Source organism: Oreochromis niloticus, linkage group LG3, assembly GCF_001858045.2.
Source record: "Oreochromis niloticus isolate F11D_XX linkage group LG3, O_niloticus_UMD_NMBU, whole genome shotgun sequence".
NCBI classification, from domain to species: Eukaryota; Metazoa; Chordata; class Actinopteri; order Cichliformes; family Cichlidae; genus Oreochromis; species Oreochromis niloticus.
In genome coordinates, this window is record NC_031967.2 from 50,243,724 (window position 1) to 50,387,902 (window position 144,179).

General features: G+C 39.0%; 5 protein-coding genes across 9 annotated transcripts; 2 read left to right on the forward strand and 3 right to left on the reverse strand.

The window, feature by feature from the left end:
* The first annotated feature begins 55,945 nt into the window (after positions 1-55,945).
* Positions 55,946-63,522, forward strand: eslec (eosinophil lineage-specific marker). Its single transcript, XM_005460159.4, has 7 exons — positions 55,946-56,012; positions 59,385-59,494; positions 60,654-60,970; positions 61,190-61,278; positions 61,367-61,501; positions 61,685-62,333; positions 63,138-63,522. Exons 3-7 carry the CDS (start codon positions 60,679-60,681, stop codon positions 63,203-63,205), a joined length of 1,233 nt encoding a protein of 410 aa, XP_005460216.1. The 5' UTR covers positions 55,946-56,012; positions 59,385-59,494; positions 60,654-60,678; the 3' UTR covers positions 63,206-63,522.
* Positions 63,523-65,257: 1,735 nt separating this feature from the next.
* Positions 65,258-71,436, forward strand: fgb (fibrinogen beta chain). Its single transcript, XM_003455533.5, has 12 exons — positions 65,258-65,416; positions 66,596-66,714; positions 66,995-67,097; positions 68,155-68,223; positions 68,440-68,554; positions 68,906-69,012; positions 69,174-69,288; positions 69,407-69,526; positions 69,616-69,738; positions 69,843-69,937; positions 70,291-70,481; positions 70,874-71,436. The coding sequence occupies exons 1-12, from the start codon at positions 65,267-65,269 to the stop codon at positions 71,103-71,105; spliced, it is 1,539 nt and encodes a 512-aa protein (XP_003455581.2). The 5' UTR covers positions 65,258-65,266; the 3' UTR covers positions 71,106-71,436.
* On the reverse strand, positions 71,133-75,950 carry LOC102076387 (fibrinogen alpha chain). Its single transcript, XM_005460158.4, has 4 exons — positions 74,772-75,950; positions 73,450-73,633; positions 73,201-73,346; positions 71,133-72,905 (listed from the first exon to the last, which is right to left on the reverse strand). The coding sequence occupies exons 1-4, from the start codon at positions 74,832-74,834 to the stop codon at positions 72,555-72,557; spliced, it is 744 nt and encodes a 247-aa protein (XP_005460215.1). The 5' UTR covers positions 74,835-75,950; the 3' UTR covers positions 71,133-72,554.
* A 1,059-nt stretch (positions 75,951-77,009) lies between these two features.
* On the reverse strand, positions 77,010-85,599 carry fga (fibrinogen alpha chain). The gene is made up of 8 exons (XM_013264296.3): positions 85,443-85,599; positions 83,671-83,772; positions 82,971-83,154; positions 82,438-82,583; positions 81,566-81,664; positions 79,412-79,573; positions 78,382-79,027; positions 77,010-77,935 (listed from the first exon to the last, which is right to left on the reverse strand). The coding sequence occupies exons 1-8, from the start codon at positions 85,491-85,493 to the stop codon at positions 77,235-77,237; spliced, it is 2,091 nt and encodes a 696-aa protein (XP_013119750.1). The 5' UTR covers positions 85,494-85,599; the 3' UTR covers positions 77,010-77,234.
* Positions 85,446-101,232, reverse strand: rnf175 (ring finger protein 175). 5 transcript variants are annotated; one of them, XM_025906029.1, is made up of 6 exons: positions 100,976-101,232; positions 99,487-99,607; positions 97,374-97,904; positions 95,744-95,951; positions 92,275-92,395; positions 85,446-85,618 (listed from the first exon to the last, which is right to left on the reverse strand). In XM_025906029.1, the coding sequence occupies exons 2-6, from the start codon at positions 99,587-99,589 to the stop codon at positions 85,508-85,510; spliced, it is 1,074 nt and encodes a 357-aa protein (XP_025761814.1). In that variant the 5' UTR covers positions 99,590-99,607; positions 100,976-101,232; the 3' UTR covers positions 85,446-85,507. The 5 variants fall into 5 exon arrangements, 4 of the variants coding, with proteins under 4 accessions (XP_025761814.1, XP_025761815.1, XP_025761813.1 ...); XM_025906030.1 differs by lacking the exon at positions 85,446-85,618 and adding an exon at positions 90,344-90,394; XR_003219489.1 differs by lacking the exon at positions 85,446-85,618 and adding an exon at positions 90,379-90,394 and having other exon boundaries at positions 95,304-95,951.
* Between the last annotated feature and the right edge of the window lie 42,947 nt (positions 101,233-144,179).

A 144,179-nucleotide genomic window follows, 5' to 3' on the forward strand; every position in this document is an offset into this window, starting at 1 on the left:
ATATACATTTTATAGCATTTTGTGAACATACACAAAAAGTGGCCATTTTTGGCAACGAACAAACTGAGAGAAAGTTTTATATTTTTTGCTCTCCTTGAACAAAAATAACAGTGCATAATAATCAGTGTTGATGTTAATCAATTAAATGTCCCAGACTCTACTATTAATAATACAGCGGTCCCTCGTTTATCGCTGGTGTTACGTTCTAAAAATAACCCGCGGTAGGTGAAATCCCTGAAGTAGCCAACTTTATTTTTTACAATTATAGATGTTAAGACTGTAAAACCCCTCACCACATGCTTTATACACTTTTCTCAGACAAGCATGAACATTTTCACAATGTTCTCTTTTGTTTAAACACTCTTAGAGTTCAAACCTTCGTAGAAACATAAGTCCAGTATTATGGAATGAAACCAAAAGGTGCCTTTGGCGGTGCAAAACGTATCGTCGGCATTGTTGTGTTTGTTTGGGAGAAAACCTACAAACATACAGTACAGCACTTCAGAGTTACACTGCTAGCGATTGAAGATTTATGTAAATTCGACGAGCTAAACGCATTCTGTACTGTACAGCAGCAGTCCCCAGCCTTTTTTGCACCACGGACCACTTTAATGTCAGACAATATTTTCAGGGAACGACCTTTAAGGTGTCGCGGATAAATACAACAAAAGAATAAAAAAGAAACTGTGGTATTTTGTAAATATAATAATAAACGTGACTTGAGCTGTGCGCCAACAACAATGACAGTGACATCCTCCTCTCTGCTTCTTAATGCTCTCTGGTCGCTATGGTAACGCGTAAATAGTTCTTTCAAAATAAGACACACAACTACAACCATACATTTCACACCGGAGCCTCTACTCTAGCAGGAACGGTACCAAAGGACTCACGAACCGGTACCGGTCCGTGGGCCTATTAGGGGCCGCTACTGTACAGGAGACACTGGACTAGATTGATTGACAATGGCATCAGAACGCACAACACGATGTACTGTAAAAAAAAAAAAAAATCAGTGAAACAGCGAGTGTCGCGGAAGGTGCGCCGCGTTATAGCACTTTTGGCCACGAACAATTTAGGGGATGGTGAATTTTTTTTTGAACAAACCCAGAGTGTTAAAAAAACCCCACTTGAAACCATTTTTATTTCTCAGCAGCATCAATAGTAACAAAAACGCAATTTAGTTTTCGCTGTCAAAGTCGATTTAACTGAAGTTACGTGTTTCCGGTTACTGTGGAGGTCACGTGTTTCCGGCTACTGTGGAGGTCACGTGTTTCCGGTTAGTGTGGAGGTCACGTGTATCCGGTTACTGTGGAGCTCCACAGTGGCTGCAGCCAGATGCTCTTGGGCATCCTGATACCTGCAGGTCTGACAGCAGCAGGTGTATCACTCCTGCGACAGCAGTCGCCTCATTGTTCTGACACACAACACAAAACTATCCACAACACTACACACTAACTACACAAGACAACACATTAACTACACACTCCAAACACGCTAAACGTCACAAATCTCACATCTCAAAACTCGCTCTCTCTCTTTTTCTGCTGTCTTACTTTCTCTCTCTCTCTCTCTCTCTCTCTCACCGTCACTCCCAAAACCTCCCCCTCTTCCTAAACAACCAAATGTTATGTTGCCATATCATTTTTGATTGGTCGACATGGTGCATTTTTCCACCAACACGAACGGGCTGTTTTTTGTTTTTGTTTTTTATTTTTTAGTCATAAGCAGAGAGTGCTTGCTAGCGCTGTCCTTAGACAGTAAACGTGACGAAACTATTGAGGAAAAAACGCCGCGTATATATTGTTTATCATAACTCTGGTTTTACGTGGCCTATCAACACAATTTAAAAACTGGTATATATCACCTTGTTGCTTTGTCATCTTGAAGGTCATGTGATTGGCTTACCACGACTACTTTATTCTCCTCAGTCAAACAGCAGCACTCATGTGATTGTTTTGCTTTTTGCATGCCTTTTGCATGTGATTTGAACATTCAAAGACCTGTGTAGGCCTGTCAACATCATTACTGCCAACTTTGAAAAGTGAGAGTACAATTAATTTCATTATTAATAAATGCACCAATTATTCTCTCTATTTAATGTCAGAACCAGATTTTTCTAGAGCAGAGAGCTGTTCTTCCATTTGACCATAAGATCAAAATCCCAAAAGCAGTTTTTTTTCCTGCTTTCAAATGTCAAATTTAAGCCTTTTTGACATTTGAGAGCAGTACGTGAGAACTGGCATACAACCAAATCTTGCATAACTGAAATTCAGAAATTATTTCACAAATCAGTATGTTCAGCTGTGTCCTCCATGTGAACATAAATGTTTGGTTATTTCTGCTTCAATGTTAAAAGCCTGAAAACCAACAAGATGTTAGAACGTCAGTAACGTCAGTAGTAAAATTCAACTCATGTGCATGTTAAGGAAAATGCATTTTAAAACATTTTGGACAATATTTCAAATGTTCTTCTCTTCTATAAATGAATTCATGTTTCAAAAAGAAGTCCAAAAATGTATCGCTTTTCATCAAGAAGACAAAGCCATCTAAAAAATAGCTGAAACTGTGAAATGGATGATGAAGTGCAAAATAACAGAGGCTAAAACCACATGTCAGACCTTAAAACCCATCAAGTCATTCCCATAGAGGAAGTGGAAATAATGGTTTGCTGCCTTTCTATGTCTTCTTTCATAGCCTCAGTGAACCACAGCCTTGGCCTGTAGGTAGATGTCAGCCTCTTCATGAGTCCTACAAGCAAACCAAGTCTAATAGGACTTTTTTAAGCTTTCTTCACCTCAATGAAACAAACACCTCAATCCAAACAGTCTGGGCTGACTCTGATCTCATCGTCATTGAGCGATATTTTTAACCGCACTCTGTCTATGCTCTCAACCAGGAAAAATTTGATTACTGACAAAATTGTCTTATTTTATTATCGTATTTTTAATCTTATTTTTTAACTTATTTTATTTGACATCTTCCTGCTTAAATCATTTATTTATTTTTTGCGTTTATTTTATATTTTTAATAAAATTTTAAGCATTGAAGTATTTCTTGTCTGAATACTTAATTATTCAGTGGAATAATCAATAAAATACTCAATTGAGAAATAATTGATAGTAGAAGCCCCATAATGACTATTAGTTAAGCCAAGCTGTCTTAACTATTTATAGACTTTGTAGAACTGTCAACGAGTTACATGGTAACTTTCACATCTGAAAACAGGAAAAGGGAAAAATAAAAGAATGGAAATTATTTCAGTACTGGGATGAAACTGACAAAATTCAATTCAATTTTATTTATATAGAACAAACAATATACAACAAAAAATGCTAATGATTAATTAAAAGCAGTACAAAATGCCTGAGAGCCTCAGTGAAGTTATTTCCAGTATAACTGAAATTCTACTTGATGCCTTGTTTTGCTCCACTTTAATAGAGGCGTTTTCTCCTAAATGGATCAAGGAAGAATGCAAAGTGAAGCATAAAAATTCACCAGAATGCACAAAATTAGTTGTTAAAATCTATGAAAATCATAATTTTACCTTGGAGGTTTTCAGTCCATAGACAACAAAGGAGGAATGTTATGTTTTTAATACAGTAAAGTGGTCTCTGTCTATTGGACAATTTAGGCAAGCATCCATCTGCATTACGTCTCAGTACGAATATATTCAATAGGTACTATTAAGGTTTTCAGAAAAAAAATGACTCGAATGCAATAACTGTACAAAATTGTAACTGTTTATTATAAAAGTTATGCAATGTGTGGGGCACGGTTGGTCCAGAGATCAGAGTATACTTAGGAGAGGGTGTGCTGATAGGTCCACATTTTATCCAGGAGGTAAATCCAGAAAGACAGTAAAATAAAAGTATCTGGGAACCAAGAGTCAGAGATGACTCTTTCACAAATTAGACAAGCACTTAGTTGTACTTGTACTTTGTACACATATAAAAATGAATTCAAAGCGTATGTGTGATTATAGCAGTATAAGATGGTTAAGGCACATTTTACTGCTTTTAAATGTCAAAATGGTTCAAATTTAAACCACTTTTATAGTATGTGAGTGTTACCATGCAAAGCATAAAAGTCGAGCATATGTTCGTGGCAGCTAAACTCATTATCATGGAATCATCAATTAGCCAACAGCCTGAGTAACATTCTGAAGAAGGAAGAGCTTTCAAAACTGAAGTTAAGAAATTATTTCACAAGAATTATATTTCATGTCTAACTCAGTATGTTGAGCTGTGTCCACCATGTGGACAAAAGACTTCATTTGTTATCTCTGCTGAAAAATACATTCATCCATGAAAACATTTGGACTTCTGGATCACTGGGTGCTTCATGCAATATAAAGACAGACAAATTGATTTGTGATTGTATGGTTTTTACAATCACAATTATTACTTCTGGTAGGTATCTGTCAGCTGCTGTATACGCCAACCCAGCAGACGCCAATCCGACACCTGAATAAGGTTGAAATTTGCAGATACTGTTGTGCTTTAATATTATGGTGAAAGTGAACTGACCATTATTGTGGCATGATCGGTTAGCCAACCATCTTGATAACATTCTGAAGAAGTAGCCGCTTTCAAAACATCCTTTAACTCTGAAGTTGTGTCACAAGAGATGGATTCATATCTACCAAAATATTTTTTAATGTAAACTGTATCGATATAAATGTTTGTTAGTGCCTGATTATTATTAAAGTGATATTATTATCATAAAACTTTGTTTTGTGCCTCATCCATGCAAAGGAACTTCAAACAGCAGAAATCCTGCTCTACAAGAAACGTACATTTACAGTTTATGAGCCATGTTTATTTCCTTTAGATTTTGCTGGGAAAAAATAGAAATATTTGCATTGATTTCCAGATGGTATTGCACATTGGCTCAAAATCTAACAGCGATTATAATATTAGAATTCCATTCATTTTGGCAAGATCCCCAACATCTTGGTTGAAATGCAGCTTCAAACTATGAAAGAGGCTACACCATGTTTTACATATGGCTGTAGACACTCACTGTGCCTCCCTGTCGACTTTCTTCTTCTAACAACAATTTGAACCAAAAATCTCAAATCTTGATTAATCACTCCTTCAGACCTGATACAACTGATTTCTGTCCAGTTCGTGTGTAATTTGGCATACTCCCTGGCTCCATTAATTGAGAAATGAGAAACTCATTCAGTCTTACTAAAGCATTCTTTGGTTGTTTTCAGGAGTGCATCTTGTTGAGAAGAGATGTTGGCAGGTATCGCGATTAGAATAGGTACAGCAACCAAGAGCTTTCGTTTTCTGTTTAAGTCCGGCTTTTTTAACCCTAGAACACTATGGCTAAAAATACGAACACCATCACCGCCGGGTTATTTCTACCCGATATAGTATAACCAACAAAAAGTACTTCTCATAAAAATATATCAAAATATGGCAGCACATGACAAATTAAAGTGGTCTTTTATTTTCAACTGTGCCATTTCTCACAAAATGAAAAAAAAAAAAAGAGTCATGGGGGGGGACCCTATAAAATGCTCCAAAATTACAGAAAAATTCCTGGGACATTTAAGGCTTCCCTGGTGAAAGCACAGTCTCCTCAATACACAAACAGCTGCAGGAGAGAGAAACAAAGTGTGTAAAAATGACCAGTGGACTAAAATATTAAATTCACTTTATGGATTCCCTTGGAAAAAAATGCTTTGTGATATTTATTCATAACCACTGCACTAAATATTGATAAAATGCAAATTCCAGGACCACTCTTACGTACCTATTCCTTCCACGCAGTCAGTACACGCAAGGTAGTACTATGCAGGCACACCAATTGGCAGCAGACATGCCATCTGTGTCATGCCTTCCTGTCCAAGCCAGCGGGGCAGTCAGCACGCCTCACTGAGGGACTACTGCTTTCTGCTGCCACTGGTCCTTCCTCACCTGCAAGAATGCCAGGGGTAGGGATTTCGAGCACGCTACAGGTCAGGACTCTGAGTTGACCTGAGAGATTTGAAGAGGGGAACCTCTGCTCTGCCAATGGTTTGATGAGTGCCAGTGCCAAAGCCTGGATATAAGGAATCCTTTGCATACAATTTAATTCAATTCAATTTTATATATACAGCACCAAATCACAACAACAGTCACCACAAGGTGCTTTATAGTGTAAGGTAGACATTACAATAATAAATACAAGACACCTCTCTTCATCACATTCTCATTGTGAGTGTTCCTCGAGTTTATCACACCAACATTGATCAAGCCATTAACCATGAAGAGGGGCCATCTCTTGATTTTCACAGCCATAGTGAGCGCACATCTGGTCAAAGGTATCGACAACTCCCTTTGTTTGGTTGTAAAATTCAATCACCTCAGGCTTGCTTGGTTGTGTGTGCATGGATGACAGGAGCAGGACAACCTTCTTTTTTGAAGCTTTGTCAGGGAGGTTAGTGACACAAAGGCTAGTTCTTTGGTGAATGCACTGGAGCCTGGCATGTGATTTTCTTTAACTTTCATCACTTGTGGGATTTCCCTTTTGTTTGCTTTTACTGTGCCCAAAAGGCATAATAATAACACATGAGAGTGGCCCAGAAGGGAACATGAAGAAACACCAGCGGGGTGAAACACAAATCATCAAGACCCTTAGAGCCTTTATCAGGAATTCATTGAAATTCATCTCTCTTCCACAGCATTTCTTTATCCTGTTTTCGAAACTGTCTCTCACCCCAACCGGTCGCAGCAGATGGTCCCGCCCCTCCCTGAGCCTGGTTCTGCCGGAGGTTTCTTCCTGTTAAAAGGGAGTTTTTCCTTCCCACTGTCGCCAAAGTGCTTGCTCATAGGGGGTCATATGATTGTTGGGTTTTTCTCTGTATCTATTATTATAGGATATACTGTTCAATATAAGGCGACTGTTGTTGTGATTTGGTTCTATATAAATAAAATTGAATTGAATTGAATTGAATTGAATTGAATTGAATTGGGGCTATGGCAAACATCACTAGATGCCAACTTCAAGCCAAGTAGCATGAGTCACCATCCATAGTCAGAACTGAGGGGGATTGTCTATCACAGAGGTTCCCAAAGTGGGGGGGGCGCCCCCTCAAGATTCAAGGTAGGCTATGGTTTAGGGCAGCGGTTCCCAAACTTTTTTTGCAAGGCCCCCCTTTGTTTTACAAGAAAAATGTTCGAGACAAAATACTGTCACTGTTAATCTGACTTCTTCAGTTTTTACACACTTACATATACATACTATTTTCATACCGTGCCCCCCCCCCGCAATGGCTGCCACTGAGGAAGTCAGTGGCAGCACACAGATGGCAACACCCATGCACACAGACGGCTGTTGAGTCCTACATCCCTCAGCTTTGTGAACAATCTGCTGGGAACTATTGTGTTAAATGCTGAACTGTAATCAATAAACAGCATTCTCACATAGTTACCGTGTTTCTTGTCCACGTGGCTGAGGGTTGTGTGCAGGACATGGGCGATGGCATCCTATGTGGATCTGTTGGGAAGGGGAACTGGAGAGGATCTGTGTTGTCTGTGATGGAGGAGGAGATGATGTTCTTCCGCAGCCTCTCAAACACCTTCATTACTACCGAGGTCAGTGCAACTGGCCGATAATTGTTCAGGGATGAGGGTTTGCTGTTCTTGGGCACAGGGATGATGGTGGATCTTTTGAAGCATGTGGGAACCATAGACTTTGCCAGGGACTCATTGAAGGTGGAAGTGAACACACCTGCTAGCTGGTCAGCACAGCAGACGGCCGGTGATGCCGTCTGGCTGCACCGCTTTCCTTGTGTTCACTCTCCTCAGTGCCGCTCGGACATCGTGCTCCACGATGCTGATCAACGGTCTCTCACTGATGATGTCACTGTCCTCGGTTGTCAGGTGGTTAGCATTGGCCGCCAGGCTAACCTCAAAACGGGCGTAGAATTGATTCAGCTCGTTGCTGAATGCAGAGTTGGCGTTGATTGGTTCCCATATGGGGGGAGCAGAGCCATTGAACAGGGGGCACAGTATGAATAATTTTAAAAGAAGAACGCTTGGCACTGCTAGAATAATGGACAGGTTTTTGCCGGGGCTCCCACACAAGCACAAAGCAGAGGATGAAGCATCACCAAATATGTTTTCCAACCAACAAATACTAGAAAACATATCTTCCCTTTGGCTTCACCTGCACAAGTGCCAAGGTAGGTCTCCCGCACAGAATTGGTTTCCCCTGCGTCGGGAGCACGTCCTGGGCTGTCTAAATCATGGGAAACAGTATCCCACATTCTTGATTTTTAGTTCACAGACACTTCTTGTAATGACTAACTACTCCTGACATTTTGGAGATGTTAGCTCTTTATACAGTTACAGTGGGATACAAATAACATCATGCTGATCCTGCCACGATTTGTTCCCCCTGTCTAAGTTACGGACAAACAGCATCCAACAGTAGTTTATGTTTTTCAACCAATTTTGCACCGAGAGGTTTTTTTTTTTTTTTTAAATGTATTGATAAAAATGTTGAATATTATTACACAGGACAAAAAACGACGGTGCAGTGGCAGGATGGCTGCTGTGTTTGCCTAGGATTACTCCTCACCCCTTACCCAACCCTGTTGCTGGTCACATGCTCCATAATGTTATGCTGTGGACCAGGGGTGATTCTAGGATCAGAGCACCCAGAGAGCTGCCCAGCCAGCCAAGATACACTTTACTCATCACAATGAGACTTCTTCCCTGTCTCTGTCAGTCCCTGCATCCTCCCTGTCCTCATCTCCATTATCAGTCATCATAATTTTACCATCTCTGTGCAAGTCTGCAAATTTCTTTATTAAAACATAAGATTCTTAAATTCTCCGTTGGGCATCTTTCTTCACCTTTAGACAATAATTCTGATGGCAAAAGAGCCAAACGGGACAGGCAAACAAACAAACAAAAAAAAAGATTCTCAAATTCATCAAGTCTCTCTGTGCCCGGGTCCTCGTCACAAAACATGACATCACTGATTTTTTTTTTCTGTAAAGCTATCAAAACCTTATATACGAATGGCAATAGCTCTATTAAAATGATTAACGGCTCCACCCCGAGATTTGACCTGAAACGTGGTGTTCACCAAGGATGTCCTTTTTCACCATATTTGTTTTTACTTTATACACAAATTCTTGCAACTAATATTTCAAACAGTGTTGTACAAGGAATCACCATAGCTAATAAGGAGCTCATCATCAGCCAGCTAGCTGATCACACCACACTCTTCTTGAAGATTGCAAATCCCTCTAGCCCTTAGTGTTATTAGCGATTTCTCTGAGGCCTTTGGTTTATGTCTAATTCTAAAAAAAAAAAAAATGTGAGTTGCTAGCAATTAAAGACTGCACTGCCAATACTATCTGTAATATTTCTGTTAAACAAGAAGTCACATACTCAGGACTATTAATATCCAAAGATCAAAAGTCAAGATGCTCTTCAAACTTCACTCTAATTATACAAAAAAAAAAAAACCCCCAAAAAAGATCAACCGTTGGCTGCAAAGGGACTTATCCCTGAAAGGTATAAGGGATATCCAGATTGACATATGCTGCTCTCCCCTTACATCTGGATAAGAAAATTAGTAAAGACATTGACCTCATTCTCTTTAATTTTATATGGAAAAACCATACACATTATATTGGAAAATCTGTTGGGATGAATAACTACAAATCAGGTGGGCTTAACTTTTTAGACTTTTCTACTCTAAATAACACTTTTGAAATTAATTGGGCTAAACATTTTCTTAAAAATCCTACCTCTATCTGGAATTTTACACCATTACATATTTTCTCCCATTTTGGTGGCTTTAATTTTATTTTAAATTGTAATTACAGTATTGAGAAACTCCCTGTAAAACTTTCATCCTTCCATAAGCAGGTCCTCTTAGCGTGGACCCTCATTTATAAACACGACTTCTCACCTCACAAATACCTTATCTGGAACAACAGAGATATTTTATTCAAAAATAAATCACTTTTCCTGGAAACTTGGGTCCAAAATGGGATCATATTGGTGGCTCAGTTGGTTAATAAAGAGGGAGTGCTACTTATTTACAACAAATTTCTTGCACTATATAATTTTCCAGTCAGTGTTCAGGAATTCTCAATGGTTTGGTGCCATACCCTATATAAAAACACTGACAGCTCAATAACTACCTCAGTCATTCTCCCTGATCCAGCCGAGTCAGCAGTGGGAAAAATCTGCTTTTCACAGGAACTTGGTAACAGCAATAAGAGGATACGTAGTTTGTTCCAACAAGATATCGTGTCTCTCCCTTATACAACATCTTACTGGAACTGTGATGTTCCAGATATCAACTGGAACAAAGTCTGGATGATCCCCCATAAATATCTAATTGTAAATAAGGTGAAGGAAGTTTAAAATTCTTCATAAATGCTACCCAGCCAGTCACTACATGGTAAAATTTAGAAGAGACATAAATGATTGCACATACTGATTGCACTTTCAGTGGGGCTCATCCAGAAACTGTGACACATCTTTTTTGGAACTGTTCTTCTACACAGGTTTGTTATCATCCATATTTTAATGGAGTTTTCTTTACGATGGGAAAATGTTTTATTGTGTTTCTTTAAGTTACCCAGGAAGAATGATAAATGTTTTTTATAATAAATTTGTTGATACATACAATCAATATCAGACTCTCAAAACAATACATGTATGTGAATTTTTGCGTGTATTCATATAATTATTTTTTTTACCCCTGGTTTTGTATGTTCATGTTGTGTTCTTTTGTATACTTCATCTGTTTTTATGTTGTATACTCACTGAATGTTCAATAAAGTTATTTTTTTAAAAAGGCCTGAACATCCTCCTCCTGCCGCTGGATCCTGGACTTTGAGGGGTCTGACAGAATGCTTTTGCCATTATGTAATCTGTAATTTCCACATATGCTGTGTGATTTTCAATGATTTAACTGTAACAGAGACAAGCAAACATATTGGCAGGTCTGAGAAGAGAGAACCTTTGTTATGAAAATGATTTTAATCTTTTATACATGATTGCATTTGAGCTTATTAAAGAGCTGTGGCTCCTGGTCAAGTGAAGGTCAGAAACTCTTGGCGGGCGTGAATGATCAGCCAATACACGGAGAGGATGACCGGAGCTCTGAAAGGAATCGCAATACACCTGCTTACATGACATATGCCTAGAGTTATTTTTATCTTTTATTACTTATATCCTTTAGAGCTAAGATTTAAGTGTTTATCATTTACACCTTATATCCTTTTGAGTAAGTTTTAAGTTTCATTTATGTTCAGTTTGAGTAGCATCATTTGAGTGTGACATTTAGCCTAGAAGTCACACATAGTTCAGCTGTGTATGTGCGCAGGCCTTATGTCTGGCTAAGACGAGAGGTGTGAGGTGAGCCGGGGTGCAGGAGAGGTCATGACACAGACACAGCAGGCACAGCAGACACCCACACACTCACACATACACGTACACACCTGACAGACAGACCTCAGGTGGTTCGGATCAGCAGCATCACCTCATCCACACTCACACTCAGCCCCCCCCTCCAGGTCATTGAATCGAAAGTGATATTTTTAAGTGTTTCGAATTTTTTTTTTTTATTTTTTTTTTTATAAACAGACAACCTGGTCAGACTGGAGTGGTCCAGCACACTACTGTGAACATCGGGCAACCAGTCCCTGAGACCCCGCAAGACCATATCATCTGGTCGCTCTGCTGCTTTGTCTACTCAAATCCTTTTTGCCTTGGAGTTCTAGCTCTCATTTATTCCATCAAGGTGAGTTTATTGTATCAAATTTTAATTTCTTAGAAATGACATCTTTCATGTGCTAAATGTCATAAAATATGATAAAACTACACAAAAGAAAGGAGTTCAATTAAATGAAATAAAAGTATAAATAATGTTACTAAGGTAAATGTGTAAATAAAAATAAAAATAAAATGTAACAGAAAATTATGTAACATGTTGATATGGTACAGGACAGAGCTCAGTAAGATACAATCTTAAATGAAGCGAGGATAAGACAAAGACAATCGAACAAATGGCTTACTAGAAGTATTAAAAGCAACACAGGAAATGTCAGATGATATTAAAATTTTTAAAGTGTATAAAATGCTTTCATCCTTCCAGGCCAGAGACAGGAAGGTGGCTGGAGATTTGGAAGGTGCACGACGTCATGGCTCCACTGCTCGCAATCTCAACATTGCCGCCACAGTCATAGCTGCAGCTGGACTCCTGATTTTTGTTATTACATTCAGTGTAATTATGTCTTCATTAGCTTCCTCCCGCAATTACGTTAGGGTTTCCGGTTCCTTCCATTACAATTAAATTGGTTGTTAATTCCATTATAAGTATTTTAAAGTTTCCTCCTGCTGTTATTAAGTCACATTTGTGTTTTCCTGCTTAAAATAAATTTTGGAACGTTCTATAAGTTTTCATAGTGTCATCTGTAAAAAAGCATTTTACAAAAGTCTTAAATGGAAGTCTTCTCTATTTCTTTATTGACATGTTTTGTCTTTGTTACTCCATGCAGAAGTCCTGTTAGCAAATCGTTAAGAATTAAAAAGCTTCACATTTCAATAAAGGTCTATCTATTTTACTGCGCTTATTTTTGACAAAATATACTTTTCTTTTTTTCCCCCAACTGGTGACATAGATGTTTTTATACCATGGGTGGGGAAAAGGGCAAGGCTGTTTCCTTCTGTGAAAATTGATAAATTGACAATGGTTCACGCATGTGCAGCCACAGAAAATAGTACAGGAGTTATAAATTTAGTTGGATCAGATTTTCAAACCAAGAAATGTCCCTGGGCCAGATAGTTTAAGCAGCCTGTAAGCAACAGGTAATAATAAACTTCAACCCAATATAAAGAAGTAATATTTATTCATTGTTTCACTTTTAAAGTTGATCACATTAGAAAATATGCACAAGAAAAAGTGCATAAAAATAACAAATGAGTTGTAACTGAACAGAATCTGAAGTTGTAGTAATAGTTAAAAAATAAATAAATAAATAAAACCAATACATTTTGCTCATATCCGACATCTGAATGTGCACAACATTAACCTTTGGATGCACAACCTACCAATACCTACACTCTTCCACAAGTGGGGTCAAAAATGACACCAAATACAATCAATGCATTTTGCTATAAACTTGGTTGTTATTCTTCAAAATCTTTAAAAAGAAGAGTTGTAACATTCTCATATTTGAGGTATTCCTCATACAACATGTTTGTGACATGAAGCCCTTTGCGTTTTTATTTATTTTTCATTATTTATAAGAAATTGCAGTTTTTGTATCCCTTGTATCACTTTTGTATGCTTGCTCTGCATATACTGCAGAAGCTGGGCCTTCCCTCTGAAACGCACAAGTTGTTCATCCACTGTAACACAATCACTGAGGATGAATTTCTGCCTGCCGTTGACCAGGAACAGGCCCCATATGTAGCGGAAAGCTGCCATGTGGTTTGTTTTCAGTCGGTAGGCTCTGGTCCTCTTGTCATCAAAGTGCAAGACGGGCAAATACCTTTAAATCTTTGAATTGACATAGTGGCCTTGTACAATGGGTTATGCAGAGGACTCCCAAAAAGCACACCTACTGGTACATCCCAGTTCTTCTCACTTTCTGCAAGAATGGTCAATCAAATGAAGGCCAGGAGCTCATGTTTGATTACATTTTTCCACTCTTTTCCACTGTCTGTGGCTACTCTTCATGCCTCCATGTTTGTGCATGTCAGCACCTCTTCTATTATATTATCAGACATGAACATCTTCCATGCATCTATTGGGGAGACAGTACTAGACCCAGGTGCAAGCCCTGGCCGACAATTCAGAATATTGTGGCTAGAGCAGTAAGAGGGGCTCATTGTGTTAGACTCAATATCCATTTCCTCTTTAGAGGACTCATCAGAGGACTCCTCTGCATCTGACTGGCCTTGTTCAGTGGGGGGGACAATAGTCTGGGTCCTCTATATCTGAGATGTCAGATTCTGAGTCAATGCCTCCGATGGGCTCTTCATCCCATCCGTCCTGGATCATTTGTAAGGCAAGGTCCACAGGGATCCTAGCTGGCCTCATAGCAGCCATGTTACTTTATATCAGTGGTTCCCAAACTTTTTTTGCCAGGCCCCCCTTTTTTACAAGAAAAATGTTCGCGCCCCCCACCACCTAACCCCCCCCCCCCGCACAAACACATCCTCCAAACACACACACCCATATTTTGTTTACAAACTCCATTGCGGTTTATTTCACACCTCAAACATTTAGTAAACAATTAAGCAAATGCAAGTAAACGGCAATAAATTACAGGTAGTAATGAAATATACTACTAACTCTTTTACACTATGTCCACACCTACACGGGTATTTTTGAAAACTCAGCTGTTTCTATGCGTTTGGGCTTTTCGTCCACACGTAAACGGCGTTGCGATTCACCGAAAACGGAGATTATTTAAAACTCCTTTTTTTGCGTTTACGTGTGGACGAGGAATACAGAGTTCGTCACGCAACGTCAAAGGTATGTGCCTCTTTTCACGTCACGCTGTGCGCCACGTTATTGTTTACATGAGATGAATTACAGAATGGCAGATAGAGACAAAATATTGTTACTGTTAATCTGACTATCTTCAGGTTTTACACGCTTACAAATACACACGCAGTTACTGTCCCTCCATTTAGAAAGGCAGAGGCGTCACGGTGTGATTACTTTATGTGTAGTTGTTTTTTTTCCTGTGTAATAATTTTCAACATTGCTGTCAATACATTTTTCAAAAAATGTCTCTCTGTGCAAAATGGGTTTAAACAGATAAACAGCTGTGGGATACTGTTTGTCTGTGATTTGAACAGGGGGAACAAATTACGGCAGGATCAGCCTGATATTATTTGTATCCCACTGTAACTTTACTGCATAAAGAGCTAACATGTCCAAAATGTCAGGAGTAGTTAGTTATTACAGTGTTTGTGAACTAAAAATCAAGAATGTGGGATACTGTTTGCCCGTGATTTGAAGAGCCCAGCGCTGCTCCCGATGCAGGGAAACTAATTTTGCAGGGGAGACCTACCTTGGCACTTGTGCAGGTGAAGCCAAAGGGAAGATATGCTTCACCATATTTTCTAGTCTTTGGCTTGGAAGGAAGTTGGTTTGGAAACATATTTGGCGATGCTTCATCTCCTGCTTTGCGTTTATGTGGGAGCCCCGTCAAAAACCTGTCCACAGTGTCCAAGCGCTCTTTTTTTTTTTTTCTTTTCATACCGCGCCCCCCCTGCAATGGCTCTGCCCACACTTTGGGAACCTCTGCTTTATATATTAAAAATAAATATGAGAAAGGACAATGTTTGAGATGCACAGAAAACTATAAATCCTGTATGTTACTGTGTAAAATTTAATTCCTGATCCACCAGAAGTGTAAGTGGGACAGTCAGAGTTGCTAAGAATTAAAGGTTCATAGAAAATTCCATAGGAACTGCTTGGGGTCATTTTGACCCCACTTGTGGTAGTGGGGTAGTGATACAAAAACTGCATTTTTTTTTTTTAATTAATGAAAAATAAATAAAAATGCAAATGGCCTCATGTTACAAACATATTTTATGATGAATACCTGGAATATGAATATATTACAACTTTTCAGTTTAAAGATTTTTTAGAAAAACAACCCGTGGGGTCATTTTTGACGTGCGCATCTCCTCTTTGAGATCACAAAAACGCTCAAGTGTTTTACCTTTGTGTGAACTGTCGTGTAATGTGGACTAAAGAGAGACTGAAGTCCCCTTGACTGCCCCTTGCCAATCTCAGCTGAGGGAATAAAACTACCTAAAAAGCAGCCTTGTGTGTTAAAGTTGTGTTGAAAATGGTCAGAGTGCAAAAACAGAGCTTTTCCCTATCTGCTAGTAAGGATTAGAGATACGTCTGATAAATATGTTAGCAGAGAGATATAGTTTAGGTAGTGAAAATTTCAGTGCAGTCTATTCTAGTTTTTCTATGTAGACATGATCCACTACTGACCCCTTTAGTCATGTCTGAGTTTGAGAAGATAAGAAATGTGTTGCCAACCCATCATTATACTTTTGAGTAAGAGAAATTGTGTTAAATGTTGTAAAAGAGATAAACACAGAATTATGATTATTATGCTCATACTGATCAGAACATAATCAGCAAATATAAAGATCTTTGAGTTTGGCTAAAATAACTGTGATATCCTGTCCAATAAGAAACCACGGAAATTATGTCGACCTCACAGTCAGTTCTTTATTTAACCTACAGGGGCATGGTCAAAGGAGCTTGCAAAGAAAAGCGTCTGGACTTCTTTAAGTTGCTTGAAGATGTTTCACCTCTCATCCGAGAAGCTTATTCAGTTCAAAGGTCAAATGGCGGAGAGTCCCACATTTAAACCCAGTTGGAATATCCCCAAGATCAGACACCAGCGAGGGAGGATAAGAAAGACAGACAGCTGGTGACTGAAATCTGAAGGGTAGCATGTCCTATTTTAAAGTTTCACACTTCCAGCCTTCTCGGTCTTTGACCCGGCACACGTAGACCACAAAGGCCAGGTCCTCCGAAGGATGCGGCCTATGAATTGGGACGTAGCTTGTAAATCAGACCTGGACATCCAGCCCTTTGTGCATCCCTTTCCAGCCCGTGTGAGGCCGGTATCATGTGCACAGTGTTGGGAAGGTTACTTTTAAAATGTATTCCATTACAGAATACAGAATACATGCCCCAAAATGTATTCTGTAACGTATTCCGTTACGTTACTCAATGACAGTAACGTATTCTGAATACTTTGGATTACTTAATATATTATCATGCTGTTTACAACTATGTGAATGTACTATTGCTCTGTGATTTATTACTATTACTGAAGGTCCGCGGCTCCGAACCGTAGTAAAGGGACCTCTGGCCAGTGGCGTGTCTAGAAAATTTTTGTTGGGGGGGCCAGGTAGGGGCACAGATTTGGAGAAGGGTGGCAGATGTAATTTGCAGATAATGTTAAAAAAAAAATTCTACCAACTGTTAACCATAATTCAATAACCCTGTAAACCTAATAACCGAATGCGCTTTTAACTCTTATTAGAATGAGGTTTTAACCACTACGGTGCAAAGTTTTTAGATACTGCGTTGATGAAGTAGAAAAGATACAATCAGTGCTTTGTCAGTGTTTATTCAGCATTCAAGGACAGCAATATTTGCATAGTATTTTTACTGACATATAGTGCACATATGTTTTGGGCAAAAACATTTTTGAATATTAAAATACGAACATTTTTAACATACAACTGGCAAATTAGCCAATGCCAATGCAAAACTTTATCTGCCTATTAAAAAAAGAAGATAATCTTCTCACAAACTGGTGTTTGATTTTGAAACAGGAAAAAAGTGGGGAAACAAATGAAAAGACTAACATTTGAATAAAACCTGAAAGCAAGTAAATACTTTCTATGCTGCCTTATGGTAAACTTTGGTAATATTGATGTATAAAGAACAACACTGGCTGATGATGAAATACAGTCAGCTGGCATGGTGACACTGCCAGTATTAACCTGCAGGGCTGGACTGGGACAAAAAATTGGGCATTTTGACTAGAGACCGGCCCACCAGGTATTAAAGCCATAAAGCCTTTGAATGAAAACGAACGCTGTTGTGACAGTGATGTACACTGTCTTGTTGGTATATGTATGATTTCTATAAATTTTACGTCAGATAAAAACTTTGTTCACAAGATTCAGATAGTTATTTAATAAAAGCTAGATATTTTAAATGAGAATAAGAAAGAAAAGTATTTCTTTGTGCCCCCCTTTCCCTGTTAATGCCCTACCTGGCCCCCTGGCATAACTTTGCTAGACCCGCCCCTGCACAGTTACCAGCTGTCAGCTACTTAGAAAAGGATCCTGGTGTTATTTGTCTCTTAGAGACAGTTCATAACTTCCCTTCAACTCATTCATGTCACCTAAAAGGTAAACCCGTTTCTCCATCACCTGTTCAGCTCTGATGATTCAGTAAGGACATCTCCTGGTTTCATCTTCATGTTTCCCTCTCACCAGATATACAAACCGATATCATGACCAGCAGCTTTTACAGGGAGTGCAGAATTATTAGGCAAATGAGTATTTTGTCCACATCATCCTCTTCATGCATGTTGTCTTACTCCACGCTGTATAGGCTCGAAAGCCTACTACCAATTAAGCATATTAGGTGATGTGCATCTCTGTAATGAGAAGGGGTGTGGTCTAATGACATCAACACCCTATATCAGGTGTGCATAATTATTAGGCAACTTCCTTTCCTTTGGCAAAATGGGTCAAAAGAAGGACTTGACAGGCTCAGAAAAGTCAAAAATAGTGAGATATCTTGCAGAGGGATGCAGCAGTCTTAAAATTGCAAAGCTTCTGAAGCGTGATCATCGAACAATCAAGCGTTTCATTCAAAATAGTCAACAGGGTCGCAAGAAGCATGTGGAAAAACCAAGGCGCAAAATAACTGCCCATGAACTGAGAAAAGTCAAGCGTGCAGCTGCCAAGATGCCACTTGCCACCAGTTTGGCCATATTTCAGAGCTGCAACATCACTGGAGTGCCCAAAAGCACAAGGTGTGCAATACTCAGAGACATGGCCAAGGTAAGAAAGGCTGAAAGACGACCACCACTGAACAAGACACACAAGCTGAAACGTCAAGACTGGGCCAAGAAATATCTCAAGACTGATTTTTCTAAGGTTTTATGGACTGATGAAATGAGAGTGAGTCTTGATGGGCTAGATGGATGGGCCCGTGGCTGGATTGGTAAAGGGCAGAGAGCTCCAGTCCCACTCAGACACCAGCAAGGTGGAGGTGGAGTACTGGTTTGGGCTGGTATCATCAAAGATGAGCTTGTGGGGCCTTTTCGGGTTAAGATAAGATAAGATAAGATAAGATAAGATAAGATAAGATAAGATGGCCTTTATTAGTCCCACAGGTGGGAAATTTGTTTTGTTACAGCAAAAGTGCAAAGTTATGTAGCAGAAATTAGAAAACACTGGAATGCAATAAAATACAATAAAATAAAATAAAATACTATATACAATAGAATAAAATAGAATAGAATAATATATACAATAGAATAAAATAGAAATACAAATACTATATACAACTGAGTAGGAAAATACAAAAACACAACTCCGTCAGAAGAAGAATTGCACATATAGCAGTCTTATTGCACATGTGTGGGTTTGTGTGTTTGATCAGCTGCAAAAGTCTTTATTGTAGAGTCTGACAGCAGTGGGGAGGAAAGACCTGCGAAATCTCTCCGTCCCACAGCGTGGGTGCCGCAGTCTCCCACTGAAGGAGCTGCTCAGTGCTGTCACAGTCTCCTGCATGGGGTGGGAGATGTTGTCCAACAGGGATGACAGCTTAGCCACCATTCTCCTGTCACTCACCACCTCCACTGGGTCCAGAGGGCATCCTAGAACAGAGCTGGCCCTTCGGATCAGCCTGTTCAGTCTCTTCCTGTCCCCAGCAGAGATGCTGCCCCCCCAGCAGACCACACCATAAAAGATGGCTGAGGCCACCACAGAGTCATAGACGGTCTTCAGGAGAGGGCCCTCCACTCCAAACGACCTGAGTCTCTGCAGCAGGTACAGCCTGCTCTGCGCTTTCCTGTAGAGGGCGTCTGAGTTATGAGTCCAGTCCAGTTTGTTGTTCAGATGAACACCAAGGTACCTGTAGCTGTCCACAGCCTCGATGTCCATACCTTGGATGTTCAGTGGTTGCAGTGGAGGATGCTTGTGCCTGCGGAAGTCTACCACCAGCTCCTTGGTTTTACTGGCATTGATCTGGAGGTAGTTCAGCTGGCACCAGTCCACAAAGTCCTGAGTCAGTCCTCTGTACTCCTTGTCGTCCCCATCAGTGATGAGGCCGACTATTGCAGAGTCATCAGAGAACTTCTGCAGGAAGCACTGGGTGGAGTTGTGGGAGAAGTCTGCAGTGTAGATGGTGAAGAGGAACGGAGCCAGAACCGTTCCCTGTGGGGCCCCCGTACTGCAGACGACCCTGTCCGACACACAGCCCTGAGTCCTCACATACTGTGGTCGGTCGGTGAGGTAGTCCAAAATCCAGGTAGTGAGGTGATGGTCCACTCCAGAGTTCTCCAGCTTGTCCTTCAGAACCGAGGGAAGAATGGTGTTAAAGGCACTGGAGAAATCAAAGAACGTGATTCTCACAGTGCTCCCAGCAGTCTCCAGGTGAGCGAGGGAACGATGTAGGAGGTGAATGATGGCATCATCCGCTCCAATGCCAGGCTGGTAGGCAAACTGAAGTGGGTCCAGTGATGAGCTCACAAGGCGCAGAAGCTGAGCCAGGACCAACCGCTCCACGGTCTTCATCAGGTAGGATGTCAGAGCCACCGGCCTGTAGCTGTTGAGGTCCTTGGGGCATGAAGTCTTTGGCACTGGTACAACACAGGAGGTTTTCCAGAGCTGTGGGACTCTCCCCAGCCTCAGGCTCAGGTTGAAGAGGTGCTCCATCACCCCACACAGTTGGTCCGCGCAGGACCTGACGACCCTCGAGCTGATGCCATCTGGACCCGCTGCCTTCTTGGCTTTAATCCTCCTCAGTTCCCTCCTAACCTGGGTGGTTGAGAGAGACAGGCTGGAGCCTTGTGTTGAGTGTGTATTGGATGCTGTTGTTGGGGGTGGGGAGGAGTGAGCAGGGTGAATAGAGGAGGTGTGAAGTGTCTGAGGTGTCAGAGGTGGAACAGCAGCAGTGGGGGTGGGTGAGTCTGCAGCCGATGTTGGAGACTGCCTCATGGCTGAATCAAATCTGTTGAAGAAATGATTCAGTTCATTTGCCCACCTCACATCCCTCCCAGGCAGAGAGTTCTGATGTTTGTGGCCTGAGATGGTTCTGAGGCCTCTCCAGACTTCACCAACGTTATTTTGCTGAAGCTGGTTCTCCATCTTCTGCCTGTAGCTGTCCTTCCCATTCCTTATCAGTCCCCTCAGCTCTCTCTGCACCCTTTTCAACTCCTCTTTGTCTTTGGATTTGAAGGCCCTCCTCTTCTGCTTGAGGACAGCTTTAATTTCTGAAGTAATCCAGGGTTTGTTGTTGGAGAAACACCGTACAGTCCTGGTAGGTACGGTGTTATCCACACAGAAATTAATATAGTCAGTAATGCATGTAGTAAGGCTGTCGATGTCCTCTCCGTGGTCGTCACAGATCACCTCCCACACAGTCAACTCAAAACAATCCTTAAGAGCCTCCTCGCTCTCCTCCGACCATCTCTGTACTGTGCGAGTGGCTGGTGGCTCCCTGCGCACTAAGGGCTCATACACAGGGACAAGGTGCACCAGGTTGTGATCAGATCTGCCCAGGGGAGGGAGAGGTGATGAACTGTGTGCCTCTTCTGCATTGGCATACAGTAAGTCCAGTGTTTTATTGTCTCTGGTTGGGCAGGTCACATACTGGGTGAAGGTGGGCAGTGTGGAGTCCAGTGAGGCATGATTGAAGTCCCCTGATATTATGAGAAGGGCTCTCGGAGATTGTGTTTGCAGTCTGCTGACCACAGAGTGGAGAGTGTCACAGGCTGCATCCGCGTTGGCCGAGGGGGGGACATACGCTGTTATCGCGATAACAGCGTTGAGGATGGAGTCAAGCTCAACTCCCAGTCCTACTGCCAGTTTCTGGAAGACACCTTCTTCAAGCAGTGGTACAGGAAGAAGTCTGCATCCTTCAAGAAAAACATGATTTTCATGCAGGACAATGCTCCATCACACGCGTCCAAGTACTCCACAGCGTGGCTGGCAAGAAAGGGTATAAAAGAAGAAAAACTAATGACATGGCCTCTTTGTTCACCTGATCTGAACCCCATTGAGAACCTGTGGTCCATCATCAAATGTGAGATTTACAAGGAGGGAAAACAGTACACCTCTCTGAACAGTGTCTGGGAGGCTGTGGTTGCTGCTGCACGCAATGTTGATGGTGAACAGATCAAAACACTGACAGAATCCATGGATGGCAGGCTTTTGAGTGTCCTTGCAAAGAAAGGTGGCTATATTGGTCGCTGATTTGTTTTTGTTTTGTTTTTGAATGTCAGAAATGTATATTTGTGAATGTGGAGATGTTATATTGGTTTCACTGGTAAAAATAAATAATTGAAATGGGTATATATTTGTTTTTTGTTAAGTTGCCTAATAATTATGCACAGTAATAGTCACCTGCACACACAGATATCCCCCTAAAATAGCTAAAACTAAACACAAACTAAAAACTACTTCCAAAAATATTCAGCTTTGATATTAATGAGTTTTTTGGGTTCATTGAGAACATGGTTGTTGTTCAATAATAAAATTATTCCTCAAAAATACAACTTGCCTAATAATTCTGCACTCCCTGTATTTCATTATATTTCACAGAGGAAGTAGAAACAAATGCAGACCCATTCTGTTTCTTGTTTGGGCACACAAAGGCCCACTTTGCTTGTCTGTACATGTCAGGTACCTAAAATATTCCACAAGTCAGCCACATTTTCCTTGTCTTCTGGTGTCCACCAGCTGTTTCAACTCCTTTCCCACCAGGAAGATGATTTTTGATTTGCCTAAAGCCAGTTTGCATAGCCCATAATTGTACTACCCGGGCCTCCAGATTTGGCCCTCACTTATTTCAGAAAGCACTATTTTCTATGGGATGACAGACCTCCCTGGCGCATTTGGGACCCCTTGGTCTCAAATGAATCAGTCTCAGAGGCCTGCCTCCAGGTTGGGGCTGTACAAGGTTCCGTGAAGGTGTGTTTTTTATTAACAAAGGGTTCTGTTGAATCACACTTGCTCTGATCCCTCACTCATGCCCAATTAACTACTCACTTGTAATAATATAATTGCCATGTGTAAAACTAGTCAAAGAATAAAATGAAAACAGAATAATATACCATGGCAGGGATAGAATTACAGTCATATGATAATAATTATTTGAAAGCTGTACAAAGTGCCTAAGATCCTCATTGATATTATTTCCTGTTATTTCCCTGTCTTGCTTCCAAAACGTAAATCCTTAAAGAAGACGTGGTGAAAGTGTGACTTATTTTAAGTTTTTGTATTTTGTAGTTTTTTGCCTTGGAAAACTTCCATGGATGCCATTTTGCCTAGTCTCCTTCTTACTGTCGAATCATGAACACTGCCCTTAACTAAGGAAAGTGAAACATTCCAAAAATTCATTCCAGTATTTTCATGATTTAATGAGAGGGGCAATTACATTTTGACATATGACCAGGTAGGTTTAGATAGTTTCTTTCAGATAAATAGATTTCTAGTTGTGGTGTTTATCAACATGAAAACTTCCCTCAATCTTATACGTAGCTTGAATATTCAAATGCATTATAAAGTGCCAAAGAACAGAGGCTAAAACCCCATGCCTGACCTAGAAAGTGAGCAAGTCGTCGTTATAGAGGAAGTGGAATTGAAGGCTCATCCATTCCGTGTCTTGTTCCATGACCTTGCAACAGCCTTCTTACCTTTCAGCTTCCTACCCACATAGCAAAGTTGGTATGGTCCGGATCTGGCCCACACAACGTGCTTACACGTGGCCCACATACTGCAAAGAATGACAGCCCTTTGGTGGCCCAGATCTGGTTTACCACAAGGCCAGTTGCAGACACACTGCTGGCCCTGTGCTGGCCCAGAACAGTTTGGCCCCAGATGTCAGCCTAATGTGTACCTTAATCAAGCCATGTAATAACAACATGTGCCAGAACATGATAGCACCAAAGAAACATGACCAAACTCCGTTCAGACAGTCAAAGGACTGATTCTTATATAGCCCTTTCCTACTCTGCCAGATTACCCAATACAACATGCCATATTTACCCAATCACACACGTTCTGTAAACTGAGTGCTTCCTAACTACATTCATATTCTTGGCAAGCAGACTGGAGGAGCCAGGGATTGAACCACTCACCTTCCAATCAATAGGTGACCTGCTCTACCTCCTGAGCTGCAGCCACTCGGTGGTAAACTTGAGTAAACCCTCACTACTTTTTGGATAAAGTGTACACTCACAAACTTGTCAAACCTGCATTTGAAACGTTGGCTACCATAGCAGTATAGTATTGCAACATGGTATTTGGGTCTTCTAGGTAAAATAGGAACATAAATAGTGCCATCATTGCCAGACCTGGCCCACATCTGGTTGACATAATCCAGCTTAAAATGTTTTTCTTCTTACATTTTTACTTCTTTTAGTTCACCACAACGCTACATAGGAAATATGTTGAAAAATGATGCAACCTGTAGTTGGATTGTCTCTTTTAATGAGTGTGTAATGGAAAGAATGCTTTAAGCTTTCACTTTACTTTCCTGAAAGAACATCATCTTCATTATTAAAGCTGGTCTGTGAGTCTTTGTCACATCTTCATAGGAATGCTACCAAAGTTTCATCTTTTGTTTTTTATGATGAGTTGGTGGTAAGGGAAGAATCTGAAAAGAATAGATGTGTCATGGAGTGCTGTGTGGCAGGCAGATGGAGAACCCAAATGCAGGACTCTGAAACAGAAGGTTAAACTTAAAGCGGCAGCGTTTATTACTGGGAGAATTTACATAAAATTAAACCTCACATAAAAACAGAAAACAAAACCACTAACTGGAAAACTAGAAACTAAACACTCAGAAACTAACAGGAGCACGACACAAAGAGAAAGCATGAAGAGGATACGACATGACAGTGACTGAGAGAAACACGGGGCTCAAATCAGGGGTGTCCAAACTACAGCACGCAAGCCAACTGCGGCCTGCGGGCCAATTAAAAATGGACCGCAGGTAATTTTATAAATAGAATAGAAAATGGCCCGCACTTCAACTTTTGCTTGAGTGTATTGCACTTCTTAGTTTTAACACCAGGGGGAGCTACTGTTGATCAAGGCAGTTGCTCCACCAAAAAGGACAATCACAGAAGAAATTTACCCCAATTTACTAAACATGGCAGAACCAAAGAAGTGAAAGGTAGAAAGTGAGTGCAGAAAATTTCAGACACGTTGGGAGAGTGAATATTTCTTCAAAGAATTAAAGGGGACGTGTGACTGTTTGATCTGCACTGTGAGCAAATTTTGAAGCCATCCTGATAACCTTCTCCCACCAACGATGTGGAGATTCAATCCTTTTAGATCCAATTAAAATCAAGACACTCAAGAAGATGCTCTGGAAAAGAATAAAATTCTTGGAACAGAGTTTAATACACTGGATCATATGAAAAGCAGGAAAAATACATTTAGCAAGAGAATTACGAAGCAGAAAACAAGCAAAGCAAAACCTCAGGGTGTACAGCCTTAAGCACAGATAGTAGAGCAACACAGAGATGGACAGAGAGAAACAGCAGAGGGGAAAAAGGTGCTGGGGTGTCCTCTGGTCCCCATAATATATCATATACCAGTATCCCCACCCCCTGCTGCTGGGTAACTTTCCCACCCGTCCAGACACAGCTGCAGAGGTCAGGTAGCGGCCAAGGTCTTGGCCAGAAGCCAATCAGGACTCCGGCTACCCTTTGGCTCTGGCTTATCACAATAGGTCATGACACGGTCAAACATCACACATTAATCCTAATTATTAAATCTTACACAGCAAGTGGCACAATCTTATAATATATAATCTTATAACTACATAGGTTCTTAAAACACTTCAGTTTAGTTCAAAGTGTGTGTGTGTGTGTGTGTGTGTGTGTGTGTGTGTGTGTGATTATATCGTATGATATTTTATCGTGATGTGTTCAGGATCTCTGTTACAATGTTACTGTTTTGGTTGTGCTGCATGAGAAGAAGATTAGTTACCGGAGAGTAAATTATTCAGGAGAACTCTCCCCTTACATTAACTGCCCTGTTACTGTACCACCTTAATAAACCATGGTGAAGCAAAATGTATTGTGCTTAAGACTCTACATGAAAGTTAACTGAAACTGTGGCAGTTATGAAAGAGTATAATGTACGACGTCATTATGAAACCAAACATCAGGCCTATGCATCCTACACTGGTGCTGAGCGCGAGCAGAAATGAAAGCAAAGGGTAGCTCTCCTGCAGGGTCAGCAACAGTATTCTTTCTCGTGCTCAAAAGTTCCAGGAAAAGGCTACAATAGCAGCTATGAGGTCGCCCAACTCATTGCAAGACAGGGCAAGCCTTTTTCAGATGGAGACCTCATAAAACACGACCTCGTTAAAGTCACCGAAATAATGTGCCTGAATAAAGTGCAGGACTTCAACAACGTCAGCATGTCCAGAAATACAGTTGTGCCACGCATTGAAGATTTGTGAGCCAACATTAAACTGCAACTGTCTGATAAAGCTTATCACGCTTAAACATGCTGCTGTTGTTTATCCGCTGGTCTCCTCTTTCTAGCGCAAAGTGGGCGATAAACAGACAAGAAAGACTGGACTAGCGACAGAAAAGCCGATCAGCTGATCATTGATCAGTTTCATGTTTGAAGTAATAACAGGAGAGGGAGGGGGAGTGAATGAGAGAAGTAGATGCAACTGCGCAGCAAAGACAGAATAACTCCAGCTTTGTGTCTATTTTTTAATTCGAGCTGAAGTACGGGACAAATCGCTTCCTTTTCACCTCAATATGGAAGTCCAATGGCCAGTCCAGCTGTGGCTCAATATATCAGTTGTTAAGCTTAACGTGGAAATACTATGCAAACCTTCAGGGATGAACTTACACACTTGCTTTACTTCTCTGGGATAGTTTTCGCCGAGATGAAACGCCACAGTTAGGAAGCATGTAGCGAGGCTCCAAATGCTCCAACAGAGCGACAGGTCTCGCAGACAACAGCCGCTCTATCACGTGACACATACTGATCCGATGCGCCGAGCTGGGTTACGTCAAGTAGCACGTTTTGTGAGGTGATTTTGTGATTTTTCGGATCGGATTACATTTTTTATTTCTCTCCGATATCCAATCCAGTAATTTAGGTCAGTATCGGACCGATACCGATACATAATATTGGATCAGTCATTACACTGTTTTATGATGCATATACATTATACACAAATGCTGTTTGTGTAGAATCATGGCCTTCCTTTTCTGATTAGAAAGAACAAAACATACCGAACAGGAAGCCAAGGTGTAACTATGGCTACGTTCACACTGCAGGTCTTAACGCTCAATTCCGATTTTTTGATCAAATCCGATTTTTTTGTCTGTTTGTTCACACTACAAATAAAATGCGACAGCAAACGCGCTCTAGTGTGAACGCTCAAAGCGGCCCGCATGCGCAAAAGAAGATGTCACACACAACTCGCTCTGTTTAGACCCAGAGCAAACAGTATTGTTTGACTGATGGCCTTAATATAAAGACTTCGGACTTCACGTTTCCCAATTTTTGCTTTATTTTGTTATTTACATAATAATGTAGATAACCTAATAATGATCCTTATTGCTGTTTTAGAGGAGCGGTGCTTCAAAGGATAGTTGCAGATTTCTGTCAGAATCTGCAGATTATACAGTACAAATAAAATGTTCATGTTGTCTTCCCAACAGTTTCACTGACATCTACACTGGATGGCCAAGAAGCGTTCGCGATGTCTTCTCGCGCACTTCTCCGGCGCTGATAATTGGCGTCTGTCGCTTTCTAAAACATCGGATATGTATCGGATTCAGTACCACATACGAAAGTGACCCAGATCGGATTTGAAAATATCGGATTTGTGCCGTTCACACTGTCATACCATGATCGGATATGGGTCGCATAGGGTCAAAAAAATCGGATTTGATGCGCTTTCGCCTGCAGTGTGAACGTAGCCTTAGGCTCACTGAGAGAGAGAGAAAGAACATGGTTGTTTAGGTTTTATAACTTTGAAGGGGGCCTGAAGCTATAAGAATGTGAGAAATGGGCAGACACTTCGAGATCTGCCAGACACTCCCATGCACATCTCCCATCTGGACATTTATGCTCAAAGGAATGTAATAATGAGAATTGTATGGAATAAAGAGATTGTTGATTGAGCTTTTATACACAGAGTGCTGTTCTACCTTCAGCCCAAAGATTAAAGAATTGGGAGATTAAACAATTATTATTTATTAAAGCAAGCATTAAATGGTTAAAAAAGTCTCATGGACATTGTCTAAGGAGCTTGGAAAGAAAAGCATCTGGACTTCTTTAACTTGCTTGAAGACGTTTTACTTCTCATCCGAGAAGCTTCTTCAGTTCTAGGGTCAAACGGTGGAGAGTCCCAGATTTAAACCCAGTGGGAGTATCCCCCGAGAGGGACAATGGACCCCCTCATCACCTAATCACATGAGCCAAGTTGTGAAAATGGGTGTAGGTCACACTCAGCCAAAGTTTCAGGTGAGCTCATTGTGAAATCTAGCCTCATCCTATCATGTGAATTCCTGAGGTCAGATGGCCCAGGATGTGAGTGGGCGTTAAAGTGTCTGGGGAGGGAACTCAAAACTGGATTATAGATGGCAGACAGTTGGTGTCGTAAACCACCGCCTCTGTTCAAAGATGGTCGCTCACAGTGGACATAGATGGCCTCTTTAACTCCTCTTTCAAACCATCTGTCCTCTCTGTCCAAAATGTGAACATTGGCATCCTCGAAAGAGTGTCCTTTATCCTTAAGATGCAGATGGACTGCTGAGTCTTGTCCCGTGGAGGTGGCTCTTCTATGTTGTGCCATGCGCTTGTGAAGTGGCTGTTTGGTCTCTCCAATGTAGAGGTCTGGGCATTCCTCACTACACTGTACCGCATACACCACGTTGTTCAGTCTGTGTTTTGGAGTTTTGTCTTTGGGATGAACCAGTTTTTGTCTGAGTGTGTTGCTGTGTACTTCACTGCTCACATTAACGCTGTTGATAAAAACATCAAGTTCACCAGGGAAGACATAAAGGATAACAGTACGATGACCTGGATGACTGAAAGCCTTCACAGACACCTCATGTACATTGATGTCTTTTGTTTAGAAAACCTTAAGTTGTAAAACAGTTAGCTGCAGTCCATCTTCCCAAAAAAGAGTAACCTCCCTGGCAGTTCACAGAGTTTTATATGAGCATCGATCAAACTGGTTGAAACTGGTGGGGAGAGCTGCTTGTTTTGGAGGCCCTGAGCTAAGAGATGGCCATGATGGTTATCAGGCACCAGTTATCATATCTACTGCTGCCGCTGCACATTCCTTTATACTTATATATCTGATGTTTCTAAGTAATTATTCAATCAGTAAACTAAAGATTCTATTAATCCCAAATAAAAATAAAAGCCAACAAGCCCACCCAGACTGTAACCACCAGTCACTATCTCATATGTGAATCTTGGGTCAGCTGGAAGGAGATATTTACTTAATATTCAGATGTGTAACAATGATATGTTAAGATCCTATGGGTAAATCTTTAACTGTTCATTTCAACAGTTCAATTTAATTTTATTCATAAAGTGCCAAATTACAATTGTGCTGGGTTAAACTTTTAGATGTTTTTCTTGTGTGTTCACAGACTTTCCAAAATATTTGCACTGTAGTATTTGACCATATGATGGGGCTGTTGATGTCAAAATTATCAACTCATTTGCACCACAACACAAAACATCCAACTATGCATGACACAATGATTACCACAATACTAGACATAAAAGTTTTAGTAACACTTGTCTACAAAGGTTTTCAGCTTTCAATGCTGCTTGTCACAGAATGAGAAGATAAATTGATTTGTAAATGTACGTTTCTTTTTTTAAGCACAAAGACAAAAGGGTCGGAAAATTAGCAGGAATGGTGAAATGCTATGAAGTGCCAAATAACTGAGGCTAAAACCACATGTCAGATGTAAAATTCACCAGTCAATTTTAGAGAGAAAGTAGAACTGAAGGTTTACCACTTCTCAAAGTGTTTGAAATGTGACTTGCTTGGCCTACTGGTACTCATCAACTGCCTGTTGAGTCCTACAAGCCAGCCAAGCTGTCTCCCTTTGTATCTTTTGTCCACTGTTTGAGTTGACTCCGTCCCCAATTGTGAGGTGTCATTTCATATCCCTAAAGCAAGTTTAACCAACAAGGGTTTGGACTGAATTAAAAAACTGCACAAGGTCCAGTATGTGTCCATTTGTGTCTTTGTGTGTTATTAGTGGGTGTTATTAGAAACTTCAACTGATCAAACACACACATCCACAAATGTGCAATAATCTTTTCTGGCATTGTTGTATTTTTACTCAGTTGTATATAGCATTTGTATTCTATTTTTATCTTATTGTATATAGTATTTTATTTTATTCTATTCTGTACAGTTGTGTACTGTATTTATTCTTATTTTATTTTATTCTAATTTTTGCTTCATAACTTTTGCACTGTCCACTTCCTGCTTTGACAAAACAAATTTCCCACGTGTGGGACTAATAACGGTTATCTTATCTTATCTTATCTTATCTTATCTTATGTGTGAGTAAGTGAAAGGGCTGGCTGTGTATCTGGGGCTTTACTGAGCTTTGGCCCCTGTCGTACATGGTCAAGAGGGTGGGGTACACTTCCTATTACTCTGCGCTGGACCCTGTTGCCACTCTCTGGGATGTGGGTACTTGTTGGTTTGGGGAGTGTGGCTGGATGTTCTGGTGTGATTGCTGACCCCTCTCTTGGGGGCCTCTTCTAAAATGTGTGCAGCTGTTATTGTTCTGAGAATGGTAAATGTGATGTTATACACCCATGAAGAAAGGATGGCATTGCAAAACTGGATTTGCTCTTATTCTGAATTCCCTCTTTATTCTGGTACAAAGATAACAGCACACAATTGTCATCAACAGTGTGTCATGCAACTGCAACATTCAAGTCTGTTAACAAGGATTAGAACAGTTACAATCTCATGCAAAACATTAGAACTAGGGGCAAGCCAGAAAGCTAACCAAAAATGCTACTTGTGAGTGAAGTTACTGATCAACATATTCTCACTCCCAAAGTGTAATATTTTACGCTAAGTGATAAATTGCCAACATATTACGCTTCCAACACCCTAAATGACGAGATTGGAAAAATTAGGAAACGTGAGAACTGTTTGGGATCAATCTTCACATATTCGTTCATTTTACTTAAATCGCTTTGAAAAACACTATTTAACGTCATTAAAGTGCTGGTTAAGGATAGGATTAAGGTTAGGGTTAGGGCTGGAATACACGTCTGGAACCTCTGTTACCGCTGGGAGTGTCATTCTATTGGATTTCATCCACAATCGTGTATCATAGGGACGCGGAAGGTTACCTTTCGCATTCCCATGTCAAGCCTGTGTTGTCATCTCTAGTTTACAGTTTATGAAAGACTCCACAATAGTGGTGTTAAAGAAAGTCTGTCCTTAATTTTAAATTAATCAAATTTTGTTGTTAACCTGGTTTAACCTCCTAGGACCTGGCGTCCACATATGTGGACATCACATTTTGGGTTGTCTAGACCAAAATACTAAATTTTGCTCTAAAAGGGCCTGATATCCACTTACAAGGACATTATACTGCCACTGTTTTATCAAAATTTAAAGCGAATGTCCTCATTACCAAATTTCCCGGAGGAACCCACCCGAGGGATTAATAAAGTTTTATCCAATCTAATATGTGTGTCTCATTTTTCTCAGAAACAAAATTCAGGTAAAAAGAAAAATCATGTAATTCTTTGTTTTTACATTCATCAGGTCCCAATCAGCCCAAATAGCAAAGAGAAATTAGAATTGCATGCCAGGAAAGGGTTCAGGTCTTAGCAGGTTAATGCCAACTAAACCCCCCCAAAGGTCCTTTATTAAACCCCCCAAAATATGACTATCCAGAGTTGGGACCAGGAAGCAGAGTTGCAGTCTTACACGCCTCTCTGCAGCTTCTCTCCTCCTGCTATCCCCCCAAAAACCCATCTCCATTGAGACTGTGTCAGCTCCCAAAAAGACAAAAAACAAACCAAAAACCAGCAATAAACAACTTAAACATAAAAAATCACAAAGAAAGAACAATACAGTGTCCACATCTGAACCAAAGAGTAAAACAGTGAAAAGTGGATTATTAAATATTAGGTCTCTCTCCTCCAAGTCTCTGTTAGTACATGACTTAATAATTGATCAACAAATCGATTTACTCTGCCTTACAGAAACCTGGTTGCAGCAGGATGAGTATGTTAGTTTAAATGAATCAACACCCCCGAGTCATTCTAACTACCAGAAATCTCGAAGCACAGGCCGAGGGGGCGGTGTGGCAGCAATTTTTCACACCAGCCTATTAATTAACGAAAGACCAAGACAGACTTTTAATTCATTTGAAAGCCTGATGCTTAGCCTCGTCCACCCCAGCTGTAAAACTCAGAAACCAGTCTTACTTGTTATCATCTATCGTCCACCTGGGCCTTACACAGAGTTTCTGTCGGATTTCTCAGACTTTTTATCTGATTTAGTGCTCAGCTCAGATAAAATAATTATTGTGGGTGATTTTAACATCCATGTAGATGCTAAAAATGACAGCCTCAACATCGCATTTAATCTGTTATTAGACTCAACTGGCTTCTCTCAAAATGGAAAAAAACCCACCCACCACTTTAATCACACTCTAGATCTTGTTTTAACATATGGCATAGAAACTGAACATTTAACAGTGTTTCCTGAAAACCCTCTGCTGTCTGATCATTTCCTGATAACATTTACATTTACAATAATTGATTACACAGCAGTGGAGAGTAGACTTTATCAAAGTAGATGTCTTTCTGAAAGTGCTGTAACTAAGTTTAAGAATATAATCCACCCACTGTTATCATCTTCAATGCCCTGTACCAACATAGAGCAGGGCAGCTATCTGAACGCTACTCCAACAGAGGTCGATTATCTTGTTAATAATTTTACCTCCTCACTACGTACGACTCTGGATACTGTAGCTCCTGTGAAAACTAAGGCCTCAAATCCAAAGTCCCTGACTCCGTGGTATAATTCTCAAACACGTAGCCTAAAGCAGATAACTCGTAAGCTGGAGAGGAAATGGCGTGTCACAAATTTAGAGGATCATCTTTAGCCTGGATAAATAGTTTGCTGCTTTATAAGAAAGCCCTCCGCAAAGCCAGAACATCTTACTATTCGTCACTGATTGAAGAAAATAAGAACAACCCCAGGTTTCTCTTCAGCACTGTAGCCAGGCTGACAAAAAGTCAGAGCTCTACTGAGCCAACCATCCCTTTAACGTTAACTAGTAATGACTTCATGAACTTCTTCACAAATAAAATTTTAATCATTAGGGAAAAAATTACCAATAATCATCCCACATAATATTATCTACAGCTAGTTTTAGTGCCATTGATATTCATTTAGACTCTTTTTCTCCAATTGATCTTTCTGAGTTAACTTCAATAATTACTTCCTCCAAACCATCAACGTGTCTTTTAGACCCCATTCCTACAAAACTGCTCAAAGAAGTCCTGCCATTAATTAATGCTTCAATCTTAAATATGATCAACCTATCTCTAATAATCGGCTATGTACCACAGGCCTTCAAGGTGGCTGTAGTTAAACCTTTACTTAAAAAGCCATCTCTAGACCCAGCTGTCTTAGCTAATTATAGGCCAATCTCCAACCTTCCTTTCATATCAAAAATCCTTGAAAGAGTAGTTGTCAAACAGCTAACAGATCATCTGCAGAGGAATGGCTTATTTGAAGCGTTTCAGTCAGGTTTCAGAGCTCAGCACAGCACAGAAACAGCTTTAGTGAAGGTTACAAATGATCTTCTTATGGCCTCTGACAGTGGACTCATCTCTGTGCTTGTCCTGCTAGACCTCAGTGCTGCGTTTGTTACTGTTGACCATAATATCCTATTAGAGCGATTAGAACATGCTGTAGGTATTACAGGTACTGCACTGCAGTGGTTTGTATCATATCTATCTAATAGACTCCAATTTCTACATATAAATGGAGAGTCCTCTTCACACACTAAGGTCAATTATGGTGTTCCACAGGGTTCAGTGCTAGGACCAATTCTATTTACATTATACATGCTTCCCCTAGGCAGCATCATTAGAAGACATAGCATACATTTTCACTGCTATGCAGATGACACGCAGCTCTATCTATCCATGAAGCCAGGTAACACACACCAATTAGTTAAACTGCAGGAATGTCTTAAAGACATAAAGACCTGGATGGCCGCTAACTTTCTGCTTCTTAATTCAGATAAAACTGAGGTTATTGTACTCGGCCCTGAAAATCTTAGAAATATGGTGTCTAACCAGATTCTTACTCTGGATGGCATTACCTTGGCCTCCAGTAATGCTGTGAGGAACCTTGGAGTCATTTTTGACCAGGACATGTCCTTCAACGCACATATTAAACAAATATGTAAGACTGCTTTCTTCCATTTGCGCAACATCTCTAAAGTTAGAAATATCCTGTCTCAGAGTGATGCTGAAAAACTAGTTCATGCATTTATTACTTCCAGGCTGGACTACTGCAATTCATTATTATCAGGATGTCCAAAAAACTCGCTGAAAAGCCTTCAGCTAATCCAAAATGCTGCAGCAAGAGTCCTGACAGGGACTAGAAAGAGAGAGCAGATTTCTCCTGTTTTGGCTTCCCTTCATTGGCTTCCTGTTAAATCCAGAATTGAATTCAAAATCCTGCTCCTCACATACAAGGTCTTAAATAATCAGGCCCTTATCTTATCTTAATGACCTTGTAGTATCATATCACCCTATTAGAGCACTTCGCTCTCGCACTGCAGGCCTACTTGTTGTTCCTAGAGTATTTAAAAGTAGAATGGGAGGAAGAGCCTTCAGTTTTCAGGCCCCTCTTCTGTGGAACCAACTTCCAGTTTGGATTCGGGAGACAGACACTATCTCTACTTTCAAGATTAGGCTTAAAACTTTCCTTTTTGCTAAAGCATATAGTTAGGGCTGGACCAGGTGACCCTGAATCCTCCCTTAGTTATGCTGCAATAGACGTAGGCTGCCGGGGATTCCCATGATGCATTGAGTTTTTCCTTTCCACTCACCTTTCTCACTCGCTATGTGTTAATAGACCTCTCTGCATCAAATCATTACTTCTTATTAATCTCTGTCTCTCTTCCACAGCATGTCTTTCATCCTGTCTTCCTTCTCTCACCCCAAACAACAGATGGCCGACCCTCCCTGAGCCTGGTTCTGCCGGACGTTTCTTCCTGTTAAAAGGGAGTTTTTCCTTCCCACTGTCACCAAAGTGCTTGCTCATAGGGGGTCATATGATTGTTGGGTTTTTCTCTGTATCTACTGTACAATATAAAGCGCCTTGAGGCGACTTTTGTTGTGATTTGGTGCTATATAAATAAAATTGAATTGAATTGATAATTGAATTGAATTCAGTCTTTTTTTTAAGTTTTACTTTTATTTAAAAATAAACTCCATCAATACTTTGTACCTTAAGTTCTTATGAGAGAAATGTCATTAAATTTATTGCAGTATGATACAGTTTTCCAACTAATGTAATTTAATTTAACTGGTTTTCTAATGTTTTTTTTAAGCTGTACAATTATTTTTTCATTTTAGCAGGGTTTTAAAGATGAAGGACAAATTAAAGTTAAATACTGATCAGGAATTCAAAAATATTGCACATGGTAGACACAATTGAGCATACTGGGTTAGGCAGTAAACCATACATCTTGTGAAATAATGTTTGAACTTCAGTTTTGAAAGATTTTCCTTCTTCAGAATATGAGTAAGGTTCTTGGCTAATTGATGATACCATGATAATGTCTTTATCTGCCAGTCACAGGCTTAGATGTGCACTTCTTTTTTTTCAACCTAGTTTGACTTTTGAGAACAGTAAATACTTTAAATATAACCTGTTTACACAAAAGTTGATTACATATCCTTATATGACCAAAATGTACACAAAAAGCGATGTTCTAGAAGAAAAAAGACTTTTAAATATTTTAAAATTTGATGCTGCTATAAATGTGTACGTATGTGTTTCATTTTATTTTTCTTTATTTATTTTCCTTTAGATCTGGAAATGTACAGTGGTTTGCAAAAGTATTCGGCCCCCTTGAACTTTTCCACATTTTGTCACATTACAGCCACAAACATGAATCAATTTCATTGGAATTCCAGGTGAAAGACCAATACAAAGTGGTGTACACGTGAGAAGTGGAACGAAAATCATACATGATTCCAAACATTTTTTACAAATAAATAACTGAAAAGTGGGGTGTGCATAATTATTCAGCCCCCTGAGTCAATAGTTTGTAGAACCACCTTTTGCTGCAATTACAGCTGCCAGTCTTTTAGGGTATGTCTCTACCAGCTTTGCACATCTACAGACTGAAATTCTTGCCCATAATTCTTTGCAAAACAGCTCCACAACTGCCCTGTGACGGCCTCAGAGGTTCTCTAAGAGAATATTGGGAGCAACAACACCATGAAGTCCAAAGAACACACCAGACAGGTCAGAGATAAAGTTATCGAGAAATTTAAAGCAGGCTTAGGCTACAAAAAGATTTCCCAAGCCTTGAACATCCCACGGAGCACTGTTCAAGCAATCATTCAGAAATGGAAGGAGTATGGCACAACTGTAAACCTACCAAGACAAGGCTGTCCACCTAAACTCACAGGCCGAACAAGGAGAGCGCTGATCAGAAATGCAGCCAAGAGGCGCATGGTGACTCTGGACGAGCTGCAGAGATCTACAGCTCAGGTGGGGGAATCTGTCCATAGGACAACTATTAGTCGTGCACTGCACAAAGTTGGCCTTTATGGAAGAGTGGCAAGAAGAAAGCCATTGTTAACAGAAAACCATAAGCAGCCTGTTTGCAGTTTGCCACAAGCCATGTGGGGGACACAGCAAACATGTGGAAGAAGGTGCTCTGGTCAGATGAGACCAAAATGGAACTTTTTGGCCAAAATGCAAAACGCTATGTGTGGCGGAAAACTAACACTGCACATCACTCTGAACACACCATCCCCACTGTCAAATATGGTGGTGGCAGCATCATGCTCTGGGGTGCTTCTCTTCAGCAGGGACAGGGAAGCTCGTCAGAGTTGATGGGAAGATGGATGGAGCCAAATACAGGGCAATCTTGGAAGAAAACCTCTTGGAGTCTGCAAAAGACTTGAGACTGGGGCGGAGGTTCACCTTCCAGCAGGACAACGACCCTAAACATAAAGCCAGGGCAACAATGGAATGGTTTAAAACAAAACATATCCATGTGTTAGAATGGCCCAGTCAAAGTCCAGATCTAAATCCAATCGAGAATCTGTGGCAAGATCTGAAAACTGCTGTTCACAAACGCTGTCCATCTAATCTGACTGAGCTGGAGCTGTTTTGCAAAGAAGAATGGGCAAGAATTTCAGTCTGTAGATGTGCAAAGCTGGTAGAGACATACCCTAAAAGACTGGCAGCTGTAATTGCAGCAAAAAGTGGTTTTATGAAGTATCGACTCAGGGGGCTGAATAATTACGCACACCCCACTTTTCAGTTGTTTATTTGTAAAAAATGTTTGGAATCATGTATGATTTTCATTCCACTTCTCACGTGTACACCACTTTGTATTGGTCTTTCACGTGGAATTCCAATAACATTGATTCATGTTTGTGGCTGTAATGTGACAAAATGTGGAAAAGTTCAAGGGGGCCGAATACTTTTGCAAGCCACTGTATTATCTCTATCTGTTCATTGTTGTGCAATCCCTCATGACTGTGTGAAGCCTGGCTCTGTGTATTCCTGTTCTGAGTTTCACTATATTAAAAGTAACATGACAAAACTCTGTTCAGACAGTGAATGGACTGATTCTTATATGGCGCTTTTCTACTCTCCCGGATTACTCAAAGTGCTCTACAAAACATGCCACATTCACCCAATCACACACTTTGTCTAAACTGAGTGCTTCCTAACTACATTCATACACATTCACACTCTTGCAGACTGGAGGAACCAGGAATTGAACCACTAACCTTCCGATCAGTAGGTGACCTGCCCGGAGCGAGGCCTTAAGCGTCATTGCCATACCTGGCCCACATCTGCCATGACACCAGTCAGTCAGAAGTGCCAACTTGATGCCAGATCCGGGCCAGACCTATTTTCTATGACCCTGGGCCACATAACCCAAAACCACAATCGAGCCAGATATGGCATGCCATCACATAATGTAATAGAATAGGCTCTAGCCTTCTATTATATCCTCCCTCCTTCCCCTTTTTCTATCCTGCATGTCACCTTTTACATTGCCATACTGTACTATACTATATCACATCTAATTGAAAACGGAAGTAACATTAATAGAAATGATGACATAAACAGCTAAAACAAACACATGATTAAGAGGAGAACTGAGGTTCAGACATTATTTCGCAACAGTTATGGTTTCATCTTTAGTTAACCCTTTAAAGCCGGTCGGAGCGGGCACGCTCCGTTTTGCGTAACTATTTTTAAATCCCCGTAGAACCAGAACCACGTAAGCTAGCACAATAATTTTTTTTTGCATATGAAACTGGAGGAGTTGTACTTACATCTTATGCCATCAGCTTGTCCTAGGTCACGGTTTCCTTCCACATATAGCTTTGCAAAAATAGCATAAAAAGCGCTTGCAGGAACAAAAACATAATATTCCAGAAACACGCTTTGCCGATCCGATCAGCTGTTCATAGCACTTCCTACATTGAAATAGACGTCAGCGATCGCATGTCCGCCATTACCTGCTCGAAACCGGAAGTGACGTCATTTCCGAGGAAAATGTAGCTTTTTTACTTGTAGGCCTTATAAGCCTATACCAGTGTTTTTAAAAGTCATGTTTGACTTTATGCTTTTCTGAATAGTTTCTGGGATACTTAGAACTCAAATTGCACTGATTTAAATAGTTTATTTTGATGCACATGCTGTTTTCTTTGCAAATTTGCATTATAGGATTGTTTTTCGTTTTTTCTGCAGTATATAAAAATTGGTGTATCTGAAAAATAAAACTATGAAGACACTCAAAATAAATTTGCTGTTGTTGTCAACTATTTTTTGCAACTTTTTTGTATTTACAGTTTTGAGGGATAAGCCTCTTAAATTTCTCTAACTAGAAATATATATAACAAAAACAAAAACGATTTTTAATTTTTTTGTAGTTTTTTGGAATTTTTTGCAATTTATGTAATTACTATGGACTTCATGCATACATATTATTAAAATTTGGACTATAACAGTTTAATTGATGTATAGCAACTTGAAATGCTCCCAAAAATGGCACTACAGCATGTAAAAATATAAAGTAAGCTCTGGCGGATTTGGTTCTATGGTAGGTCTTAAAGGATTAATCGTTTTTAACTGTTTTGACCAAGGGAACATAAATGTTTATGAATGCCTGATCGCTATTAAACCTAGTTTTGTGCTTCATGCAGAAAACCATCAAGCTTCTAAAACAGCAGTAAGTCTGCTCTAGAAGCATGTAACTGTCCAAATTGTCCCATCAGTGCAACTAATGGGCCATCCTCAGCAAAACAAGCCACAGTATCACCCCTTCTCCACCAAACTTTAAAGTTTGCAAATCACCTGCAGTAATTATACTGTCACTTCACTGCAAGACAGATCATGGTTTGAACCTGCCAGCGAGCTGGCATCCTTTTGCATGGATTCTCTCTGGGTACTGGCTTTCTCCCCTGGTTCAAAGATTTTAAGTCTTCTGAAAACAGGTGTGAACACTATGAATAGTTCTCTCTCTCACTCCCTCTATGTTGGCCATGCCATAGCCTGGCAACCTGTCAAATGCTTAACCCTTTTGCCCAGTGCCCTGTCTTCCTCCCCTCACCCCAACCGGTCGCAGCAGATGGTCACCCCCTCCTGAACCTGGTTCTGCTGGAGGTTTCTTCCTGTTAAAAGGGAATTTTTCCTCCCCACTTTTGCCAAAGTGCTTGCTCATACGGGGTCAAATAATTGTTGGGGTTTTCTCGGATTTTTAAAAAAATGTTTTTATTGGAGGGTCTTTACCTTACAATAGTTGTCTCGAGGCAACTTATGTTCTGATTTGGCACTGTACTTTATAAATAAAATTGAATTGAACTGATAGTTTGGATAGCATGTGGTCAACACATATTTAGTACTTCCATATGAATATATGGATGTACTAAATATCACCATGTAGCTTCTGGCTGTGTCTGCATTTCTTTGTGAAATGCAGGCTCTGAGCAGTGATGATACTCAATCATGCAGTATATCTTTAATCAACATCATGCCATATGTCATATGTTAATAGTTTACTGGCAAAGGGACAGGAATGAGGGCATGCAATCATTGTTACAGATAAAACATGCTGGGAGGGTGTTTTTCTGAACGCTATCCAAAAACTCCTAAATAATCATGATCATCATAACAGTCTAATGTTACATCATTTCTTCTTGTGTTTTTCTCCAGAGCTACAGAATAAATCAACTGATAAGTGACATTGAGTGAAGCTGGATTTTTAAGGAGTTGCAGCAAATTTTTGGCCTTTGTAAACAGAAGGGATATTTTATTTTATGATTACATTGAGAACAACACTAATTACATTATATTATATAATTATAAAAACCTTCTCCCTTAACTGGATGTTCTGTGGTATTACGCTGTAGAACCTCTTTGTTGACCAGTTAATGTGTAAAATGTAGTCACGATTAAGGATGGGAATCGAAAACCGGTTCTTGTTGAGAACCGGTTCCCACTGTTTCAATTAATTGGAATTGTTTGTCATTTCTGCAAACGATTCCCCTATTGATTCCAGTCACCTCGAATAACATCACCACGTTGTGGAGCGTCACTTACCTGGCAGGAAACATGGCTTAAGCGGCACAAACGCTCAAAAGTTTGGTTATACTTTACGAGAACGGATGACAACAGGGCAACTTGCAATACTTGCAAAGTAGATATTTCATTTAAGGGAGGAAACACTACGAATATGCAAAAGCATTCGCTTACAAAACACATGATAACCTTAAATAAATGTCGTGTTTTTAATTCCACTCAGGACTCGTGAATCTCAACCCAGCAGCAGCGGTAACGTTTGCACATCCTCTCCCGTTAATACGGCAGGTAAATAATCAACTAACAGTTCATATTATGTTAGCACGATCTGCCTTATTACAAAACCTGCTATTACTGTGCGCTGCATTTAGGTGACCATGATGAGAGAGACGGACAGAGTCTGGCTGGCTCAGATGCTGGTGAGTCACCGAGCAGTGACTAAGTTTGTGGTAAAAGGCTTGCACCCATTTGCCACAGTAGATGCCCCTGATTTTCAGTAAGTGAATGTGTTTAATTGTAGGCAGGAACATTACTGGAGATTCTTGTGTAATTGCTACAGAATAATTTATGTTATACTTTGTTAATGCTACAGAAGAATATTTATTTTATTAATATTTTACTTTTACAATTTTTTTTCCTGGGGACCCTGTGACACCCCATCAAAGAACCGTAGGCTGTGGATCTCTTAAGATCTCACTGTTGGGTTTGTAAGGCCAAGTTACTCCTAAATTTTTATCTTGTTCAAGAGAAGATATAAAACAAAGTTCTAAGCTAATCGACCTTAGTGTTCTCCTTTTTTAAAAACAAGAATTAATAGGAGAATCGATAAAGAATCAAATGGTTAAACAGGATCGAAAATGGAATCGGAATCATGAAAATTTTATTAATTCCCATCCCTAGTCACGATGAGGCAGTTATTTTGATGTTGATTGAGAAATAAAAATGTGCAATGAATGTCTGGCTGACATGAGTCAGTCAATTTTTTTCAATGTCATTTCCTGAGTTTGAAATTTCAAAAACAGTATATAATCACTGATCTTGGAGCTGTTCAGCACCTTCTCACTGGAAGGCTGAAGCTACTGGTTTGTGCTGAAAAGAAATAAAACAAGATATTCTACAAAAGGTGGGCTTCAAGCTCTCAGATTATCTTCTACCCTTTCTTTAATGAACTACATGTCACTTTGGGTCTTTTGTTTTTCACAGATACTAAACATCACCATGAAGCTGCTGACTGTGTCTGCACTACTTTGTGCAATGCTGGGTCTGACGACTGCTGCTGGTGAGTATTGCAGTATGTAAACTTTTAGTAATTGCAAATGACTAAATATTGCAATATACAGCATGTGTGGAAACATAATAAATAGAAAATTAAGTATCTGCCAACATTTGATGTTTTAATTTGTCTGCCTCATCCAGAAAGGGGCAGCAACTATGGCCTTATTTTTGTGCCACTACTTTGAGCGCACGTAAAAAAAAATTAAGCGCACATAAAAAAAAATTGCAAGTGCAAGTGTTGCATTTTGAGGAGAAATTTATTTTGAGTGAAGAAAAGCTAAATTTGAGTGAACAAAATTCATTGCTGCGTGCAAAAAATGTATTTCAGTGTTTGCTATTATCCATACACACACACAATAGCAGCCCCTCTCGCTCAGTTTTTGCATTTGCGCTTGCTCGCAATGTGTTGTTTGCGCTCTCAACATTTCTGCCCGTGCGCGCTCAACTCTTTCTGTACACCCTTATATTTGTGCCACAAAACCAGCCAATCACAGACTTGGATGCAAAAAAAATCTGATGTTGATGGCTGTTTTGGTCTCCAATCAGCTTGAAATGACGAAATGCAATATCCCAGAATCCATTTCATCCAAAACTCAAACGAGGCAGTGGCGGAGGAACACAGAGTGGCGGAGTTTGAAATATTACTCTTTTTGGATCACAAAATAAACTTTTAAGATATTTTCATGCGAGAATGGTGCTGTGTAAACTTCAAATATGTGCTGGACTTATTAAGACATCACATATTTGCATAAGTGCTCTAACGTTTTCGGAGATGCCTGTTACCCACCGAGTGATAATATATAAAGCTGAACTGACAAAAAAATCGGCCGACTGCACCACCAGATATTATAGGAAAAACCATAAAGCCTTTGAACTACAACAAACGCTGTTGTGACAGTGATGTACACTGTCTTGTTGGTATATATGTATGATTTGTATCACCTTCATGTTTCCCTCTCACCACATATCCAACCCGATATCATGAGCAGCAGCTTTTACAGCTGTGGCTCCAGCAAATATCAGCTGATACTAGAAAGTAATATTAAATACATTCTAACAACAGCTGATCAAGCTTGAATGTGCTGCTGTTGTTTAGCGCGACATCCGTCGGTTTCCACTTTCTGGCGCAAAGTGGGAGATAAACAAACAAGAGAGACGATCAGCTGATCATTGATCAGTTTCATGACTGAAGTAGCAACAGGAGAGGGAGGGGGAGAGAATGAGAGAAGAAGAGGCAGCTATGCAGCTAACACAGAAAAACTCCAGCTTTGTGTCTTTTTTTTCATTGTAGCTGAAGTCCGGAGCGAATCACATTTTCTAGATTTCTAACAAACTAATCACAATAATTATGTCATGATGAACAGAAGGACAGCATGTGAATGAGTTTGATGTACAAAAAAATTGTTTTAAAGCTCAGAAAAAAAAATTAATTTACAAAGTTAGTACCAGCATCTAAAAATCATTTGTTGGTAGCTACTAAGTATTCTTTGTTTGTTTTCAGGACAACATCATGTAGAGAAAAGAGCCATATGTTGTCCCCATGGCTGGAATAAGTACGGCTACCGATGCTTCCGTTATTATTCGAATCCTTTGAACTGGGCTGAGGCTCAGGTAAAAACAGTGATGTTAATAGACCATGTATTTTTTTCCCCTTTTTATTTACTTTAATATGTTGATACTTTGTAATTCTGCTGTCTGTCAACCACTTTAGAGAGCCTGTGAGTCTGTGAATGCAAACCTGGCATCCGTACGCAATATCAGGGACTACTACTTCATTCGCAAGGTTATATATCATGCCACTCATGCCAATGGAGAAACATGGATTGGAGGCTCTGATGGACAAGTGGTATAGTACCATCACTATATAAGTTCTGACAGTTATAAAGTTAATTGCACTGATAATACAGTTTCTCTACATATTTATATTTGGAGGATGTAGCTTGTTTTAAAGTGTGTCATTGACTCTCCTTTTTTGTTTTCTAGGAGCGTTACTGGTTTTGGATCGATGGAACTCGCTTCAGTTATACACGCTGGTGTCGCACACAGCCTGACAACTTTTCAGGCAATCAGAACTGCATGACAATGAACTGGCTAGGTAAATCTCCCAAAGAATTCCTGAAAGCATAATGTAACATTCTGTGAATGCTAAAGAAAGAAAAAGTAAATGACTACTTCTCTGGGTTACAAATAGTAATAAATGTTGACTGAATATTTCATATGAATGACAGGAAAGTATATATAAGTGTCCATGTGATTTCAATGAATGCTGATTTTTGGTGCTTTCAGGACAAGACTGCTGGGATGATCAGCACTGTGGCATCAGACACCCATACGTCTGTGTCAAGAACATGCTTTCGTTCTTAGGCTGACATGAAGGCATCTGGCAAAGAAGCAACTTTTACATCTTGACTTATTTTCTTTCGCTAAACTTTGTTTTCCAGAACAAATTGTTCTCTCTCTGCTTCTGAAATAAACTATTAAGCTTTGAATCAAACCGGTCTGTGAGTCTTTGCTCTGTTTTTCAAGGGTCTAACATTTGCATTTTTTTTGCAAATACAGCAGGACCTGCTGTGGTATTTGTCTGTGTGCTCTCTCTTCAGCTGTTTCTACCTAGTCAACCCGATATGTATCTATGTGTGCACCAATACCAAGGAAATCCAGGCCCTATATTGCTGTTACCAGAGGCGGAGCCAGACATTTTGTACACCCGGGGCTTAGCCCTGAAGGGTAGTATGCGTGCGTGTGTGTGTGTGTGTGTGTGGGGGGGGGTTACAAAGGACTGACAAAACATGCTGTGAAGTTTAACATTTATTAGGCTGTGTTTTGAGTTTTGTTCGAAAAAGAATAATTTCATATAAGAAAAGAAATATATATCGCATATGCAGGACACCTTAAACTATTTTTTCAATTAAGCAGCAAGGCAGAACAAAATCAGGGCTGTATCAAGACACAGGGACTAAACCCCAATTCAACCAGACCCAGAACTGATCCGGAATTAAAACAGGACTACAACAGTTCAAAATCAGGACTACTTAGGACTTAACCAAGACAGAACCAGAATCAGAACTAGATGATAGTAGCACTAAAAATCATCATAGACCTGCACTACACTTATTTTTTAATTCTACCAAAGTAACTATTTAGATTCAGAAAAGTTTATATAACTATTTAGCCTTGTTGTGCAAACAAGCCTGCATAACTTAATAAATGTAGAATTTGAAAAATAACAAACCTAAAAAGATACACTAGGTACTAGATACATGTTCTGATGAGTTTTGTTAAACAACCATGTGACTAACGTGTGTCTCACCTGCTCTTGTTCCATCTCTATTCTGTCCTCATTCCCCTCTCTCTCTCCCTCTCTCTCCCTCTCTCTCCCTCTTTGTGCTGACAATCAAGCCAAACACCAACATCATCAAATATACAGTGGAAACCAGATATTTACATACTCTTCAGATAAAAACACAAACACTTTTTTAATTGTAACATCAAATCAGACTAAATGTTTATTTTTTTAGATTGATAAATATAAAAAACATATTTGTTAACTTTAAGAGTAAAGAGAGAAACTATCTGTATTTCTTAATTGCAAATGGCACCAAATTGCATTCAAAATTGAGCCACACTTATGGAGCTCCACAATTCTTTTCCTGGTGTTTTGGTTGATATTTCTTGATTTTCACATGTCACAGAAACAGGCTCTGTGTTTTGCCTTATATGCATCCACAGGTGTGCCACCAATTTACTCACATGGACTCTACGAACCTATCAGAAGCTTCTTAAGCTCAGAATGGAATCTGGAGTCTGGAGTTTTCTTATTAATTAACAATAAAGTTAGTGTACATGTACTCCTAAATTTGATGAAAGTGATAGAAAATAGACAGCTCTGTCTTTATTCTGACATTTAACTAATTCAAAAGATATTTCAATATTTATTTATCTAGCACAAAACAACTTTACTCTAAATTGATGTTTACCAGTAAAATAATGTTTTTATGTTTTTTCCCTAAAGTGTTTGTAAATATTTGGTTTCAAATGTGAATATACTGCTGTATTGAAAATTCTCTTGATTTGCATAGAAATATATTGCACAATGTCACAAGAAAAACAATGGTGTGCTTGGTTTCAACGTAACTTTAGTCTTTCATGAGTTATTTACAAGTTTCTGACCACTTATAAAATGTGTTCAATGTGCTGCCCATTGTGTTGGATTGTCAATGCAACCCTCTTCTCCCACTCTTCACACACTGATAGCAACACCGCAGGAGAAATGCCAGCACAGGCATCCAGTATCCGTAGTTTCAGGTGCTGCACATCTCGTATCTTCACACCATAGACAATTGCCTTCAGATGTCCCCAAAGATAAAAGTCTAAGGGGGTCAGATCGGGAGACCTTGGGCGCCATTCAACTGGCCCACAACGACCAATCCACTTTCCAGGAAACTGTTCATCTAGGAATGCTCGGACCTGGCACCCATAATGTGGTGGTGCACCATCTTGCTGGAAAAACTCAGGGAACGTGCCAGCTTCAGTGCATAAAGAGGGAAACACATCATCATGTAGCAATTTCAAATATCCAGTGGCCTTGAGGTTTCCATTGATGAAGAATGGACCCACTATCGTTGTACCCCATATACCACACCAAACAATCACTTTTGTTGTTCCAACAGTCTTGGAGGGATCCATCCAATGTGGGTTAGTGTCAGACCAATAGCGGTGGTTTTGTTTGTTAACTTCACCATTCACATAAAAGTTTGCCTCATCACTGAACAAAATCTTCTGCATGAACTGAGGGTCCTGTTCCAATTTTTATTTTGCCCTTTCTGCAAATTCTGTGCGCCGATCTGGGTCATCCTCGTTGAGATGCTGCAGTAGGTGGAGTTTGTAAGGGTGCCATTTGCAGTGTTGGGCAAGTTACTTTGAAATAGTAATTCAATTATAGTTACTAGTTACTTCTTCAAAAAAGTAACTGAGTTAGTAACTGAGATACAATATTCTAAAAGTAATTAATTACTTGGAAAAGTAACTATTGCGTTACTTAAAAAAAACAAAACAAAGAACGTTTAACCCTCTGGGGTCCAGGGTATAATTGGCCATTTTTTTACTACTCTTGATTTTCTCTCCACATTTTACCTTTAAAAACTATTTATTTTGTCTTGTTTGGTATCATTCTTTTTAGCGCAACCTCACGTGCCTGAATTTACAGTTATGTTCTCATTTTGTCATACTGTATAACCAGAATTGATCTAAAATCAGACAAAAAACATAAAATCAGAGTAGAAAAAGTTATATTTTTACTGTAACAACAATAAACGTCTTTAATGAATCATATTTCATAACTTTAAATGCAAATATAAATTGTCAATTTTAAAATCCTATGCACAAGTTTTGCAAACAACAAAGTTATTTGCATCCATTTACTTTTTACCCCTTTTTTAAATAACCATTTCAAACTATTTAAAGAACAATCAGCTGTTCTTCAATAAGATGCCACACAAATTATTTGTGCCACTCCAAAAAAATCATTTCTGTCCACTATAGAGGAGAACATCACAGCCTGATACCTGCAGGTCTGACAGCAGCAGGTGTATCACTCCTGTTTCTACCTGGAGACAGCAGTCACCTCATTGTTCTGACACACAACACAAAACTATCCACAACACTACACACTAACTACAGAAGACAACACATTAACTACACACTCCAAACACGCTAAACGTCACAAATCTCTCACATCTCAATACTCCCTCTCTCTCTCTCTTTCTCTCTCTCGCCGTCACTCCTAAAACTTTTTTTTGTTTTGTTTTTTTGCTCATAAGCAGAGAGTGCTTGCTAGCGCTAACGTGGCGAAACTATTGAGGAAAAAACGCCGCGTATATATTGTTTATCATGACTCTGGTTTTACGTGGCCTATCGACACAATTTAAAAACTGGTATATATCACCTTGTTGCTTTGTCTTTAAATGGTCATGTGATTGACTTACCACGACTACTTTATTCTTCCTCAGTCAAACAGCAGCACTCATGCGATTGTTTTGCCCCCTGAGCTCCAGGTGTTGTGCCAAAAAGTGATAGTCTGTCTGTGGGAGCGCGCAGCTGCTTAAAGCTGTAGCGTCCAGATTACTTACAGCTACTTCCGTGCAGCTGATATAAGATGCGGTAAGCTGAACACAGCTTCAACCGTCTGTTTGTTGAAAAATAGTAACGGACCGCGTTACCTTGTTAGTAACTGTAACGCCATTGTAACGATAGGAATAGTAATTAGTTAGATTACTCGTTACTGAAAAAAGTAACGCCGTTACTTGTAACGCCGTTATTCCCATCACTGGCCATTTGTGAGTAGCTAATATCCGCGGAAGGGATGTTCGACTAATGCCACTCTCCAGTGACATGCGGCAAGTGCTACGCTGTGGGCTCTTGCTGAATGAAGCTAGGACAGCCACTGATGTTTCTTCATTAGTGACAGTTTTCTTGCGTCCACATTTTGGCAAATCGAACACTGAACCAGTTTCATGAAACTTAGCAAGCAGTTTGCTGACAGTAGCATGGGAGATGGGTGGTCTCGTAGGGTGTCTTGCATTGAAATCTGCTGCAATGACCCGGTTACTGCGTTCACCAAATATCAACACAATTTCGATCCGCTCCTCACGTGTTAACCTCTTCGACATGTCAATGGCTGTGAACAAAGAGAAACTTGTAAATAACTCATGAAAGAATAAAGTTACATTGAAACCAAGCACACTACTGTTTTTCTTGTGACATTACCAATAAGTTCGATGTGTCACATGGCCCTCTTCCTATTGAAAAAACAAAAGTTGTATCCAAGATGGCCGACTTCTAAATGGCCACCATGGTCACCACCCATCTTGAGGAGTTTGCCCCCTCACATATACTAATGTGCCACAAACAGGACTTTAATATCACCAACCATTCCCATTTTATTACGGTGTATCCATATAAATGGCCCACCCTGTACAAAGCATAATATATAAAATAACATCTACTTGAGTTTTTTCTTTGAAAGAAGCCCCTTATGTCCATTGTTGTGTTCATCAGTACATAACTGAAACCGATTTAGAGTGCTTTGTTTAGCCGTGGAGGGTAACAACTGAAAATATGAAATAAACACACAAGTAAGCAAAGACTCAAAAAAAACAACATTGTTGTTCGGCTTTTCATTTCGCCATTTGTTGATTCACTCAAAGAGCAAGTAACATAATATGGGTCAAGTGATCAGTTTGATATTAATCTTTTGTGATGCACCGTCATATTTACATTATTTGTACAGTACAAATGATTTGCTTTCCTCTGTGCTCAGTCGCCTGGTGCCTGAGCTCATTGTGTGACTCCTGTGATTAAAGCATCTTTCTTTCAGCTTAACGAGTGAACCGTCAGCTCGTTCAAACACACGTTAAAGTCCGTTTGGCTCGACACCACCGAACAGAGGCAGCAATATAACATAGCTAACATTAACAGTGCAGTGAATCCTGCTTGTGCCGTCATATTCAGGACTGCAAACCGAGCAGCATCACTGACTTTCAGCTTGTTGTGTTTGTGGATATATGACTGACTTTAATTATCCATAAAATCATCACATCTCTGTAAGATTAAGGTCGACTATTGAACAGCGTATAATAGTTGTGTCAAGAAGTAAAGGCTTTGAAATCAAGTTAGTACAAACATCACTAATGTCACATAACTTTGCTGACATGTGGCCAACAGTAATGTTTTATTGTTCTTCATTATTAAACATTTGCACATAAATAAGTGACATAATATTCAGTACTTACTTTTGAAAGTTTACTCTTCGGCCGCTCCGCCGTCTGCCGTATTTTTTGGCAAAAGTATCCACATCCACCGCCGCGCTATGAATTGTGGGATATATGGGACCATGAAGGGTACACCGGACCACGCTTGAAATTTGGGGAAATTGAAAGCGCATTTGGAGTACGCATTGGGAGTACACTTCGGATTGGGACATCCGTCGTCGCATCGCTGTGACGTAATAGGTCTCAAAATGCGTACTCATAAGCGTGCGGTCACTGGATTGGGACACAGCCTACTACTTTAAACTTATAAAGGCAGCTTATGTAGAGCAGAACAGTGATCTTGACTTATGAGATGAATCATTATCAATTTGAAAGTTAAAGCTAAACAAATTTTAATGATCATGACACAATGTAAAAGGTAATAACAAAAAAAACACACCTTTCAGCTTTTCATGTATTTTGGAGACAGAATATAAATGTGCATGTTTCTATAGAACCTAGGTCAACTTCAGAAATTTTTCATAGTGCATGTTTGAGGCATCCTCTTTTTCCCCTAAACATAATAAATTTAACACAATTCAGTGGGCTATATACTGAAATTTAAGGATAGAAACAAAGTATTTCATGGTTTACCTCACCAAAGTGTGAAATGGACACACATCTAGAAGTTGCATTAGCTGGGGGACATAATATAATAGCCAAGAAGTCACATGAGAGCATTCCAGGGTTGTTAATTGACAGAAACGATTACGTTTGTCAGCAAATATATATTTACATGTAAATGTGTTAATATTGTCTGTTTAAATGCATTTGTGTGATTATTTTCATTTTGACTTGAAATAAAATACCTCCCTCTGCTGTTACTGCAACTTACTGCAGCTTCTGTATACATGTCCATCAGGGTGGTTTAACAGATTGAATAAATTCAAAAATGCCACCAGGCAAACTGAGTTAACCAGTGTCCAGGCCTGAAATTGGAAATTTATACTCATTCCAGCAGGTTAGCAGATAATAATAGGCAGTGTGACACTGATAAAATACCTCAGGAAATAACTATTTTTAGTACAGAGCCCCGCAAGGGACATGGGAGAAAAAAAAAATGAAAATAAACTTTTGTGAGATCTGTGACAAAATGGATTCTGCATTTCATCATTTCGAGCTGACTGGAGACCAAAACAGCCAATCAGATTTTTTGCATCCAAGCCTGTGATTGGCTGGTAATATTAAAACTAAGTAGCTGCCGCCATTGTTGGAAACTGGTATTGGCTGGGCCGCGCTATGAATTCTGGCATAGGTTGGGCCACGAAGGAAGCATTTGGAGCAGCCTTGGAATTGGGACAGCCTTCGTCGCCTGGCTCATCACCTATCCTATCCCCAGCCAATTCCAGTTTCCATCAATGGCAGGAGCTACTTAGTTTTAATATTACTCTTATTACTCTTTCTGGGTCACAAAATAAACTTTTAAGATATTTTCAGGGGAGAATGTAACTGTGTAAACTTCAAATATCTGCTCAGTTTATCAAGACATCACATATTTGCAAAAGTGCTCCGACGTTTTCGGAGACGTCTTACACACCAGTTCAAAGTTCATCTTCATTTTTTTTCTCCCATGACCCTTGCGGGGCTCTGTACTTCAGATACTTCATGTCATTCCTGCTCAAAGGGATTTTACAAGCTATTTAATCTTAGAGTGCAACTAGTTTTTTCACATCTTCATTTGGCTTTGCCTTTGTTAACAAAATAATGATATGGTGTAATGTGTCTTGTGTTGTTGTCCATCTGAGGTTATATTTACCTAATTTTCAAACCCAGTCCTGATATATAAAACCTTAGAATTGAAATATGAATGTACTTCTTTGTTTTCACCTATTTCTGTAGCCCTTGTGTGTGGAGTTATTCTTTTTCACACTGTTGTAATCATGATGAGCTTTAGGTTACATCAATTTGACGTCACTTTCATTGCATTGTCCACTCTGGCTCTTTGTGTTTCAGGCAGTTCTGTCTGTACCTACTAGTTTTCAGGTTACTCCATAAAATGATTGGCCAAAGTGTTACTTTAATTTAGGACTCATGGAAAACTGTTATTTTGGCTTGGGTGGCTTGAGGTCTAAACGAAAAGAGCAAGAGGATGGATTAAATTCAGTCACCAACACGTGGCCTTAATTATGCGAGCAGGAGTTCATTAACACCAGCACATACCTTTAAACGCAACTGTCTTCCATTTATACTCTCTGACTCGCCCAATGTGAGTAGCTGGAATGACCCAAGTCTCATGGCAAAGAAACCAAATAAAAAGCTAAATATCCACATAAACTCAGAACGTTTATTTTATTCACCTGGATGAAGCATTTTAGTGGAAGAATACATTTATGTACTTCAACAGTACATAGTCTCAACTGACTGCAGGTTTCTCCCAGCCCTATGCAATGTCCTTGATGATTTAGCATGCGTCAAGGCATCAAATATAATGCAAAGAAGAATTTTTTTATATATACAAATTCATATACACATATGCTTGGATCACTTATATATGTTGAAAACACCTTAAGTTAAACCGCCCTAACCAGTTTTGCCCTTAGCACTTTGGTTTGTCCCTGGGGCTTACAAACAAGTCATTTAGCTCCTTTAGCTATTTTGTTCTCTTTTAGGAGAGAACAAGGTGAGTACTGGGAAAGCAAGGATCTGTGAGACACTGTGATTTTTAAAGTGTAGGGCATTTGTGCCTGAATTGTATTGATGCTTCAAAACAAACTGAAACCCATGTCCACTGTGCCACCTTCTGGTTAATTTGGCTATTGCCACATCTTGATAGCTATTTCATAAAAAATAACAGATGTTTTGGGGAAATCCCAGAAAAGAAAAAATCAATCAATCAAACAATCAACAAAAGAAAAATATTGAGACTGTTAAAGACCACAAAGCTTTGGCTGTCATGAAACGTGCTTCAGCGAAATGCACCCCTCTGTTAACTTTCATGAGGTCCTTTGAGGCAACTCTTTAGTTGCTTAGTAACTCAGTGCAACACACAATAAACCAGTTTTGCAAAATACAATCTATTGAAAACAGACTGCTATCTTTATTGTGATAACCACACAAGTTCTCAGCTGTTTTTGGGCACAACCAGCTTTTTGTTTGCCTGTCTTGGGGGGGAAAAGCCCTCAAAGTTCGAATGTGTTTTGACCATGGCAAGCTTCCTGGGAGTTCATGTCATCATGTTTATTCTACAAGCAAAACAAGAAGCTGGAGTAACATAAGGTTTATTTTCATATAATTCAACAATAAATACATAAAATTAAAAAAGACTGAATCTGTTTCCCTTCTTTAAAAAAAGGGTTATATTTATGACATTTTCACTGGCTCATTCTGACCAATAACATTTTCACACATCAGCACCTTTTTAATTTATTACTAAATTTTTATTAATAAAAAATAATTTAAAAAAAATATCATGGATTTTATTTTATTTATTTATTTTTACAGTATGAAAACTCCTTCTGGCTGTGGCTTATGCAGCATTGGCATTAATGGTCTTGGGGGTCCAGGCTTCCCTTGCAAAGTCAGCATGCCCTGTCAGCTGAATTATACTGATACACTTCAATTACAAGTTGCACAAATTCATATACTTTGGTAATAAAAAAAACTTAAACACCCAAATCACTGATAAGTTATTGGAGAATGAGCTCAGGTTCCCAGTAGTTTAACTTGCTTCTGCACTGTTAATGCCCTGCACTGACCTGATGGACCAGTGCAGGGCCATTGTTTCTTCAAAGGTCTGTGTGTGTCTTTGAAACTAAAAAGAGGTCATTTCAGTGTGTCTGTGCAGTTACTTTTTAGCATGATGCTAATAGAAATTGCAAAACAAATGGAAACAAGTGTTGAGGATTTGTACTTCAAGTCAGTCACCCTGGGAGTGGTGAGTTCAGTGATTCATTTCTGCATTGAGAGTAAATGTGTGTCCTGCTTTGACTCTGCTAATCTAATAACAGAAAAATGGCTTCAACTCTCATCAGAATGCAATGCTAAACATTTTTATTTTAAGTAAGTAGTTTAATTATGATGCAATATTGATTCAGACATAAAGTCGCAAAGTGTTGTATAATCCAAATAATAAAAATGAAGAATAATCAAATTGAAATGAAATAGAAAATTAAAATAGAGTTAAAAACAATATAAGAATCAGTTCAAATACAGCATTAAAATATGAATAAAGAAAAACAAAATTTAAAACACTTACTAATAAGAATCTTAACGGAAAGCCTTATTAAACAAGAAAAGGTTTTAACTGAATGCTCAACCAATCAGAAATACCAAACAATGGTGTGGCTTCATTAGGGAAAAAACTAATTATATGGATTAAGTTTTTAGTTAACAGTAATGACTCTCAGCTGCCTAGCTTAACATTAAGCTAATGATATCAGTTAAGCTAACACCATTTAACACTGCTACCTTTTGGGAGCTGTGGTGGTTTCAAAGATGAAAGAAGTGTCACCAGTTTATCGTGTTAATGGTAGTTTCTATGAGTAATCTAATCAAATGACCAACAAAAGAACGCGCTCGCTGTTTAACATAATGAACCAACTACCCATGCAGGTTCATTCACCCTGACTGGCCACTGCAGCAATTGTTCAGTTGTAAGGCTAATCTCAAAAGTGGAGAGGGTTTCTGTGAACTGGTGGCTGCTTCCACACTAAATCAAGGAATATGATGTCTGGGCACAAAATTGGAAATGCCAACCAATTCAAACAGGACAGCAGATAATAATAGGCTGTGTGTGAAGTAACGTGATGGGGCAATCGTGGCTCAAGAGTTGGGAGTTCACCTTGTAATCGGAAGGTTGCCGGTTTGAGCCCTGGCTTGGACAGTCTCGGTCGTTGTGTCCTTGGGCAAGACACTTCACCCCTTGCCTACTGGTCAGAGGGCCCGGTGGCGCCAGTGTCCGGCAGCCTCGCCTCTGTCAGTGTGTGCCCCAGGGTGGCTGTGGCTACAATGTAGCTTGCCATCACCAGTGTGTGAATGGGTGGATGACTGGTTGTGTAAAGCGCTTTGGGGTCCTTAGAGACTAGTAAAGCGCTATACAAATACAGGCCATTTACCATAACATGGGAGACTATCTGAAGCAACTTCAAGTTATTGCTGCTAAAGGGGATTTTACAAGCTATTGAATCATGGCCCGAACCTTTTTTTTCACAAACTGCATTTTGGCTTAGCCTTTGTTAACAAAATAATGATATGGTGTTATATGTCATGCATTGTTGTTCATCTGAGGTTATATTTACCTGAGTTTAAGACTCAGTCCTGATACATAAAACCTCAGATATTAAAAAAAGGTGTACTTCTTTGATTTTACCTGCGTCTTTAGGCCTTGTATGCCCAGTTTTTCTTTCTCACACTGTTGTAATCATGATGAGTTTTAGGTTACATCATTTTGACATCACCTTCATTGCATTGTTTGCTGACACTCTTTGTGTTTCAGCTTCACAGCCAGTTCTGTCTGGACCTTCTAGTTTTCAGGTTACCCATAAAACTTCAAAAGCAATGTTTTTAAAAAAAAAAAAAAAAAAAAAAAACTTTGTTAAGGCTCTTATTGTACAAATCTGGGTTGAAGATTTGTTGCAGGGGTGGACAGGTGTGCACTATATCATGTTATCCTGCACAGTGTGGAATATTTTGTGCTTTATCAAAATATCACACATAAAACTGAATCCCTCACCTGTTTTCCATACAGCATTTTTGCATTGTTGTTGTATTATTATGTATTAATTACATCAGTATTGTTGCTAGTGAGCAACTGAGTCCACTCAGTTACAATTTTAAGTAAAAACACAAATCAGGTTACGCTGAAATAAGAGTGATATAACAAAACTTTTTTTGTCATGGTGTTTAATAGCATTTATTGTGAAAAGATGTATTATACTGTGAAAAAACAGATTTGTTAGAATTAAATCTTTTTTCTCCTCAAATTTCAAGCCAGTTCTACCTTGAACCAAATACTGCAGAATATTTTCAGGTACCAATAACAGATACATGGATTGTGAAAACCTGATTGTGTGTTATTGATAGACTGCCATGTGTTTCCCGGCACATATTTTAATGACAAAACAAAAGTAACTTATGCATTACAACTACTTCTCAGAAGTGCAAAAGCTTGTTTTCATAAATTTTATCTGCCTGATCACACACCTTGGACACACATTTGGCAGGGGTAATTGTACTTTCATGTACAAAAAAAGTCTGTGCACCTGTTTTGGTAGGTGACATTCTAGGTGTCACGCCCGGTGTGGCAGGCGTGTGGAGATTATAGAGAGGACCCAAAAGGCGGCAGCTCTGGTGCAGGTGAGTCTTTATTTACACGCGTGGGTACAAACAACAAAGGCAGGTGAACAAGAACTGAAAAACCTAAACTGGGAAGAGCTAAGAAACAAACCTGAAACCTTGGGTCGAGAAACGGAGATGCAGGGAGAAAACACGAGAACACGGAGGGGAGCAACACAGACGAACCAGCAACTAACAGAGGCAGACACGAGGTTTAAATACACAGAAGGATAACGAGGGAATGAGACACAAAAGGAGGGCACAGCTGGGAGTAATCAGACCTGACGAGACAGGGGAAAAGTAAACTGAACACACTAAGATAAGACAGAGACTTTTAAAGTAAAACAGGAAACACATACACGTAATGACACAGACTAAACACAGGGATACACGGGTAGAAAAGAATGAACACTAACCGAGGAAGAACAGAACCAAAATTACAATAATAGAAAACACAAAACGCTGGGTCAAAAGGACCCAGGATCATGACACTAGGATGTGTATGTTACTGCAATATTGAACTGGTGTGTGTTGTCACGACTGTGTCTGTCTTTCATACGCAGTGTGGTCAATCCTTAAAGGCTCCATCTGAAAAACGTCTAGCTTTAAGGGGAGAAATGGAATTTGTTTAAAAAAATGTGTGCTTACTTTTAGTAAATTCAATTTGTAGCAATAATTTAATGTGTTAGAACTTTATTAACAAGTGTCTGTTTCAATGCAGTTCACAGAATGTCCAAAAATAACAAAATGATGGCCCAAAATAGTAGTTCTGTTTCTTGAAAATCTAACAATTCCATTTCTATAAAACTTATTCTGCCCTTTCATCTGACTAGGCCAGGGGTCGGCAACCCGCGGCTCCGGAGCCGCATGCGGCTCTTTAGTCCTTATTTTGCGGCTCCGGGTGGTTTGGGAAAATAGAAGAAGTATTTAGCTTAAGTGCATTTTATTTGTGTTTAGTTCTTTTTTTTTTTTTTTTACTTGTAGTTCTAAATTGGAAGATTATTGTGATTTGGAAATATAAAAATAAAGTGATATCTTATTATTTTTTTCATCGCTCAAAATAAGCGTCACACTCGCGGAAGCCGGTGTACCCGCCGAAACGCCGTGCATTTATCGAGACTTTCAACCCCAGATAGGCCAATTATGGATCTTCGGATCCACATTATGTCGGCAGCTGTTCTCCACCATGAACTATGTTAAAAACAAACACCGCTCACGCCTCACAGATGACAGCTTACAGTCCTGCGTAAAGATGAAAGCCCCGATTTGCGGACTCTGTGCGCCGAGGTTTGGGACCAGAAGTCTCATATCACGGTGGACCCGACGATGTTTGCATGAACACGCTTTTCAGCATCTCTTTATTGAGCACTTTTCACACACGGTTGCTGTACGCATACAGCCGGCTGTAGCTTTTCAGCTCACAGCCCGACATACACCACCAACAACACAACAGCACAGATAGCGCAGACGTAAAGGCAGCGAGGCGTGATTGCGGGTGTCGCTCAGGTGCGTCCGCCTCCCCTGCAGCGGCACTGCAGACCACGCCCCGCCGCACGCATTAACCAGGTAAAATACATATTTAGGCAGAATTTTGCAAATATCTATTTTTTTTTTTTAGCAGCATAGTGCTTTTTTCCCAATTACTTTTCAAAAGTCAGGTCAAGACTCCAAAAGCCCAAAGGCGATATAAGGGTGGCGGCTCACAACAGTTTTTGTTTGCTACATGGATCATTTTAGTTCAGCGGTGTCTTTCCTTTTGTTATATTTCTTTAAGAGTTCAAAATGTGTTAATTACATAAATAAAATGTAATTTTCTCTGTAGCACTTCATGGATTTCATAAGCAACACACCTTAGTTGCTCTGTGGATTCTTTTAAAAAGCAGTTAAAAACCTTTCTGTTCAAACAAGCCTTTTGTTGATCTACGTATTTTATATTCTTTACATTATTTACATTTCGTCTTTTACATTGTGTATAATGTCTATTGATTGTATTGTTTATTTTAATATTTGTGTACAGCGCTTTGTGACTGCCTGTCTGTGAAAAGCGCTTAATAAATAAACTTTACTTACTTACTTTAGATGTCTGCACAAAGCACAAAAAACAATATATACAGTGTTATCTTCATTTTAGATTTCAAAAAGTATTTGCGGCTCCCAGTGTTTTCTCTTGCATGGAAACTGGGTCCAAGTGGCTCTTTGGGTGTTAAAGGTTGCAGACCCCTGGACTAGGCAGACAGATAACCATCATCCCATGTAGAAAAACCACACCGTTGTTCCTTTTTTGCAGATTTATTCGATTGGATGCATAGCATGGCTTTGATGAAATAAATGAATGGATGAATGAATGGTCAAACTGTAAATAAAACACAAAATAAAGCGTGAGAGCTGACATAAGCAAACATTCTTACAATTAGAAGACACTATGACCTGTTACTATGCAAAGAGAAGCAGAACTAAACAAGCTAACATTAGCTGTTAGGTAGCGCTAATTAGCGTCTAGGCTAATATCGAATGAAGCACATCATTAGGAGAATTCACTTGCTCAAACTATCACAAGCAACTCACAGCAGTCAATGCCAAACACACAATGGTAAAACACAACATTACTGCCAACTTACAGACTGTGTTGGCTTAAGAGGCAGCGTAGGCAGGCACGGGAGTAGCTAACTGCCCTTCTCTCCTTAGACACAAAGCAGCGTCAGGTAGGATGTCAAAATAAAATGAACAGTGCCCAAGAAACAAATGAAGACTGCATGAACTTGTATAACACCACATAATATGTGGGATGACTCTTAAGGAGCCAGAACAAAACTCATATAAGTAAATTCTTCTTAAATAATAAATAATTTGAAGAACAATTCCTCATAAAGAGTCAGACAGAGTAGCAGGTAGCATTCAACTATTTTTTCCCCATTTTCACATAACTTTTTCAATGACAAGAAACCAGGCATGTGTCTGTTACTGCAATATATAAAAAAAACCATAATAATACAACAAGATTATATTAAACTGCAGTATGATCAGCAGGTTGCTTCATTAGATTGAAGTGGGATAATAAAAATGTATGATGCATTTCTTAGGTGTTTTATATTTACCTGCAAAAGCTGTCTGTAACCCAGATTAACACAATACAAGGTTGTAACTAAAGTTACCTGTGACCTAAACAGACTGTATGGGAACTCAAGACTCAATGAGTCTCTGTGAATACCAAGAAAAGAAGAGACATGGAAGTGATGTAACACAAAACTCATCATGACTTAACATTCTTAGAAAAGAATAAATACACTCACAATGGCTCATTTTCTAATACACAATGAGTAAAAAAAAAAGAGTAAGATGAAGTGCTGCATGATGAAAAGGGCAATTAATGCAACATGTGAAATCGTGATCCAGTGCTTCTGTGGGAAATCATATCATGACAAAGCAGAATCTGCAGAATAAAGGGAGGAGACGCAGCAGATGCTTTCAGACCTGAATCAGCACTCCAGCTGACACTGAGCAGAGTGAGTACACCTTGGATTTTTTTTCTTTTATGAAAATTAACATTAAAATTAGAATGCAAAAGCTTATTGCATAAAAAAATCAACAAGTCAGATTTTTAAGTATCTGAAGACATTTGTAGTAATTCAAACAATAATTTTAGCAAACAAAAACTGAAATATAAATTATAAAAATCTCTCACAATTATGACAGTTTTTTGAGAAAGAAGCATCTCTTTTCTTAATTTATTATAATTTTTTTGGAAACCGTATAGGGAAAAAAGTAACAAAACCAAATGTGAAAATTAGATTATTTGTAAATTTTAATTTATTGTATATTTAACTCCATTTTTCTTAACTGGGTTATCCTTTCCCAAAGCCACTGTTTTAAATAAGAATGTTTTCTACAATGCTCTTACTTCTACTTGTTTTACCTTATACATTTTACTCTTTCTGTCCCTTTTTAAATTTCCTTCTTCTCTTTTTCCTAAATCTAACTCTAAACTCTCTACTTGTTCTTCAATCCTTGTTCCTTACATCCTTTTCCTCTGTTTTGATGCAAACATTGTCTTTCCTTATTTTTTTCTTTTACTTTATTGTCTTCTGCTCTCATTCCCTAAACCTTATCAAAACTCTCCCTCTGCCTTTGTTCCTTTCCCTTCATTTCACACTCCACCTCTACCCATCCCTTTTCTCAATCTTGGCTAATTTATTTTATTTTATTTTATTTTATTTGTAAAACCATCTTTTGCATGGCAAAGAGGAGTTTAGAGGTTCTATTCATTTGACATATTTTAGATTATTCCAGCATAGACCAAGTTAAAATATATTTTAGAACCTATTAATGAATATAGGATACTATATTTACATCTAAATAATTGAAATACAAGTACAAATAAAAACATTATGGAAAAGTTACAAGTGATCTTTGGATAAAATATGGTATTAGTTATTCTAAAAAGAAGAAGAATATTAAAAAAAAGTGCTATTAGAGTTAGGGTTTGCTTATCATCTGTTCCTTTTTAGAGATTTTTGTAAGCCTGGAAACTTACAAAGTAAAATCTCTTAATAGAAAAAAAAGTCAAAATAGGCTTCACTTAAAATTCAGCATATTCCAATATTCAGCGCATGGTTAAAACAAAATCCCACTCAAGACTTTAACATTTTAATGTGTTGTCTGAAGGTCAACTTCCTCCATCATCATCTTCATGATCACCATGAAGATGCTTGCTGTGTCACTTACACTCTGCACTGTCCTGGCGATAAGCCAAGCCGCTCCGATCGACTCCACCGTGTCCTGGGATAAAGGCCACTGTTACTATGAAAGAATGAATTGCTCAAACCGCATTGGATCATTCTGCCCTATGTGTGATGGCGATGGAAACTTCCTTCCAAGGCAGTGCTGGGGGTCTACCGGGTACTGTTGGTGCGTTGACATCATGACTGGAAAGAAGATACAGAATACAACAACACCACCTGGTACCCCACCTGTTAACTGCAGTGAGTGGCTTTAGCAATGTATACCCACATCACACTAAGTCATTCAAAAGCAGAAACCTGTACAAGACAAGCAAAAGCATGTGCAATATAATGAACAGATCTAGCACACAAAATGTTCAAACATAAATATAACTGTGCTTTTTTAATTTTGTTGATTTGGACTTTGTTTTTGTTTTTTGTTTTTTTGTTTTGTTTTTTAAAATTTGTTTGTTTTTTAAGTGATAGGGGACTGCCCCGACGGCTGGTCTCGATTTGGTGACCGGTGTTTCAACTATATCAGCACCCCAAAGACATGGACTGAAGCTCAGGTGAGCTCTCACAGAGATGATGAATACAACATACTATTCATTCAGTTATTCATATGTATTGTAATGAATACAAAATGGCTCCCACCAGATTTTTTGTCAGTTCGATGGCGGCAACCTGGCATCCATTCACAGTTATGAGGAAAACCACTTTGTCCAGTCTTTGACCAGAGGGGACACCGACAACTTCCCAGAAACCTGGGCTGGAGCCACTAGCGCCGTCCATGTATGGATATATTTTTTTTAAATCAGTGTTATAATCCCTGCCTGTACACTTAGTCAGGATTGAAATCTGACAACTTCAGTGGAAATTAAATAGTTGCAAACTTAAACACTACCAAAATCCCACCTAAGATATAACTATGCAAGTTAACTATCTGTATTTATGTATGTTTGTGTCTGTCTATAGCCTGGTTTTTGGATGTGGATTGATGGCTCCAAGTTTTACTATGAAGACTGGTGCGATGATGACAATCATGATGATACGAGTGAAGAAGACAGCCATGACAATACAACTGAAGAAAACAGCCATGACGACACAACTGAAGAAGACAGCCATGGTAAATCCAGGAAGAAGCGCAGCCATGATGATACAAGTGAGCAGGACAGCCATGACAATACAAGTGAAGAAGACAGCCATGGCAAATCTAGGAAGAAGCACAGCCATGACGATACAAGTGAGGAAGACAGCCATGATGACACAAGTGGGGAAGACAGACATGGTAAATCCAGGAAGAAGCACAGCCACGGCAAATCCAGTAAGAAGGACAGTCATGACGATACAAGTGAGGAAGACAGCCATGATGATACAAGTGAAGAAGACAGCCATGGTAAATCCAGGAAGAAGCACAGCCATGGCAAATCCAGTAAGAACGACAGTCATGACGATACAAGTGAGGAAGACAGACATGATGATACAAGTGAGGAAGACAGCCATGGTAAATCCAGTAAGAAGGACAGTCATGACGATACAAGTGAGCAGGACAGTGAAGATGACGATGATGACGACCATGACACCAAGAAGACAGCTAGCATCTGCTTGAAGATAAATTGCCATTGTAATGCTATACACACACATAAATACACACACATGTACACATACCAACACACTGATACGAATGCAGATAAAGTTAGCCTGCTGTTATTCTTACTTATGTTCTGAGTGGAGATAAAAATGTCGAGGTGGGTTTTTTACATTACTTTACAAATTACATTTTACAAAAGAGTGTAACTAGATAAAGGTGTTCATTTAGTACACCTATATTGGGGGAAAACTAGCCAGTAAGTACACATGCATTGCTGGGAAAGTTAGCACACATATATTATAAGTACACAAAAAGCACATCTGTATTATAGTGACACGAGTTAGCACATCTGGTCAGTTAATATATCTACATCTCTAATGCACTGATCACTTAGAACATCCACACAGCAAGGACAATATATGGATTGGGTTTGCCATTAAGGTATTTTATTTACACACTTTTTGTACTTTAATATCCTACAGGAAAATCAAAGCCATTCACATCCTTTGAGTAGGTCTAAGGTTGAAAAATACTCTGCATTAGCTGATTACTTATGTTTGCTAGGTGCCTGACAGTGAGCTAGAATCTTAAGCCTGCTCCATCTGAGACCTTCATGTTTTCCCCACACCTCATCCAAAGCAAAGTTTTTAGCAACATTTAGAAAATAGCTCGGTCAGATTCACCTTTGCCAATGTATTGACATAAGAGCAGCCACATATTCAGTCACAAAGAATCTACAAAATGACCCTGACCAATAGTAGGATCAACTAAAACACACAATTTATAATTCCAGTTTGAAATTCTTAAATTCACATTTGTTTTTTTTTGTTTTTGCAGATAATATGAAGTGGTGCAGTGCAACCTGCAATGACGCCTTCCCCTTTGTTTGTTCGAAAAGGATCTGAACTCAGACCAGGTGATGAAAAAACCAAGAGTCTTGACTATACGCACTACACGCGACAGCCCCACAAAATCTGTTTCTTACTGTTTTTGGTTTTGTTTTATGTTTTTAAATGCAATCAATAGGTATTAAACACATCTTTTAGGGGTAATTTTTGTTGTTCAACTAGTTGTTTACTGAATTTGGTTCAGTTCTAGATATAAATCCAAATCATTTGTGCATGTGAACTTGGATCGTATTCTTCATAATCTTTTTTTGTATAATCAAGCATGCTTCAATTAATGTAATTATATTTAAAAAAAATAAATAAAAACAAAGCAACACAAGTGAATTGTGTTTTTTGTCACACAAAAGAAATCTGGTCCAACTAAACCTAATGTCTTTGAAAACCTACATTGTAGGGACATACATTGATCAGAAAATCTACACTCTGAGGACACTATTTGATTGACATACCTACATCATAGATACACTGATTACACCTATATTGTGTCAGAAAAAATCTTTTCATACAGTGATATGTTACCATATTTGTCGATTTGGTTAAGACACAAATATTTAAACGAAACTTAAAAATTTTTACATCTTTATTGTGGGGACATGAATTTGTTCAAACAGCTACTTTGTATAGTCTCTTTTTGGGGACACCAACTGGGTAACACACCTAAAATATGGGGACATTAACATAGACATATTAAAAAGTTAAGAGTTCAGTTTTTACAACTACACTGTAGGGAGACTGATAGATTATCAAATGTACATCGTGGCAACATAGTCTTACCCTGTGTGAACATTATGTGAACACACACAGATCAGTTACATTGCATAATTTCTTTTTGAGATTTTATACTGATCAATAAACATGTTCACAAACTCACTTTGTACAGTCTCTTTCTGGGGACGCAATTTGATTAACAAACCTACATTATGGGGACATTAACCTGTAAAAACTGATCAGTTTGAAAGCATCTAGGAAAACCATTCAGTTACCACACTAACATCATGGAGATATCAATTAATTCCCAAGCATACTCTGTGGGGATGCTGATCAGTCTCCCCCAACAGCTACTACAAAACCACCTGTTTACAATAATAATAACTTTAAAATAACTTAGATTTCTATAGCACCTTTCAAGAAACCCAACGATTCTTTACACAAGAGTATCTAGTGGTTAAAAAGGCTCGAGGTTAAGTTTTGTTTTGTTGAAGAGGTGAGTTTTGAGAAGTTTCTTGAATGACTCCAGTGAGTCTTCCAAGAAAGGTATTGTGACTCTTATATGGGAGAGAGTTCCAGTTGGTGGGGGCTGCCACACTTAAGTACAAAGTAACAATGTACTAAAAACTAGGTTAAAGAAAAAAGGTTTTTAATACATACTTACTTTGTCTAACAGCACACATTTGTGCACGCGTGACTCTGTGTTGATTTTAGTGATTTCATAACATTGTACAATGTACCCTTTTGGACTTAAACAAATATCAGTTGTTTCAACATCCTAACTTCCAATCACTGCATGACTCACTGCAACTTCTTCAGGAAAACCGTAAAACTGTTCTCACTGTACATTTTCTGCATTTTTCTTTCTGACTAATGAAAACAACAAAAGTAAACAGGAACCAAGGAGAGCTGGGGACTGTTCCCAACACTGAACACTCTTCACACTTCAAAGAATACATTATATAATTTCTCCTCTTTAATATAATGTTTTTGATATTAAAGGACAGTTGAGTTAAGGCCACTGCGTTTCTAACCAATCTGCCACTCCTGAAACTAAGAATTGCAAATGTTATTTTAAAGCAATGATGCTTTTGCTGCTATCATAACATTGTTCTGAAAATGTTTCACTAGATAGAAACAGCTTTTTAAAAACACACGCTACCACATCTTGTGGCATTCTGCCTTTCGGCCCCTTTGCCCTTTTGTTCATTGACATTCCCCAGACTTACCTGGTGTGGCAGTGACTAAGATTGGGTAAACTGTCCCAACAGTTACGGAACAGATCAATACAAGTGGGGGAGGACGCCTACGCATGTGCAGAGATGGAGGATAAATATGTGGTAAAGTCAAATGTCTGGGAGAGAAAAGGCAGTCTGGACAGAGTGTGACAAGACTAACTTCATAAAGTACACCATGAAGATACTGCTGTTGGTTTATCTGTGTGTGTATGTCGCCTGGGCACAGGACCTTGAGTTTGATAACGAAGAGGATGATGACTTGGTGAGTATGTGTCTAAAGTGGAAACGTTTTTATATCACAAATCTTTTTGATTAATTCCTTTGATGAAAGGACACAGTCAATAAAATATATTAAACTTACTTTCATAGTGTATCAGTTAGTTTTTAAAAGAGTGTACACTGTGTAAAGATCTATGTTTAAAATTTCAGCTGTGTTATTACCAAAATATCTACCTGTCTATCTGTTATGTTATAAAATACATTTCTTCACAAATCGGGTCTATTTTTACTGAGAAATGCTAGACTTGAAAAAATGCATTGCTTGTTTTGTTTTATTTTTATTTATGTATTTATTTTGGTTGGGTTTATCTTTTATTCGCTTTGCACATATTAGAACTTCTCAACTCTAATTCTCAATGGACAAATGGTGCTAAAACATAGATTACACATAATTTAAAAAAAATAAGATCTACGTTAGGAGCTAAATTTGTTTGGGAGAAATTGAAACATGTTTTTGAATTTTTTTTTTTTTTTAAGTTTTACTTTTTCAAAATTTAAATACAGTTCTTACCAAATTTGTCTGACCACCACCAAATGTTTTGAGGCTTTATACCAGTTCTGCCCTAAATTAAGAGTAGTAGTACTGGTAATTACCAGAATCATTTTTTATGCTTATCATATGATTAATCCACCAGTATGCGTAAAATCTCTAATCAAAATTGCGTTGTTAATGCTAAGATATATTTTTTGGAAAACAACATTGTCGATAGTAATATTGATATCCATGAGTTTTCCAATTTACTGCTTTAGAAAACAAAATATAAGGCACACTATTATTTTATGATCAAGATGACAAGTTACATTTATATACTTACAGTACTGAAAAGAGAGCACTCTATTTGCCATAAAAAGAATGGCATAAACAAGTTTTTGATGTATTTATAAAATATTTGTTCTTCCTCATTTTTTGTGACGTGGTCTAATAAATGTAGCCTTTTTTAAAAATGATTTAATTAACCCAGATCTGTAACAATTTGAAATAAATAATCATATATGTTTATGGCATGCATTGTTTCTTTAATTTTAATATTTTGGTTGTCCAGCATGGTTTTAGTATAGTATTCTCACTGCCACAATTTGATTTGAAATATGTCTTTAAAACAACATTTATGAAATGAGAGGAAATTTGTTACTCACAGCAGTTTCTTAAAATCTTCCACAGGCAACACCGGACTCAAATGGAACAGCTGTAGATGCTCGTGGTCACCGCCCACTACAAAGGGGCAGGGAGACCTTCGCTGGAAATAGATATGCCCCTCCTCCTGTCAGCGGTGGTAGCAGGTAGAGCTTTTTTTTTTTTAATAAATGAAATAAAAACAATGAAAAGAAACAAAATCTAATGCAGCCATCCTTATGATATAGATGAAATGTAATTAAATCTTACAGTATAAAATTGGCAATAAAATTTCATTAATAATAAAATTTTGTGAAATACAGCAAAGTGGCGTGATGTGGTCTGCGGTGCCACTGTAGGGGAGGCGGACAAATAAATACAAATAACAAATAATCGCTGGTATATTTGTGTGTGTTTTGTGTTTTTTAAATTATTTTTTTCATTAAGGTATCGTGGGCGCCCTACTCCTGCTCCAGTTGGTGGCCGACAGATCCAGGAGAAAGTTGAGCAGCCCGAGGCAGGAGGATGTACACATGCTTCAGAGGAGATGGTAAAAAAAAAAGATAATAGTAACACACATACAATTAAATACAGGCCAGTGGTCTTAGATGATGTCAGGACCAGAATACTTTCCAAGAGGAAATTATGTGGTCACAGTTGCTCCAGTACAGTAAGAAAAGTTGCTAACTAAACACAATTGATACACAATATATTGCGTAGTTACAAAATGTAACAAAATAGGTTTAATGGATACAAATAGCTCTAATATAAATATCCCAGTATATTGCACAACTATATAGACATTAAGGTGCCCTTATTATTTTACTGTCATACTGTACTTTGATATTTTCTCTGTAGGTGGTAAATGGCCTGCATTTGTATAGCGCTTTACTCAGTCCCTAAGGACCTCAAAGCGCTTTACACTACATTCAGTCATTCACACACTGGTGAAGCTACATTGTAGCCACAGCTGTCCTGGGGCGCACTGACAGAGGCGAGGCTGCCGGACACTGGCGCCACCGGGCCCTCTGACCACCACCAGTAGGCAAACATGCCCAAGGATATTTGGCATGCAGCAAGGAGGCAGCCTGGGATCGAACCACCGACCTTCTGATTAGTGGCTGACCTGCTCTGCCACCTGAACTACAGCAGATAGCAACTATTTGGTCCAACTAGTTACTATAATGAAAAGTGAAATGAAAAGTAAAAAGTGCAAATTTTAGTGTTCAGTTTATTATGAATGTACAAATAAAATGCAAAGTCTGCCACAATTAGTTGATCAATGTTTGCAATTCGTCTTCCATGCAAACTATGGGATAACCGCAGAAAGAAAGCACCATATGCCTATTTGTGACCAGGTTCACCTAGCTGAAAACTAGCAGTTTTCATCAAAACTCTACCAACTGTCCAAAGAATGCACAATTGGTCTGTGTGACTGGGGTGTTCTTGGGAAACTTTTAATTGCTGATGTTAACTGTAGATTTTTATTGCCTTTAAGTTACATCAATAAGCTACTTTGAAGTCAGAAAATTAGAACAAAGTCAAAGAACATGTATTTTAGTGACTCAAGATAAGTTAGCTTAACTTGTTTTGCTTTTGTCCATCAGGGTGTTTTGTGTCCCACTGGCTGTGATCTAAAGACCACGTTGCTGAAGCAAGAGAGAAATGTCAAGAGGGTAAATCAAACTTATGCAATCATTTAAAGGGCGGTAGTTGTCATCTTTGAGATCTTTCCAAGCAAACATTAGCAAAAGTGTTTGCTGCTATGATTAGCAGAATAAGGTTTGGTTTGGATATGAGTTTAAACAAACTATTGGAAATCATTTACTTTGTGAAAAGACTAAGTTCAACCTCCTGTATTTTTTTTAATTTTTTGCAACTGTTTTACACAGAGCATTAATGAACTCAAGCCTCAGGTGAATGATTTGTCCCGGTCCTCCAACACTGTCTTCAACTACGTCAATGGCATTTCCAACTCGCTGAGGGAGAGGCAAAGAGTATCTAACGGTGCGAAAGAAATTTGCAATATAACACTGAAAATGTAAAAAAACCCCAAAGATTATTTATAACTATGACCTAATTAAATTAATTTGTACTTACATTACAATATATTAATTATAACTAATTGCCAGTAATTCTGCGAGTGTACAAGTTAATAAATAAAAAAATACAATGAAATACAGTGAATCAAATCTAATTAAATACAAAATTTTTAGAAAGGAAGCAAAAAAAGTTTCTATGGTAACAATTAAACACTATTGGTTTATAATAGTTGTTTCATTAAAAACGCCTGCCTTAAAATAATATCTGAAAATGTGAAATGCTGAACATGTTTTTTCTGTTTCCTTGTGCTCTTAGACAACAGTAGGGTAGTTAGTCAGTACACCGACCGAGTGGAGGAACAGCACGCCTACATCAAAGAGATAGTGGATACTGTGTTCCCTTCCAATATCAGAGTATTGCAGGTAAATACAAAGTGGCATAGTAGTATACATATAATAGTATAATTATAATGATACAGTGTGTCTTTCAAGTTTAGGAACCATGTAGACTTTATATGATAGAAAATGTGAACAAAAACAGTACAATCAGCCTTGTTCTAATTTATAACATGTCATGACTCCAGGGGGTCCTGGACAAGATCAAGCTGAAGATACAGAAGCTGGAGAAGGCCATCCAGGCCCAGAGGGATGAGTGCAAGACACCGTGCAAGACTAAATGTCCCATACCAGTAGTTTCTGGTAAGAAATGACAAAAAAAGTTAGCGAGAGGCTACTTGCTGTAAACTTAAACGCTTAAGACTATCATGACCTGAATGACTTCCACAGATGTTAAAGCTTTTTCTTTTGTTTGTTTTAGGTAAAGAGTGTGAGGACATCTTCCGTCGGGGAGGAGTAGATTCCCAGATGTATATGATCCAGCCTGATGCGTTTTACCCTCCATACAAGGTTTTCTGTGATCAGGCTTCCCAGAATGGAGGTGAGACTTTTCATTGATCCTTACTATGATATAATGGTTTTCAGTTAAGGTTTGTCTTTTTTACATTTCCTTTTTAAATTTGTTCCCAGGATGGCTTCTTATCCAGAATAGGCTTGACGGCAGTGTTGACTTTGGTCGACGCTGGGACGAATATCGCCGTGGATTTGGAAATATTGCCTTTGATTCTGGCAAGGGTCACTGTGCAACTCCTGGTAAGAGAGTTAAAACACAAGACAAAAATGTACTGTAACCTTTTCTTAATGGTTACACTTATTTCTGGTCAGCTACTGTAATATACCTTCTTACATGCCTACAGGTGAATACTGGCTGGGTAATGACCGTATCAGTCAGCTGACTAAGATGGGCCCAACTGAGGTTCTCATCGAGATGGAGGACTGGACAGGAGCCAAGGTGAGTTTTTAAAGGGATTGGCAGGTGCAAGAAATTATCATAGGATTAGTGAAAAAGTTTAAGCATGATAATTGTAGACTCCTGTGAATTTTAAATGTAGAAATTTGTTTATTTGATAATAAAGCAAATTGTGTACAGTATTGAATTGTTGATTTTAAAAAAGAAGCAATTTCAAAAAAATATTTTGGAATTTAGGAAATTGGAATTTGCATTAATGGTTAGGGTCTAATAGTTAATTATCAGGAAGACATGAATGCAATATTACATAAATATTTACAAGTGTTTTCACCTACTCCTTCTAATGACTATGTCAGTTAGGAATTAAATTAAAACTGGTTTCTCCTTTTAATCAGGTCCATGCCCAGTACAACCAGTTCACTGTCCAATCAGAGACATCCAACTACGTGCTTGCTGTTGGTGGTTATTCTGGTAATGCTGGCAACTGTTTCCTGGAAGGATCTCTTGAGCTCTTTGGTGAAAACCGTACTATGACCATTCACAATGGCATGATGTTCAGTACCTACGACAGAGACAACGACAACTGGTAGGTATCCTAAAAAGAAAAAAATTAATAATAAATTATTACTTAAAATATAAATACTAGAATACTAGCTGTAATAGCTAATTATCCTCTTAATAAAATGTAAAGAAATCAAGTCCATCATAGCATTTTGGGTGACCCACAAATTTACACAACTCAGTCTGTTAAATATGTTCAAAAGGATTTTGATTGCTTTAACAACCCTCTATAAACTAAATGTCGCAGTAGTTAATACATCTACCAGCATCTAAATTTAATGTAATTAATAATAACAATAATAACAATAATAATGATAAATAATAAATATGTAATAGTATGTAATAAACGTAAATGGTAATAACTCAGATTTATAATTTTTCAGAAATTTTAACTTTACTCTTCTCCGTACCAATCAGGACCCCTGGTAATCCCACCAAACAGTGCTCCAAGGAGGATGGAGGTGGCTGGTGGTACAATCGCTGCCACTCAGCCAATCCCAATGGGCGGTACTACATTGGAGGAGCCTACACACGACAGATGGCCAAGCATGGCACAGATGATGGTGTGGTGTGGATGAACTGGAAGGGCAGCTGGTACTCGCTCAAGGCTATTAGCATGAAGATCAGGCCTTACTTTGCCTCCAGATAATCCAAGAATGTCGATGCACATAACATATAAAAGAAGGTGCCAAAATTAATGGTATATGACATGCAGATTTACAAATAACTAACACTAAGTGTCAACAAACTGTAACAAGAACTAAAAAACAAGGCTATAATAATGCAGGAGCAATGCAAGTATTAAAAATATGTTGGGGATGTCAGATAAACTTGTTACCAACAAAACTAAGAGAAAAAAAAAACTAATGCGTTGTGAGTAAATATGCTGCGATCTGTCCTTTTTTGTTATGTGTGACAACTATAAGGATGAGTTGATGCAAACTGTCCTCCACTACTCAATAAACACATTGAGGAACATATTTTATTGTTTGTGTTGATTTTCTTCACTTTAGAAACAAAAATGTCTTTGCTGTTTAAATGTTCTTTTGCTTAAACACTATGAGCTCTTCTGTGACATAAATAAGACAAACCTGGCACAATTGGATTTGTCTGTTCCTTTTGCTGCATACCAAGAAGACTATTAAAGGATTTATGTGAAAATGAATAAAATGTAAAAACACTGATTATTTAAATTTTGCAAGTTTTGGAGTTTATAGTTTTTATTATAATTGACAGGGATGATATCGATATCCAGTCATCCAGTAAACTCAAGTAAACATAAATACAAAAAATATTGGTTATCAGACACGATTTAATAAAACAGAATAAGGATAGCAACTTGTAACCATTCAAACATCATTTTCACTTACACAAATAAAATTTTGTAAGTTACAGACAGCTATGACTACACAGCGAGGGTAAAGTAATAGTTTTATTGCGTAATCATGGAGTTTGTGAATAACAGAGCACCAAACAGGAGTGCATTGTCTGGATAATGAATGGAGGTAACAGGAGAATTTCTCAGGTTTAAAAGATGCATTGATAAGGCACAAAATTAGTAATACTGTCTACTCCCATCATCCTTTGAAAAAAAGAACAGTCCACCTCTTCATGTAAAAACACAAGCTAGCTTTTGCTTGTGGGGTGCATTGTCTTGCCTGACAAGGCGGATGCTGTAAAGCATTTCCACTGCCAAATGTGGGAGTGTGCTGAGGGTGTGTTTAGGGCGTTAACAGGTTAATGTCACAATAACATCCACATTAATACCTTGACTCAAAATTTCCCAGCAGAACACAGATTGCATTGTTGACGTCAGTAGTTTAACTATATTTAAATTCACAGAAAAACTTTTTTTTCCCATTGCCCCTGGATTTAACTGTAAAACAGCCTGTTATAAATCAGAGTTATTCTTCATGTTATCTCATCTGTTCAAATGACATGCCACTGAAAAATATGGATAAGACTAGCACACAAACTACTCAACTTGCTGATCAACTATAAACTGAAACTATAGCTAAACTTTGCAGATGAAACAAAATAATGGTTATTTAAATAACAAGGTTACAATGTGCTTCCATATTCTCTGTCAGCCCCATATTCAATTAAACCTTTCTACTTGATTGTGATCATTTACATCCTCTGACCCCTCCAGTAGCTCCTCCAAAATTATCTGATTCTGTTCAATGTCCTCAAATTGGGTCAGTAGTTTTTTCTGGACTGTCGGGATAGTCTTGTATCCTTCAGCTGGTTCTGGGACTATGTCTATAGGCTGGAGCTTAATATGTGGGATGCCTGTAGGAGGTAAAGGTCCTTTGGGTCTTCTGTTTAGAGTCTTGTCCATGTCTTCCATGTGAGTTCGAAGGATGTGATAGTCAGGATGATCAATGCCAAATGGCAGCACAGACTGGCAAGACCCGCGACAGGCTCTTAGCTTCATGTCAATGTCCACCTGGCAACAAAAACAAGTTGAATAAGCAGTTATTCAAGCAACAAACAGCATAAAGAACAAAAAACAAAGTAAGAAAAAGTATTACAAACAATATAAATGTATCAGGTTGAACATAACTTGTCTGAAATGTGTTTCTTTGCAATAGAGGACAATAATGAATTTATGAAATGTATGAAATGACATTTCATAAATACTAACTACACTGAGTTGTTCAGTGTGTCAAATATAAAATGAAATGTTTTAGGGCACAAATTTAAAACATTGCAGCAATCGATAGTATTTGATCATGTCTTACCTCTGTTCGATATAGCTCCTCTATCTGTTTCTGCAGTTTGCTAATCAGTTTTTTTAGCTGTTGGGACACACTGGTTGATCGTTTCTGTAGTGACGTGAAATTTCTGGCCAATTCTTCTGCTTGTTCCACGAATTTCAGCTTTGACACTAGAGATTAAATTCTGCATTAGTAACTCAGCATTACTTTAGTAAGTATTTACTAATTATATTATCCACAACCACAAATCCAACATCCCCAAAGAGTCTTAACTGTATCTGTTGACGATGACTCGGCGGTTAAAGTTGTATATGTGAGTCATTGTAGTCATGGAGTTCTCTGTTGAATCTTCATACATCTGAGCTGTTTTACACACCTCCCGCAGTTTTCTTTCCACTTTGTTTTCCATCTGTGAGATCAAACCTTGGAGTCTGCAGCCAGACGGGCATTTAGAAAACTTTGGAAAAGGACAAGAGAACAGGTCAGGTTGGGAGTACATCATAGTAACAGGTCATTCTGAGTTATCATGAAGTGAACAACAACAAAAAAAAGCATTTTATTTACACTTTGCCTTTTAGAGTTTTTAGGGTAATGCTAGGAAAGTGGTAGCACAGTGCTGGGGTGAAATAATTCAAATAATTAGACAACTGTTAGTTAAACCATGTTGTAGGACTGTCCTTCATAACAATCAATTGTTATGAGTGATGCCAGAGTATTCATGAATTATACTAATAACACTTAGTTCAAGTGTTATTCAAGGGTTCAAGAAAAAATTCAAACGTTAAAGAAATCTATCCAAATTCTTCACCAACTTTGAAAGTTAGTCTACATCTTGCCAGCTGTTGGATGTGTGTCAGTGCATGGGTTACAGATAAAACAAACTGGAATTGATTGAAACAATTTCATTATTGCCATTTTTCTCAAATTACTTGGCTTAATGCTGTCTGTGGTTATTCCTTTTTTGGAAGAAGAGGGGGTGTTTTGTTTTTATTCTAGGATGTTTAACTGTAGTAATAACCCCACTGCTTAAACAGCTTAAACCTTTTGACTGATGTATTTTAGATTGTGATCCCTGACAACAAAAGTAAGATAAAAAGTACTTTAGGTGTGCTAGTTTAAGTGTTCGAGCAATTGTGTAATAATACCCAAGTGGACTGAACCTCTTTAAATTCTACCAGTAATCAAGGGTAAATGCTTCAGATGTCATCTGTGCCCTTTGCACTTCAGCTAAAGGTGGTTGCTTGTGTAAGGTGATTTTCTGCTTATTGGCTTATGAGACTGACAATGAGACAAGTCAATAACTGCTGGTTTTCTAACATAGTTACCTCTTTTAGTATGGCTGGTCACCTTTGGCTAAAGCTGGCATGTGGTGGTCAAGAGTACTGGACACCAAAACCCAAGTGCCCTCTTTCTCCCAAACAGGGCACTTAGGTTGGTTTCCCTCATGTTTTCTGTGAATTTTTTTTGTTTTTATGTAAGCTTAAGCAACTCAAATTATTTTCACATCCTGATGTTATAATGTTATAAACTAACAAATAATTTTATTTATAGTACTCATCAATAGAGTTGTATTTATGTGCTTGTATGCTTCTTACCCAGTCATCATCTAAACACAGCGGGGTCCCTAGTTTTGCTTGACATTGCTGCTTCCTGTACATCTGGGTTGCACTGGGGGACGGTCGGCCATCTTCATTCTGCTGTTTGAACCTGATACACACTGCAGAGAGGGAAAAAAAGTTCACCTTCAACTGTGCTCTAATTCAAATAGGACAGTGCAAACAAAAATGTGATTTGCGTGGACTTTCTTGTGTTTATTTTGTGTCACTGATGGAACTTGTGGACTGTACAAAGATCAGTAACTTCAGGGTTGTTATTTAACATTTCCACATGAAAAACAATCACAAAATCAATAATAGTTATGAAACTGTGAGGTGGAAATGGATAACCTTTGGCTCTATGGATAAAAAACACATAAAAAATGACTTTCCAATGTCCTTATCACCAGGCCAGAGATAAAAAAAATTACCATTAAAACTAATTACATAAAAAAACATGAATGTTACAGTTAAAATGTAATCTTTATGTAGATCCTGTTGTTATGATGCATACTAGTCTGCGCCAAACCACATTGGTGCTTTTATTTTTAATGCCCTCTATGGGTTATATACAGCAGCGGTCCCCAACGGCCTTTAAGGTGTCGCGGATAAATACAACAAAATAAAACTAGTACCGGTACCAAAAAAAAGAAGATTTATTCATAACACACGTGAAAGGACCCAGGAAAACCGAGTTAACGATAAAAACGATAACAAAATAACGCTGAAAACCGATAAAAACCCTGAAAACCATACATTTCACACATGAGCCTCAACTCTCGCGGCCCGGTACCAAACGACTCACGGACCGGTACCGGTCCGAGGCCCGGGGGTTGGGGACCGCTGATATACAGTATCACAGGTGTTGCTAGTCACAGTTGGTATTTAAACAGTTGGTTGATTCTTATATAGAGCTTTTCTACTCTCTCGGAGCACTCAAAGCACCTTTCTATTTAAATCAGTTCAAATAAATTGTTTACTAAGACAGAGTGCCTTGGTTCCTTTCACAGTTGTATGTCTCATTTAATTGTTATTTATAGGCAAATAAACTGAATGTGCCATTTTTATACTTTGAGCTGTCACACTGAACAAAAAATAATTAATTGACATTCAAGAATCATTTTTTTTTGTTCATGTTCATGTATGCAAGTAAAATAACTGCTATCTGGCAATTTAATCATAATATAAAGATGCGCTTTATTATATGGTAAAAAATACATTTTAATAAATAATAAAATAAATTTTAAAATACATGGATAATAATTATATTTTAGCATTAGAAATATAATATTGATTAGAGTTTGCTGAGGGATTAACCATTAAAGATTCTCGTTATTATAAATACTTTTAATTTAGGACAGCTTTGCCTTACAATGTGAAGTGCCTTGAGGCAACTGCTGTGTTATTTGGTGTTATATAAATAAAACTGAAATGAATTGAATTAAACAAAAAGAAAAAGACATTGGACGACAGTCTAATAAAGGTATTAAGCCATTTATATGTGAGATTTTTCTTATTACTTTTAAATGAAAACACTGACTTTGTTCCTTTAGAAATCTGAGGACTCTTAACTCAGTATGTTGAAGCACAGATCGAAGAATGTGATACTGTTTGAAATTTCAGGGTTTAAAACAAAGGGATACTCAGATTACCTTTATAGAATAACTTGTGCATAACATTTTATAATGCCTTCTGAATACTTTTTCTTATTTTCTGTAATATTACTTTATCACTATCTTGTTTTCATGTTTTTCACATTCATGGTTTTTAATCTTGTAATCTTTATGTAGTTTTGATGGCTAAATTCAGCAATGTACATTGCCATATAAATGTTTTTAATTATTATTATTATTAGTAGTTGTAGTAGTAGTATTTCTTGCACTATATCATATTGTGTAAGAACTTTTTCGCCACACTACAAACTAGACATACCCATTCAGAATATTTTTAACATATATTTTGTATTACTCACATCATGAAATAATATATCCTTATATTGCGCTTCATTTAAAAAATATTAATAGTAAAGTGAGTGCCAGTTATACATACAGTCTATAAGAGCATATAAATACTCCTAATACCCGTTATTTTACATGTGGTTTATTACTCTGCAACCAAGTGGTTTAATATTTTGATAGATTTTGTACATGTTTTCTATCTTTAAGTTTCAATTCAATTCAATAAGATTAAACTCAAGTTATTTATTTAGGGGGAAATGAGAACACAAACCACAGTAAGTAAAGTGAACACTGAGTCTTTATTGATTGAGCAGAGTTCAGTGGTTGAGAAACACGAAAAACATTGGGCCACTGCAAGAACATTGGACTGGTAGTGCTAACAAAAGAATCAATACTGTTTACACAGCATGCTCACAAACAGAAAGTACTTATTGCACAGATTGATTGTTTTTTTTTCCTTTGGTTTTTGTCCTCTGGTTTTTATCTATTTACCTGTTTTTTCAAGTTAAAAAGCAGTTGGTCGGATAAACATCCGAACAGTTTTCAGGCTGTAATTTGCTGGTTTGTATGTCACCCACACAACTCCATTTTCAGTTCCATGTGGGATGTTTGTTTTGGGGTCATATGTACCTTTATAATAAATACCGTTTAAATTAGCTGACTGGCAGTTATTGTACCACCACCCACCTCCATAAATCTCTGCACAATTATGCTCCGATCTATCGTTATCTTTGTCGAAGGTGCCAAATTTCATCCCATTGTGGGATAAATCAGATGCTTTTGGCATTAATAGAGCATCCCCAGCATCCCCGCTGTATGTGGAGACATGCAGTGGGTACCCCTCCTCCTCTGATCCTACCCGTATAGTGTACTCTGCACTGGCTACAGCACCTTCCCAGTCCTCCAGTTCAACTTTCAGCATTGTCTCACTTTCATTAGTTAGCAAGTGGAGGTTCTGGTTGCCTAACCAAAACTCGCCTTTTCCCTGACTGTCCACTGATCCAAACCCATTGCGGTATTCAACCCAGCTGCGGTTGAAGCTGAGTGCACCACTCTCTCGCTGCTGGACTAACAACCACCCTCCCATAATACCCTCCTGCTGGCAGTAAACATCCACTACTGCCTCAGAGTCGGTGCCGCCAGGTTTGATCTTAAATAGGCCATTTGTTTCCCCATTCAGATGGTTCTGGTAGATTTCGACACAATCTGTAAACAGAGAGGGGCACACCGCAAACCGCGAGTTAGCGTGGACTGGCTAAAACGGACACTTCACCAACAAAAGCTAAACTTGCTGGCAGTCGATTCCTCATCTCCTGATCTCTATGCAAAACACTCTTTTGTGGCAAATAAGCCTGTAGCTAGCAGTAGGGATGAGGGTGGTGATATTTTCAGGATTTTTGGTGAGTTTGGTTAATCGCTAAGCAGGAATTTGTTAACTGGCAAACTATCGATGAGAAATATGTTTTTATCAAATGTATTATGGGAAATCTGAAAATCTTTAAACTCCAGAAACAAACAACAAAAAATGCTGTATTCACTTATCATTTTGGTACATAGGGCTAGCTAGCAAGCTAGCTGATGCTAATGCATGCTATCTAGCTAATCATTTTCTTCTTGGCTTTGTATATTTTACCCCAGGTCAGTTTCAGTACCTTTTCCTACATAATCCGCCTGGCGTTCGACTCGTAATGCGGCCTTCACACTCCTGGCGTGAAAATCAGGAACATCATCTTCTGTATTGTCAGTCAGAAACGCGCCAAGGTCGATCCCGACATCAGAATCGAATGGATCGCTAAACCCAGTTTTGGTATTTCCAGAGACGCTGCCCTTAGTGCTGCTGAGATGTACGGTCTTGGTGGAGCCAGTAGAAGAGGATGAAGATGTATGGCTGAGAGAGGGGAACAAGGAGCTTATCCCACCCTTGGTGAAGTCTCCTGTCACCTGGCATCCGGGTCCTCCTTCTATTACCTCCTCCGTCCTTTCCACTGGCCCATCGCTTGTATGAACCACAGTTGTTCGGGTTCTCTTGGTGCAGGTGATGGTTTTGGTGGACACATGACTTGTACTGGGTTGGCCGAGGCTTTGCGACCCTCCACCGAAACCAAACGTGTCCGCGTCACCACGTCCTCTAATCTCAGTGATAGCTTTAGATGATGTGGAAGAAGCGGATGATGAAGATGAGGAGGATGAGGAGGATGAGGATGTAGACGAAGAGAAGGAAGTACCTGGGACCTTGGAAACAGTTGCTGGGGATGAGCTAGAGCCTTCCTCTTCCAGGACCAAATGGACAGTCCTCACCTAGAAAAAGGAAAAGAAAAAAAACTCTTAAGGAATATTCGTTCAGTGAAAGTTATTTTTTATGCAAATAAATCAAACACTAGCTCACTGGTGCAAGATGTAAACAATGGGAAGCATATAATTAAGATTTTCATCAATCACTGCATCACCGCTTAGAGTTAGGATTAACATTTTAGCCACATGGTAAAGATGCATAGTTTTAGAAACGAGGCGCCCTTAGCTTTCAGAGAATGTCAACTGAAGGCAATTTTGGCCTTATTTCCATTTGAAGTACATGAAAACGCCATATTAATAATTATTTTTGAATATACCTCTAAACCTGAAAAGTTACCAGCAATGTAATGCTTGTTAAGAGATGAAATCTAAATGTGACAGCTCTCTTACATCAGGGAACATGTCTGCAGTCTGCTGTCCTGCTGCTCCTTCAGCGTCCCTGGATTTGAAGACACTGTCCACAACCATGTCCCTTAGCGGCCTGCTCTTCATCACATGCAGCGTCCCCACAGTCTCGACATTCTGGGGTGCCTGGGAGTCTAACTGCTGGACCTGGAAAGACAGACAGAAAGAGAAGTTCACAACCTAATGTTGGGAAAAATTCAATTGTCGGAAGAATGACAAACACAAGTCTTATACAAAAATATCTTTTTATGATGTTTTGGCTAGGTGGGATGAGCAGGTGACCATATCCTGTATGATTAGAGTGGCCAAACCGGGTTTGAGTACAACCCGCAACCCTTTAAACTTTACATCTGTTAAAAGTGGTTTAAAGTAATAAGTTTATTTTGGTGACAAAAGTAATGGCAAACTGCAAATGGGCGAAAACTGTGAAGACTCATTGCCAGTTATAGCAAATTACTTAAGTTCTTCATGTCAAGGGTGGTGCAAGTTATTAAGTTTTGGGGGCAATTACAGTTCTGCATAGAGCCATGTAGGTTTGGGTAGCTTTTTTCTGTGAATAAATGAGATCATCATTTAAAAATAGGAAAAAGAAGTATTTTCCGAGGTTATCGCTATTGGTCAATAAAATGCAGAGATGGGCGTTACTGTAATCCGATTACTTTTTTCAAGTAACGAGTAAAGTAAGGGATTACTATTGCAAAAACAGTAATCAGATTACCGTTACTTTCACGTAGGAACGCTGTGTTGCTGCGTTATTAAAACCGTGATTTTTTTGCGAGAATGTCTCATGACTGGTGGTGGCTGTAGATCAGGAGGTAGAGCAGGTCACCTACTGATCGGAAGGTTGGTGGTTCGATCCCTGGCTCCTCCAGTCTGCATGTCAAGTATCCTTGGGCAAGATACTAACCCCAACTTGCTCTCCGATGCATCCATCGGAGTATGAATGTGTGTGAATGTACTTAGAAAGCACTGAGTATAGATAAAGTGCTTGTGAGAATGGGTGTGATTGGGTGAATGTGGCATGTTGTATAGAGCGCTTTGAGTACACCGTGAGAGTAGAAAAGCGCTATATAAGAATCAGTCCATTTACTGTGACGTAAGCGAGTGCGACGTTCGTGACAACAGCTGTGTGCAGATCGACAATGGATAATATATCGAGTGCGGGAGAGAGTATGAGTGCAGTGTTTAAAGCGTGGAAGTACTGACCTTACTTTGAGTTTGATTCCATAAAAAGTGACAAAAACATTAGTGTCCGTTGTGTGTGGGAAGAAAACTTCTTTTTACAGCGAAAAAAACCCCTAAACTTCCAAGCAAGCACCAAGTGCGCTACCACGTATTTCCGTACCACGGAAATTCACTGAGAAACTCACGAATTCTTCCACTGATCTCTGCGACACACCTGCACCAGGGCAAACCTCCGCCTACCCCACTCCTGCTTTACAGGTTAAAATAGAGCAACTAGTCTTTGATTTTATTTATTTTCTGCTGTGTTTTACTTGCATCTATTTGAAAGAGTGAGTGTAAACACAAAAAAATATTTTATTTTATGTGCTGGAATGTGCAGAAAATAGGTTTAAATGTTAAACAAATTTCTTCCAGTCAGAGAATGTTGCATATAATTAAGTTTTGCTTGATGCATAAAGTTAAAAGATTAAAACTAATAAAACAAGTTTTAAAAAGAGAGTTTTCCATTTGATTACATTTTGTATGATGCAGAAAAAGTAGAATTGGGCTGAAAGATCTATCGCTTTATCACCTATTCAGGTTGTAAATCATGTTTTTAAAAAGTAAATAAGTAACTAAGTAATTAATTACTTTTGAAAATAAGTAATCAGTAAAGGGATTACTGTTTTGGGGAAGTAATCAGTAATTAGTTACTGATTACTTTTTTCAAGTAACTTGACTAACACTGATAAAATGTGACAGATACGCAAAAACCTAAGAAATTGTGAGAGGGGAAATTACTTGGACTTAAAATGTATTTAAAACAGCAGATTACTCGAGATAGCTGGTGTTTCACTGTATGCAAACCCCACAGTTAGTTATTTATTGACTCACTCTGTTGATTGGCACTTTAATGAACTAGTTAATTTATTCACCCTTAACTGGGTCCATAGATGTGGTCGCTTGAATTCTCACCTGTTTACTCAAGGTGACATAGCTTTCCTTGTCCACCTGGTACTCAGAATAGCCTGCACAGGATCCTTTGCAGGAACGAAGCTTAATATCAATATCCACCTGAAAGAGGAGATAAAGTTGTTTTTTTTTAAAATGTGAGTAAAAGAGTAAAAAAAAAAATTGTAAAACTAGCTTGTAAAAAAGTGGTAGTTTTAAATATATCTGAACAAATTCATTCTGCCATTGTAACATATCTTTACAATAAAAAACAATATTTTACTGCTACTCACTGTTACAAAAGTGCCATAAAAAGATTTTACTTTAGTTAATCTGACCTTTTGATTAATTAATATTCAGAGTTTTGTCAGAAGTTGAGCTACATTCACAGTACAAATCTGAATACATCCATGTGTAGATATTTATTATACTGATTTATGTTGATTTATTGTGTCCTGTCTTCTTTCCCTTACCCCCAACTTGTCACAGCAGATGGATGTCCCTCCCTGAACTTGGTTCTGCTGTTTCTTCCTGTTAAAAGGGGGTTTTTCCTTCCTACTGTCACCAAGGGCTTGCTTTAAGGGTTGTTGGAGTTTTCTCTGTATTATTCTAAGGTCTTAACCTTACAGCATAAAGCAACTAGAGGTGACTGTTGTTGTGATTTGGCACTAGCTAAGTGCTTTTTAAAATGTTCTTATTTTCTTTCTTCTAGACAACTGAAACCTGCGGCTTCACTACTTGGTTACAGGCATTTCAATATTTTTGCATAGTCAACTATCCTCAGTACTTTAAATTTTTTCTTCTTTAGTGCTTTTGTAAATACTTTTATTTTTAAGGATGTTCTTGTCATGTTTTTTATGCAAACATGTATTTTTGACTGTGCTGGCTTGGTATACCTCCAGTCTCTGCATCTCTATGACCTGGTCTTTGACCCGATCCCTCAGGGCTGCCAGGACAGTCACCTGTCTGTCGATTTTAATCTTCATGTCTGTGATCCTCTGACGAAGAGTCTGGGCCAAGTCAAAGTAGTTGTTGTCGCTGCCTAGTAGAAGAAAACAGGAAACATTTAGTTTAATAAATGGATGGACTGATTCTTACTTTTGTTTAAACACATTTTTTCAGCTGTCCAGAGATGGGAGGGTTCTGCTGGATATAAATAATTGAGATAATACTGGGAATAAAACAACATGATGGCTTCCACAAACTGGTGCGCACTCCCATGTCCCATTTCTTTCTATTAAATATCTTTTAAATATGACTGGATACACCTTTAAAGCTGCTTGTTAGGGTTGCACTTTTGATCAGTTTATGCAGATATTTATTTAACTGTGAAACAACTTCCAGGTATCCTATAACCACCTAGACTGGGTTCCTGTAACCATTAAACTCTTGACTGGGAAACAGAAGAAGTGCACAAAGCCACACTAACCAGCGTCAGTGGTTAGCTTTTCTTTCAAGTAGTCGTAGGTCTGTTTCGACACCGTATCAGCGGAGCGATGTTTGGCCTTGTTTTGATCCAGCAGGCTGCGGATTTTCTCAATCTTCTTCAGCATATTGTGATCGTATTTCTCCATCAGACCCTGGATCCTGCAGCCTGATGGACATTTAGGGCCCTAATGGATGACCAAAGAGAAGACATAATTATTCCTTATTTCTGTGTCACATAAAAATCAGAGTCATTTAAATACAGAACAACAGGTTATTATAATAATTGGCAGTACAACCAGAGGCACAAAAGCTCCAGTCTGGCCCGGATTGTACATTCTGTAGTGTATTTTCACAAGTTTAACAGTTTTTCCTACCCATAAAGACCTCCCTCATGGTCATTCACAATATACCAGTTATTATAGATTTCTGTCATTTTAAGCATTAATTCTTGCAATCGGCTCGTGCTGACAGATTTCCTTCACTTGTTATAGCAGCATCTCTTTACCATATATAAACACTAAGACATAATTTTGAAATCTTATCGATTAAGTACATAGTTAGACTTTTGCACTGACAGAAACTGGAATTTCCCCAGTCCAGCTTTCTTGTAAACATTGAATCTTAAAATTGCACACATTCATTGAGGTCAATAAGAACTTTGCCTAGCTTGAGCTCTGAGAGACAACAGGGAATCTGCATACCCATTCAACGTCTGTGCAGAAAGGCCATTCCTTCTCAGTGGCACATTTTTCACTTCTGGTGCCGTGCTCCACTGGACGACCTCCCCTGGGATCAATCTGGGCCTAGACGAAGACAAGAAAGTCAACATTGTTTTAGTTAGGGCAGAAAACATAGCTATTGTCTCTGGGTTGTTCGTGGTGTACAATGTATTTTTGAGGGGTGACTATGCACATATAGTTGCAAACAAAGAGTCTTTGTGACAGAGCCGCTATTTTAGTCCATTTGGTCTACAACAATGACTTTTACAATGAAACCCTACTTAAACAAAACCCTGGTTAAAGGCTTGGTGATACATACTGAACTTCTTTGATAAATCTAACTAAAAATCTTAAAAACAGATGCTGCACATCAAACATGTACATTATAACACGTATAACCAATTTCAACTGAACTGCTCAAATTAGGAGGTGTTTCTTTGGAATAATACTAGTGACTAAAAATACTTAAATTGTTTGCTTCTTACCCACAAATAAAGATTTTATTAATAATATTTATAAAGTAAAATACACAATTACAATAATTATATAAGCAGAAATACTTTTCAAATTTATTTATTGCAAATTTATTTTGAAATGTACTCAATTTTATACTGTTATTAGTACATAATTATTTTTCTTATCATCCTCCTAGGACCCTGGGGTGGCTGTGGCTCAGGTGGTAGAGCAGATAAACTACTGATTGGAAGGTTGGTGGTTTGATTCCTGGCTGCCTCAGTCTGCATGCCAAATATCCTTGAAAAGATACTAACCCCAAGATGCGTTCATCGGAGTGTGAATGTGTGTGAATGCTTATTAGTTGCACTTGTGTTTAGAAGTGCTTGTATGAATGGGTGAATGAGGCATGTTGTATAGAGCGCTTTGAGTACTCCGGGAGAGTAGAAAAGCGTTATTTAAGAATCAGTCCATTTACCTGGCGTCCACATATGTGGACATCACATTTTGGGTTATTTAGACCAAAATACTCAATTTTGCTCTACAAGGGCCTGATATTCACTTACGAGGACATTATGCTGCTACTGTTCTATCGAAATTTTAAATGAATATCCTCATATGTGGCTCTCATTTTTCATTTTGGTAATTCTTTGTTTTTACATTCATCGGGCCCCAATATGCTCAAATATCAAAGAGAAATTAAAAATGCATGCTGTGGAAAAGTTCGGGTCTTAGGAGGTTAAATATTACATACAAAAATTTTTAGGTCAGTAGTAGTTAATCAGTCTGCAGTATTTAACTAACTGGCTTTAAATAATATATATATAAAAACTGTAAGTATAAATGAAGCTCTGTTTTGTTAGGTCTGCTAAGTTACACATCCTTTATTTGAATTGTTAAAACAGCTAAAGATAGTGACTGTTTCTTTGATTGATCAGTATTCAGCATTCTACTCAAGCCAACGTCCACAACTTCTAAATCTTTTGTTACTATATTCATATAAATCAACAATAATAATAATAATAATAATTACCAGAAATATATCTAATAAACTTAGGTAGTAAAATAAAAGAGTAAATAATGAATAAGACAGTGCGCTCGACATCTTTATAAATAGAACAGCCAAATGCTATGTTCATGTATTCATATCAGTAAATAATAAACATATGAGTGATCAGTAAATACATAATTATTCTTGTTATTTATTAAACAACACAGTACATACACTAAAATGACAAAAAAAAAAAAAATTTCAGTGCCACATCTTTGTAAAATTATTTAAAAACATCAGAGAAACTCACCAGTGTTGAGGACACACATATCAGACACAAAAGGAAACAGAGTCGCTCCATCGTTGCCGTTTCTGTCACTCGCTCTCTGTGTGAAGAGTTGTTGCTGAATGATTTTCTAACGCTGCTCTCTGATCATTTGAAGCCTCCAGGTTCAATTTCACAAACCGGTGAGTCATCAGCAAACACTGGTCAGGTCAGATCAGAGTTGAGCAACAGCTTCTAATCGATGTGTTTGTTGTACTGTGTGTATCTTTACTCAAAAATAATGCATTCAAACACACACACTAAAGTCAAACATGCTGCCTACTCAGTTCAGTTGCAGCAGGATTTCTTGTCAGTTCCTGTACATTTTACACCAACCAAATAGTGACAAACACCAACGACACTAACATTGACTCAACTGAACTCAATCAGAAAAGGGCAACAAAAACATTAGAGGATTTTAAAATGATGGAACAGAGTTTCTATTTACTCCCATTTTACAGCATTACCGTGGGTTTTGTTAAAATATAAATGAATCTCTCTGTATTATTATTACATGCGTCAGTAAAATGTCATTTATTTACCTTTCAATACAAAGATAACAAAATGCTTCACAAAAAAACACCAGAGAATAAAAAAGTTAACTACATACAGGTAAAAAACAATGCAATGATAAAATGTATAACAATTTTTAAATAACAATAATGATTTAGCTTCTCAAGTTAAGGTGTACGTGTATAAGCCGCTTAGCTAAAGCTTCATATTTTTATTCTCTTTCTAAGGTAAACCATTAGGTAAATGTATATAAAATCAATCTAATCATAAATACTTTGTCACCAAAGACTTTATATTAAAAATGGTTGGTGTCTCCAGATCTTAAAAGTCCATTCTTTTAAATGTGTATATGCTGCTCCTTTGTTGGCATTCACACTATGAAACTTGAGTGGATGTAGCCACCATTGCTTTTACACGTCAACATGAGGCTTCTGGCTGCACCCATGTTGGATTTTAAGACCCAGACGTTATGTTTTCTGGATAAAAGTGTGGAGTGCTAAGTTAGCAGCTTGCTACTTATGAACTGAACAGGTCAAATGCAGAGATGCATATCAGCTAATTAGTGCTTAGCATCACAAAATAAAACTTTGGGAATTTCAATCACCAGAACTGAAGCACAAATCTATTTGTACCATAGGATACTACTTTAGTTATAAAGCGCTTTTTTTTTGTAATTAAAGTCTTTATTTGTTTTTAACCTTTAACCACATACAAACAAAAACAAAACAACAAACCAAACAACAACAGGAAAAAAAAAAAAAAAGACAGCTTCCAATCCCATGGTTGGGATCAGTACACACACAAAAAAAGGACAATACAATCAAATTCTTAAGTTATTCCGTTACTGAGTGCCTACACAAACATACAACATAGCAAGCATAAAATTTAACTAAAGATAATTGTCCTGACCAAATAAATTTCAACCATCTCAGCCAAAAACACGTCCCCATGATTTGTCAAAACCCTCCCTATCATCATTAATCCTAGCCAAGAATTTTTCATACGACACCATTTTCAGCATATTTTCTTTCCACCTATTATATTCTGGAGGAGATGGCTCCTTCCATACACTGAGAATAACTTGGGCCGCTGCAATTACCCCCACCTTTATAACCACAAAGTCATATTTTGAAACCCCAGGCAACGCCGACCGATCCCCTAATAAGCACAGTCTTGGTGACAAGGGTATTATTAAACCAATCCACCTTCCTATTTTGTCCAATACTTTTTGCCAGAAGGGATAAACTTTCCCACATTCCCAAATAGCATGCATAAATGTCCCTGGATCTGAACTACATTTCCAGCATATATTACTGGGACTGATTCCCATTCTATAAAGTTTGGACGGAGTGAAGTACCATCTGTGTATTAATTTGTACTGAGTAAATTTACCCCTGGCCTCTCTTATATATTTATCAGAGAATGACAAAATTCTACACCAATCTTCTTTAGAAATTGCACAACTCAAATCTCTCTGCCATATAATCCTCAAGTTTTCACATATCTCTTTTTTTAGATTGTTAAACAGTTTGTAGAAAACAGCTGCTCTATGTGCTGTACTGGACAATTCTAAAAACTCCACCACCATATTTGTGCTTTGAGTAAATTTTCCTTTGGTAATACAATCCCTTATTTGTAAATATTTCCAAAAATTATTTTCTCCTATCAAACCATATTTTTGGGTTATTTCAGCGAATGACATAAACACTCCCCCTGAGTAAAGATCACTTATCCTGTGTATGCCTTTGACAAGCCATTCCTTCCAGAACACCATTTTTCTCCCAATCTGTACAGCAGTGTTGTTCCATAGCGAGGTATAAGGTTGTCTTAAATAAGAGGCTCCACACATCTTGTGCACCTCTACCCAGACAGCTTTAGAATACCCGAGCACTGGGTTATTATGAAAGTCTTGTCCATTAATTGCTGAGCCCTGTGAGAGAACATCCAAGGGTGTAAAAGGGCTCACTAGTTCCTGTTCAATCTTCATCCAGCTCAGCTCAGAGTCCGAACCTGTCCAGTGCTTGGCCAGTCTTGACATTTCAAAAGCTAAATTATACAACTTCACATTTGGGAGGGCCATTCCCCCAATGTCTTTAGCGGCCCACATTTTTTTTTATATTCACTCTTGGCTTAGTTATAAAGCGCTTTTAAAAACAACAACCAGCCTGACCAAAGCGCTGCACATTAACACCAAATATAAGGAACATCAATATTTATCAAATCAAAAACAAAGCGATACAGTAATGTTGTGGGGATGGAGCTGGATTCCCTTAAGGTGGTGTCGGAGAGGCGGATGTTGTCCAAGATAAAGACAATGTTGGATAATTCCTCCCACCCACTCCATGACATGACATGCTGGTCAGTCACAGGAGCACGTTCAGTGAGAGACTTGGCTGCGTTCACACCGAACGCGATAGAGGCGAGCGAAAACGCCCTAAACGCCCCTAATTTGACGCGTGCACATTCGCACCTCAACGCGTGTCCAAGAAAAACCCATCGCGCCTCAAAATTGCATCTTTCCACGCGCGTGGACCGGAAATGTGGGAGGAAGTTGTGCCAGATGTGTTGTGCTGCAGATGTCCTCTGAATAAACACATTATCTTGTTAGCGGAAAGGTATTTGTACATCAGTGGGAAAATAGCGGGACAGTAGGCGGGCTTGCTAGCTTTTGCGCGGCTTTATCGGGTCAGTCTGAAAATTAAAAAGGAGAATGAATGAACTTACCAGGTTGCCCGATCTCCTCACTTCTGTGCCTCCAAGCTCGGTCCTTTTTATTCCTGTCTCGGTAGAAGTAGCAGCTGGCATCATACAGCTCTGGGTGATTAGCCACGGCAGTGATGAGTTTTTCCTCCATACGGAATGAAGAATGAAGAGCTTTGGTTTGATCTGCCCCTGTGACCTGGTTACAGCCACGTCACCGGCCTCCTGATTGGTTGTCGGGGCGCGATTTGACGCCGGAGTTCATATTTTCCAACTCCAGCGGTTGGCGCGGTATGGGCGTGTGCACAAAATGCAGCACACAATCTGACACGCGTGGTTTTCTTCGCGAGTCAAACGCGCCCCACGCGGTACACTGACGCGCGTTTCACGGGTTTTGGCGTTTTCGCGACGCAAATCTGCTTCCGCATGTTCGCCGGATGCGCAATCGCGTGTCATCGCGCTCTTTCCATTGACTTTACATGTACACCTGACGCTCTGGCCGCCTCTATCGCGTTCGGTGTGTGCGCACCGTAAGCACCACTGAACGACACAGGAAATCATTCCTGCCTGTGGCCATCTCCCTGTACAACTCCTCCAACTAATACACTGTAAACACTGCAATAGCTACGTCCTTTTTACACACGCTCTTTTCTACTCAGTAATGTTGCTGACAATATTCTTGATATTTATTTGTAATTAGGGATGGGTACCGGTGTCCGGTTCTGACATAAACGGTAATAACCAGACCGAAAAGCAGCGCACATTTCGGTGCTTTTTTTTTCCTGAGCCAATTCTAGCCAATCATTTTACGTTTCTGAGGATAGTAGGCGGGGCCAGGTACGTACGTTCTTTTAGAGCAGAGCTACAGATTAAAAATGCCCAAGGCGAAACGGTCAAAAGTCTGGCTGTACTTCACAGCAAAAGATGCAAACTCGGCAGCCTGCAACAAGTGCTTTAAGCCAGCGGTCCCCAACCTTTTTTGCGCCACGGACCGGTTTATGCCCGACAATATTTTCACGGACAGGCAATAAGGTGTCGCGGATAAATACAACAAAATAAAACTAGTGCCGGTACCAAAAAAAAGAAGATTTATTCATAACACACGTGAAAAGACCCAGGAAAACCGAGTTAACGATAAAAACGATAACAAAATAACGCTGAAAACCAATAAAAACCCTGAAAACCATACATTTCACACCTGAGCCTCAACTCTAGCGGCCCGGTACCAAACGACTCACGGACCGGTACCGGTCCGAGGCCCGGGGGTTGGGGACCGCTGCTTTAAGCTGATACTGTGATACTGTCAAAGGAGGTAACATCTCAAATTCGATGAAACACCTGGCAACGCATAGCGTTTTTTTTTAAAGCCGAGAAATGCGCCGTGTTTGATAGCTTGCTGCCAGACCTCACCCCGAGCACATCTACTGCGGGTGTGGTGCCTGTTATCGGACCCGGAGTTAGCAACATCCCCCAAAAACCCGAAGAGTAGAGTCCTGGCCCCTAGCCCTGCCAGCCTAGCAGAAATGATGACGGATGATGATGGCAGCAGCAGCTGTTCTTCTCTGCGTGAGTAGCTTCATGTTGTTCGTGTGTAATTAACGTTGAGTACGCTAACCACATTATTACATTAATGCATGTAAGGTGAACTAGCAAACACCGTCGTAGTTACATGCGGCTGTCTTCTTGTTTGATGGCAGATACTCCCTTCACCCTGGCCAAAAAGGCTCAAATGACCAAAGAAAAAGTGGAAAACAGTTAAACATGAGAGGTTTTTGGACAAAGTTTGTGTTTTTTTTCCATTGTTTAAGCACTGCTTCCAGCCAAGAGTGATACCATATATGCCCTATAGCTGCAGAAAAGGCTGACCATGAGAGGTTTTTGGACCAATTTTGTGTTCTCCATTCTTTAAGCACCGGTTTGAGCACCGTTTAAGCACCGGCACCGTTTCAAAAGTACCGGTTTGGCACCGGTATCGGATAAAACCTAAACGATACCCATCCCTATTTGTAATTATATCTGTCAACCCTGGATATTTATTATTTGGTGATTTGTATATATTGTGCTATTCCTTATATCTTAACATATTGTATTGTTAAATAGTCTAGTCTGTTTTTGTTAATGTTACTGTACTGGAGCAACTATAACCCACATAATTTCCTTGGGGATTAATAAAGTATTCTGATTCTGATAAATGTAAAGACAGGCTAAATTACTACAGGAAATATCTTTTCTTTCTCGTCTACAAGTGAGGAGAATAATGAAGCAACACCGCCATCTACTGGAATAAACAATCAATCACTCATGAGTTTAAGGCCACTTAAAGAGCAGCAGAGACCAAACAAAATGGCACGGCTGATTAATAGTAACATATGAAGTGCATTGATATCAGCAGCAGCAACAAGTCTCAGCCAGTCTTTCTGATCTGGGTCTGTAGATTAAAGCTTATACTTAAACATAGAAACAAACAATACGCATGCTTTTATTTTCAGCAAACTTTCCATTATCTCCTCACTATAGAGCCAGTTCCTTTTGGAAAAGTAAAAGTGGATTGACAAATTAGTGGTAGGAAACATTTTAGGATTGAATGTCTCACAAAGACACATAAAACTCTTTAAATCAGTGCAGACAAAGATACAGATTTTAACCATAAAATAACCTTATTAGCAGAATGTAAGTTCTTCACTAAGTGCAGAGCTACATCATCATCTTCATCTCAACTTTTTACCACACAGACAAGAAACTGTTTTACACGCTGTGTTGTTCCACTTCTCATTTATTATCAGTTAAATAACATCGACTTCTTTTGTAAAAACCATAGGTAAATCCTGCAAAAACATCAAACTGGAGAGCCAGAGCCAGCGTGATACATCGAAGTGTGGTAGGTCGCTACTTTTCCCGCTTTATTTCCACCCTCCAATATGTTTTCAATGCCTTGCTTTGTGACATAATTACAGATCAAGTGGTTACCTGGATGACTGAACACGCATCAAGACGTTTCAGGGTTGAGCTCCAGAACTGCATATTCTAGCTCAGTGTCAAAGTCGATGAATGTATTCTCTGCTCTAAAGTAGTAGAAATTTGTTTCTGGCTCAGACTTAGTCAAATATAGCAAACACTTCTGGATCCTGCTGCAGCTCCTTTCCTTTAAAGGAACTGCAGATAAATTTGCCTTCATTACTGCAACTGCTAATTTCACTGCTATCATGTGCACTGGGTGAAGAGCTTGTGTGACTAGAACTCGTCCCATCAGAACATTGAACAAAGACCAACACTTATTGCTGAGAGTATCTGGTCACACACACGTCTGTGTCTCTTAGACCCACTGGTCTGTATTTGTACATAAGTGTATGCACAACCCACACACAACCCTTATTTACCAAGCTACTGATTAAAAAGCATGTTTATTATCAGGGCAACACTAGCAGAGCACAAAGTTACATGTTGTTATTATTTTGTGTTTTATTTTTATGGATTTATATAGAAACAACAGAGTTTCTGTAGCTATTTTTTTTTCAAAACTGTTTTTGGTTGTGTTTGTGTTAAACTTAAAACTAGCTGAAGGCTGCTATCTTGAACTGGGGGAAGAAAAAAAAACGTGTTTTACCCCGATTGTAGAAGCCATGCAGTCCGAGCAGATTTCAGCAAAGTCTCTGCCCATGACGCCGTAGTAAAGTCCATAAAACAGCATAATCACATCGACATCCATCGAGTCCTTTGCCTTGATCCTGTACAAAGAGAAAAAGGAATAACTTGGTTATTTAGCTGTGCTCATGCCAGTACAGCTAATTTAACTGTGCTCAATGGAACTGAGAGGTGTTTAAATGGAGTCATGTAAGTACCACTTAGTTTCTAAAAAGACACTAAAGAGGCGTTACACTGTATCTGAAGGCATTCTGTCCTGTAAAAGGTGAAAGGTCTACTGTTTGATAGCTCACTCAGCCAAAATCATATTTAAGATGTTAAGACCACAGTTTAATCAAATAAATTATAACATAAACTCCTCCTAACCCTCCTCCCTCAGAGACACCTGATTAATTTTTTTCTGTACATCTATCTTAAACACTTGCAGTCAGCTTAACTGGAGACATGCTGATGCAGCAGGTGCAGCCTGACTGCATGGCCCACCACCAATTTATTAGTGGAGTAGGCCAGGCCAGACAGCTCCCCTGGCCTAAGCCGGGCAATGGCGGTATGTGGTTTTTGGCTCATCTGTAGGGGAGCGGTGGAGCAGTGGGTTCAGGGTGTGGTGTCAAATGCCTCCCCTATTTGAGTAGGATGCCAGGACGTGGTGAGAGAGCTGTGTGCGCTGCAAAGACGGTGAGGGCAGCTTGAAAGCTGTGCCAACTGAGAAGTGCAACCAGTGTTGTAAATAAAAAGATCACTCAACTTCCAGCACTGTGCGCTCCGGGTCCTTTTGTCACAGTGTGCAGTACAGCACCAGTCAAAGGGGTTACTCAACACTTTGGTATAGTACAGCATCACATCCAAATGATAGCCATCATAATGTCGTGTTGCAGATACCTCAGAACTCAGGCGTGACAACATTACAGAATTAGCGCGTTATTACTAGAAATTAAGCATAATACTTTGATAGAGTCTGATCAGCACTCAGCGTATGGCTTAAAAATTCACAACATTGGCAGTGCAGATTAAAGATTTACACTTTTACAAGATTCTTGGATTGTAAACTCATGTATACTGGTCTGCTCTGACATGCCGAGTAGTATGTGCGGAGGGTGCGAATCCCTGGAGAGAGACTGCCGAAAATATCCAAATAGATGAGAGGGAATAGGTGAATAAGTCGAACCCATTAAGGCACAAATATGTTTACCACAACGAAGAGCGAGAATTCAAGAGGGTAAAAAAAAGTCCCTTCATTTAGTTACATCGTCACTGCCACTTCATTAAAAATTGAAATTACATAAAGGCTCACAATCAGAAGGTAAACAGACAAAACACCCAGCACAAGTTTGAATGCTGGTAACAGTGTTGGCCAATTGCGTAGGTTGACACGTAGGCTGTACAAAGATTTACAAAGTCTAAATCAGACGTTAAAATGTGAAGTTTATATCACGTTAAAAACGTGCACATTGCAAGAAATCCAGTGGCAGCACAGTTTGGGTTACAGCAGATATCACACTGGAGTAAAGGTAGGAAAGCATTGTCTTTGCAACTAGAGGAAGAATAAATTTATAAGGATAGGTGTCCAATAGTTGCATTGAATTAAATCGCAAGGCTAACCATCTGCAAGTAGTTGTGGCAACTCTCAGACAGATTGCAATCTGCAGTTATTTGGAAACCTCTGCCAATCAATCGGAGTCAGTCTGTGTCAATGAGCGCAATGAGTTTCCTTAATTAGAGATACATGACTTAAAACAGGGCAAAAAGTTGATGCCCATTTTGACCAACAGCAATTTTTTTCTTTTTCTTTTTCTCTATTATCTATATTGTTAATTACTCTGACAACTACAGTGAGATAGACGTAGTGAGTCTAGTATGGTGCAATTAGGAATGTAACTCACTACTTGATGATCAATATCCAATCTGTAGCTTACCAATGAAACCTATGACATCCAGACAAAAGATAGTGTCTTAGTGCTTTGGTTTTAATATTGACTTTTATTTCGTCCCATAATAGTTTCTCTTTGTTTTGCATTTCATTTTTTTCATCCTTTTAATTTTGGGACAAATTCCCAATTTAATATATTAATCTGTAAAAAAAAAAAATACAAAACTCCCCCAAACTATAATTCAAAAAGCATTTTATCCTTTAAAGATCAAGGCAGACAGTTTCTCTCTAACATTCTTCCGTCTCATAAGGAACAACTAAAACAGCTACAGTTAAAGCTTAAAATGGAGTGAAGCTGAGTCAACGTAATCTCATCTCAGCAGAGTCATCCCTGTTTGTCCTCCTAATCTGCGGCTGCTTCCACTAAAACATCAGATTCAGTCTCTACTTTTTCTTGTTGTGAGTTAATCTGTGATTTGTGAGGTGCTGCAGGAGCCTGAAGCGCTTCTTGCAGAGTTCACATTCAAATGGCCTTTCATCGGTGTGGGTGCGCATGTGCTTTGTGAGATTCCCACTGTGGTTGAACAGCTTCCCACACTCCTTGCACGCAAAGGGTTTTTCCCCTGAGTGGATCATCTGGTGTTTCTTCATATTAATGATCTGGGAAAAGCACTTTCCACACTGAGAACAGCGATGCGGTTTTTCTGTTGACTCAGCGCACCGGTGATTGGCTAACTCCTCCTGATCTCTAAATTCCTGCCCACACAGGGAGCAACGTGGTGGTTTCTCCTCATGAGCGGACAGGTGTGTTTTCAACGTAGACGGGTGACAATAACCTTTCCCACATTTTTCACACTTGTATGGTTTCTCCCCTGTGTGGCCCCGCTCATGGAATATCAGGTGCTGCTGCAGCCGGAAACTTTTGTCGCAGTGTGAGCAGTGAAAGCGCTTCTCCCCGGTGTGTATCATTTGGTGCTTCTTCAAGTTGCTCCTGATACTGAAGGCCTTGGGGCAGAGGCTGCACTTGAAGGGCTGCTCTCCAGTGTGCGTGTGGATGTGTGACGCCAGCGATTCCTGCAGTCTAAACTTCTTTGCGCAAAGCTGACATTGGTACGGTTTCTCACCCGTGTGGATTCGCTCGTGCTTCCTCAGTTTGAAAAGCTGTTTGAAGCTTTTGCCGCATTGGCTGCAGTTGTGAGGTCTCTCCTCAGAGTGGCTCAACATGTGTATTCGTAGGTCCCCGCGCCTAGCACAGGTCTTGCCGCACTGGTCGCATTTATAAGGTTTCTCCCCTGTGTGGATCAACATGTGCTCCTTCAGAGTTCCTTCCCTGCCAAACTGCTTCCCACACACCTCACAGTGGTAAGACTTCTCCCCAGTGTGCGTGAGGAGATGCTGCCGCAGCGTGTACAACACGTAGAAGCTCTTATTGCACTGTGTGCAGGTGTGAGGCCTCTCTCGTTGAACCTCATTACTTTCTTTGCCCTCGTGACTTTCACTGTTTTCTTTGTGACAGAGCTCATGCAGCTTCAGCCCGCGTTTAGTGTCAAATGTTAGAATGCACCTGCTGCATGAGAACGTCTCCTGCTCCAGCTGGTCTGAATCTTCTGTGGATTTTGTTCTGCTGCAATTGTGCCGCTGGTGTCGGAGGACATTGCTCTTCCTTGCAAAGGACTTCCCGCAGTGCTCACAGCGGTGGTGTCGGGGTTCAGACGCAGCTTCCTGTTGGTTCTCTGTTTGGTTTTCATTGGTTGAAGACACGCAAGAAGGAGCTGCAAGGAAGAGGAAAGAAGGAAGTGATTAAAATTCACAATGCTTAAAATTATTCCATTAGCGTGTTGAAAAAGATGTTTAGAAGAGAAGCTTTAAGGATGTAAAAAAAATTGATGTTTTTATTACAATCAGTCTGCTTTTATAACAAGACTGATGTCTGACCTTTTGACCTATGGCCTTGAAGCATTACATACTAAAATGGCATGTTTACCTATTAGATGAAATCTTTGGGTTCTATAAGCTGTAAAAACTAGAAATTTGTAGGTATTTTCATGCTGTTTGTAATTTGCGAACCTTTATGCCATCATTGTGACATCGTAAGGCATTGTGTTGAAAAAGTGTTTTGTACAGTGCTCTCCATGGCCTTTTATAATATATATACTCAATATGGTTTCTTTAAATCTTTTTTCAAGGTCAACTTGGGGGCACTTGAAGTTTGTGGACGATCCAGAAAAAATATATATGAAATATATGAATATGATATATGAAAATTGTAAAACAAAAAATGTGATTATCTCAAATTACAGAAAGAAAAGTCTAGATAGTGACTATAAAAACGACTGACCAAGAGCATTCACAGGTGTCACGGCTGGTTTATTTAACATTTTCTTTGCTGTGTGAGGAGATGTTGACATGTGTCAATGGCTTAATATTGTCATGGCAATTTATACTCGAAGGTCATGATAAAGTCATTTTAACCATCATACGTAGATAAACTTGCGATACCTCAAGTATATTTTTGATATATCGCCCACCCCTAATAATAAGGCCTTTTTCTAGAAGCTAAACATGCTCTGAAATTCATCAGGAGAATTGGTGAAGATTTACTTTCACATCAGTTGAATGTCAACAGTTGGGCTTAATAAAAATAAACCCAACTGATGGTTTTTTTTTTTTTTACATGCATATGTGAGATTGGTATGCACATGTAACATCACAAGATGCACAAAAAACCCCTACAAAAACCAAACCTTTTGTAGCCATGCTGTAAAGCCAACAATTTAGGAGGGAATTGTGGAAATAATGTCATTTAGAAATAATGTAATTTCTAGGTTTTACTTTAAAGATTTGATCTGATCAGGTTCATATTTACTAAGTCTAATGCAAAGACCTCACTGATGGTAAATTGGAAAACTTTTGAGTTTTTATTGAAGAGCGTGTCTCTTGCTCCATGGGGAAATTTATAACTCACACATATGTCGTCCAGTATGGCCCAAACTTCTGATGTTTGATGAAGACCTGAACATCCACACAGCAGTATCTAATATTCACAGTGCCACCAAGAGGCAACAGTGCAGTAGTGCACAGCTAAAATATTGGCAGCAAAGCCTTAAAAAGCTTTCTGGTGAAAATTTAAAGTTTTAATCGAATAATAAAAAAGATTACTAAAACACTCAGTTTCAGTTTTATTAAACATTCACCTCCAGACTCGGGGGTTTCTGCATCTTCAGCTTCCTCTGCTTCAGTGTCCTGCTGTGCCGTCTCCATTCTGTCTGATAAAGCGTCTTCTTCCTGACTTTGCTGTAACGTTGCATCCATTTCCTCCTCTGAACTGGGGCCCAGCGCGGCTGTTTCGACGGACTCTGATAGTTCGGAACACTGTATGAGCCACGTCATCCCTTCGGTCCCGCCGCCGTTCTCCTGAAACACCAACGTTGTGCCATCACTGCGAGCAACTTCTTCAGGTTTGGTTTCCACCGAGATGTTGTTTTTATTTTCTTCTTCTTCTTTATACAAATGAATCTCTGGTCCGACTCCACTGTCCTGCCAGACCGGGTGCAGCTCCAGCTTTGAGCCCTCGTACTCTCTCCCCAACTGCTCGTCCTCCTCTTTCAGCTTGAGCTCCAAGCTGCTGTGATTATCGTCACTGTTCAGCACTGGAGTTTTCATGCAATCCACCAAAGAGATGGACAGCTCCCTCAGAGTGAGGACCGGAAGGTCACTAGATGGGGCTGAGGGGACAGTAAGAAGAGGAAGACACAGAAAACTGATGGATTATTTGCTGACCTCTTCAGGCTTTAGTGTTTGAACTCTACTCTAAAAGGAGGCTGCAATAATTTGTTCACATACAGATATGAGCAGTGAGCAAAAACCTTGAAACGTTTTAAAATTCAGCCATTCGCCTGCTCACAGTGCTTTTAAATAGACCGGTGGCCCCTTAAAGCCACCTAAAAGTCCAACAACCTCTACGTTAAATAAGACTTTTCTTAACTGGGCCGGACCAGATCAGTGAAACTACGTGATCAAATTACAGAGTGCATTGCACTGAGTGTCTTGTAAATAGAACAGAAAATTTCTGTTAATTCACTAAGTGTAAAAAAAATTCTCAAGTAGATAAAAAATTAAATGACATAAAAAGTTATCTCTTACTTCATAACAGAATGGGTCTATATGACTAGGAAATGTTTTAAATCTTTTTATTAAAAAAAAGGTAAAAACCTATGCATTCCTTCACATTTTTCCAAAGCCATCTAGTGGGCCGGACTGGAGTCTTCACTGGACCAGTTCTAGCACCTGGGCCATATCCTTGATAACCCTGCTGGCTAGCAGAATGGGTTTACGTTTAAAAAAAATGCTAGTTTTTATAATGTACATTACTGCTGGACGTCCCTTCAGACTCTATTTCTCAGAAACAGCAGTTTAAAGACAAGGCAACATTTGTTACATGTGTAACCAGAGTAGACCTCTAAAGAATCATCAGCTATGACAGCATATCCACCAAGAGGCTCATGTGACTTCACTCTCTCTCTGAGTGGTCATTGTATATGTAAATCTAGACAAAAAAGGTTTAATTCATGTGAATGAGGATTTTAGCAGATGACTATGTTGCCATAAAAGAAAGAAAAGGCTGGTTTACATTAGTCTTTGTGGGCAGCGTCACTGTTTTATGCCCAAGAAGTAATCTGACCAAACAGTAAAATCCTGGTTTGCCTGTAACTGTGGAACATCACTATAGAGATTGAAAATGTGACGTCATTCAGGGGTAAAACCGCAAAGGATTCTGGGAACTCGTGGCAAGAGGTACTAGCGCACGCAGGCTTTCAATTGAAATCATTTACACAGCGATAAAAAGAAACACAAAAAATGGCAAGAAGCTGTTGTATTATTAACTGCAATAACCGGTCGCATGACAGCCACGGGCTGCATTTGAGAAATGAAATGCTTGCATTTGATGCGGTACTTGGATTGTTTTGCCACGAGTTCCTGGCATGCAATGCGCGAAAGTCACGTGGTCTGTCAATCTCTATAGGAAATTAAGAACATCAGAGCAGGTCCTCAGGCGTGCTGGTACTGATTTGTGGAGCTTGACAGCATGATAAAAATATACTACTGATAAAAGCAATCAGCCCAGACACTAGAAAAGCTGCGTTAGAGTTACCTGCCGAGAGGAGGCCGGTAGCTGTGTTGTTGACCCCCTCATTCCCTTGCCCTTGTTTGTATACATGATGAGGGTATCTAAACTTGTGACCAGCACGGTGAACGTAAGTTGCAGGAAGTAACGATCCTGATATTGTGTTTCTGAATGCTGCTCACCTTCAGGCTCTGGCCTCAGGACCCCCGGAGTCTTCATACAGTCCACCAGGCAGATAGAGAGGTGCTTGCAGCCCAGCACAGATGGACTGCTGACCGACTCCATGATCGCCCGTCAAGAGACCTGAAAGACAGTCAGGTTCAGCATGTTTTGAGTTCTTCTTGCATATAAACATTTTTTGTTGCAGGCCAAAGTTAATTTTGTCAGTGCCAAAAGAAAACCCACCAAAACCCAAATAAAAACATTTTAGCTAGTAATTAATTATGTGGGGATTTGTTTACGCAAGTTTAAGTACGTGTTTGTTTATCAAATGGCCCCCCAAAAATTACCACTCACGTGGAAATCTCTAACAAAGATTCTTTACCTTTATTGAAACTGGACTAATTGTGCTTATGTGTGCAGTCAACCACCAAAAGCCCAAGACAGCAGTAACTTAAACAACCATTTGTTACATGTAAGCCTCTTTGCCACTGGTAGCTACTTGACCGGGGTTCCAAGCGAGCTGAGTTGAGCCAAAAAATGTGATGTAACCAGGCTCCATGCCACTGATATGATGAGTCATGAGAGTGACACCTTCGCAATTCGTCATTTTTGAAACCAGGGAAATGGCTGCACACAAACCAACACCGTGGTCCAATGATGAGGTGCAGAGGTTTATCATCAGCTTAGCAGCAGGTATACCATCGCCTCGATGTCCTCAACATAACAATGTGTTGTGTTGCTTTGCATTGGTGTCCTATACAAATGACATCACAGGACTTTTGGGACGAATGCTATAACGAACCCCCCCACATGGTAACAACCGAAACCAAGCAGATTTCCTGCTGAAGCATAATTCAGGCATAAGGTGATGTCTATTCATCCACTGTATTCAACATGGCAGCTTCCATAAACCACCAGCCACTGATACACATTTCAAGTTTATAAGAATGCATCAGGAAGACGTAATTACACACTAATTAATGCATGTTTATGACTACAAAACTCTTTTTTTCCTATAAAAACCAAAAAATAAAAAAATCCCTGACAATGTTATTTTTTTCCCGTCAGCAGGATGTATTAATTATTAGTACAATAGGCACAAAAACCTGCAAATATTTAACATCTTCGACAATAAGAAACTTAAAACATTAACCATCCATCAATAGATAATAATAATAATAATGATAATAATAATGATGATGACGGTGTTTCTGTGTCACAGTTTACAGTGTTTTATCTGTTTTAGCTCGAGGCACTGCTCTGCTTTAAAGCTTCCTGAGTATCTTGGTAATGTTTACTTTATAATTGACCCAGCTTTAGTTTCCACATCAGTGCTGAACGTGGCTTTGCGTACTGATTTTCTCCCCTTTGGTTAGCAATTTGAGGCTAACTGTAGCCCAGCTCCTGTTTTAGCCGTTTTGCAGCACAGACACAAACTTCATTTCTGATATCCTGCTCTCCTTACACCGAGCACAAGAGTAAATCCTCGCGAACACAGGGTGAACTTACCAGAACAAGTTCAGTCTGCTTGATCCCCGGCTTAACTCCCGAGCTGAACCGCTCGTACCGCCCAATTTACGCTTCGTGTAAACATGAATAAACCTCCACCTGGTCAATTTCTACTTTTGACATGCAGAGCTGCACTCTCCTCTGTTTATGAGCTCATCAGGAAAATAAACTGTGAACAGGGACACACGGAAACGTTAGAAAGAAGTCCACAGCGTGTGTTTGGTGAGTTTTTCCAGATTTACGTGAAGAACGGGATGTGCGACCAATGAGCTTTGAGGAAGGGAGGAGAAGGCGGGCTCTTGTGTGGAACTGTAACCAATCACAGCGTGGATGGAGTTCAAACGGATGGGTCGCGGCTCAGGACAAAATTTATGTGAACGCCTTTCTTTACCCTGGTCTGTGTCAGTGATTTGTCTGATAATTCAATTATTTCATGCGCTGTCCCTCTTAATTTTAAAATTTCACATACTTTTCCATCAGTGTTTCAGTCCAATTACCACAATAAATACTTTTATTTACATTATTTGGGCTTTTTTTTCTTTTGGCATATTTGTCACAATTCATGCCTCAAGTTTTCGATTAAACAAAGATAACCCAAGTAAATACAAAATGCAGATATTAAATTATTTAATTTATTAATGGGGAAAAAATATCCAAACCTGATCTTATATGAAAAAGTAACTGACCCCCCAAAAGTTAATAACTGGTTGTGCCACACTTGGCAGCAAGAACTGCAATCAAGTGTTTTTGATAACAAGCAAAGTGTCTTTCACATCACTGTGAAAGAACCACCCTCTTGAGATGCCAAACCATCTCCATCCATCCATATATTATCTTTTGCTTACCCTCACCAGGGCGAGAGGCACGGTTCACCCTGGACAGGTCGCCAGTCTGCCGCAGGGCTAACACAGAGAGACAGACAACCATCCACACTCACCACTTAACCTGACCCCACTAACTGCATGTCTTTGGACTGTGTGAGGAAGCAGAAGTACCCGGAGGGAACCCACACAGACCCACACAGGAGAACATGCAAACTCTGGACTAATGAATTTTTTCTTTCTGGTAGTTTAAAGAAGTTAAATAACACATTTAATCCCTCTTTTTTTTTTTTATTTATTTTTTTTTTTATTTACTTTGGTGTAGAGCGAATGGTCATGGAGGAGGTCTTTATCAGTTGGAAAAGCTGTTAAACTTTTGAAAATACAGTTAAAACCATCCAGTGGGCTAGATTGGAGTCTTTAGGAGGTCGATTTTATCCACTGGGCCTTATGTTTGACACCCCCGAGGTGTGGGTTTATGTTACCCAGCTTAGATTATGTGATTAAATTAACTGCAGATGTTAAACAAAGTGTGAAAAGTGCCATCATTACTCTGAATTTGATTGACAGTATACACTAATACTGTAACACACTGCGTTAAGGATGGGCCTCTGGGTCCACGCACCCACTCAGTGAAGTCACTGTGTTGAACTCTTCTGATACACTTAAGCTACAAGTTACACTAATTCACACAGATTAATAATAAAAACATTAAATACTCAGAGCACAGCTATTGGACTGTAAACTCAATTGAATTATTCTGTGCTGGTAAGCAGCATGACTGAAGAGGACACTGAGCGATGACCCCGTGCAGAGCAGTCGTGTCTGTTTGTGTCTTTGAAACTAAAAAGAGTCAATTTCAGCTTCTACAGCCAGTTATAAAATGCAACCCTTCTGGAAAATTACAAAACAAAGAGCAATGAGGATAATGTGCACGGTCCTACTGTGTGATGAGTTCACTGACCTACTTCTGAACCAGAGAAAATATCTCTCCTGTTTCCTGCTCCGCTAACAAAGATATGTTTACACTTTTATAACTGTTGCTACATTTTTCTGAGTGCATTATGTGTGTTTGGTAAGAATTATACATAACGTGTGTGAGTTTTTATTTTTTTTAATAACAAAATATTATTTTCTAAAAAATAATAATAATTGTAATAATAATAATAATAATAATAAATACTACAATGAAGACAGGACGTACGTGTCCTCTGAGCACCACTAGATGGAGACAAATGATAAGTTTACTCTAAAACTGCTTTAGAGTAACAGTTTGTAATCACATCAGTAGAAACAAGCGGAGGCTTTACGGATTAAAAAATAAATTGTAGAAAACATGAGAAAAATCAGAGCGGAGGAGGTCTGTTTGCAGAACTAAAGCATGTGTCTCACTGTGACTCGAGTGTTTCTGCATGAAGACTAAATGAGAAAAAAAGGCTGAACTAGCTTCTGAGCTAGACATCCTGCTGCTCCTCAGGCAGGCAGCTGAAAAAGCCTTTAACAATCATTCTAAGAGTAACAAAAAACACACACATGCCCACAAGCTGTGTCCTTCTGTTACGCACAGTGCTGACATCCCTTTGAAGTTTAAAGTGTTGTTGCTTTGTAAGTTTCAATTAAGTGACTCAGTTATTGGAATTTCATTTCTCATGAATGACTGATTAATATCTGATGCGGTGATCCTGGTTCAGGCATCACTGCGTTCACTTCCTTCAGAGCAGAAAGTACAAAGCACAAATGAAATGTAGAAAATGAGAAATATTTGAGGATATGATAAACACCTGTTCATATTTTTATGGTGTCCAAACATCATTTCAGTCCAAATTGAGTTTTACAATCAGAAGAAGAAATAGAGGTCAGAATCACTGATTTACAATGAATTACTATAAACTGTGAATAAATAATGGAAATAACAAGATGTGAAGTCCTATATTTAAAACCTGAAGCTGAACGTGGACATTAAGGATGAAGATCAGACAGAATCTGGGCTATACTTGTCAATCAAAAGGTAAGAAAACCCTCTTTATCTTACATTGTGACACTAATGGGACCATTCGAAGACCTCATTGTATCCAGTAACACTTGAACTAAGAACTGAGGCCATAAGAAAATGCTTACTGAGCTCATATCGACAGGCCTAATCATAGAAGTGTCATTGCGATGCAAAGGAAGCCATTATCAAAGTTCAGATGGCCAGTTTGAAACTTCTAAGTCTTCTGCAGCCCACCCAAACCTTTAATGACACACCTCATCAGACGAGTTGAAGAAGCATTTCCTCCTTTGTGTTTTCATTGATTCATGCCATCAAATTGTTCAGGTTGATTCTCCATATAGAGCTTTAATCCTAGCATCTTATATGCACTGTCTGCTATCAGCAGATAGTACAGAGTCAGAATCAAAAGTAGGTCAGAAAATTAAGACATGCATGTATATTTTAAATACCAAGACCTTTAAAATAAATAACAAAATTTACAGCTCACTAGCAGTATATTCACTGTCCAACAGGAGGTCGTGGTCCTTACTTTAGAATCCACTCGGGTCCAAAGTGAAGTGCTAGCATTGGATTTACCCAGTTAAAGAAAAAGCTCCTGCAGCTCAACACTTTTTCACTTTTTGTGAATAATAATAAAAAGTAATTGCATGCAAGAGCAAAGTGAACTGGAGTCAAATCCTTCCTTTGTGTGCACAAACTCAGCCAAATAAGGAATCTCATTCTGATTCTGATTCAGAATGCAATAAATGGACTTATTTTTGTAGCCAGATCAGTCGTCACCTGTTGTCAATTAGAAAAAAAGCCATTTTAATCTCGTCATGTATATTTTGCATATATATATATATATATATATATATATATATATATATATATATATATATATATATATATATATATATATATATATATATTTGTTTTTTTAATAACTACATCGTCTGGGTTAAGGTACTGCGTCACCTCCGCTGAAACCGCTGAACTGGACCTCTCCATTGTTTTTGGTGCCTTTGGGGCTTTTTAATTAAATGATCTAACAGTTAACATTGTGTGCTGAGTGGTGCAGTCTGTGCAACTGTCCAAGTAGTTTGTGTGTCGGTTTTGGGCAATGAAATTTTAGTTTTGTAATTGTGTTATTTAGTACGAATTAGCAGGTACCTGTGTATAGTTATGCTAATCAAGCTCATTAGCATCACCTCATAACTTAGTGCTGCACCTTATCATCAAAATGTGGTCACCTCCGGCTCCAAAACACAAATCAGCGACAGCCAAAAAGCTGAAGATAAGCACTCAAAATCACAAAACCGGTGAGAATGGAGCTCACAACTCTGCTAGTGAGGGTGCGGGGGTTAAATATACTATGCAGCAACAACTGCAATTACAGCAGCTTAGTAATTATAAGTAGGATGTGGATGAGAGGAGTATTACAGAAACTAGTGATTATGGTAACTAGGGAAAGAAAGTGGCACAATATAGCCCAAAATAACAAATACACAACACAATAGTCACGAGAACAAAATGTGGAGCTGAGATATGAATGTTTATGGATGAGGTAACAAAGGACATTATAAAAGAAATCTGTTTTATCAGTAAATTGCAGAAACCTGCTGAGCACTGTGCTGAGTACAGTGTGACAAACAACCTCCATTTATATTAAATTGCCCCAATCAATCACAGTAATCACAGTGCCAATATTTGGTTTCCACTGGATTCATTTCATTGACGGGTAGCAAAACTAAATCCATGCATCAATATAGAGCAAAAGTCATTCTGTAAACTCTGGGAAATTTGCTCACTTAAAGGAAAATTCAAACACTCCGAAAAACAATTTATCCTCAAAACTTGCAAACAAGCTGATCAGATTTCATCTCTTGCTCAAAATTTCATTGGATTCAGCCGCCGCTGAGAACCTAAAAGTTGACGAAACTGGTGACTTATACAGCTTTTTTGTGAACATCTGTCACAAAGGACACTGGCAAACTTTCTGTAAGAGAGCATCTGGATGCTACAGAGCTTCACTTCCTTGCGTTTACTCAACTAGGAAGTGAAAATCTTGAGATGAAGAATCTCTTTTGCGAGAGTCCTAAGCCGAGACTGTATTTCACTCTGAAATGTTGGCTTTACCACTTCCTGTGTGGATTAGAGCTCCCGCTGGTGCGAATCCCACACACCTAAATCAAATTTCAAAATCAAACAGACCAAATCTCATGAGTCTCAATTAGACTGGATAAGTTTTGGTTTTAACTCTAGTTTGGGAGTTCACTTTTACAGAAAACTTCCTGATTTTGAAGCAGAAGGAAGCTCCTGTTCGCCTCCCCCTCAGCCAGTTGAATGTTTTAGGGGACATCTCTCAGTAACATGATAAAAATCAGTGAGTTCTACTCCCTAAAGATGGGTATAAGTAATTCAGCAACACTTTTAGCCAACTCTTCTTGAACTTGAAGTAGATCAGTGCTGACTTTGTGCTTCATATACGAAGAGTTCAACTTCATAAAAACCAGCTGTAGCCAATCTGGCCTGACCCTCATGTGGCTATGAGCGCTGCTTGGTTTTGTTTGACTTTAAGGATGAGTCCGCTGCTCTTTGCCTGGTGATGTGAGTTCTTCTTCTCCCAGGAAATGTTTGAAATAAAAATAATTCAGCACAGCAACTTCTTATGAAATGCACACCTTCAAAGGAGAGAAAATACCTGCTTTAAGGCAGCCTACCTTAAGAGCAGCAAATTTGAATTATGCAAACATGTACTGCAAAATCTAAGAGTCTTAAAAGTAGGGCTCAGGATCCATTACAATTCACATTACTGCAATGTAAGAAATTTACCCAAAGTGCAGCATAAACTGAAGAGACATAAAACCCATAACGAAGTCAGTGAGGCTCATTGATCATCAAGTACAAAATGTAAACATTGCTGCCAAAGTGTAGTGGTTAACAGAGGTTGCTGGTTTGATGACAGCTGGAGACAAAAAGTCCCTTTTGGGTTGGATCTTGTGTAAAATGCTGCCAAATCAAAACATGTGGAGCAACACACTGTGATAATGAATGGAGCAGTAGGACGTCCCTGATCACAATCACCCCTACTTAACTATGCCATACAAAGGGTTATTTCAAGTACTAATATCAATTGGTAATTCACCATCATTGTTTTTTGTTATAATTTTGTGCAAAAGATATCCACATCGTGGAACTTATGATGTAATCGACTTTGCTAAATGATTTAAAGTGGCACTTGTTTGATACATCAGGAGTGAGAACAAGGTGAACTCGGAAAACATGCATGAAATTTATGAAACATGCCCGTAAAACAACATGTGATCTTGGCTTGAGCACAGTCTGGGTGAAAACTCAGACATCACTGTGTGCTAGTTTCACAAAAAGTTGACCAATACAAGAGTACCGATTCTTGTGAGTTGTGGATGAATGGACATCTAACCACTGTTTTCCAGCTAGTGAATTTAAATCCATAAAAATAACAAAAAAAAAAAAGAATGTGACCAAAAAGTTCTATTAACAGGTTGAAAAGCTTTGAAGTTTGTTGCTCATTCCAACAAAATCTTCTATCACCACCAAGACCACTTGCCGGATTCCACTCGCTGCAATGTCTTCAATTTTTCATCGATTAAAAAAAAAAAAGACAAATTTCCTTTTTCTTTCTTTCTTTCTTTTTTCTTTTTGCATTCTGGAAGACATCCAGCACCCATAAAAGGCACCAGTGCAACAGGAAAAAACTTGAGTAGAATCATTACGTTCTTAGGAAAAGTTAAAACATTCATGTGAATCAAAACTTTAGGAGTTTCTTGATGACATCAACACAATCTTCGCTCGCCATTTGGACCAATCACCAGATCTTTCTAATGGATCTGGCACACCTCACAGAGGAAGGGGCTATAATGGGATTTGGTATGAAACAGCCCAGGAAGTGTGTCAGAAGGCGACCTTGAATATAATGATTTTAACTTTTATGGACCTTTGCTCAACACTTTTTTAATTACAACTCATAAATGAGGCTTGGTTTGTAAGAAGATCATTATTTGATGTTAATAAAACCGTAATTACAGATTTAGGCCGCGTAATGGAGAAATGAGAAATACCAGGGTTCAATATTCCCCTTAGCATCTCTGTTCAGTATAACCCAGTGGTAATCACTTTGTCATTAGAGTGATGAAGGGCTATGTTACACTTTAGCTGCATGTCAAACAAGCACATTATTAGAAATTACTGTAGAACATTATACTTTCCAAATGAAGTCGTTTACATGCACTTATGCTCTACAGAACGTCTGTTACAAGCTTTTCTATACAGGAATTCCAAACAGGTGAATATTTCATATTTCACAAACAGAAGAAATAAACCCAACCCCTTAAATAAATCATTGACAAGCTTTGACTTTGAGAGTTCCCATTCAGGTTGCTAGTGAGCCACGTTTCTGTCAGAATAAAGCAGCACCTCATCTGCATTTGTGTCCTCAAACCTGAGCAAGTCTAAAATTTGTTGTCCAGAGAGCAAAATTTGGCAAGAAAAGCAAAGCCGCAGCCAAATAACATGTTTATGTTTATACTTTAGCTCTTCTCCTTCCATACACACAACTTCTTCTGGAGTTCCTGTGCCAGAGCTTGTTCTGTCATTCCTCTTCTGCCTTGTAGTTGCAGATCTCTGCTCTCAGGATTCTTGGCAGTGCACTTTTTTGCTTAGTTAAGTTACATAACACTGGGCCAGACATTTGAAGTGGGCAGGAGATGCCAATCGCCCTATCACAAGTTGGCATTGCATCAAAATGATTTTAAAATAATTATATTATATTACTGCTTTTAAATTCACTTATTAATATTCAGTCTGTGTGTGTAGTGGCTCAACGTTTTGATGTCAGTTTCACATATTCCCCAGCCTACATTTAGCACACCCACACAAATATCCACACAAACAGTCAAGCTTTTCTCACCATGCAAGATCACAGAGGTTTACGTCCTCATCCTGAAACATCAAAACCCTTTTTACAAGATAATACCTCAGGTACAAAACCTGCTCCAAGACACATTAAAAGGACAGCTCAGCATTTCATGATGTAAAAAAAAAAGAAAAAGAAAAAACACCCACTTTAGAATTCAGAGGTTTCCTGAGTGTATCCTTTGTTCTTCTTTCTCTCTGCACACTGAGAGTGGAGGGGAAGGTGGACGTGTGTCCAAATCAATACTTCAATACTCATTTTGTGCAGCCAGAGATTATTTGGCCAAAATAATAACCAGATCTCCTGCTCTGGAGATCAATTTTAACCTCTTAAAATTCATCCGGTCATTGGTGACCTATTTGGGGTGACGATTAAGGTCCCTTTGGCCACGTGCAAAATATTTTCACTAACTAGATGTTACCTTTAAAATGGTGTCTTATACGATAAGCTTTCCAGTTAAAAAAATATATTTTAGAAAATCGGGACTCACATTAACCACACCCATAGGTACCCATAAAATGGCCAAATCTAACCATCAACATCTGCTTGTTCATTGACGTTCCATTTAGGTTTGCTGTATTCTTAATCATTGAGACTCACAGAGGTCTAGCCAGTAACTCAAACCACTTGGTTTTGGTGTCTAACCCAATGGTCTGGGGTCTCTCCCTGTCAAAGAAAAAATGTTTTAGTGGCACTCAGGAAGAGGTGTTGTATCATAGATACATCAACAATTAGATTTTTCCACAGAGTTTATACCAAAACATTAGCTCTACTCAGTCTCAAGGTTACAAGACGGAGAGACAGAAAGCCAATCACACATTTATAAAACACAAGGAGTTTGATCTCATTCGGCATCACTTAATTATCATTTAAGCAGAAAGAGTAAAAGTAAAAGTAGAGTCAGCAAAGTCTACACTTGACCTGAGTGCACCAGCAAACACAAAAGCTATTTTAAAAACTTGTTAAGCTTGGGTTTTCGTGGATTAACCAGAAGAAAAACACTTCTGTTGTGTTGTGTGAAGTGCCTTGTTTTCAGCACATGCAGTCAAGTAACATTGCTGATCAAATGTCATACTCTTTGGCATTACAGCTTTTCTGTTAAAAGCTTTTCCATTTTGATGTTCCAAACATGGGGAAATACTATAAAATGGGCTGGATCTAAATCCTAACCCTAGATAAGATGCCAGTGACCTGGTGGATGTTAAAAGCTTAATGGTAAATGCACTAGAATATTCTTTCTCTAATTGAGGACTTAATGTGATGCAAAATACAAGCTTCATTCACCCAGTCGCACACACATTCATACAATCACTTTTTTCCCTAAGCACTTTCTCTAACAATCACAGCCTGATGGATCCATCAGGAGCAAATCGGGGTTCAGCATCTTGCCCAAAGATATGTCGATATGGAGACGCCTTCTGATTGGCAGGTAACCCACTCTCCCTCCTGAGCCACTATAGGAGGTAGATAAATAAAATCTGATACCTCAAGATTTTTCTCACTTTTCACACAACAAACAAATGGTGACATATCAGACGCATCACAGTTTGAAGGTAATGGAAACCAGACATTCATGAAAAACAAGCTTGATGATCAATATTGATTTTAAGGATAAATTCTGAGGAAGTCATTCTTTAAAAGCATTACAATATAATTATAATATTTTGGTGTGTCTTTGAGGTAACATTGGTGCAGCAACAGCTGATATAGCACAGAATTAATTCACTCTGCTCAGAAATTACCTGCATAGATGCTCCTTAAATTATGTTGTGTGTTGCCAGGTTGCTGTGATAGATGCCTTGAAACTGTAGCTATAGGTAGTGTGTGGATGATGCAGACTGCCTTTCACAGATGAGAGGCAACTCTGGTGATATTAGTTAAGCAACGCTTAAGGATGCATTTATCACACTCAGTCATTATTAAGTTTTAGGGTCAAACAGATTATTTGAGTTTCTGGGAGGTAAAAAAGTAAGGTAGAAAAAGTTGAAATATCTAAGATCAACCGTCCGAGGTGAAGGAGAGAGTGCAGGCAGGGATGGAGCAGCTGGAGGAGAGTGCCAGGGGTGATTTGTGATAGAAGGATGGCAGCAAGAGTGAAAGGTGGTAGTGAGACCTGCTATGATGTGTGGTTCAGAGATTGTACCAATTACTAAAAGACGAGGCCAAGCTGGAGGTAACAGAGTTAAAGATGTTAATATTTTCATTGTGAATGACCAGATGGACCAGAGTGGAAAAGGTTAAAAATGAAAAGAGTGGTCTGGAGAAAAAGTTAGAGAGTCAAAGATGAGATGCACAGAGGAGCGATAGTTGGTATATTGGACAAACGATGTTGAATCTGAAGCTAACAGGCAGCATGAAAGTCAAAGACCACAGAGAAGATTCATGGATGTAGTGAAGGAGAACATGTCAGAGGAGGATGCTAGAGATAGGCCAAGATATAGCCACACAACCCTCACCATGCCTCATCTATGAAATTCACAATCACTTACCTCCAGAGGGAGGTTACTGAAACTATTATACCACAGGGTAATACACATAATGAATGCTGGGAATGGCCATTTGCGTAGGTTATGTCATAGACTCTACAACAACTCACCGCAGAAGTCTGAATCCACCACAACAGCTCGAGAAAGACTAAATCTTCACAAGTTAAACTTTTTCTGATGAAAACTAAGAAAAATAAAATGACTGAATCAAAATCAGCTCAGCTTTTCCTTTATCCTTTCCTTGGAGCTTTTTTCTTTGCATATTTATAGGTTCTATTTGTATTTTTACTTTTATTTATGTTAATTCATAATTTCTCTTTGTATCCAACTCTCCTCTGTTTTCTTTGTCTCATTAGGTTTTCTCTTACGTTTTTTTCCTCTCTTCTTCTTCACTCCTTCCCCCTCCTCCTGCCTCAGACAGATGATAATTGGCTACTGATGCATTTTTAATGTTCAGCCAGACCACCGTCTTTCGATTGTGTGTCGCCGGCCTGTTTGTACTGCTCTGCAATTAGGTGTGCTGTGTGAATGTTTGTGTGTGATCTTGTGACAGGAAGTCAATTTGTACTCATCTTTTCTCGCTTCAGTCTGCACTCCCAGCGGAGGCCTTAATGGCAAAATGAAGAGAGCTGAGTAACAGGAAGTCAGGCGGCAGAGTTCCTCGTCCATCACTGCTGAAAGTTTGTAGCTAACAGCTTTTCCTCAAACTATTTCAGGGTGGCTTCGCTTCATTAAGTGAGCTTGCAGCGTCCTGTCATGCTGCCAGAAAACTGGGTCACTTGTGCTTGTTCAAGTTAGTGTGTATGTGTTTGTGTATTGTTATACCCTGGAGTCCAAATTATCCTTAAAAGGGTGGCAACATCAAGATGATGCTCCAAAGTGAGGACATTTTGCCAATCTTTAAAGGAATAGTTAAAACTGTGGAAAAACAAGCATATTTGCTTTAATCCTGTTAATCAGCATGGCCTCTTAAAAAACAACAACAACAAAAAAAAGAAGTAGAAGAAGTGACTTCACAGCAAAAGAGATTATGAAACTGAGCAGGAAGCAATAGGATGTTGCTTTAAGTTCATCCATAGAGAGGATTGTGGCATTTCAGGATTCATCTCAAGCATTTCACAGTCAACATTTGTGTCCTTCTTGTCATGATGTAGCAGTTTCGTATCATAAAATTCTCTGTGGTTCTTCTAAGAATGAATCAGAATTTAACTGCAGTAGAAATATCCTGAAACTGCTATAGGTTCACACAGAGAGGTGATTGGGGGGAATGGATGGGCCAAGAGAACGCTGGAAACCTGCTTTTCATTTCCTGCACTTTTCAGTTGGCATCTATTTGTGTTCTGTTCTCAATTTTGTTTCAGATCAGATCTGAGATCAAGTGAACATCAGAAATCTGCTTTTTGTCTACAAACAGTCAACATGTTTCTACTCTGTACTAATAGGGGCACAGAATAAAAAATGGTAATTCAGTTAGTGTTGACCAGAAACATGTATTTATAAGTTTGCACAGAGAAGTTGTCAGGGCAGATGGATCAGCCAACAGAACACTAGATATCTTTGTCAGCGCTTGTTTCTGTTCTGTTCTGATAGTATTTGCATCAACAGCATTCTAAAAATAAAAAAGGAAACATAGAATCAAGGCCTGCGGGATGAACCACAAACGTGCTGTAAGATGGACCCAACATGCACAATGGTTGCACTCACAGAAGAATAGAATAGAATAGCTTTTTATTGTCACTGTTACAAGAACAGTGAAAGGCAGTTTGGCATCTCTCCATGTGTGTGAAGTACACAATAGCGTAAGTATTTACACAATGACAAATTTACATTTAGACAAGAAAGATATGTACAAGTTATACATACACCTGCAAACATACACGCACATACATACATATATGTATATATACATATTTGCATCCGTACATACATACACACACATATTTCCACATACACGCTTACATCTATATACATACACATACATGCCATCTAACTAGCAGGTGCATTGAGAGGTGCAGTGTGATCAGTGATATTGCACATTGAGTGGGGGGGGGTGCTGTTGGAACTATACTAAATAATGTTATAATAAATACAGTTTAAAGAGGTAGGGGTGTTGTTTGCATTGAAGTATAAACAGAAATACGATTTATAAATAAGGTGTAATGTCCATGAGTGTTGGCAGTGCAGTTATCCTCCAATCAGGGTGGAGGTAGGGCATGTTTGACAGCCTGTGGGTAAAAACTTCTGTTGAGTCTGTTTGTCTTCGACCTGATGGACCTGTAGCGTTTACCAGAGAGAAGGGGGGAAAAAAGTGAGTGTCCAGGGTGTGAGGGGTCTTTGATGATGATGCTGGCTTTCTGCTGAAGTCTGCCAGTATAGATGTCTCTGAGGGGAGTTAGTGAAGTGCCGATTGCCCGCTCTGCTGCCCTCACCACCCGCTGCAGTTTCCTCTTGTCCTCCGCAGTGCAGCAGTTGAACCAGAGTGTGCAGCAGTAAGTCAGAAGGCTCTCAATGGTGGAGCGGTAGAAGTTTACTAGCAGTCTTTGGGGTAGTTTCAGCCTTTATTGCCAACTTGTACACATATTGTCACACTCAGAGCTGGTCTCGGCAGAGCCCACACTGGTCTCTCACGTCACTATAAAGAAAAGAGACTGTCATTAGTTCAGTCGCCACCAATTGTGACCTCACTCACCCCGCCCCCCCTGAGCTCGCTAAACCACCCCTCCCTTGCAGCTGAGCCAGGGACCACACCACCGCCACACATACACTATACATTACAAGTTCCCAGAAAAGTGGTCCAGGGGGGCATTGGAGACCAGCTTTTCAGATCATAAAATCTGGGAGACCCCATCATGTGAACTTTAAACATATAACCTATTAATCACACACTGCTTCAGTATTTTTGACTTGTTTTAGTTTTAGTTAAATAAATAATGACACATTGTAATACTTCATATCATATGTTGTTTATTTCAGGGTGTAATTATAAAATTTTATAAATAACCTAGTCAGGATGAGATGATTTTTTTAAAATTATGTTCTTACATGTGAAATCTTAGAAACAAAAGATGCTGTACTTGTATTGTAAATAGGAGTGACTGGATATTTACACAGACTGTTGGCTTGGCCTGGGCAAGTCCATGTTTAAAATAAACATACTCCCTCTATTTTTCTTTAAAAGCAACACACAGTTTACAGTTATCCATTCTATTTCCCGCACTGACTTGGATTGCAGTTTGTTTTGTCATTTCTGGGTCATCACCAAGTTTTGTTGCCTTCATCTGATCCTGACTGGTGTGCGTTGATTCAACGCAGAGCTCATCAAGCTCCGTACAGAGTGAAAAACAAATCACTTACCAGCATTTTAAATCTAATTATTTGTCGACATATAAATATTTAAAATAATTTCATTATGGAGTTACTGGAGAAATTAAATCTTCCCAAACAGCTTTCACCAGTCTGGTTCTGACAGGGAGATCCCGGGGCTGACTGCATCTACTGCCACATTCATTAGTTACCATAATTACCAGTTTACTGCTGTTAAATAGTATTCAGGTCAAGTTGCAAATAACATAAAGCAAGAGATAAATAACAAGTCTGAAATGATGGTCTTGTATTGTTTTTAATTATGTCAGTGAATGTAAGTGTAAGTATACGAGAGGAACTGCAAGTCATTAATGAGGCATGCTTGAAGAAAGCTTGAAAACACGTTTGCATTCTCGGAGGACGTTAATGAAGTAATCTGAGAGCTCTGTATGTCGGAGGATGAAGGATGCAGGACGAGGTTTCATTAATTACAGTCCTTCACACATCGCTGGTTCCTGTGAGTGAAGAAGAAAGGAGACAATAGATCCTCATCAGCTTGAGCTGATGTTGCATTTTTTGCATGTTTACTGAGCTGTGTGGGTTTCTCTTGTGGGTTTGCATTTATTATTCTCGCCTGTGGGTGGGAGAGATGATGCATTTCTTTTTGGGTATGTTTTTTCCTCTCTTGACCAACTGTTTTGCTTTATAGCTGCATAGTAAAACAATCATCACAGTTTTTCGTTTCACAAACTTAACTATATGTAATGAATTGGTGTTTAGGGAAGTGCACAGACTACAAGCAAAGTTTGCAAAACTTTGATTAAAGCCAAGCTAAATATTTCCCCTGTGTTTCCAGACTAATGCTAAGCTAAGCTAATCAGCCATTGACTGGAGCTTCATACCTAACGTAGAGATCACATGAGAACCACACCGTGCAAAAAAACATTGAAATTGATATAAAACTGTAACTAAAGACAGGAGATAAAGTTTCAAAATAAAAAAAAAACTATTAAAGGAAAAAATTCTTATAAAAAACAATTCAAAGATGTACTTTCACTGGTAATCAAATGTGTAAACAGATCTGCTCTTAGCTCAAAGAGTCACAGAATCGACTAAACCTGGAGTTGAAGGCAAATGTTCTACGTCAAAGGCTCTGAGTCCACAGGGGAACAAACAGTGGCTGGCCTGAGTGAGCAAGCTGAAGAGTGAATCTGAAGTAGCTCAGCCACATGTTAGGAGCCTGACTGTGGAGCACTCTGTGGGAGAGGCTAAGAATTTTAAACTTGATCCCGAAACCAACAGCAGAGTCAGTGAAGGGACGCTGGTGGTGAGGCTGATATGGAAAATGTCTGTTTGACCAAGGCTATCAGTAATTGGACCTTTTCTGAAAGCCATCCAGAGCACATTTATGGAATGAAGAAAAGATGAAATTCAGAAGCAGCCACGCTTTAATTTTCTGCACTCCACGGAGCCCCACAAGGGACCTGGGAGGAAAAAAATGAAGATGAACTTTTGCGAGATCTCGCAAAAGTAACTCAGGACCTCGCAAAATAGGCCACAACTTTTGGAGGCCGCCAGCTCGAAGCTGATGAGCCAGGCGACGAAGGGTGTCCTAATTCGAAGGCTGCTCCAAATGCGTCCTTTGTGGCCCAACCCTATCCCAGAATTCATAGCGTGGCCCAGCCAATTCCAGTTTCCAACAATGGCGGCAGCTACTTAGTTTTAATATTACTCTTTCTGGGTCACAAAATAAACTTTTAAGATATTTTCAGGCGAGAATGTAGCTGTAAACTTCAAATATCTGCTTGATTTATCAAGACGTCACATATTTGCAAAACTGCTCCGATGTTTTCCGAGACGTCTGTTACCCACCAGTTCATTTTTTTGCGAGATCCCGAGTTACTTTTGCGAGATCTCGCAAAAGTTCATCTTCATTCCCCCCCCCATGTCCCTTGCGGAGCTCCGTAGTGTTCAAATGTTTGTTGCAGGGCAGATTGTTAGGACCTCAAACAGGACTTAATTTGTTTGCTTCTATCTCTGTATTTTTATTTTCTAACTCTAGGGTAGTGTACCATGAGTTGCAGTTCATAATCATCCTTACTCGAATCAGAACAAAGTTGGCTTGAAGGGGGAGGAGCTAAAATGGCTTGTTTCACATAGGGATTATTTTGAACAGTAAATCATTCAAAGATATTGTAGAAGAGTTTGCGAATTATATGGAGTCTAAAATTACAGAAAACCTTTATGATTATGAACTGAGCGGCTCCACCAAGGCTCTGTGAAAGATAAAGATGATTTTGAATTGTAACTCATGCAAAGCTGCTCTAGCAGAATGCAACACTAAAAAAGATGGAGATGAAAAAGAGCAAAAGAAAAGTGAAAGCATCATCAATACTACAGTAATGTAACTAGAGGGATAACATGTTCAAGGCTCAAAGGCCATTAATCGCTGAATGTTTATTACAGAAAAGCCGATGAGAGACTGTAGCGGAAGGAGGAGAGGGAGGCAGTGATGTACCTGTTACGTAAAAATAAAGGCAGTTAACAACGATACATCTTGGGACACGAAGAGACGACATGAAAAATGCATTTGTTCCTCTCACGGAGCCTCTGAATTTCTAAGCGTCCTGGCTCAGTTATATTATGTTGTTTCGGTAAGTAGAACAGCTTCCCCAAGGAGAATAGAGGTCCTCAGTTCAGCAGGAAGAACACAGCCTGTCTCTTTACATTATCCCAGCATCCAGAGGTCTTACCAGGCTCTGGCCTTAGCTCCTTGACATGTCTGCAGCGTCCCACTGTTTGCATTCTGCCTGGACGAGCTTCTGTCTGAGGACTCTGGAAACACGTCACTGACTCCACAGACAAGTGCATCTGGGTCATTCCTTTTAAAATGAGTCAGTTCTGAGAAAAGTTCCCACCTAACCCCTCACAATCAGATCACGCATCCTGGGTACCAAGGCTCATTTCTGTCCTATTTACAATATGAAAGTTATATTTTACATGGCTTCATCATATTTGCTAAACTTATTATGCCATAAATAAACAATCTTCTGATCATGACTGATTCAACATCTCAAAAAATGACTGGGCCACATTATCCACCAGTCCCAGCTTTGTTTTTGTCTGCCTGTATTAGTCCTTCTTTAACTACTATCCAACTCCTCAGAAAACTAAAGTCTCATTAACTGACGGATGACCCACTTTTTACACCAGCCAGGCTCTGTATTTGTTTTTCAAGATGTTGCACAGGCTCCACAGTGTAGTGGTTTACAGTCAAATCAAACATATGCAGCTGCTCCAGTGACCTTTGTGAAGCTGGGTGCAACTCAATGTACTTGCTTCCTTTCAAGCTTAATAATTTAAAGTAATCCATATCTGAAACAAGATATGTGAATCCTTCTACGTCTAAGCCAACTTTCTTCTGATTCACTGGCACTGTATCAAATGACTAATCTGTTACTTTTCTACACATTTTACTTACAAATCTCACAGAAAGTGTGCTATTTATGGTGCTCTAACCTGTCACATTTACTGATACCTCTGCAAGCTGCTATGCAACCCACCATTCACTCTTTTCAGTCTGTATTAAAGCAATCTCCTATCTGATGTAAATTATGCTTTCTCTGTTCTCTAAGTGTTCAGGAGCTATTACCAGGATCCTGCCGATCCTTTTTTTCTAATTTGTATTTTTATGTTATCAGCACTACTGCTGTGATTAAGTAGTTATGATATTTGCTATGTCTTGCTACATTTTTATACTAATAAAGGACATACACAAATTCAAACAATACTATCATAGAGCCAGGTGAACAGTTACACTATCACATGCATTAGTCAGAGGCCTGTCAGCTAAACACCTGTCTAAATATATGAGAAAGCTGACATAGTCTGATGGCATGACTCCATATTAAGAGTAAAGGTGATAAACTAGCTTGCCTGCTAACCAGAACTATCAACATCAAGAATGGGAGAGATTTAGCTTTCCAAGCTACACTAATTAGTTTCCTCACTTTTTGCATCCTCCATCAATCCAAGTGTTGCTAAAAGAACACTAGAGAACGCTAGGTATCACAGGAATGAGACAATTATAGTACAAATAACTGCATTTAGTGTTGACTTTTAATCAGTGTATATCAGCCCTTCAAGGCCCATCAAAATAATGTGACCCTGTGACTTTTGTCCCACTCATTTACAGATTTATTTCTTGCGTTATATCCTCTACAGCTATTTGAGCCCATTGTTTTCAATGGTTATAATAGTTACGTAAGATGTACTTTAGCATAAGTGCCCAAAAGCTGATGCAAACAGTATTTTTTTACAGTCTGCTGGCTGTGAAAATACTGGGACAGCAAATGTGTCTCACCGACCTCAAGCAGCTAAGAACTCACTAATCTAGGATTAAAACAACCCAACTCGTACACACATACACAGATAGACAGATACACAGCGTGTAGTCTCCCCCAATATATCAAAGCAATTTAGAGAAACAAATACTGGGAGCTGCAGGGAAATAAAAGCAGTATGAGAGGAGAATGCTAATGATCACTCTGTGGGATGTCTTACGTTGATCTGCACCTCTGAACCAATCTTCAAGGGAGTGAAAAGAAATTAAACTCATAAAAACTCATAAAACATGCTGTAACTAGACATAGTGCTCTCTTTATTGGAGAGCCCAATATGTATATAAAAGTCAGATGTAGCTTTACAGATTTGAAATGTGAAGGCAGTACTGAAATGCTGTATACTGTCATAATAAAAAGAAAGTGCACCTTATAATTCAAAGAAAATAATCTTAAATTCAGTTAAATACACCTTCAGATGAACTGCCAAACATCACATATTACACTGTGTCATTATTTATTTAACCCTTTAAACCCTAACCCGTCACCGGTGACGGTTAGCATTTTTAGCAAGGGTGTCCAACTCCAGGCCTCGAGGGCCGGTGTCCTGCAGGTTTTAGATCTCACCCTGGATCAACACACCTGAATCAAATGATTAGTTCCTTACCAGGCCTCTGGAGAACTTCAAGACATGTTGAGGAGGTAGTTTAGCCATTTAAATCAGCTGTGTTAGATCAAGGACACATCTAAAACCTGCAGGACACCAGCCCTTGAGGCCTGGAGTTGTCCACCCCTGGTTTAAAGGGTAAATTAGGTCAGGGTTTAAAGGGTTAACCGAAAATGAACCAAGCAGGGAGTCAAAATCTGATTGATTCATTTGTAGAGCCACCTTTAGCAGCCACCTTTAGGCGTTCACACAAGAACTTGAATTCATTATTTCCTGTATGACCTGTATGATGGTCTTGCACATCACTGTAGACAAATTTTAGCTCACTTTTCTTTACAGTTTTGCTTCAGTTCATTGAGTTTCACAGACATTTGTTAAAATGGAGCTCCAATTATGGCGTAAATTACAATGAGAGCTGATGTAAGTATTTCATGTGTAATTCCCGTGTTATTATGAGGTGTTTGTGCTGATATGCTGGGTTAAACTTTCTAAGATGTAGCTTGTAGGTATTTTGCAGTTTTTCTGAGCATTGCACGAGTGCATTGGTTCTTGCAGTGAATTTGCTGGGACGTCGACTGTCGTGAATATTTTCCACTTGAATAATCTTTCTTACTGGACAATGACGACCACTTCCAATTGTTTGGTAATGGCCTTATAACTGTTGTTAGATTCACAGGCAGTGCTGATGCCTTTCTTTCTTGTCATTGTGTATCACAAAAATGAATACTCGAGAAAAAGAAACTGCCAAAACTTCTGTTTTTATAGAGGTGTTCACATTTGCTTATGGTCAGTTAATAAAGTGCATTTGACTGTCGGCACGTGGCTGCTGTTAGTTGTTACTGAAGTAATAAGCAGGGACTTCATTTTTCACACACTGCTCCTGCATTTTGGCTTAATTTTTGCTAAATAAATAATGACACAGTGTAATACTTAATTTGCTGTTATTCATCTGAGGTTGCATATGCTTAATATTGATGCATATGACTAAATTATTTTTCATATTGTCCTGATATGTAAAACCTTAGAATTTTACCATGACAGTGCCAGTATTGATAATAACATTCAAATTCTGTGCAGCAATCATACTAAACAATTTAGTCCTACTATCAAGCAGAGAAAATCACTGGCAATTCTTGAGTGGCTGCAAGTTTGTTTTGCTATTGGAGACTTAAAGTGGAACACTCAAAAAAAGCCTGAAGAGCATCTCTTCATCTCCTCATGCCAAGCATGTGGTGCAAATCTAATGAAAATTGCATGGGTGCTGAGAAATAGGACAGTGATTTATCCAAACAAAAAATGAACCTTTCTGTGTTTAACAAAATACAGAACACAGCTACTGATATTTTGATGCACTATCCCTAACAGCATACTTCATGAGAGGCAAAAAAATAGAAAGGCACTAACAATCTGTCTTATCAACCCTGTAAACTCTATCTTCTTGCTGCTAAACTGTGTTTGAATAACTTATATTTATTTACAGTATGATTCTGGAAGAAAGTTTAAGATGAACAGCGGGTGTCTTTGCATTTCAGCGTTGCGCCTCTGTGGCTTACAGGACTCAGCATGAGGCTCAGCAGGGTGCCGGGTTCTGTGAGAAGCGCTTGAGGTCTGGTGTTAACAACATCATCAGGGAGTGCTCCTTGTATAATTTAGATGAAATCTAATTGCTTGGGATTTCTGCCTCTACTGCCACAGTATTGAAAATTATCTTTTTAAAAAACATAGCATTAGCTTCTTTGTTCACAGACTTTTTTTAGAGTCTCTTCCTACATATCCTAGACAATATAACTTTAAAATTTCAGCTACAAAAAGAAAAATGAGTTTGTATTAATAAGGTTTAACCTACTGCTGATCTGTATACTAAATAAATAAATAGCAAACTGAAGCTGAAGGAAATGATTTTCTTTGTGGTGCTGGAGGCCAGAACCAGTGGATGACTTCATAGTAGCTATGGTCAGTCAACAGTGGATGCAGCCATACATAAACCTGATGTTACTAAAGGACTGTGCAAAAGTCTTGAGTCACACGTCATTTGTTTGGTGCCATGCAAATTTTTAAAAATGAAAACTTTATTATGGTTTCCTTAGTTAAATCTATGAAAAATGCCAAAGATATCACAGTTTGACTTGCATCAATGCCCTTAAAAAAATGATTATCTGATCTCAGCAGATGAACAGTATTTGAAAGTCATGTCCTTACGGCATAGGAAAAATTCAACAAAGGACTCGAGAGATGCATCTGGGCCTTTAGTTGATCCATGTACTGTTTATCAGAAATGGTCTTCATGAAATGATGTCTGTCAAAAAGCAGTTCTTAACAGTCAGGTAGGTTTGGATGGCGTTTTTCTCATAATAAATGAAATCATTTAAAATCTGCATTTTGTATTTATTTGCATTAACGTTGTCAAATTGTAAAATTTTTTCATGACATGAAATATGTAAGTGTGACACATATGCAAAAAACCAAGAAATCAGAAAGAGGGTGTCACGGTCCTGGGTTGGTGACCCAGTGTTTTGAGTTTTGTACTTGTGTTTTCTTAGCATGGTTGTGTTTTGGGTTTCAGTTTGTACTTCTAGCTCTCCCGTTCTCCTTTGTTTGAGATTTCTACTGCTTAGGTTTTGCCTCCAGTGCCCCCCATGTTCAGTGTAGTTTTACTTCCGTCCTCGTGTTTGTCATCTTTTTCCCCAGTCAGTAGTGTCTCAATTTGCTCATGTCCCCATACTCAGTGTTCCCTCTGTTCAGTGTCTAGTCTGGGTCTCTGTGTCTCTTGTGTACCTCCTGTTTTATTTTGACAGTCCTGCTCTGTGTTCAGCCTCTGTTCCTCATCTCGTCTACCGTATTTATAAGGCGCATTAAGCGAAACAAAACAGTCAGATAGTCAACTCATTCTTCTTGCTTCCTCCACTTCTGTACCATTGATTCATTAATGCTGTATTCTATCACAGCTGCTCTATTCCCATGTTGCTGCAGTATATTAATGACTAACCTCATATTGTGGATGGATTATCTCAGTTGTTCTCCTGATTGAAGTTTGGTCTGTTTACAGCATCCTGCCATGCGATTGCATTTGTCCCTAACCATCGGGAACCCTCACGTTAACTTTTATTGAGTGGAAAAAAGTTAGCGTTCATCCTGCAGCTTCACTGTTTATATTATGCTAACATAGCTGTGTCGCTAGCGATTGCGTAGCACATCATTATATACCAGCTGGTCCAACTTCAGTAACCCTACAAACGTCACTGCTGTTTAGTTTCCTGTTGGAAGTGATAACAGAGCTGTATGTTTTAATTTGTTTCACAAATCTCTCTGTCAGAACATGCTATATCATGTTTAGGTGGAAACTAGTGAGCTAACTCCCTGCTAACTTCTAACTCTGTTAAATTTAATAAGTTCTGTTTTCATGGATGCCTGGATGTTAAACTTAATTATTACACCTGGTAAAGCAGCAACACTGATCATTTCATTAAAGATGAAAGAATGTAGACAGTTTTTAACTCTCAGTGATGCAGCTTCATACATAAGGTGCACTGTTTATTTTTGAGAAAATTAAAGGATTTTAAGTGCGCCTTATTGTCCGGAAAATACTGTAATTGGTATCAGCTGTGTTTCCCCTCTGTCTCCCGTTTCCTGATTACTCCGTCATGTATTTTACTCCCCTGTTGTCCCCTGCCCGGTGTCACATTGTACCATCATACCTCACTGTGTGTTCTGTCTGCCAGCCTGCTTGCCTATTTAGTTTATTTGTATTTTCAGTTTCAGTGTAGTTATATGTGGGTGTTTGGAATACATCAGTTTAAAGAGTCCTGCATATTGGGTCCTTTTCCTGTCTGCCTGCACACAGTCATGATACAGGGGAACAGTTTTTATGCATGTATTAGACTGTTAAAGAGTCAGTTTGAATAAGCTTCAAACTAATGGTTCTGGCACTGAAAGCCACAGATGCAGTAAAACATTGTTGGCTTTCGTCTGCAAATGGGATTTGTTGACAGCGATGAAGAACAATAACCTCATTCTTCAAGGAACCTCACTCCCGAGACACACCTGAGACCACCAGTGTATAGTATCACCAGCGAAGATTAATGCTGAAAAGTCGCACTGAAACTGGAAGGAAAACAAGAGAAGGGAAAAAACACAGCATGCCATGACCAGATTTGAACTGTAGCCATGCATCAATGCCTAATTTGCCAAATGAGGAGGAAAGAGTAAAAATGCAATGTTAATAATTCAAATGGAAATGGGAGAAAAGAGGAGTGCTTCCTCGCCTGAGTGTGTTTGGCAAGTCCTGAATTTTTCATCACTAGTTAGTAAATAATTTTCTTGCCGCCTCTTTTGTCAGTCTGACTGCTGTTATTAACAGTCCAGAGCTGCTTGACACTCCTCTCCACCTGGACGTTACAGTCACGCAGCGGCTCACTATAGAACATTTTGCAAAGATGAACCTGCTGTTTTAAAATCAGTGGGAAAAGCCAAACATTTGAAAGAATTTACATGATCTGAGCTACATGACCATAAAATCATATTCTGCTGGTATGTGATGCATTAAGTCTTCATTTCTACCACATGAATGTTATCTGACTCATGAGAGAATTTATCAGGTTTTGGCGACTCTGGTGGCTGATTTAATGTCACAACTCGTTTCAGTCAGAACACGTCGGAGCTGAAATGTTTTGCAGGGGAAGGCACGTAGCAGCTAAAACAAATGTTTTTTGTGTGTTTTTTTCCCCATTTATTCTGTTTTAACTTCATAGCTGCCCGTTTATTTTGGTTTGAATATCCCAGATCAGAAACCAAAGCAGACATGGGCAGCTAAACAGAAGCTGAATCAGTGTCAAGAATGCTAATACAGTCTAAATGAATTTACCCAGAAAAAACAGCAAAAGAATTTTAAATTTGGAATACATCTGGAAACATTTATTCATAGATTTTATACACTGATCAACCAGAACATTAAAACCACTGACAGAGGAAGTGGAGAAAACCAGTCAACTTGTTAGTGCAATGCCCTGCTGGGAAACCTTGGTTACTTTGAAATATACCTTCCACTTAAATACTGCTGCAGACAAAGTATAGCAGAAGCAATCCACAGTGGAAAGGTGTTAGGGTGGATATGTCGAACATTTAACTTACCAAGGACCAGATTTACTAACAATTTGTACCAATGCCAACTGGGTGTTGGTTTAAAAACTCCACTGTTGGTATTTACAAAGAGAGCACAGTGACAAGGTTTAATGTAAGAAGTAGAAACTCAGAGATTTTTGTGACTGACCCTGTTGCATATGCATTTCTGGAAGTTCCTTTCTCGGGATGCTACATTTGGGGAGGAAAATGTTTAAATCAACCGTGCAAACTGCTTTGCTAACATTTGTGATGCACAGTTTACTGCTAATTTTTGTGCTTAATATTGTAATGAACTGAATGTACTTGTGTTTAGAAAAGAGTGCAACTTTTTAAAATCACCTATAAAACTAACCACACCAGTTAGGTCTACATGTCTAATTCAGTGACTCCAAATAGCTGATTTGAATCCTAGCAGACAGCTAGCAGCTGCATCCGCCTATGTTATTTTCCTTATGAAGCCTTGTGCAGATTCCTTCAGGATTCTTTCATATCAAGGCAGTAGGTAATGTAATTACTTGTAAATCTACAGAAAATCTCTACACTATACCATCACTGTGAAGAGACAGATGCTTTCGAGCTCTCTACAGCTAAATTAATCAAATCAAATGATTTTATAAAAGTAGTTTAAGTCCATGGTAGGCCTTTGCAGACTAATGGCTCATCCAATCACCAAAGGAGCTAAAACGGCATAAATTAAATGAACAGCTGCTTAATGGCTTAATGGGCCAGTGGAAAAAAAAAAAGATTAGTTTGAACCATAAATCGAGCAACATACTTGAGTAGAGTTTAGGAAGAAAAACCATTAAGCTGCAAATGATAAAAGTAGCCAAGCCGAGGAAAACCTGAATATAGGAATTGAAAGGAAAAGTGTCTTGATGCATGCTCAGTCATCAAGGTTAGGAAATCGCAGAAAGTTGTTTTTTCAGTGAGCAAAAGTTCACTCAAAAAACAATTTCCAGATGAACAGAATCAACATTCGAAAAGGAAAAAGGCAGACAAAGGAATGCAAAAATGGATAAAATAAGGTATAGCTGAGTCACTGTTCTAATATTCTGGGTCTCAATTAGCTGAAGAGTGATGATTCTCTGTGCAACAGTCCCTCTGAGTGATTCACAAAAACATTGTGCTTTGACGTAAATGACATGCTGGGATTCAGATAACCAGGGTGACGCCTCTTTATCTTAAAAATCCCCAAAAGTCTTTTTCCTGCTTGTTAAGAAGGCTGTGATCCGTGGAGGCCGGCAGGCCAATTGCGAGGTTTCTAATTGGCAGAGCGAACATGTCCATCCAGCCGTTGTCTTCGTCTGGCCTTTGAAGGTCTGACGATTGTTTCTGCCTCTGGGAGGCAATTAGTTCCACCAGGAGCCCAGAAGGTCACCATCTATATTAAATGAGAAATTAACCAGCGACACTGATAATGAAATGTGTGTGCGTGTGTCTGTGGGATTGTCTGAGGTGTAGAAATGAGATTCCCACGATGACATAAGGTCACCTTAATGAGGATTAACTTGTGACACATATAATAAAACCCAGTTATGATGTAATCCTTGAGTTTTACCTTAATATCCTACAATAGTAAAGACCCGACAATACTGAGAAAACACCAAAAATCAGAGGACCTGCTATGAGCAAGCACTTGGCAACAGTGGGAAAAAACCCCCTGTTTTAACAGGAAGAAACCACCAGCAGAACCAGGCTCAGGGAGCCATCTGCCCTGACTGGTTGGGGTTGACGGGAGGGAGCCAGAAGACAGCTAAAGGTTGATAATAACTAATGATTAAATGGAGAATGTTGCATGAACACATAGTGAGTGAAAATAAAGTGAATGAAGAACAGACACATGTCATGGAAGCCCTGGCAACGTAGGCCTATTACAATGTAACTAACGTAACTAAGTTAGGATTCAGAGTCACTGATCCAGTCCTTAGAGTCAATTATGTGGCACTTTCTTTCAAAGAGAGCCCCTGCTTGAAGTTTACATACCTCTTTAAGTAAGACATGGGGGAAAATTACTGCTCCTTGTTGAAGGAGTACTTTAGCAACTTCCAGTTTGGGTTTTGAACTTTGAGTAGCAGGTAGAAATACTCGCACTACAGTAGAACTGGCTAAGGTGAAGTTTTATAGGAACAATTGTAGTTGAGCAGAGACAGCTGGGGTTGTTTCTCCTTCTAATCAGAATACCTTATTAATAATATGGTTATTTGTGATAATTATTAGATCCAAAACACACTAAAGAGGTTACAGATCTTCTCTGGTCTAGGAGGAGAGGAATGTTTCTAGTAGGTTGCTAAACCTGAATCTGTGTGACAGAAAAATGATTCAGATCCAGGTTTTGATCACTTGTGGAAGCTTCCTTTCCCAACAAAAGCTTTCTGAGAGATGATGAGGAGTTCTCCATCCTAATACAATACCTCCCATTCTTTGGCATAAGCCATTCTCTTTCCACACACAGTTGAAAAACTATCAACCAAGAGAGCTAAACAGTACCCAGAGCTTTCAGTTATCCACTGTAGTTATCTTTGCCAGTGCAGAGCATGTTCGTGTTCATGGTGACCTGTGCCAGGGCAAGGCCAAGTCCCTCAAGTCTTCCTCCTTCACTAATAGCATGCTGGTCTGGTTCCTCAAAATGTTCACTGTACCAGCTCCCTGTGTTTCTGGTTGAGGGTCAAGTTTAACACAGTCTGGTCATTAGACATTGCATCTACTGAAAGTTGTTGCTCGAGGGAACAAAAAAGTGGAAAGACTAGAAAAGTTTGAGTATATTAATTTCAGAGGTGAAAACATCAGCGTCTGAGATGGAACAATGAGTCATATAAGTAGGAGGAAAAACTCTGTCAGAGACAAATGTCAGACGAAAGAAAAAGACAGGGAAATGATGACAGGGAGAGGCGAAGATGATTAGTGTTTACAGATGCGTGATAGAAAGATGTCCAAGAGAAAAATGAACATTTAGGGAGAGGTATGAAGAATTGACTCAGAGATTGACTGAAGTATGTCTTTTTTTTAAACTTTACTGTCTCTTTCTTTCTGATAACGGTGCCTTTGACAGAAGGCTTTGTCTGAAGTTATCAAATTTCTAATATGTTCTAAAAACCTAAAAGTTTACCTGAATCTAATTCAAACACAAAACCTTAAAATAGTCCTGAATAGGCCTTCGATTATCTTCACTTGGCCCATTATTTTCACAAACACTCTTAAGATGTCCTAATTTGGCAGTATGACATGACTTTGAAAAAATCTTGGGGCTGGGTAATATGGACAAAAAAATAATATCAGTGTTTCAGGCTGCTGTGTGTGTAGTTTAACCACTGTTGTCGGCCACAAGCCGAAACGCGTTGGTCAGTTAATAAAGTTTTTCCTCTTTAAGTGTTGCTGGAGGCCCTGCGTTGTCAGTTTTACATTTCTCACTGCTGACATTTCTTATTAGCTTGTAGATGATTTGTTATGTGCTTTATTTTGCACAAAAAAGTGAATACATGTAACTACACAAATTGAAAATTTTTCATGAACAGCCCCCTCCCCCGACAAAAACTCTCCCAGTTTTTCAAAATTATCTCCACTTTGACTCAGTGATATTTCCTTGTTTACCACTACATGTCTGAATAATGTATAACTTTCTTCTTTATCAGCTATAAAATATGTGGTCAGAAACCACACACAAAGCAAAGCCGCCACATTGATGATTAGTAAGTGTGACATAAAGAATAAATCATTTGTTAATTTAATGACCATAAATTGCTGCTGGCATCGTCTCTGTGGGCTCATACTAACTTTAAACTCCAGTTTCCTCTAGAATAATTTGAACTTTTCAACTCACTGCTAAGGGAGGAAAAAATTGCCAAGGCAATACTGAAATGGGGAAAAGAAAGGATGGAGGAGAAAGAGAGGAAAGAGATAAAAATAGACGATTTTGGGAGTGAGGAGGATAAAAATGGAAATGATGAAAGATGAGTGATGGTAGACTCTGGGGTAAATTCAAGGCCAACAAAGGGAATGTAAGTGCTGCTTTTTGATGTGTATTTTTCATCTGTCCATCAGTCTGCGTTTGCATCAATAAATAATCCATTCCTTTAATCTTTCCACATAGACTTCTCTATTCTCTATTCACTATTCATTTTCCCCCTTCTATTAGTCCGTGTCATAATCACTTTATTCTCTAGCTGTCCATCAAAAATAATATGATATGGCTATCTTTTTCTCATTTATTCTACTTTCCATTGCAGTTTCTAAAACCCTGTGAACAAAAACTAAACCTGTACTCTGGGATTGAAGTGCTCCAATAGGTAAATACGATCCTGTGTTGTCTTTAAGATATGACGAGGAGTGATTAATCAGGACACTACAAAAAGACAAATGATCACTGTGACATATCATTAAGTACTGAAGCCTAGGTGAAGCTTAAAGCAGAGAGTTTTTTATTTATTTATTTAATCTTTAAAAGTTTTAATTGGCATTTAATTTTTTAAATTAAACAAGACTAATAAAACTTAACATACTTCACTTATTGTTCTTTTTTACTCTAATAGGTGCCATTAATTTACAATATGAACACCATGCTGGATTCAGCATGACTAGAAAGAAGTGATTGAACTAATCAGGTCATGAGGGAAATGAGAAAATGTTTATTCAGGACCAAGGTCTTGCAACATTTGTACAAGGATTGAATGGCCTGTAGCAATGGGCCAAACACCCCATACTCCCGCAGCACCTCCCTCAGGACACACCAAGGGACACGGTCAAATGCCTTCTCCAAGTCCACAAAACGCATGTAGACTGGTTGGGCAAACTCCCATGCACCCTCAAGTATCCTTGAGAAGATGAAGAGCTGATCCAGTGTTCCATGGCCAGGACCAAAACCACATTGTTCCTCCTGTATCCGAGGTTCAACTAATGGACGGACTCTCCTTTCCAGCACCCTGGCATAGACTTTCCCAGGGAGGCTGAGGAGTGTGATCCCCCTAAAGTTGGAACACACCCTCTGGTCCCCTTTGTTAAAGATGGGGACAACCACCCCGGTCTGCCAGTCCAAAGATACCGTCCCTGATCTCCACGCAACATTGTAGAGGCGTGCCAACCAGGACAGCCCTACAACATCCAAAACCTTCAGGAACTCAGGGCGGACCTAATCAACCCTTAGGGGCTCTGCCACCAAGGAGATGTTTAACTGCCTCAGTGACCTCGCCCCCAGAGATTGGCGGGTCATCCCTCTCATCCCCAGACTCTGGTTCCTCCACAGAAGACGTGCCAGTGGCATTCAGGAAGTCCTCAAAGTATTCCTTCCACAGCCCGAAAATTTTCTCAGTCAAAGTCAGCAGCACTCCACCCGCACTATACACAGTGCAGGTAGAGCTCCTCTTTCCCCTGAGTTGCCTGACGGTTCTCCAGAACCTCTTCAAGGCAGTCCAAAAGTCTTTTTCCATAGCCTTTCTGAACTCCTCCCACACCCAAAATTTTGCTTCAGCCCCTGTCCGAGCAGCGTTCCGCTTGGCCCGTCGCTGAAGCTCTGCCAGAGGTGTGCGTAGAAGATTTCGCGGACTGGGGCCTCTGCTAGGCGTTCCCAGCTCACCTTCACTATACGTTTAGGCGAGCCAGGTCTGTCCAGTGTCCTCCCCCGCCAACTCACTACCAGGTGGTGATCAGTTGACAGCTCAGCCCCTCTCTTTACCAGAGTGTCCAGAACATATGGCCGCAGGTCTTGTGATATGATTACAAAATCAGTCATTGACCTGCTGCCTAGAGCATCCTGGTGCCATGTGCCCCCCCTCCCTCCCCCCACCCCTAAACTCATCCTCCAACCAGACAACCATAGTTTGTTTCTCCATTGCAGTTTATTTCACACCTCAAACCTTTTGTAAACAATGAAGCAAATAAAAGTAAACGGCAATAAATTACAGATACCAATAAAATAAACTACTACCTCTTTTAAATAGCAAAAAACAAACCATTTTCATTATCTGTTTACTTTATGTATAATTTTTTTCTGTGTAAGAACATTCAACATTCTATCAATAAAATTTTCAAAAAAATGCCACTCTGTGCATAATGGGTTTAAAAACATGAACAAATGTGGGATACTGTTTGTCCGTGATTTGGACAGCCCAGCGCGTGCCCCCGATGCAGGGGAAACAAATTCTGTCAGGGATACCTACCGTGGCACTTCTGCAGGTGAAGCCAAAGGCACGATATGCTTCATCATATTTTATAGTCTTTGGCTTGGAAGGAAGTTGGTTTGTAAGCATATTTGGTGATGCTTCATCTTCTGCTTTGTGTTTTTGTGGGAGCCCCGTCAAAAAAACCTAACCAAGAATTCTTTTTTTTTTTTTTTTAAATTCATACCCCACCCCTGCCATGGGAGACCCTACCGGGGGGAGAAGCCCCAGGACAACATGTCCAAAAGTAAAACAAATTTTAATACATGAAAGCATACTGTGATCTGTATCCTTCTGGGATGAAACTATGTATATTTTCTGTACATATTATCGAACCCTATGCTTAATTAAAGATTTATGCAAAGTAATAATATGTGGTTCTGATCATCCATCCAACAGTTCATCAATCACTTCCCTGTCAGTCCCAAAATTTCTCCTGTTCAAATGGTAGACTGGTTGCATGCACAACTTGATAAAGGGATGTACTGATAGATTATTGCACAGACTGAGGAGTTTAGTGTACTAAAAGAAAAAAAAGAAGTTTTTTCAAATCTGAGACCTGGTAAAAGGTCTGAAATGTCATAAAAATTCCTGGTAAAGCTATTCTGTGCAAACTAATCTGTGTGTACAATCTGTTGTTTTCCATTTGACTGAAGCCAATAACTGATTTCTCATTTGTTTTTACATTACCCGCACTGTCACTCAATAACCACCATGGGAGAGTCAGATGAGAACAGCTGCACTTAAAAAATCATCCTAGATTTGAGGGTGACAATCCATTAAGTTCAGGAAATTGATTTGTAGATTGAAAATCCATATTATTTTTTCTTTTTTTAAACTCTGCCTGGAACAACCTTTCAAAGTCCCTAAAGCAGAGGTCACCGCTGCTTTTTATTAAGCATGAGATCGATGCAAATATACAGAAAAACAAACAAACAAACCAACTCGTGTCATTTGAGTTTAACATGTGCTTATACTTACGCCCAAGCCATGCCCCAGGCTTCAACCAAAGGACATCAATCTCTTTCCTAGAATACATTTCATCTAAAGATTGAGCCCAGATGTCACATTAACACCAAACATGAAAAGGAAGTCCTCAGAGGTTTGTTTTAATCTGTGCTCACAAACTAAACTCTAATCAATCACAGTCAGCTCTGTTTTCACTCTGCTGCATTTTAGTTTGTGGCTTGCGTGACTGATTTCAAAGAAGTCACAGAAACAACAAAGAAAAAAAAGAAAAGACTTAAAATTCAGGAGGGAGAAACAATTTGAGTCCAGAATAAATCATTTTGATGAAATAAGAAAATGAAAAAAGGCTGGCTTTGCTTCAATGGAGGTTAACTGTGAAAAACTGCAGACTGTAGAAAAAGAAAGTTTGATACATTTGTCCAAAACAGAAGCAAGATTGACAAGCAACCTATTGTTTTAAAAAGGGAGGCACAACCAACAAGATATCAACTACGTTTGCATTGAAACTCAGGGCAAATGTGAGTCTAATATCCAGAGAACTGGAAAATGGGATTTAACGCCAAGTTGGGAGCATCAAGATAAACAGCTTGTGGCATCAGTTCACAGCTTAAGTTTAGCGGCATTAAAACACTGCGGACGAGGTTGCAGGTTTCTCATCCATCCTCACAGTGTGTCAGGAAAATATCTCACACACCATTACTTAACACCATTATACCATTATGAGGCTGAACTGTTGAACAAGGCAGGATCGACCCATGCTTTCATGTTGTTTGTGCCAAATTCTGATCCTGTCATCCAAATGCTCCAGAACACTCATCAGAACAGGTCATTTTCTGTTCCAATTTTAGTGTGAATTAATGCATGTTTCCTGTTTTTAGCTAAAAGGAGAGGCAACTGGTGTGGTCTTCTGCTGCTGTTGCCCACTGCTTCAAGATTGGAAGTACAGAAGTAGTTTTGTGAGTACTGTTGCTTTCCCATCAGCACAAAGCAGTCTGGTTATTATCTTCTGAACTCTGAAATCATCAAGGTAATTTTACCCAGAAAATCTTTCTCTTTTTTAGATCATTCTATGTATCCCTAATTTTGGTTCTTTGGGAAAATTCCAGTAGATCAGCAGTTTCTAAATTACTTAGACCACCCTGTCTAAAATGAACAACAATGTCACGTTCAAAGAGACTTAAATCATATAGCCACAAAACTATATAAATAATCTAAAACTAAATCAAGAAGGAGGTCAGTTTGACAAATAATAAGGCAATTAACATAAAAACAACATGATAGTAAAAAAAAATAAAAATAACAATGATGTCAATCTGTTATTTAAATTAATCAATAGATGTGTTAATTGTTAGAATAATTAAGATTAGATAGAACTAGAAAAATTTGCATTTCCTGCGAAAATGCAGTGTGGATGCTATAAAGCTGAAGCTGTCAGCTGAAACTAGCTGAAAAAGCTGAAAAGTTGCAGAAATTGTAAAACCTTTGCAAAAAATTGTAATAACTTTGCAGAAGCATAAGAACTTAGCAAAAATGTAATTACTTAGCAGAACTGCAATAACGTAAAGAAAACATAATACTTGGCAGAAATACAATAACATAGCAGAACTTAGCAGCAGAAATTAGAATAAATATTGTAACTTAGCAGAAACAAGATAACTTTTCAGAAATACAGGATTTTAGCAACCATGGTACCAGATTACATAGATACTTTATTTAAACAAAAATACCTAAACATTGCACAAATACTGTGATTTAGGACAAATACTACAACATAGCAGAAATGCTGTAATTCAGCAAATATACTATGCTATGGCACAAATAGAAAGAATATGCTCAAATACTATGATTTTGCTCAAATAATATAATTAAGCAATAACACTAAGATTTAGCAGAAATACTGTATTTAGCACAAATACCGAAAAGTAGCAGAAATACTATAATTTAGCATAATAGTAATAACTTGCACAATTACAAATATGGACATGGTAAATGGCCTGTATTTATATAGCGCTTTTATGGTCCCTAAGGACCCCAAAGTGCTTTACATATCCAGTCATTCACCCATTCACACACTGGTGATGGCAAACTACGTTGTAGCCACAGCCACCCTGGGGCGCACTGACAGAGGTGAGGCTGCTGGACACTGGCGCCACCGGGCCCTCTGACCACCACCAGTAGGCACACAATAAGATACACCCATAAAAAGGCTCTCTCTCTCTCTCTCTCTCTCTCTCTCTCTCTCTCTCTGTCACACACACACACACACACACACACACACACACACACACACACACACAAGCAGCAGCAGCAGAAGCAAGTGAACAAATAGGGGCTGTACATACAGTGTTTCCTGTATGTTTCTAGGTAGGTCAAAAAGCCTGGAGCTGCTTAATTTTAATCCACCAATCAGAAAGGCTATGTACTTTTTCCCGCCAAAACAGGTGCACCTGTTTTTACACACGCAGCACAGAGACAGGATTTGTGCAGTCTATTTTTCATAGTGAGGACTCCTCTCAAACAAATGGCTATAATTTCCTAACCGTAGGGTCTAGAACGGTCATTCTTACACTGTTTTGTTCAGAAGAGATGGGGGGATTGTCAAGTGTTGTGTGTTTAAAGTAAAAATATGAATTTGTAGAGATACATGACATGGATGAGTGGTTGACTTACAACCCATGAAAGCCCCAATATGGAAATTTGAATGTCTCAGCCGTCAGATGTGATGGGCTGGTTGGGAAGTCATGCATGACTTGATATGTCAATTTGAAAATTACAGTACTCACAGAGGATTGGCTCCCTGAGGAGCTGGCAGGAATACATAGAAATACTATGATTACCCAGAAATACTGCGTTTAGTAGAAATATTATGTTTTAGCACAAATACTATAAAATGGCTGAAATAGTATGATTTAGCAGAAATGCTGTATTTAGCACAAATACTGAAAAGCAGCAGAAATGCTATGACTTAGCACAATAGTAATAACTGAAATAGAAAAATTGGAAAAGCAAAATGAACAGCTGAAAAAATGCTGAACATTCTAAGGCTCCCTCAAATGTAATTGTTGAATGAAAAAAAATCAGCAAAAAAAAAGTATAACAGTCACACAATCAAAAATATGGACACATATGGAAACACACATGCACAGAGAGACACAGGATCAAATTCAGTCAACCAGTCTAAATATATTGAATTTAAAATCATACAATAAGATGCTCCCATAAAAACGCTCTCTCGCCCTCTCTTTCTCTCTCTCTCTGTCACACACACACACACACACACACACACACACACACTAGCAGCAGCAGCAGCCAAATAGCCTGGGAGCTGCTGAATTTGAATCCACCAATCAGAGAGGCTGTATACTTTTTCCCGCCAAAACAGGTGCAGCTGTTTTTACACACATGCAGCACAGAGACAGGATTTGTGCTGTCTATTTTTCATAGTGAGGATTCCCCTCAAACAAATGGCTATAATTTCCTAACCGTAGGGGCTAGAACAGTCATTCTTACACCGTTTTGTTCAGAAGAGATGGGGGGATCTTAAAGTATTGACAATTTATCATTACAATATGAAGTATTGAAGATATTTGACTTCTAATGTACCATAACTGAGTAGAGGCAAAGCGAAAACTGCCTTGACATGCCCTCAAACAATGCTTTCTAACTCTAAATCTATTTGGAGTATCGATATCATTCTTTCACTGTAAGAGACAGCAGGCTTTGGTGAACAATCATGGAAATTTTCAGGTCTGTGTGGAAATCCATCAAAAAGATATGACGAGAGAAAAAAGTGCCTCATTTCCAGAGTTTGAAATCTGAAGAAATCTGAGCGAGGGATGAATTTCCTACCCTCAAACAAACCCAATTCATGGCCAAATGGTAATAGGTGAGAAAGAAATTCTTGAATTGTGAGCGTCAGGAGTGTCTGAAGATATACTGGGACAAGCCTCATGTCTTAACTTTGCTGCGTTGAGATATGACGATTTGAAAATGCCTCTCATTAGAGAAATCCAGTGGTGATTTTGAACAAGCTCTCCATTGACTTTCTATGCAGTTTTCAGACTTTGTGTTGGTGTGAGGAGATTTGCCAAAATTCTATTATATAGAAATACTGTAATCAGCACATATACTGTAACATTTTAGAAATTCCTCCACTTAGTAGTAATACTATAACATAACACAAATGTTATGATGAGTTGAGCGGCTGGTACTCTGGTGCAGTCAGCACAATCTGGAGCTGAACACTCTTAAAACTGTAGAGATGACAGTGGACTTCAGGAGACATCCCTCAACTCTGCCCCCCCTCATCATATCAGACAGCCCTGTGTCGACTGTGGAGATCTTCAAGTTGCTGGGTACCACCATCTCCCAGGACCTGAAGTGGGAGACCAACATCAACTCCATCCTCAAAAAGACCCAGCAGAGGATGTACTTCCTGAGACAACTGGGGAAGTACAGTCTTCCACAGGAGCTGCTGATCCAGTTCTACACTGCAGTCATTGAGTCTGTCCTGTGCTCCTCCATCACAGTCTGGTATGGTGCAGCCACTAAACAGGACAGGTGCAGACTGCAGCGGACTGTACGGGCAGCAGAAAGGATCATCGGCGCCCCCCTGCCCTCTATCCAGGATCTGTACCTCTCAAGAACCAGGAAACGGGCAGGGAAAATCATCACAGACCCCTCACACCCTGGACACAGACTTTTTGATCTGCTGCCCTCTGGCAGACGGTACAGAAGCCTGCAGACCAGGACCACCCGACACAGGAACAGTTTCTTTCCCCTCGCCATCTCCCTTCTAAACAGTTGAACTGTCACACTGCTCCCACTGCCAGACTGCAACTGCACCTTATGTACATTCTGTAGTATTCATTCCACCTCATTTCATTTCTGTATTTTATGTATATACGTTTAGATTAGTTATTTATAGTTGGTTTACACAGCTTTGTGTATGTATGTGTATGCATGTGTAATGTATATATAGATACGTGTGTGTGTGGGTGCGTGTGTGTGCGTGTGTGGGTGCGTGTGTGTGCGTGTGTGTGCGTGTGTGTGTGTGTGTGTGAGAGAGATTTACATTGCTGTGCTCGAGAGCCACCATCTACCGGAACCAAATTCCTTGTATTTGTATGCACATATACTTGGCCAATAAACATGATTCTGATGACTTGGCACAAAAACCATGATTTAGCAGAAATACTATGATTGAGCAGAAGTACTAAGATGTAGTAAAAGTACTTTGATTTAAGAGAAATCCAATTATGGAGGAGTAATACTTTAAAATGGGAGAAATATTGATACACACACACATTCACAGAGCCTAAAGGGAAGAGTATTTGTGCCATGGAGTGTTAAGAAGAATCTGAGGTCCATATTAGAAAAGCTGGTAAAAAGTTTTCAGAATTGTAATAAATGATGAATATGAATTAGTGGTCTGTGATAGTGTATTAATTTGTAGGGCAAAAAACATGTTGTCCAAGGTGGAGTTGAACCTGCGACCTTTGGGTTGCAGACCTGTGTCATTACCAGCTGCGCCACTGGGAAAGACAGTGAGTACTTGGGAAACAGGGTGATGAGCAGTCAGAATTAGATCGCGGTGTGAGGCAAAGAGCGCCGTTTTTTGGAGTTACAAAACGTCGTGTAACTCCAAAACTAGGTGGACTAGGAGGATAATTCTTGTACTGGGTGAATCAGCGGACTTTGGTGTACTTTGACTGCGATTTTCATTACTCTTTGTACATCCGTCGCTGAGATATGATGAGAGAAGAAACTGCAGACCTCAGATATGATTGGCTGGCTGGGAAGCTGGCAGAAATATATAGTAATAGTGTGATTAAGCATAAATACTACATTTAGCAGAAATACTGTATTAAGCACAAATCCTATAAAAAGCAGAAATACTATATTAAGCAATATAAATATCCTATAAAAATGGTATAAAAAGCAAAAATACTGTAATATGATTTGGTAGAAAAACTATAATTAATCAGAAATACTATACTGGGCAGAAATACTATATTTAGCACAAATCTTATAAAATAGCAGAAATAGTATGATTCAGCACAATAGTAATAACTTAAACAGAAAAATTGGAAAAGCAAAATGGACAGCTGAAAAAATGCTGAACATGCTAAGGGTCCTTCAAATGTACTTGTTAAATGAAAAAAAAACTCAGCAAAAAAAGTGTAACAGTCACACAATCACAAATATGGAAACATATGGAAACACACATGCACAGAGAGACACACAGGATCAAATTCAGTCAACCAGCCTAAATATATTGAATTTGAATCATACAATAAGATGCTCCCATAAAAACTCTGTCTCGCCCTCTCTTTCTCTCTCTCTGTCACACACACACACACACACACACACACACACACACACATACATAGGGAGAGACAAGCAAGTTTCTAGGTCAGTCAAGCAGCCTGGGAGCTGCTAAATTTGAATCCACCAATCAGAGAGGCTGTGTACTTTTTCCCGCCAAAACAGGTGCAGCCGTTTTTACACACTCAGCACAGAGAGAGACAGGATTTCTGCAGTGTATTTCTCATAGTGAGGATTCCTCTCAAACAAATGGCCATAATTTCCTAACCGTAGGGGCTAGAACGGTCATTCTTACACCGTTTTGTTCAGAAGAGATGGGGGAATCTTAAAGTGTTGACAATTTATCATTAAAATATGAATTATTAAAGATATTTGACTTCTAATGCACCATAACTGAGTAGAGCAAAGCAAAAACTGCCTTGACTTGCCCTCAAACAACGCTTTCTAACTCTAAATCTATTTGGAGTATCAATATCATTCTTTCACCGTAAGAGACAGCAGGCTTTGGTGAACAGTCATGGAAATTTTCAGGTCTCTGTGGAAATCCATCAAAAAGATATGACGAGAGAAAAAAGTGGTTCATTTCCAGAGTTTGAAATCTGAAGAAATCTGAGCGAAGGACGAATTTCCTACCCTCAAACAAGTGTAACTCATCTCAGAACGGTAATAGGTGAGAAAAAATTCTTGAATTGTGAGCGTCAGGAGTGTCTGAAGATATACTGGGACAAGCCTCATGTTTTAACTTCGCTTCGTTAAGGAGATATGACGATTCGAATATGCCTCTCATTACAGAAATCAAGCGGTGATTTTGAACAAACTCTCCATTGACTTTCTATTGAGAGTTTTCAGACTTTGTGTTGGTCTGAGGAGATTTGCCAAAATTCTATAAATCTCACAACAATGATGGTGACATTTTCGGAAAGCCAGCAAAAATGCCTACGTTTTGATGTATAATTTGTGGAAGTTGAGTGAAAATTGAGCAAGTAGCAAGAAGTTGTTCGGACATGAAGGGAAGACTGCGAAACCTACAGTGGCACACTGGAAGCCAAGTGCATAGCAACCATAACAACGCATGTATTTTCTGAAAAATCACAATTTTGCAACTCAAAACTTTAAGAGGGATAAAAATAAAACTGTAACAGATATGAAAAAGCTGAATCATTCATGAATAGCCCAATAATTTGTGAACATTTTAAAGTTTGAATGGTTGTTCTACGTGAAAGTAGGAAAAAGTAGTTAAGTTTCAAAAACAAGCAAGTTTTAGCAGAATTGCGGAAGTTTCCCATTCATTTCAATGGGACAAATTAAAGGAAAAAAGCTTAATATTTTAAAAAGTATAATAGTTAAAAATACCAAAAGTCATAGCCATCATTAGCAGAAATAGCAGAATAGTTTAAAATTTGAACGGTGAAAATCGGCTGAAAATTGTGGAAGTAGAAAAGTGCCAAAAAAAGTGCAAAAAGTGGCAACTAGAACTAGAAAAATTTGCATTTCCTGCGAAAATGCAGTGTGGATGCTGGAACGCTGAAGCTGTCAGCTGAAACTAGCTGAAAAAGCTGAAAAGTTGCAGAAATTGTAAAAACTTTGCGGAAGCAAAGGAACGTTGCTAAAATGTAGTAACTTAGCAGAACTGCAATATCTTAGAGGAAACATAATACTTGGCAGAAATACAATAGCATAGCAGAACTTAGCAGAAATATTGTAACTTACCAGAAACACGATAACTTCCCCAAAATACAAGAATTTCAGAGAAATAGTATAAGATAACAGAAAGAATATATTTAGCCAAACATTCTTAAACATTACAGAAATACTACTCTATAGCAGAAATGATATATTTAGAAAGAAAAATATAATATAGTAGAAATACTATGATTTAGCAGAAATCCTACAATATAGCTCAATAACAATGATTTAGAACAGATACTATGATTGAGCAGAATAGTAATAACTTAAGTGAAAATATTGGAAAGGTAAAATGACAAGCTGAATAAAAAGGAACATGGTTATGTTTGCTCAAAACTAATTTTTGTTCACCTGTGAAAAAATAAAATAAAAATACATTTAGAAATACAAATAAGAACAGCCAACAGTTACACACAAAATTAAATATGGATACACAAATCAACAAATACACACAAAATCAAATATGGATACACAAATGTACAGAGAGAGACACACACACAAGGTCTATGCCAGTCAACCAGTCTGAATATATTATATTTTTATCCAACAATGAGATGCTGCCCTAAAAAGGGCTTTGTGTGTGTCTTTCTCTCTCTCTCTCTCTCTCTCTCTCTCTCTCTCTCTCTCTCTCTCTCTCACACACACACACACACACACACACACACACTCAGGCTGACACACACATGCGCGCACACACACACACATAGCATCAGCAAGTGAACAAGGGCTGTTAACAGCATGTTTCTAGGTCAGTCAAACAGCTGTGAGATTCTCAATTTGAATCCACCAATCAGAGGGGCTGTGTGCTTTTTCCTGCCAAAACTGGTGCACCAAGTGCAGGCTTTTACAGCACAGAGAGAGACAGGATTTTTGCAGTCTATTTGTCATAGTGAGGACTCCCCTCAAACAAACAGCCATAAATTCCTAACCGTAGGGGCTACAACGGTCAATCTTAGACCGTTGTGTTCAGAAGACATGGGAGAATCTTGAAATGTTGACCATTTAAAATAAAAATATGAAACATCATAGATATAGGACATAGATGATTGGTTGTCTTAGAAGCCATGATTGCCCCAATATGCAAATTTGAATGTGCAAGGCCTAAGATATGATTGGCTGGCTGGGAAGCCATGAAGGCAACAATATGCAAATTTGAATGTGCAAGCCCTCGGATATGATTGGTTGTCTTAGAAGCCATATAAAAAGCAGTAAAACTGTACTATGATTTGGTAGAAAAACTATAATTAATCAAAAATACTATATTTGGCAGAAATACTATGCTGTAGCAGAAACACTATATTTAGCACAAATCTGATGAAATAGAAGAAATAGTATGATTTAGCAGAAATGCTGTATTTAGCACAAATACTGGAAAGCAGCAGAAATGCTATGACTTAGCACAATAGTAATAACCTAAATAGAAAAATTGGAAAAGCAAAATGGACAGCTGAAAAAATGCTGAACATGCTAAGGGTCCCTCAAATGTAATTGTTAAATGAGAAAAAAACCAGCAAAAAAAAGTATAACAGTCACACACCAAATATATGTACACATATGGTAACACACGTGCACAGACAGACACACACAGGATCAAATTCAGTCAACCAGTCTAACTATATTGAATTTAAATCACACACACACACACACACACACACACACACACACACACACACACACACACAAGATCCAATTCAGTCAACCAGTCTAAATATATTGAATTTAAATCTTACAATGAGATCATCCCATAACAAGCCTTTCTCTCTCTCTCTCTCTCTCTCTCGCTCTCTCTCTCTGTCACACACACACACACACACACACACACACACACACGCACACACACACACAAGATCCAATTCAGTCAACCAGTCTAAATATATTGATTTTGAATCTTACAATGAGATCATCCCATAAAAAGGCTTTCTCTCTCTCTCTCTCTCTCTCTGTCACACACACACACACACACACACACACACACAAGATCCAATTCAGTCAACCAGTCTAAATATATTGATTTTGAATCTTACATTGAGATCATCCCATAAAAAGGCTTTCTCTCTCTCTCTCTCTCTCCCTCTCTGTCACACACACACACACACACACACACAAGATCCAATTCAGTCAACCAGTCTAAATATATTGAATTTAAATCTTACAATGAGATCATCCCATAACAAGCCTTTCTCTCTCTCTCTCTCTCTCTCTCTCTCTGTCACACACACACACACACACACACACTCACACACACACACACACACACACACACACACACACAAGATCCAATTCAGTCAACCAGTCTAAATATATTGATTTTGAATCTTACAATGAGATCATCCCATAAAAAGGCTTTGTCTCTCTCTCTCTCTCTCTCTCTGTCACACACACACACACACACACACACACACACACACACACACAAGATCCAATTCAGTCAACCAGTCTAAATATATTGATTTTGAATCTTACATTGAGATCATCCCATAAAAAGGCTTTCTCTCTCTCTCTCTCTCTCTCTCTCTGTCACACACACACACACTCACTCACACACACACACACACACACACACACACACAAGATCCAATTCAGTCAACCAGTCTAAATATATTGAATTTAAATCTTACAAGGAGATCATCCCATAACAAGCCTTTCTCTCTCTCTCTCTCTCTCTCTCTCTCTCTCTCTCTCTCTCTCTGTCACACACACACACACACACACACACACACACAAGATCCAATTCAGTCAACCAGTCTAAATATATTGAATTTAAATCTTACAAGGAGATCATCCCATAACAAGCCTTTCTCTCTCTCTCTCTCTCTCTCTCTCTGTCACACACACACACACTCACTCACACACACACACACACACACACACACACACACACACACACAGGGAGAGAAAATCAAGTTTCTAGCTCAATCAAGCAGCCTGGGAGCTGCTAAATTTGAATCCACCAATCAGAGAGGCTGTGTACTTTTTCCCGCCAAAACAGGTGCAGCCGTTTTTACACACACAGAGCACAGAGACAGGATTTTTTGCAGTCTATTTCTCATAATGACGACTCCCCTCAAACAAATGACCATAATTTCCTAACCGTAGGGGCTAGAACGGTCATTCTTACACCGTTTTGTTCAGAAGAGATGGGGGAATCTTAAAGTGTTTACAATTTATCATTAAAATATGAATTATTAAAGATATTTGACTTCTAATGCACCATAACTGAGTAGAGGCAAGCGAAAACTGCCTTGACTTGCCCTCAAACAACGCTTTCTAACTCTAAATCTATTTGGAGTATCAATATCATTCTTTCACCGTAAGAGACAGCAGGCTTTGGTGAACAATCATGGAAATTTTCAGGTCTCTGTGGAAATCCATCAAAAAGATATGACGAGAGAAAAAAGTTGTTCATTTCCAGAGTTTGAAATCTGAAGAAATCTGAGCGAAGGACGAATTTCCTACCCTCAAACAAGTCTAACTCATTTCAGAACGGTAATAGGTGAGAAAAAAATTCTTGAATTGTGAGCGTCAGGAGTGTCTGAAGATATACTGGGACAAGCCTTATGTCTTAACTTCGCTTCGTTAAGGAGATATGACGATTCGAATATGCCTCTCATTACAGAAATCAAGCGATGATTTTGAACAAGCTCTCCATTGACTTTCTATGGAGAGTTTTGCGACTTTGTGTTGGTCTGAGGAGATTTGCCAAAATTCTATAAATCTCACAACAATGATGGTGACATTTTCGGAAAGCCAGCAAAAATGCCTACGTTTTGATGTATAATTTGTGGAAGTTAAGTGAAAATTGAGCAAGTAGGAAGAAGTTGTTCGAACATGAAGAGAAGACTGCGAAACCTACAGTGGCACACTGGAAGCCAAGTGCATAGCAACCATAACAACGCATGTATTTTCTGAAAAATCACAATTTTGCAACTGAAAACTTTAAGAGGGATAAAAGTAAAACTGTAACAGATATGAAAAAGCTGAATCATTCATGAATAGCCCAATAATTTGCGAACATTTTAAAGTTTGAATGGTTGTTCTACGTGAAAGTAGCAAAAAGTAGTTAAGTTTCAAAAACAAGCAAGTTTTAGCAGAATTGCGGAAGTTTCCCATTCATTTCAATGGGACAAATTAAAGGAAAAAAGCTTAATATTTTAAAAAGTATAAGAGTTAAAAATACCAAAAGTCATAGCAATCATTAGCAGAAATAGCAGAATAGTTTAAAATTTGAACGGTGAAAATCGGCTGAAAATTGTGGAAGTAGAAAAGTGCCAAAAAAAGTGCAAAAATTGGCAACTAGAATAATAAAGTAGGATAAAGAATAAAGAGAAACAGGAACTCAATAGTGTGGATGCATAAAGCATCCACACAATAATAAAGTATAAAGAATAAAGAGAAACAGGAACTCAATA

Coding starts and splice junctions, on each gene's coding strand:
- eslec (XM_005460159.4), top strand. CDS start 60,679: ATGATCACCATGAAGATGCTTGCTGTGTCACTTACACTCTGCACTGTC. Junction 61,279..61,366: donor AGACATGGACTGAAGCTCAG/GTGAGCTCTCAC, acceptor GGCTCCCACCAG/ATTTTTTGTCAGTTCGATGG. Junction 61,502..61,684: donor GAGCCACTAGCGCCGTCCAT/GTATGGATATAT, acceptor GTCTGTCTATAG/CCTGGTTTTTGGATGTGGAT.
- fgb (XM_003455533.5), top strand. CDS start 65,267: ATGTCTGGGAGAGAAAAGGCAGTCTGGACAGAGTGTGACAAGACTAAC. Junction 67,098..68,154: donor CACATGCTTCAGAGGAGATG/GTAAAAAAAAAA, acceptor TTTGTCCATCAG/GGTGTTTTGTGTCCCACTGG. Junction 69,739..69,842: donor GGGTCACTGTGCAACTCCTG/GTAAGAGAGTTA, acceptor ACATGCCTACAG/GTGAATACTGGCTGGGTAAT.
- LOC102076387 (XM_005460158.4), bottom strand. CDS start 74,834: ATGTACAGGAAGCAGCAATGTCAAGCAAAACTAGGGACCCCGCTGTGT. Junction 73,634..74,771: donor TGTGTTTAGATGATGACTGG/GTAAGAAGCATA, acceptor CCTTTTCCAAAG/TTTTCTAAATGCCCGTCTGG. Junction 73,347..73,449: donor AGTCATCGTCAACAGATACA/GTTAAGACTCTT, acceptor TTTAATCTCTAG/TGTCAAAGCTGAAATTCGTG.
- fga (XM_013264296.3), bottom strand. CDS start 85,493: ATGGAGCGACTCTGTTTCCTTTTGTGTCTGATATGTGTGTCCTCAACA. Junction 83,155..83,670: donor TCTGCACAGACGTTGAATGG/GTATGCAGATTC, acceptor GTCATCCATTAG/GGCCCTAAATGTCCATCAGG. Junction 77,936..78,381: donor GGCGGATTATGTAGGAAAAG/GTACTGAAACTG, acceptor CTCTGTTTACAG/ATTGTGTCGAAATCTACCAG.
- rnf175 (XM_005460156.4), bottom strand. CDS start 99,589: ATGGAGTCGGTCAGCAGTCCATCTGTGCTGGGCTGCAAGCACCTCTCT. Junction 97,905..99,486: donor CCTGAGGCCAGAGCCTGAAG/GTGAGCAGCATT, acceptor CTGTCCCCTCAG/CCCCATCTAGTGACCTTCCG. Junction 95,952..97,373: donor AGAAACCCCCGAGTCTGGAG/GTGAATGTTTAA, acceptor TCTTCCTTGCAG/CTCCTTCTTGCGTGTCTTCA.